The following is a 144179-nucleotide window of genomic DNA, read 5'->3' as shown; positions in this document are numbered from 1 at the left end:
AACTCGATAAAAAGTTCCCCATATTACAATAAACTAGTTAAGTCAAAAGCTCAAGCTTCCTAATACGAAATTATTTGCAAAGAAAATCTTGCCAGAAACAAGCATCGTCAAACCACTGCATTATATACTGGAATAAAAAGCCCTCTCACCAAATATTCCCCTTTGTGATGTTCTCTGAATTAGCTAGGCAAGATTAGGATGTTATTAATTACTACACTGAGCCAAATACACTGTTCTAAGATTGGCAAATAATTGCAAGATTGTTTGACCTGAGTGACCATTTTGATTGGTTGATTTTAATATTTACTTTAAATAACTGATGTTACTGCAGATCACCCAACTCCAGCAAAAAACTGTCACTACTTGATGCCAAGTTATTTTCCAGCACAATTTCCTATTCCACACTGAATTTTGAAATCGCAACAGAAACACAAGATGAAAGACGTTAATAAGAATCAACTACACTCTTGACTAGACTTTGCATTCTACAACAATTCAGTGGGCAGCTTCTCTCTTGCAAACCGGACTAATTGCAGGGTTTATTGGTAGTCTTTAATTTTGTTCCTTTGTTCCATTTGTATTACACAAACTGATGAAAAGAAGTTTCATCTCAATTTTTAATAGTAAAGTACAGTGATAGAGACTCAAATGCTGCTCTGGGTGCTTACACTTTAAGCCCTTGATTCAGCAAACATATACATAAGCATGTAACTTTACTCATGAATAGTCATATTAAAGTCAATGGAACTACTTATTTGAACAAAGTTGTAGCTGCATAGGTGTTTGCAAAGTCTGGGGCCCATGGGTTCAAGCCTGTTAGATGTTGAACCAAGGGTGCTCTAAGTAAGGAGCTTGCAATCTAAAGCCAGTTTTTAAAATGATCATCATTGGCGGTCCTTTGATTCGAGGATAATCTCTATCACAGATTTACATATGGGTCCTGAGATGAATCAGGAGTCCAATCCTGGAACCACAGATCCGCCCACAGTAGGTACAGACATTTCCTGATGGGCCAGCGGCCCGCTGGGAAAAAGTTCTCTCTCTTTTCAGCTTTGAGGGCAAGGCGCTTCTCCTCGAAGCAGGCCACTGCCTGATAGAGGATGTGGTGCCATCAGCAGTGCAAGCAGGCCAGTACACTCCAGTACACCGCACCAGTAAGCTATTTATAGCCGGTATGGCGTACCAGAAAGACACAGCAGCAGCCCCGCTGGAGGAAGGCTAGGGGGAGGGGCTGGGGGTTCTGCCCCCTGTCCTTCCACAGAGACCGTCCTGCCCCCTGTCCTTCCACGGAGACGGTCCATGTACTGCAGCAGCAGCCCCAGCAGAGGAGAGGGCTGGGGCTGGGAGTTCTGCTCCTTTCCCTGCTAGGAGGGGCAGCAACGGGGAAAGGAGCAGAACACTGGCAGTTCCTCCGGCGGCTGTACCGCCCCAGCCTTGCCCCTCCAGTTCTGTCCTCTGGCGGGGCTGCTGCTCTGGTACACAGAGGGAGGATGGAGACACAGCTCTATGGAAGGGCAGGGGGCAGAGCTGGGGGTTCTGCTCCTTTCCCCGCTGCAGTTCCCAGGAGAGCCCTGACCCGAAGTCTCCTGCACAGCAGGAGGAAGACAGAGCTTCCTCCCCCCACCCCCACCCACCCCCCAACATGGGATAGATGCGGGGAGGGGATGGGGAGAGCGTGGAGGCCCCAGGCTGGGGCGGTGAGGACTCACATGGAGGGTCACATGGGTGGGAGGGTCATGTGCCCTCCTTAGCTGGTGGCCTCCGCCCTGCCCCCAGTATCAGTAAGAAATGGATTTTACTTGCACCACTGGGGTGGGTTGGTGGCTTGCTACTCCAAGCTTGTGATGTCCACATCAGTTTTCTTGAGATACATTTTCAGTGGGTCTTTGCAGCATTTCCTCTGACCACCATGGGCTCTCTGACCATGAGTGAGCTGAGAGTAGAAGGCTGTTTTGAGAGGCAATTGTAATAAATAACTCATTTTGTAATGTGCCTCCAGTTACCACAAATCATTGGCTTCCTAGAAGATCTTGCAATTTTATAGCTATGGAGAGGTCTCATTGTTTTTCTTTCAGTGATGGATACAACTTCACAGACTCATTTTTCTGGTCCTCATGAAATAAATGGTGAGTCTGTAAAAGGAGAGCAAAGGCAGTACAATAGCTGGCATACCAGTGCTGTGACCCCATGAAACTTGACAATGGTGAATTCAAACTGCAGCCCCTCAGAGGCAAGGAGGGGGGAAAGCGAATACATCAAGCCAGCTGGATTTCAGTTAGAGACTGGCTGTACTACCAACTATTTCTGCCCTCTCTACTTAAGGAAGTCAAACTGCTGATTGGCACACTTTAATCACTTGTGACCTGGAAAAACTCGTGACATGACCCACCACAGGGAAGACATAATTGCATCAAATCTAAGGTTTCCGTGAGTCTCTTAGCTATGTGGTGCAAGAAAGAATATATCTCAGAGTCTTCCTGTAAATTCTTGAGGAATTCTCTAGATGTAAAAACTGTTTTCAAATTAGTCATCAGAAGGAGAGCAGTGTAACATGTGGTGAATACAGAAGGAAATTATTTGTATGACAGATCTACACACAAACCCCTCCCATGCGCACACAGACACCCATTATTAGATATCTTGGAAATTAACAACAGAAAAACAATTTTAAATATTACAGGTGAAGCACAAGCTGGAAAACACTAGAAAGCCGAAAATTAAGGAGGAGGCAACTGCTTAGATGTTAATTTGTGCCAGTTTCTGTTCTAGCCCCTCCTCTTCCACATGCTCATGTTTTAGAACATTTACTACCTTTTAGGCTGAAATTTGTGGGTACTTGGCCTAAGCCTAGAGAAATCGGAGCAAAAATCCATTAAGCCACTCGGTAGTGATGAGAGTAAAAATACATTAACTCCCCATAGACAGACAACTGTTGATCCTACATTTAAGAAGTTTTACACTTAACTGTCTGGGCTTGCAAATGCTAATGTTATGTATCTATATGGATATTTTAGGAGGCATCTGTTGCATAAATTATACCATCAAGAAAAATGCAAAGATTTTGTAAATCTTTGTAAACATACTGTACGCCAATTCCTCACTTGCCATACATTAAGCTTTACCATGTAGAACACATTGAATTTTTGCATGATTTTCTTATAAAACTTTTCTACCTGATTATACTTAAGATTCTAAGGCCTCAGTAGAAGGTTGTTTTGTTTTTATTCTACCACTTCTTTTAAAACACAGCTGACACAAAGAGCAGGAGTCAAGGCTAGCAGTAGCCCAAAAGGCGAGACAGGGCAGTCATGCAGCAAAAAAACTGATGATGTACATGGAGAAGAACAGAGTCTGGAAAAGGTGGACTTGGGAATATGCTCTGCTTTGCCAGCATGCTGCAGTTCTACAAAGGAACAGGAGAAACTCCACAAGATGGAAGAGCCACACTGTGACAGAGTGCAGGGTGCAAACAGGTGAGCCTGCACTGTGACCACTCAGATATTAATTAGTTCTCCTGGAGAAAGCTGATGGGGGTAATCGGTCAATCAGACTGCCTGGCTGAGCCAATTACCCCATCAGCCCAGGGCTGATAGAGGCACAGGAAGGACAAGAAAGGGAAAGAGGGAGGAACAGGGCTTGCTGAGCCTAGCCACACAAAGGCTCAGAGTAGGGAGACCTCTGCTCCCCTCAGGCCTTTGTGAGAGGGCCAAAAGCTAGGTTAACATTGTAAATGGACTGTTGCACAGGGCTTTTTGTGAAAAGGGTGGAGGAGACAAAATAAAAGGACACAGTGAAGGGACAACCATGGAAGTTGCAGTTTCTGCAGGGAGAAAGCAGGAGTAGAGCAATGCCCTGTGAGACACCTCAAGTCTGATGGTGGTCAAGGTTCTGTGGGGGAGGGGGAACAAATGTTATCCTAAAGACTCCATGCACCTGACATGCCAAAATGTTATGTCATTCCTAGAAAATGTGCAATTTTCATAATTATGACCCTTCCTCTTTCAGACAGTTTTTCAGTAGCAACATAAGTAGCAATGTTGACATTTAAGTTGTCATCACTGGGCTTCAGAGTTAACACTCCCTGAAATAGGGTGTGCTAAGTAGGTCACACTTATTTACTTCCACTATTATTGTCTACAAACTCAAGCCCACATCTTTGTACCAGTTTTCACACAGACCAGATTTTAAAAATTTTCACAACCATAATGCCCAGGTATTTAATTTTTCTGGATGTCAAGAGGAATGTCACCTAGGAAAAATATCTAATGGTTTGGCTGTCACAAGCTGGCCCTCTCCACACACACTGGTGGGATGGGGGTGTAATCTCACACTTTTTTGTAAGCCTGTCCTGCACTCTAATGCTCTTATGTTCAAATAAATTGGTTAGTCTCTACAGTGCCACAAGTACTCCTTTTCTTTTTGCGAATACAGACTAACACAGCTGCTACTCTGAAACCTGTCAGAAGAAAGATGTCACAGAAGACAACACCAGAGTAAAAGGAAATCAAAGACCCTAACAGGGCCTGTCTACATTACAAGTACAACAAAACAAGGCTGAGCCAGGACCACATGCTTGCTTTGTAGAAAAACTACGTGTCAACAAGCTTGAGAGTCCACACCTAGTGCAATGCCTAGCCATTTTTGTATTTGTGCATTTTGGAAAACCATCCCACGTTGCCTCAGAATGGGACAGTGTCCAGAAAACATGCACTTAGAACACTGTGTCAGGTGGTGCACACTGTTGTCCTACTGCACAGAGAAATACAAGGAAAGAGGACCAGTCAGTCTGTACATGGGCAGTCAGGCACAGTTAAGAAGTCCTGTTTACACAGCAAAACAAGAATTGAATGAGGAAGACAATTGCAAGTATGAAGCTGTTGACTGCCCCAGCTACTAAACAAGTATTATCATAGTCAGAGCTTGCTGTACAATTAACAGATTACAAATTGGGTAAAAGCTGTAATGCAGGAAGGGCATGGGAGAAAAGAACAAAGATCAATTCTGAAAGAGATAGAAAAGAGAAGAAACTGAATAAAATACAAAAGAGGGCATGAAAAAATAACCTTCTTTCCTGCCACCTGCTTATCTGGCAAAGAGAAGCAACAGACTGCTTTCCACTAATATCTTACTAGGATATAAAAATACCATTTGAAAATGGACAGTCTCCTCTCTTGCACTCAAAGAAGTGACACAAAGAAGTGGGGGAGAGAAAATGGAAGTCAGGGACAACTAGCAAAAACTGTGGGCAGACATTTTAGTAATATTCCTTGAGAACAATGAAAGGTGGGAACCATATAGGTAGGAAGACTAATGACAACAACAGACAGGCAGCAGGGCTGCACGTTGAAAAAAGATACCCGCAGTCTATGTAGGACGAGCACCTTCTCTCACATTTCATCAGACTGCAGTTTGGCCCTGCCACAGAGCCACCACTGGAGTGAAGATGAGCTGTTATATGTATGCACAGGCTTTTAAAGATAAAATTGAAGAAAGGTTAATTATGGATCAAGGCAAAACCTATACTTATTAAATTCACAGCAAAAAGGTATTTAAGAGGCAGGAGGTTAAAAGCCCCATGAAGAGTCCCTGCAGTATCAGGGCTTGGAAAGACAACTTATTTTCTGAAAGTACCACATCTCAGGTGATCCAAGAAAAAGTTAACAGCCTATTGATGACAGAAATCTGAATCACCTGGAAGATAGCACCTTAGGTTTCAGAAAAAACAAACTCTCCCTTTTGCTCTCAGTTTTCCAGGACAGGAGTAGATATAATTCCTGCATGCGTTAGTAAGGCTTAGCGGTGCATATAGAACAGAAATAGATCATTAGGAATGCATAGGAATGCATAGGATACCATAAGTGAAAGGTCAATTTGAGGTCCAGTTCTCATTCTCTTCCTTCAGCTGCCCAATTAGGAAAAGACTGAAATGCATGAGAAATTACGTACACAGTACTAGACTCAGGCCTTGTCTACACTGGCACGTTTCTGCACAGTAAAGCAGCTTTCTGTGTTGTAACTCCCAAGGTATACACACTCCCAAGCCACTTAGCGCACAGAAACTGCACAGTTGCAGCACCTTCAAAAAACCACCCAACGAGAGGCGTAAAGTTTCTGCCTCTGGGGGTACAGCGCCACAGTGCCAATGTAGACACCCAGGTCGATTACAGTGCTGCCATTGGCCTCTGCGAGGCATCCCACAATGTCTGTTCTCGCATCTCTGGTTATCAGTTTGAACTCTACTGCCCTGCCCTGAGATGACCAACCATCATCCCCACCCCTTAAATTCCTTGGGAATTGTGAAAGTCCTCTTCCTGTTTGCTCAGTGACACGTGCAGTAGTCTCAGTGCATCTTTTCAGGTAACAATGCCAGCTCTACGCACCAGGCGATCCCCCACTTGGAGTAATGCCAGGCTGCTGGACCTCATCAGCATTTGGGGAGAGCAGGCTGTCCAGTCCCAGCTGTGCTCCAGCCACAGGAATTATGATACCTACGGACAGATTTCACGATGTATAACAGAAAGGGGCCACGATCAGGACACACTGCAGTGCAGGGTCAAAGTGAAGGAGCCGCAGAACATCTACCACAGGCGTGGGAGGCAAACTGCTGCTCTGGTGCTGCGCCCATGAGGTGCCGGTTCTACAAAGAGCTGGACGTGATACTCGGTGGCGACCCCACCTCCACACTGTGAAGGCCACTGTGGATACTTTGGTGGCTCATGTGCCCATCGAGAGTGGACCAAGCCAGGAGGAGAAAAATCTTGGACGAGGATGTGGAGGGGAAGGGGGACCCAAAGGCAAAGGACAACTGAGATCAGAGATGCGTGCAGCCAGGAGCTCTTCTCTACCCCAGAGGCTAGCCAGTGACAGCTGTCAGATCTTGGCAAAGCGCACAGGAGACAATGCCCCTGATAAGTGGCTCTGATTTTGGGAATCACTGAAGCGAGTTGTTGTGGGTAGGAGGGTTGCAGAAAGCAGGCTTGTGTCTATATGATGCATGTAACACCACATGCCTAGTCTGATCGGTGGAACAGGGTGCTGACTGACTCCCTCACTTCCTGCCTCAGATCTCCAGGAAACTCTCAGGGAGATACTGGGCAATCCGCTGCTGCAGGTTCTCTGGCAGAGCTGCTTCGTTTCTTGCCACGTTAATGGTAACTTTCCCATGACACACTGCTGTTAATTGGGGGGGGGGGGGGGAGAACAGGACCATAGCTGCACATTGGCAAGCTGCATAAGGGCCAGGGCGGAAGCCACAGTCTTGGAGAAGACCCTCCCTTGATTCCGTGCTCACCTTCAGCAGCAAGATATCTTCCATAATGAACACAGCCTGTGGAAAATGTGGGGACAGGAATGATTATAAGCCCACTCCCCAGTGCTGGCTCTCCCCAAGAGCCACGAGCCCAGTGTACAGTACAGTCCTGGAAAACTGATCTCCCTTGCGGTTACTCACCATTTTGGGGGGGGGGGGTCTTGTGGCTCATGTGTGCTTGCCTGGGGTCAGCCAGTTAGTGACAGGTACAGTAACTCCTCACTTAAAGTCATCCTGGTTAACATTGTTGTTACCTTGCTGATCAATTAGGCAACATGCTGGTTTAAAGTTGTGCAATGCTCCCTTATAACTGGTTTGGCAGCCGCCAGCTTTGTCCACCACTTGCAGGAAGAGCAGCCCGTTGGAGCTAGCTGGTGGGGGCTTAGAACCAGGGTGGACCGGCAGCTCCCCTATCAGCTCCCCACTCCCCTAAATTCCCTGTGCAGCAGCTGCCCAGCAGGCTACCAACTGCCAGCGGTTCAGCTGTCCCTCCCCCCACTGCCATGTGGTGCTCCTGCCCTCTGCCTTGGAGCTGCTCCTGGGAGCCTCCTGCTTGCTGTGCAGGGGGAGGGTGGGGGAAGAAGGAGGGCTAATGTCAGGGTGTCCCCCGCCCCCCTGCTCCTGCACCCCACTTACCCACCTTCCATAGAGCAGGGGGGACACTCGACAGGGCTCAGGACGGAGCTTCCTGACAGCAGCAGCTTGCTGATTAAATTAAGAAGGCAGTGTACTTAAGAGTGGGTCAGCGTACTTGAAGAAATGCGCATCTCTCTCTCACACACAGGATGTGTGTCTCTGTCTGCCATGCTGTCTCCCCTCCCTCCATTTGAGCTTCCTTGTAGAGTGTGAGGCGACATTAACAACGAGTTAACCCTTCAGGGCTCAGCCGAGTGCTAGTTCATCATTTAGCAGTAAGGCATTCCCTGGGAAATATCCCACCCTCTGACTCCACCACCTCAACCAAGCTTCACAATCATCATCACTGGTGCCAGTATTAAATTCTTTGTTTAAAACTTATACACTCTCTCTCTCTCTCTCTCTCTGTGTAACTATAATCTTTTGTCTGATGAAAAAAGTTTCCCTAGAATCTAACCCCCCCCCCCATTTCCATTAATTCTTATGGGGAAATTGGATTCGTTTAACATTATTTCGCTTACAGTTATATTTTTCAGGAGCATAACTACAACGTTAAGTGAGGAGTTACTGTATGTGAATAGTGCAGGGGTGGGCAAATTTTTGGCCAGAGGGCCACATCTGGGTGGGGAAATTGCATGCAGGGCCATAAATGTAGGGCTGGGGCAGGCGTGTGGGAGGGAGAGTGGGGTCTGGGAGGAGGTGCGGTGTGCAGGAAGGGGCTCAGGGCAGGGGGCTGGGGTGCAGGTAGGGTTTGGGGTGTGGGCTCTGGCCCAGTGCCACTTACCTTGAGCGGCTCCAGGGCATGCAACGGGGCTAAGGCAGGCTCCCTGCCTGTCCTGGCCCCATGCTACTCCCAGAAGCGGCCAGCACCACATCCCTGCGACCCCTGGGGGAGAGGGGGCAGAGAGCACTCTGCACACTGCCCTCGCCTGCAGGTACGTCCCCCGAACCTCCCATTGGCCGCGGTTCACCGTTCCCGGCCAATAGGAGCTGCAGGGGGTGGTGCCTGCAGGCGAGGGCAGCACGCGAAGCCCTCTGTCCTCCGCACCCCGCCAGGGGCCTCAGGGACGTGGTGCTGGCTGCTTACAGGAGTAGCACGGGGTCCACAGCACCACGGGGTGGCAATCCCACGGGCTGGATCCAAAGCCCTGATGGGCCAGATCCAGCCCACGATCCGTAGTTTGCCCACCCCTGGAATAGTGGTGGCGTTTTGAGTCAGTGGTCTCTGTGTTTCAAACAATAGTGCTTCTGTAAAATGTTGCATTTTGGCTTCACAGATAGGACCTTGGGAGCCCAGCCTCCGCCTTTGTTATCGCCGGCTGAACGGCTGCGCAGAATGAGAAAGCATCCACGAAGAACTAAAGAGGATTTTCTGCGTGAGGTCAGGATATACTCTGCAGCCAAAAAACAAGAATTGAAGGAGTGGCGAGACAGCAAGAAGAGGGACCGAAAGAAGAACGCGGCGCGCCAGAACGAAGCCAGGGAGAAGCTTTTAAACATTATGGAGCGCCAAGCAGATATGATCCAGGTGCTACTAGCACTGCAAACCGAGCAGCTCTGCACCCGCCCTCCCCTGCAGCCACTGTCGCAAAACTCTTTCCCATGCGTCCCTCAGACACCTCCAACACACTCTTATCAACCTCCTGGCTCCAGTCTGTACCCGCTGCATGCCAAGCCTGCCCCGTCTAGCCCTGCGGACTCCCAGTACCCTCAACACCCATTCCTCTGCAGTTTAGCCCTGCTGAAGTACAGTACCCGCTGCACTATACTCCAAAGGAGAAGGTTGGATATGATAACTGGACCTACACAAATCTTTAACCATCCTGGGACCCCACCTCCTCCTAGCAGCCTCCCTTCCCTCAACCCCCTCAGTGCCGATGGGGTTTTTTTTTCATTTCTCCCCTCCTCTGGTGGTTGTTTTTTAATAAAAGAATTGTGTTGGTTTGAAAGCAATCTTTATTCCGTTAATTGAAAGCAAACGGAGCCCTGCAAAGCAACAGGCAATTTTCTTACACCGTCACAGTGCATCATCTGCACCAACCACAGTCACCTCCTAACATTACAAGCACTGCACTCCCGAGAATAGCAACAAATATTCGTGGCTTTCAACTTCAAATTGCAGCCTCAAGGCATCCCTGATTCGTACGGCCCCACACTATGCTCCTCTAATGGTCTTTGACTGTTCAAATTCAACCTCCAGGCACTGAGCCTGAACAGTCCAGCCCCAAGTGAGGCTTTCACCCTTCCCTTCACAAATATTAAGGAGCATATAGCACATGGCGATAAGCATATGAATATTGTCATTGGCCAGTTCCAGCCTCCCATATAGGCAGTGCCAGCGGGCCTTTAAATGGCCAAAAGCACACTCAACAGTCATTCTGCACTTGCTCAGCCTGTTGTTGAACTGCTCCTTGCTGATGTCAAGGTGTCCCGTGTACGGCTTCATAAGCCACATCATTAAGGAGTAGGCAGGGTCTCCCAGGATCACAATGGGCATTTCGACTTCCCCTATGGTGATCTTCTGGTCCAAGAAGAAAGTCCCTGCTTGCAGCTTCCTGAACAGGCCAGTGTTCCGAAAGATGTGTGCGTCATGCACCTTTCTGGACCAGCCTGCGTAAATGTCCACAGAACGCCCACAGTGATCCACAAGAGCCTGGAGAAACATTGAGAAATACCCCTTCCGATTAATGTACTCGGTGGCTAGGTGGTCTGGTGCCTGAATTGGAATATGCATGCCATCTATTGCCCCCCTGCAGTTAGGGAAGCCCATTTGTGCAAAGCCATCCACACTGTCACGCACATTGCCCAGAGCCACTGTCTTTTGGAGCAGGATGCGATTAATGGCCCTGCACACTTCTGTCAACATGAGTCCAACGATCGACTTTCCCACTCTGAACTGGTTAGCAACCAATCGGTAGCAGTCTGAAGTAGCCAGTTTCCACAGTTCCATCGCCACGCGCTTCTCCAACAAGGCAGCTCTCATTCTCGTGTCCTTGCGCCGCAGGGCTGGGGCGAGCTCATCACACAGTCCCATGAATGGTTTCAGAGTAGCAGCCGTGTTAGTCTGTATTCGCAAAAAGAAAAGGAGGACTTGTGGCACCTTAGCAACTAACCCATTTATTTGAGCATAAGTGTTCGGGAGCTACAGCTCACTTTCTTCATCCAAAAGTTCTGCAGCCACTGCTCGTCATCCCAGATGTGCATGGTGACGTGATCCCACCACTCACTGCTTGTTTCCCGAGCCCAAAAGAGGCGTTCTACTGTGGTCAACACCTCCGTGAATGCCACTAGCAATCTCATGTCGTAGCTACTAGACATGGCAAGATCCATGTCGCACTCCTCTTGCCTTTGTAGTTTAAAGGAATAACTCCACTGCCACTCGTGACGTGTTAGTCCAAGCGAGCAGCATATTGGTCAACAGTGCAGGATGCATTCCTGCGGACCGAAAAGGCAGAGCACGCAGTACACAAACCATTGAAAGATAGCACCAAATGCGGATGAAACACAAAGATTGCTGGGATGTGAAGCAATGCATCACAGGGCATTGGGACAGGACCCAGGATGACCCGCAACCCCTTCTGCCTGCCCACAACTCTTAGCGACAGAAGTGGAAGAGATGCTTTGTGGGATAGCTGCCCATAGTGCACCACTCCGAATGCTGCCAAGTGCCGCAACTGTGAACACGCTATTGTGCAGGCAGCTGACAGTGTGAACACACAACAGCGGTTTTCCTTCAGCGCTCTCTGAGCGGTGCTGTAAACTGCCAGTGCTGTAACTCTGCCAGTGAGACATACAATTAGTACATGATATGACTGAGGGTATCGTGCAGTTTAGCAAGAGGAACACATGATACATTACCAGTCTGCAAAGCACTACTGCAATTATTGCCAGTGTTTATGTGACATAGGGCCAGCTAAATAATTCAAATTGAAGCAGTACAACCCAACTCTCAAGCCTCCTGACACAAATCGATCCTGTGGCACTTTTTAAAGATATACTACCCATTTTACTAATGTATAACCACAGCAAAGAGAAAAATAAAGACAGCAACTTGCAAGGTATTGGGTGAATAGTCAAACTGATGCATACTGGAAAATGCACATTTGCAAGCTAAAAGTATTTCTAGAGTCAAATAGAATTATGCATTTAATGCATATTCAACAGGAAAGCTAATCCCTGAGTGCAACACTAAATGACTATCTTAGCCTGAGTTGTGAGAAAACAGAAAACTCAAACCTACTGGGGATCTGGGCAAAGGTTTAATAAAATAGTCTTGTGGGGGGCATGTTTTTTGTTTGTTTTCATTTTTTGAACAGCTGTCCTTCTGAAGTAATTTTTTAAAAACTTTTATATAAACTTCATTAAAATTATTTGTATTGGGGTAGCACAATATGACCTCAACTGTGGATCAAGACCTCATTGTGCTAGGAGCTGTACAAACACATAACAAGAGATGGTAATCTCAAAGAGCTTTCAATACAAATAATAGACCAGAGACAACAGGTGTATATTAGAGAGACAAGGTGGGTGAGGTAATATGTTTATTGGACCAATAGAAAAATCTCTGTAAGCTTAAAACCTTGTCTCTTTCACCAACAGAAGTTGGTCCAATAAAACATATTACCTCACCAAACTTGTCTCTCTAATATCTGGAATCAACACTGTTGTAACAACACTGCAAAGAACAAGTGAATATGACAGAGTGGGTGAGCATGACTAACAAAGAGGCAGGCAATACAGGTCAGCCTGATAGACAGTGGTCAGAGCAAGCCAGCTGCTTAACATATAATCCTAGAAACATTAGTGTAACTTCATTTAGTGAAAACTAACTATTCTAAAAAGCTTTACAAATTCTTATTATGGCTATTAGAAAACAATAAGGTTAAAGAATTGCCTGGAAACCAAGAGAGGAAGGGAGATGTTATCACTGGTAATTAGAGAGGAATGTGGCTAGTGGGTGAAATCAACTATCATAAAAAGTTGACTAGACTGGTGTGAATTGTTAGGAGACTTGTTTTGCTACAATCTAGAAACTTCTGGAAGGTAAGCACAGCCTGCAATACCAGTTCTACACAGAATTGGCTAGCTCACCTTATACTTCAGTCTTTGAGGTACTGAATTCATTGTGTGGTTGTTTCTCATGCTAACGGGAGCAAATGTGAAATATGCTGATCAATACTGGAAACAGGTGTATAGGCTGGTTGTCAGAACCACCAGATAAAGACGGTGAACACCACTCAGCATCAGGATTTCAATTCCTTTAATTGGATCTCTCTCTTATTGATTCATAAACGAAGGCAAGCCCCTCAGAACAGTGGGTCTCAATCGCCAGAGATCTGTCCATGGGAAAGGACACTTCCCCCTCAGTAGCCACTGCCAGAGCCATTTCCCCTTCACTTTATCTGTCCACCTAATTACTCAGGGGTCTGAGTTAACCCCACAGGCACTGGAGCTTGCAAAGCTCCCTTCTACCTTGTCACAAGGTGATTAATACCTAGTGATTAGCCAGCATTAGTGTATGAGCTTCTCCCTCTGACCTGATGTGCCTCACGTTAAAGGAAGAGGTAGGAAACAAGGTACTGAATGGACTAAAATAATTAAAAACAGTGAATAAGTATTCTAACGTAAAGATAAACATTACCAAAAGCAGCAAGATGGAAAGGGTTCATGCTCCTCTCAGAGAGTGCAAGTAGAAACTGATTTGCAGTTCTTTCAGGTCAAATATTCCCTTGAGTGAAACTATCTATTAGGTGTGACGTTCCCCTCTGGTGTTATCTGGACCTGTGATCTGCTAGGCCACTCCAATTCTTGGCTCTCCCCTTTGATCAGTGTTTCAGTCGCGTGGTGATGGTGGTGGTGGTAGGGTCTGTAGATGTAAGTGGGAGAGAGAGAGCATGGCAAAATGTCTCTCCCTTTTATCATGTCCTTTCTTTCCTCTTGGCTTTGCCCCTCCCCCGAGTCAGGTGAGCATTACCTCATCGCAGTTCCAAACTGACCAAAGGAAGGGGGGGGTGACTCCCTCAAGAGTCTAGCAGATTCTTTTGTTGCTGCGTAAGCCAGTGTCCATTGCTCCTGTGAGGTTGGGCTGGGTTTGTCCCTTCCATGCCCTGACGAGAGGTGAACTGCCTGCCTCTCTGTTCTTGGAGAGTTTTTGCATGGGCTTGCTTTAAGCCATGAGGATACATTTTCAGCCTCAGAACTATAAACATGAAATTATAAACCTATAACATTACAGTAACAATTATTATAACATCACTATAACAACAACTGTGCTCAGTGCGTCATGAGCCTTCCGAAGACACCCAACATGACAAACTTTGCATTGGATACCACACAATCATTTTATAAAGATGAACATGGGAGTATAGGGTGTACCCCCAAGGTCCAGAGCATCACAGCAGGACACTGATGAAACCGCTGATTCTGAAAGCAAAGTATTTTCTTCTTCCATGCTATCCTTGAAATGTAATCACAGAGCACATCTTTGCAGGCTTTCTAGCAGTTTTTCAACCTTAGCTTCATTCAGGAGCAGTATCTGTTCATCGTTCACACCCAAAAAATTACAAAGATCAATTGGTAATTATACCATAGAAACGGAAAGTCCAAGACTGGACTTGACAAAGTTCCACCTCTTTTGGCTAAAAACCTTCACCCTTTCAATATAGCACAAAATGAGTGATCAAAAGAAATAACGGAGGCACCTTGCTATGGATATGTACCTCCCTATAGTTTTCAAATTTGCAGATCCACTCCAAGTGAAGGAACATATGAAAAGTTAAAAGAGCAGCTAAAAAACCTACAATGTTACTACTGTAAGATGGCTGGCTGAAGATGAAAAATGACCCAGTCAAGGCATCAAATATCCACACAGGGAAAGGGTCTGGGATAACTGCAACTGAAGTGGTTAACTTTTTTTCCATTGTACTTCCACATATTCTTAATGTCCTCTTCAGCACCCTGGACACAATATTCTGCTGTTTATTTTTCAGAAGTGAAATGAACAGCAATGACCACATCAGGAAAGAAAATATTAGAACACTGGCCCTGATCTAGCAGTGGTCCTACCAGGACACAGTTACAGGGCTAACTGCACCTCTTAACCTTCTCCAGTCTCTCCGAGTGTACACTCTCAGGTGCCAGGCCTTCACCTCTTGGAGCAGAACCCTATGATTCTCCCACACTCCAGGCCATGGGCTACAGTAACCTATGAACCTATGCTGCTTGCCTAGCAGGCCCAATTGAGTGTGGTATCTGCAGTTCTTCCTTTCGGGAGCTTGTGCCCAATGGTGAATACAGTGGTCAGACAGCCTTCTGAAATCAAAATACTGTTTAATTTTAACAGTAGGAACAAATAATAGCGTAAGAGATAAAGGTTTTTTTAAACCAGTCTATATACAGAGTATCTTACCTGGAGACTTGCCATCCCTTGGCAGATGCCTTAGGTAGGCCTCCCTTTACTGTCTCTCCCAAACAGCTGCTCTCTCCCTAGAAAGGGAATCACTTATCCTCCCCACCCCTCCCAGGATCCTTTGTCTCAGGTTCCCAGGCTCGTTTGGTTCTTCTGTGTTTACAAACCGGGACACCAATACCACTTGAAAAGCATGTCCAATGAGTTTGGTGGAGGGATGGAGGTAAGACATCAAGTGAATGGCTCCTGCATTGTCTCTTAAGTGTTGACAGGTGGATGGCTATATGAAGCCATTGTACCCTTTCCTGTCTAAGTGCAGGCATCCTCTTCTTGAATTAATCCCCTCCTTTCATACAGTAAACAGACAAACAGAACATATGGTATTCATAAATTTAAGCAGGGGAATACTCCCACAGTCAAGGCACGTTGAAGTTATACATGGGCTTAACTCTGTGACGATTCAGGGATATTGTGCCCAAGATGCTGAAAATGCCACCCAAGTTCAGGGAATGTATTAGGAGGTCTCCACGATTTGCTCAAATAATGAAAATTAAGCGAAAGAGACAAGAACTCCAATTGCAAGTCACCTTAATCTTCTGACTTACAGATATTTAGCACACTAAACTCCATCAAGAAAACTAACACCCCATAGTCCTACACCATGTTTTCTTTCTTTCTAACCACCTTCGACCATATACCTGGTTGACTGAAAGAGGAAAATTGATGTCCCAGCTTCCCAGTGACATTCTGAGGAATTCTCAGAAAGATGAATGCAAATGTAGCAACACAACTACCATCAATACTGTAATCAACCAGAAACAAGATGGGCAATTTTGTGTTTTAAAATAGGTTTGGCAGCTTTCAGACTTGCTGCTGCATTACATCAAAACACATGCGAAGCACTTGTTCACCTCACAACTAACCTGTCCAGTCTCCTATTCTTTCTCCCTCCCCAACATTCTCCTCAAAATATTCAAACTCATAGTGAAGAAATTTTAGACATTAAAGATGAGATTCCATGATTTTAAAATTGTCACTGTCACTTTTTAAAAGTAATTTCTGTCTGAACGTGTTTTGCCCAATATTGTTACAAGAACTGAAATATTTTTTTCCCTATTTTTTCCAATTTGTTTACTTTGTTTTTTTGACAGCACTTTTTGCCGGGTCATTTCCACTGCGTCTCCTGCAGTAGAGAGTCAGTTTCCCTTGCCATTTGTGAGAGTCTTTTCACATGACACTGGGAAGATTATATAATAAAAAGGAAATTTGTCAAACCATGAAGTTGGCAGGGTGCTCAGGAGCAGCGAAGCTAATTTTAAACTCAGTTTTGGAAACTAAATCATTTAAGACTCTTTTCTGAGATTTTATCAGCATACTAGCAGCCTTAGAAAAGCAATTAACAACTAAAGTGTCAGTGATACTCAATATATTTTGGACGCTGCCTTCCATTTGCTACATTTATTTAATATAGACCTTAAAATCCTCATCTGCAGCTGGCTAACTCAGCCTTGTAACCATGTAGCTAATTATGCATTCCCACAGAGTTCAGACAAGTAGGACACCTAATCACAACCTTAACACAGCCATAAGATCAATGTGCCAAACAAACGAGGAGTCACAAATAGGCCATTTTATAGTAAGGACATGCCTCCCCTCCTATGCCATCTTTCTGCTTTTCATTTTGGCTTAATGTCTTCCAAGCATTGTAAAAACCTAACAGGCGATATCATAAGAGGTTGACCAAACACAAATTGGTCTTTTTAAAGGAAACACAGATTTTGAAGACTATTTATACGGAAATTTTGTGTATACTAGGATAAAATGAGTATAAAAAAAATGTATCATTCTAACTGTAGACGTTAAAGAGTGGACAGGAAGGCAGACAATAAGAGCCAAAATAATTTTTTTATATTTAAAGTGTTCCAAGGAGTTGTACTTTGAATAGGAATTCAGAAAAAACTCTTTTAAAGATGAAATGCCCATTTTATAGTCCCAATAAGGTACTTCAAACTGTGCTGTTTAAACACACACCTTGAATGTATTGGAAGCACTAAGCATCTAATGCTTCACTACATATTTAAAGTTTGCAATAGTGTTAAATCACAGTCATAAGAATCTTATTGCTTACTCATTTCATTCCCTAATTTATGTTTTATTATATTGTTTGGTTTAACATTACAGTACATATAACTTTAAGTAAACAGTATACTACACTCGCACCTTGCAATCTACCCTAAGTGAAGGGATACTGCACAGTTGCACTGCCCCAGAAGCAGAATAGGGACCAAATTGTTACTCAGCCACAATTTGCTCCCCGGTTCCCTCTTGCTCCAGGAAGGAGAAGTAATCTGCACCAGCACTTATCTTGGAGCAGTTTACTCCCCGCTCTTCACCAGCCTAGTTGGGCTGGCATGCACAATTGGGGGGTGAGGGGGTGGAAAAGGAAAGGGAATGACAAGGAGTTGAGCTAAAATCTTCTGGCTACCTGCTCTCCTCTCTTTTGTTGTGACAATGATATGGTAGCCTGCATAGGGTCCTTACTCCCCTGAACAAGTGCATAGGCCAGTTTGTGATTGAGCCCTAAGGTGTTAAGTGCAGTAAGAAATGCATTTAAAAAGTCTGCATTAATGAAATCACAGAAACTAAGGTTATACACAGAAATAAGAATAGAGTATGGATATTTCAGTGTCTTGAAGTATATCTCAATTATATAAACTTTTTTAAGGAAAAGCAGAAGTGATTTGGATACAGTAAGTGTTCTCTTTGTTAATCAGTTGCTAGCAGAACACAAGGTTAAGCTAAATGGATACAGTGTTTGACTTGTGTGTTTGGAATTTTGCTGTGTTTTGTGATAAGAAGCAAATGAAAGTAATTTCTCTGTAGGTTGCGCTTTGGTAACAAATAATTGCATTGTACTGCTTAAAGGGGGTACAGTATCTTTGTAACAGCTTTTATACTAAAACCTTGACATACCACTTATCCTTCTTGAAATACATCCAAAGACAACTCTAAAGTTCAATTAACAAAGATTTAGTGTACTGTGTACACTCGTGCATAGTATGTTCATAATCCAAATTCATACATGGGCTCATGAGAAGCCTGGAGGCAGAACTAGAATCCTGATTCTTAAAAAAGGGGGAGAAGGAGAGAAGCAGATTGTCCAGAATCTTTCCATTTTTTTTATCCTTTTAAGAATGCAGCATTTGGGTCAGAATCATTTATTGTTGTAGTACACATAAATATAATGAACGATCTGGCCAAGCATCATCAGGACATTATTTATTTTCTTTTCCTTTCTATATGTATAAGATGTGCCAACCAACCACTTGCAGGTGCATTAACAAAACAAATATATATGCCACCAGCCTAATCTCACATTAAACTCCATGTCATAGGCTAATGGATAGAGTGCACCGCATAGAGGACAATGTGTTTACATAAGGGGTGAAGAAAAAAAAGTGTAACATATTCAAATACATTCATAAAACTGGCCCATCCAGGGAGCAGGTTCCACATGAAAACTGGATAATGTGGCAACACTGTAGCAACCAATATCCATGCTGGGGAAAAGGGGAAATGGTTTTAAAAAAATAAATAAAGATAAGATAAAATAAAATGCAAAGCTCTATCTAATCTACTTGCAAAGCAGCATTTAGGCATAATTGTTATTTAAGTTGTCACTCAGTCCACATGTGTTTAGAGCCATAGTTCCCCATACATTCACCACCACCTATTGCTAGCATTTTCCTTTCAGTAAGCAGTGGTTTTTAGCTGACTCCAAATAAGAGCCCCATCCTTCATCACTCAAAGCTCTAATTGAAGTCAGTGGAAAATGTGGGTGTGTAAGGAATGCAGGGCTGAGCTCAAAGTGTCTTCACTGGGAAGAAAGCTGCAATTTCTGAGTTGCATCTTCTGTGTTTCTGTTTCTAAATTGCTACCTTCAGTGCACAAAAGAATGTGGTTCAAGCTTCGGAGTTCCCTTCATCTAAAGCAGACTAATTCTTCTGGCCAGTATAAAAGATAGGAGAGGTTTATAGTCTGTGTGAATAACTTGAGATGATAACATTGTAGCTCCTCGGAAAGGATCACTATTAAAATAAACAAAGGTGCTTATACTTCTTCTATATGATTTGCGTTACCAAGAAAAAGACTTACTCAAGAGCCCCCAGCTCAATTCCCAGTGGAACAGTGCTTTCATGAACTCCTGTTCCTACAGAGAGCCCCTCTAGTAGAATACAAATCAACAAAAGAAAATGAATGGAAGTTCAATAGATCTATAAAGAAACAGTATAAGCTTTACTTCTTTCTATAACTTAATTGCGTTGAATGGATTGGGTACTGACAGTAAATAATTACAAGCTTTAGCTATAGACCAAAAGCAGGAAATATAGCATACCTTAGAGGAATATATATACACACAAGATAATAAACACCCCAGTATTTCTGTTCTGCACAGAGAGACACCATACTTACACATGATTACACTGAGTGAAAACTCACTCTGCTGCCTAGAAATATGTTTATGTTTAGGCTTGGCAGAATTTGATTTTTATTTTTAATTTCAACAATATCAATTTTTTATTTTTAATAATTGTCTTCATTTTTTTTAACTATTTTTTAGTTTTACAGTTGCTGGAAATTAAAGTGGGGGCGGGAGTGGGGTTATAGTTAGGGTAGCTGACAGTAGGGCTACAGGGGCTCCTAGGACTGACTGCAGGGCTGTGTGGTGCTCCTAGCATGGCCAAGGGATCTGAGTCACCAGGGGCAAGGTTCAGGGGAGGCTGCAGTCCTGGCCTGGGGAACCAGAGATTCCCAGCCAGTACTGCAAGGAGGAGGAGGATGAGCCCCCAGCCACAGGGTGCTGCTGAACAGCTCCTGCCCTGCGACGGTTCCCATGCTCCCGACTGGTGAGTGAGCGAGCAGGACTGTGACAGAGGAGCTGCTTGGGGCTCCCTGCAAGGTCCTGCAGCCAGTGACACTCGCTCCAGGCCCAAAGCATGGGTAAGGTTGTGGTCCTGGTGGGACAGATCAGAGATCCCTGGCCAAAGCCACGAATACAACTGCAGGGGAGGCCATCCCACTGCTGAATGGCTCCTTCCCCCACAGCCAATGGCTCATCATTCTCCTCCCATTCCTGGCTGGAGATCTATGCTCTGTCCCACGAGGACCACAGCCTCTCCTCACACCTTGTGCAGGGATCGGGTGCCACCAGCCCTGCAGCAGCCCATAGAATCATAGAATATCAGGGATGGAAGGGACCTCAGGAGGTCATCTAGTCCAACCTCCTGCTTGAAGCAGGACCAAGCCACAATTTTTGCCCCAGATCCCTAAATGGCCCCCTCAAGGATTGAACTCACAACCCTGGGTTTAGCAGGCCAATGCTCAAACCACTGAGCTATCCCTCCCCCCAGTGAGCCCTCCGCAGCCCTGCATTCACAGGAGTGGGGGAGCAGGTCTATGACAACAGGGCTGCAGAGGGCTTCTCTCCCGCTGACTGTTACTGATCTATTTTTCCCCATCAATTTCAGTATGTCAGTTGAAGTCAACATTTACACATCTCTCAAGTTAAACAACCCTTCCAAGCCTGTTTGTAACTCTGCATAGAACATAAACAACTGTAGTTTCATAAAAGCAACATACTTAATTATAGGGGGAAGTACTATCTTGAAAACAAGTTTTAAGAAAACCAACTGTTCAGTGCAATCACTCTGCAATGCCTACAGTAGTCCAAGCCCTGGTCTACACTAGGACTTTAGGTCGAATTTAGCAGCATTAAATCGATGTAAACTTGCACCCATCCACACGATGAAGCCCTTTATTTCGACTTAAAGGGCTCTTAAAATCGATTTCCTTACTCCACCCCTGACAAGTGGATTAGCGCTTAAATCGGCCTTGCCGGCTCGAATTTGGGGTACTGTGGACACAGTTCAACGGTATTGGCCTCCGGGAAGCTATCCCAGAGTGCTCCATTGTGACCGCTCTGGACAGCACTCTCAACTCAGATGCACTGGCCAGGTAGACAGGAAAAGAACCGCGAACTTTTGAATCTCATTTCCTGTTTGGCCAGCGTGGCAAGCTGCAGGTGACCATGACGGAGTCCTAGAATCGCAAAAGAGCTCCAGCATGGACCAAACGGGAGGTACGGGATCTGATCGCTGTATGGGGAGAGGAATCCGTGCTATCAGAACTCCGTTCCAGTTTTCGAAATGCCAAAACCTTTGTCAAAATCTCCCAGGGTATGAAGGACAAAGGCCATAACAGGGACCCGAAGCAGTGCCGCGTGAAACTGAAGGAGCTGAGGCAAGCCTACCAGAAAACCAGAGAGGCAAACGGCCGCTCCGGGTCAGAGCCCCAAACATGCCGCTTCTATGATGAGCTGCATGCCATTTTAGGGGGTTCAGCCACCACTACCCCAGCCATGTTGTTTGACTCCTTCAATGGAGATGGAGGCAATATGGAAGCAGGTTTTGGGAACGAAGAAGATGAGGAGGAGGAGGAGGTTGTAGATAGCTCACAGCAAGCAAGCGGAGAAACCGGTTTTCCCGACAGCCAAGAACTGTTTCTCACCCTGGACCTGGAGCCAGTACCCCCTGAACCCACCCAAGGCTGCCGCCTGGACCCAGCAAGCGGAGAAGGGACCTCCGGTGAGTGTACCTTTTAAAATACTATACATGGTTTAAAAGCAAGCATGTGAAAGGATTACTTTGCCCTGGCATTCGCGGCTCTCCTGGATGTACTCCCAAAGCCTTTGCAAAAGGTTTCTGGGGAGGGCAGCCTTATTGCGTCCTTCATGGTAGGACACTTTACCACTGCAGGCCAGTAACACGTACTCGGGAATCATTGTACAACAAAGCATTGCAGCGTATGTTTGCTGGCGTTCAAACAACATCCGTTCTTTATCTCTCTGTGTTATCCTCAGGAGAGTGAGATATAATTCATGGTCACCTGGTTGAAATAGAGTGCTTTTCTTCAGGGGACACTCAGAGGAGCCCATTCCTGCTGGGCTGTTTGCCTGTGGCTAAACAGAAATGTTCCCCGCTGTTAGCCACAGGGAGGGGGGAGGGTGAGGGGGTAGCCACGCGGTGGGGGGAGGCAAAATGTGACCTTGTAATGAAAGCACATGTGCTATGTATGTAATGTTAACAGCAAGGTTTACCCTTAAAGAGCGTAGCCACTGTTTTATAAAATGTGTCTTTTTAAATACCGCTGTCCCTTTTTTTTTCCTCCACCAAGTGCATGTGTTTCAATGATCACAGGATCTTCTCCTTCCCAGAGGCTAGTGAAGCTTAGAAAGAAAAAAAAAAACGCACTCGAGATGAAATGTTCTCCGAGCTCATGCTGTCCTCCCACACTGACAGAGCACAGACGAATGCGTGGAGGCAAATAATGTCAGAGTGCAGGAACGCACAAAATGACCGGGAGGAGAGGTGGCGGGCTAAAGAGAGTAAGTGGCAGGCTGAAGACAGGGCTGAAGCTCAAATGTGGCGGCAGCGTGATGAGAGGAGGCAGGATTCAATGCTGAGGCTGCTGGAGGACCAAACCAGTATGCTCCAGTGTATGGTTGAGCTGCAGCAAAGGCAGCTGGAGCACAGACTGCCACTACAGCCCCTTTGTAACCAATCGCCCTCCTCACCAAGTTCTATAGCCCCCACACCCAGATGCCCAAGAACGTAGTGGGGGGCCACTGGCCAACCAGCCACTCCGCCACAGAGGATTGCCCAGAAAAAAGAAGGCTGGCATTCAATAAATTTTAAAGTTGTAAACTTTTAAAGTGCTGTGTGGCATTTTCCTTCCCTCCTCCACCACCCCTCCTGGGCTACCTTGGTAGTCATCCCCCTATTTGTGTGATGAATGAATAAAGAATGCATGAATGTGAAGCAACAATGACTTTATTGCCTCTGCAAGCGGTGATCGGAGGGGAGGGTGGTTAGCTTACAGGGAAGTAGAGTGAACCAAGGGGCGGGGGGTTTCATCAAGGAGAAACAAACAGAACTTTCACACCGTAGCCTGGCCAGTCATGAAACTGGTTTTCAAAGCTTCTCTGATGCGCACTGCACCCTCCTGTGCTCTTCTAACCGCCCTGGTGTCTGGCTGCACGTAACCAGCAGCCAGGCGATTTACCTCAACCTCCCACCCCGCCATAAACGTCTCCCCCTTACTCTCACAGATATTGTGGAGCACACAGCAAGCAGTAATAACAGTGGGAATATTGGTTTCGCTGAGGTCTAAGCGAGTCAGTAAACTGCGCCAGCGCGCCTTTAAACATCCAAATGCACATTCTACCACCATTCTGCACTTGCTCAGCCTGTAGTTGAACAGCTCCTGACTACTGTCCAGGCTGCCTGTGTACGGCTTCATGAGCCATGGCATTAAGGGGTAGGCTGGGTCCCCAAGGATACATATAGGCATTTCAACATCCCCAACAGTTATTTTCTGGTCTGGGAATAAAGTCCCTTCCTGCAGCTTTTGAAGCAGACCAGAGTTCCTGAAGATGTGAGCGTCATGTACCTTTCCTGGCCATCCCACGTTGATGTTGGTGAAACGTCCCTTGTGATCCACCAGAGCTTGCAGCACTATTGAAAAGTACCCCTTGCAGTTTATGTACTTGGCGGCTTGGTGCTCCAGTGCCAAGATAGGGATATGGGTTCCGTCTATGGCCCCACCACAGTTAGGGAATCCCATTGCAGCAAAGCCATCCACTATGACCCGCACATTTCCCAGGGTCACTACCCTTGATATCAGCAGATCTTTGATTGCGTGGGCTACTTGCATCACAGCAGCCCCAACAGTAGATTTGCCCACTCCAAATTGATTCCCAACTGACCGGTAGCTGTCTGGCGTTGCAAGCTTCCACAGGGCTATCGCCACTCGCTTCTCAACTGTGAGGGCTGCTCTCATCTTGGTATTCATGCACCTCAGGGCAGGGGAAAGCAAGTCACAAAGTTCCATGAAAGTGCCCTTACGCATGCGAAAGTTTCGCAGCCACTGGGAATCGTCCCAGACCTGCAACACTATGCGGTCCCACCAGTCGGTGCTTGTTTCCCGAGCCCAGAATCGGTGTTCCACAGCATGAACCTGCCCCATTAGCACAATGATGCATGCATTGGCAGGGCCCATGCTTTCAGAGAAATCTGTGTCCATGTCCTGATCACTCACGTGACCGCGCTGACGTCGCCTCCTCGCCCGGTATCGCTTTGCCAGGTTCTGGTGCTGCATATACTGCTGGATAATGGGTGCGGTGTTTAATGTGCTCCTAATTGCCAAAGTGAGCTGAGCGGCCTCCATGCTTGCCTTGGTATGGCGTCCGCACTGAAAAAAGGCGCGGAACGATTGTCTGCCGTTGCTCTGACGGAGGGAGGGGCGACTGATGACACGGCTTACAGGGTTGGCTTCAGGGAGCTAAAATCAACAAAGGGGGTGGCTTTACATCAAGGAGTATTTCAGGCAGGACTTCACGGAGGGTTCCAATAAGAAATGGTGCACCTAAGTTATTGTGCTTATTGGAACAAGGAGGTTAGCCTGGCCTCTTATTGATACATGGCTAGATTTACCTCGCTGCACCTTCTCTGTGAGTGACTGCAGTGTGACCTAGAGGAATGAGTCCCCTAGACGGGGGAGGAGGCAAATGAGTACAAAACAAATCTGGTCTATTTCTTGTTTTGATCCACTCCATCTATCTTTTTCATCTTTGGCTGGCAGCAGACGGTGCAGAAGGACTGCATGCCATCCACATCTCATGGCTGCTCGGCAGAAGATGGTACAGTACGACTGCTAGCAATCCGTATCGCCTGCCTGCTCACCATAAGACGGTTCAATAGGAATGGCTGCAGGACTAAAGAGAATGACCTGGTCAAGTCACTCCAAATTTAGTCCCTGTGCCCATGTCTGCCCAGGCGCTCCTGGCCAACGTGGCCAGGAGCACCTCAGACATGACGATGACGTCTACCAGTCATATTGCACCGTCTGCTGCCAGAAGGCAATGGGTTGCTGCTACTGTGTAGCAATGCAGTACCGCGTCTGCCAGCACTCAGAAGACATAGGGTGACGGTTACCTGAGCGGGCTCCATGCTTGCCGTGGTATGCCGTCTGCACAGGTAACTCAGGAAAAAAGGCGCGAAATGATTGTCTGCCCTTGCTTTCACGGAGGGAGGGAGGGAAAGGGGGCCTGACGATATGTACCCAGAACCACCCGCGACCATGTTTTAGCCCCATCAGGCATTGGGATCTCAACCAAGAATTCCAATGGGCAGCGGAGACTGCGGGAACTGTGGGATAGCTATCCACAGTGCAACGCTCCGGAAGTCGACTCTAGCCTCTGTGGAAGCACTCTGCCGAGTTAATGCACTTAGAGCATTTTCTGTGGGGACACACACACTCGAATATATAAAACCGATTTCTAAAAAACCGACTTCTATAAATTCGACCTTATTCCATAGTGTAGACATACCCCAAGAGAACAAGAGTCAATTTATATGTTAATTATTTTGAAGTAACAATGAGTTAGAGTTCTTAGTACTTCCCTCACTCCAAAAGTGCCCATCTACTGTGTGCACAGATACACAGAAAAGACCACAGGTCCCATCCCCATCTTCGTCCCCCCAGTTCTTTTGACCTCTTATGTCAACAGGAAGTGTCAGGAGCTGGTAGGCATCCAGAAAACAGCAGCGATCACAGGAGACAGACACACACATACCCTTCCACAATGGTCATATAAGAATCCCTTAGAGAGAGAGAGATACAGTGCTAGCTGCCCATTAACCTTATAAATCCTTTATTCATGTTGCACAACGAATACAATGCACCAGTGTATTTGGCTTTGCTTCTGGATCAGGAGGTGCTTTGAGTGAGAGAAGAAAAATGATGTATTTTTTATCTTCCCAGTGAAGTACTGAAAACTATTTTTAACTAAACACACCGTATACAGTTGCTTAATGTAAGGAAAATGCACAAACCCAATTTGTGTTACTCAGCTCAAAGAGGATTCCGCTGCCAGGTGATCAAAATATTAGCTTATGAAACTATTTCTGACAAGCAATACATGGCAAATGTCTATCAATCTCCCTCCCCCACTCTCACCTATGAATCTTTCTTCCTCCCCCACTCTCAGAAACTACAAGATACATTAAATACATGATCCTGCACTTCTTAGTAGAAGTACTGCCTGAGTGAGGAGAATCTTACTTCCCACAAACTCGTAAGCATCTCCATCATACTGTCAATTTAAAAGTTCACCCTATCTTAATAAATGCTTCATGGAAATAAAAATTTGGGGATCACTACTCAGCTCAGGGGGAGGGGGGAAATGTTGCCAAACTCTCCTTAGTTCCCACAGCAATACCAACATGAGGCATACAAAAGGTGCATAGGAGTGTGTGGTAACCTCCTCCTCAGAGGTTTTATTACTATGAAACCCAACACACCCGCACTGAAAAGAAGTTTTCACGGTTTAAAGGAGATAATTAAGAAAAAGAAAAATACATGTTTTATGACTGGCTATAAATCAATAACATTTAATGTCCAGTAGCCTACACATCCTACAGTCAACCACTAATGACTAGAAAATCACTGTGAAAGAATTTCTAAAGCTAAATTAGTGGGGTGTTAATTTTTCGTTGGGAAGGAGGAAAGCAGAGAATGGAAGCACTTAGCTTCAACTCAAAAAGCTGTAATAATAACCTCTTCATTGTTATGCATGGTAGCATACAAACAATGGACAATGCTCCACAGAGCCGACTGTGCTAACTGGTGCTATTTAGTTTAATTATTGCACAGCCATTCTTGAAAATTCAGTTTCAAATATCAGCTTTTAAGTGGGGAGACTACTTTTGGGAAGGACCAAAAGAGTGAGTGTAAAGGTTGGTAACGTCTTTTTAACCCACTGTTAATATAAGTGCTTATAAAAAGGCGTGGCCTTTCCATAAAATGTATGAAAGCCTTTCAAACATGTCGAACATCTAGGACCCAAAGATCAAGCATGAGCAATAAAGGAGGAAGTTACAAATGGGCAACGCAAGAGGAGATGAAGACATGAAAAGATGTCTGCTGAGGTGGAAACACCCACAAACCGCGTTGGTGAGGTAGTAACAGGCTGATTTGTGTTGGCACAGGGGACACAAAAGGAGGAGAGGTCACCGTTAAGGATGACAAAGATTAAATAGTGGAGGCAAAGGAAAGGGTGTCAAATAGGGAGTGTTTTTCTATCATTAATTGTATAACGCTCATTAAAGACGTAAAGTTACAGAACATTGCAAAGTTACAAGAAAGCTTACCATCAGTAAGCTTACAACCACACATGATTAATTCCATGCCTGGCAGCTATTAGTTCACATAAGGTAACCATTTTCCCCATCAGTACCCTTAGTATGCCAGACTCAGCTTGCTCCAAGTCTTCAAATGTTTTCCAAAGCTCTCTCTCCATCCAAGGCAGAAATTTAGACACACCCTATAATTTCCTAACTCCTGAGTATCAGCTTCAAAATGAAAGTATTACAAGCTGTTACAATACAACCAGTTAGTATATGAAAGCTACAACAGAAGCACTGAACACTCCTAAGAGACACAACATTGCAAGTACAGTATTAAGTATATTGTCACCCTATTTGTACTACATTAGAATAGGGCAAGAGCCTACATTACTGCACAGACTAGAATACTTGGACATTACAATCTCACATGTACCTTAAACCCATTTACTTTCTGGTTCACATGTACCAGCACAGCACTGACAATATCACTGTCACCCCCAGCTCTTGAACTGGAAACTGTTCTCAAAAATACATGAAAACTACTTGTTTTTAAATCTGGGTGAGTTAAAGGAATTATTTGGACATTATGCAGATATCTCCTCTTGTTCTGTGCAATTTCTGTTAATTTGTCACACACAACTGAAGTTTCTCACTCCCTTTTCATAGAATCATAGACTTTAAGGTCAGAAGGGACCATTATGATCATCTAGTAGTCCGATCTCCTGCACAATGCAGGCCACAGAATCTCACCCACCCACTCCTTTAACAAACCCCTAACCTATGTCTGAGCTATTGAAGTCCTTAAATCGTAGTTTAATGTCTAAACAACACTTTGATGAACCACTGTCTCCAATCTCACCCCCAATATCTTATTCCACAATCCAGTCCTGGACCTCAGACCACCACCACAGATCTAAGCAACTTCACCTAAACCCTAAAAACAAGGGTGCATCTATAATCACTGCGCAACGTTAGCACTTACATTATACAAGAGAAGGGAAGACGGATGACCTGTCTGGACCTCTCCAGCCTCACACACACCTGTGCAGGCCATTCACGTGAGCTTAGAGGAGAAAGAAAGGAGACACCTCCTGCACATGGCAGTGGAGGAAATGAAGGAGGGAACAGGGAGACACTGATTGTTCCAGGACAGAAAGCATATACCTCCAAAACTTCCCCACCCACAGCCCTCTCTCACACATGCACACCAATCTTGGTGCAGGGCAGAAAGTTATAATCCTCCTCCTCCTCAAGGTGTCCAGACAAGCAAAAATAAGTAAAAAAATACCACGACCATTAGCAGGAATTGAATCCACTGTGTTTCACAGGATTACATGGCTATCCTGCCATGGCAGAGACAGAAGTAACTAACAGCACCAAGGTCAACCACAGCAACAGTGTTCAATGCTATTACTGCATTGTCGTAGCCACACCAGTACCTGAGCAGCCTACTGTTCTTTGGTCTCTGTACAATCATCACTTCCAAAATAATAAAATAGCTCCAGCATCAGACCCAAAAGCCACTGAAGTTCTAGCTAGAGTTTTCCATTCAGCTCCCAAATATCCACTCACCAATTATAGACTTTATGATAAAATAAATTTTAAAATTATAAAATACAGCTCTCATCCGATGAAGTGAGCTGTAGCTCACGAAAGCTTATGCTCTAATAAATGTGTTCGTGTCTAAGGTGCCACAAGTCCTCCTTTTCTTTTTGAGGATACAGACGAACATGGCTGCTACTCTGACACCTATGATTGGTTATGCTTATTCTGTCATTGTTTTAGAGTATGTAAAAATACACACATACAAAAAATTAAATATTTTCAGTTTCAAATCTACCCCTCAGCACTTTGACTTGTAGAAAGGGAGAACAAAGCATCAGAGTTCTTTTAAATAAATTGCAATCATTCACACTTTAGGCACCTAATTATGCTAAAAATGCAATTACACATTTAAAAGATGATCATGCCCCAGAACTAGTCCAGTTGATTTGCTTCTTCTTTAGCAGTATAACGTCTTTGCTCTCAAACTTCTACCTGCATTTCAGTACATGCAAGTGTGGCTATGTACAAATGGCCTGAAATTGGCACACACGTGCACTTGGTGGCAGTTTAGTCTTTTCCATCTTATTAACTGCAACTAAAGACATATTTTATATACAGGCACTCTCATACATTCCAATTGTAGCTTCATAGTTTATATCAAATGCTGAGTTATGTTCTGTCGGAGGGAGGGGGGTTAAATCACATGCAAACTCTAGGTTCTGGTATTTTGTAAATGCAAAAGAACATCAGCTAAAACCACAAAATGAATGTTATTTACACTTCAGCAAGGCTACTTATTAACAAACTTTTGAACTAGAGTTATAACTCCGTATTATGGGAAGGATACAATTACCTGTTTACATTCCATTTCTCATCCTATGTAACCATAGCATCAGATTAGTAATGTGAGTGTCATAGGACACCATCCAACAACCCTTGGCACTATAGAAGCTGAAGTTCCACAGTCGCCCCAAAATAAAACAGAAGCTGCCACCATTACCCCTCCCCTACACAAGCCCCATTAATCCCTAGACTTGATCTGCCCAAACCTCCCGCCAAAGTGCCCCACTTCTCTGACCCTACTGGAACCACAAAACTACCTTAGCAGCTGGTCTAACCCCAGCAGACAACTCCAAAGGGTGGGTGAAGACAAGGAACAGGCTTCAGGCCCATTTTATTTTTAAATTAAAAACAGCCATTTTGAGTTGGGGGTGGGAGATTTCATAATCACACCCATTTGCCGGCTACTGGCATTTAGGGCAACTCTTGTCCCAATTCCCCGCCCATCATTTCCCTTCTCCCCTACCCCCCTTTGAAGAGGGTGAAGGAGGGCTCCATTTCCACCAGCAAGAGAGGACTTCCTATACTACCCCTCACATCCCTATTGGTTATGTCTAAACAGCAGCTGGGAGGAGGCTTCCCAGCATGGGTGGATAGAAATGCTAGCTCTGCCCAAACTGGCACCTAAAAATAGCAGCATGGCTGCAATGGCACAGGAAGCAACTCAGGCTAGCCACCTAAGGACAGTCCCACTGGGGTACTATTTCCCAGTGCTAGCTTGAGCAGAACTCACAGGTATGTACCCACGCTGTTAAGCGCCCTCCCAGCTATTGGGTAGACATACCCTTTGTTGGTTTGGGTCAGAGGGAATTTCTGCCAAATATGGAGAAAAAGGCCTGTCAAATGACTTAAGATATAAGGCTTGCCATGGGTTTAGTCCTTCTAGGTCCTCCCTTCCAGGCTACGGCTGTATCTTGACCAATGCTGCTTGCATAACATCTTTAAGAGATTACCTTTCCTATCTATCCCCACAGCTAAAATTCTCATCCAGGCTCTCATCTTGATCAGTGAATTTTCAGGCCTTAACAAATGCAGTCTTGCCCTACTCATATCCACTCAGAAGGCTGCTGCCAAGATCATTTCCTAGTCCATTGCTTTGACCATGTCACCTCTCTCATTCATACCTCTACTGGCTCCCTCTTCTCTATCACACCAAATATAAGATGTTTGTCTTCACTTTAAAGACCCTTCACAGTCAAACCCCATCTTGCCTATCATCTCTCATTTGCTACTGAGTTGTCAACAGTTGCCTACAATCAGTCCATGATGCCAGCCTCCACTGCCCACTTGTTAAGTTTTCAAACAAGCATCTTCATGCTATCTCCCATGCTGTCCTTCATGACTGGGAGGAGCACCCCATAAAATCTGCAAAACTAACACCCTCCTTAAAACTCTCCTGCGCGATGATGCCTACAAAAAGCTTGACAACGAACAGCTAGTTGGTGCACTGAGACAACTGCCTATCATGTGACCAGTATTGTTTCCTTACCAGTATTCCTCCCCATCTGACCAAATTAATCTGTTGCCTCTAGTCTTATACTTAGGCCTGGTCTACACTACGGGGTTAGGTCGAATTTAGCCGCGTTAGGTCGATTTAAAAATGACTGCATCCACACAGCCAATCCCGTTCCATTGACCTAAAGGGCTCTTAAAATCGACTTCTGTACTCCTCCCCAACGAGGAGCATAGCACTAAAAATCGACCTTGCTGGGTCGAATTTGGGTTAGTGCGGACGCAAATCGATGGTACTGGTCTCCAGGAGCTATCCCAGAGTGCTCCATTGTGACCGCTCTGGACAGCGCTTTGAACTCCAATGCACTAGCCAGGTACACAGGAAAAGCCCCGGGAACTTTTGAATTTCATTTCCTGTTTGGTCAGCGTGGCAAACTCAGCAGCACAGGTGATCATGCAGTCCTCCCAGAATCGTAGAGCATAGAATGTTTCTACGCTCCCCCATCATCTCCGTCCCTGAGGTTATTGCAGATTAGAAGGCCAAAAAAAAAAAAACCCCGCACTCGCGATGACATGTTTTCTGAGCTCATGCAGTCCTCCCGCACTGATAGGGCACAGCTGAACGCACGGAGGCGTTCAGTGGCAGAGTCCAGAAAAGCATTAAGTGAGCACGAAGAGCTGAGGCAGGATGCAATGCTGAGGCTAATGGGGGAGCAAACGGACATGATGAAGCATTTTTTGGGGGAGCAAACGGACATGATGAAGAGTCTGCTGGAGCTGCAGGAAAGCCAACAAGAGCACAGACCCCTGCTGCATCCACTGTATAACCGCCTACTCTCCTCCCCATGTTCCATAGCCTCCTCACCCAGACGCCCAAGAACTTGGAGGGGCAGGCTCCAGGCACCCAGCCACTCCACTCCAGAGGATGGCCCAAGCAACAGAAGGCTGTCATTCAAACAGTTTGATTCTCAGTGTGGCTACAATAAAGCAAATGACCTTGTCCTTCCCTCCTCCCCCACCACACCCAGGCTACCTTGTCCGTTATCTCTCTTTTTTTTATTTTAAATTAATAAAGAAAGAATGCATGGTTTCAAAACAATAGTTACTTTATTTCGAAGTGGGGAGGGTGGGTGGCTTACAGGGAACTAAAATCAACGAAGGGGGCGGGTTTGCATCAAGGAGAAACACACACATCTGTCACACCGAAGCCTGACCAGTCATGAAACTGGTTTTCAAAACTTCTCTGATGTGCAGTGCACCTTGCTGTGCTCTTCTAATTGCCCTGGTGTCTGCCTGCTCAAAATCAGACGCCAGACAATTTGCCTCAACCTCCCACCCCGCCATAAACATCTCCCCCTTTCTCTCACAGATATTATGGAGCACACAGCAAGCAGCAATAACAACGGGAATGTTGGTTGCGCGGAGGCCTAACCTAGTCAGCAAACAGTGCCAGTGAGCTTTTAAACGTCCAACGGCATATTCTACCACCATTCTGCACTTGCTCAGACTATAGATGAACTGCTCCTTACTACTGTCCAGGCTTCGTAAGCCATGGGAGCAAGGGGTAGGCTGGGGTAGGTGCGACCGTGCGGTGCTGCCGGCTGGGAGAGCAGCCTGAGGCAGAAGCCTCCAGCTGACATGATATTCCAGACAGGACTGAATCTCCATGAGACGAAACTTAAAGAAGAGAATGACCTGGAGTCTCTGGCTCCCATTTGGTGCTCTAAGAGGAGGAGAATAGCCATGTCTGTCCAGGCGCCCCGATCAACCTCACCGAGGTCTGCCAGGAGCACCCAGGAGATGTACGACAGCTATCAGTCCTACTGCACCATCTGCCATGAAGGCAAGGAGCTGTTGCTGTGTAGCAATGCAGTACCCCATCTGCCAGCAGCGCCCAGGAGATGTACGGTGATGGTGAGCTGAGCTGGCTCCATGCTTGCCGTGGTATGGCGTCTGCATGGGTAACCCAGGAAAAAAGGCGCAAAACAATTGTCTGCCGTTCCTTTCACAGAGGGAGGGATGAGGGGAGGGAGGGAGGGGGGCCTGACGACATGTACCCAAAACCACCCGCATTGGGAGTTTAACCCAGAATTCCAATGGGCAGCGGAGACTGCGTGAACTGTGGGATAGCTACCCACAATGCACCGCTCTGTAAATCGATGCTAGCCACGGTAGGGAGGACGCACTCTGCCGACTTAATGCGCTTAGTGTGGACATAAGCAATCGACTATATAAAATCGACTTCTATAAAATTGACCTAATTTCATAGTGTAGACATACCCTTAGATTGTAGGCTCTTTGGGACAGGACCCATCTTTCATTCTGTGTTGTAGAGTGACTAGCACAAAGGGGCCCAAGTCTATGACTAGGGCTACTGAGTGTTACAGTAATACAAAATAATACACAATTATTACACATCAATTATACACTAAAAATGGGGGGCTGGGGACAAGACACATTAAATACCAAAACATTATATTAAATCAGAATTGAGGTTGAGATTTTAAGCAACAAAAAATAAGACATTTAAACTTTGTTCCCCCTAGTAACTTTACTGAAGCAATTCGCGCCAGAAAGGAAATGTCTTATTTAAAAAGATACACAATTTTTAACCTGAGAGCATCCTCATAACCCTGTAAGCTGTTTGGGGAGACCATTTGTATAAAGTACAAGATGTAAAGAATTGATAAAGAAAAAGTAGCTTGTTTCACAGTCAACCATATTAACCATGGAAAGTGATAACATTTGCACCTGTAAATAGAACCCTGAAACTAGGTCTTCCCTTTGTAAGTGAAATTGTGAGAGCCACAGTTTGTAAATTACCCTAGGTGGTAGTTACCCATCAGAATTTCAGATCCTGAGTCGTCCTTCACTGCCCCAACACACAGTGAAGAGCTACAGCTTAACTCCTTGTACTTTAGCAAGCTAGAACAAATACTGAAAATAAAATGCTCTCTTTTTAAACTCAGAAGGATACACTAATTCCTAGACTACAGGCAGAAATACTGCATGAATACGTCTCTCTCTCTTGGGGAAAGGCACCATTATTTAGAACTTCACTCATCAAAATATGATACACATCAATTATAGTTTCAAAGGCCATTTATTGAATTGTAAAAGAAATTCACTCCTAGTCCAATCCTTTGTTTCTTTACCATAAAAATGCCTATCGTGGCACATACAAACTCAAGCCACCCAGAACACCCAAATTACAATGTGTTGGGGTGGTTTTTTTGCGCTACAGATAATTGAACAACAGAAATATTCCATAGTTTTATAAACTGACTACTACTCTAACAGGTTAGTTAAAGGTCAAACCTTAATTCAAGTGCCACTACTCACATTTAAAAACGTTTTATAGGAGCATCTGGAAATTTATCAGTTTTCAGAAGTTCCCCATCAACATGTTCATCTTTTTGTTGTGAAGCTACAATATAAGTCAGAGCCTGGAAGTCAATTATTTTGTGTCAAGGTCCAAATTTCTTGGTCAAAATATAGTCAAGGTCCAAACTCCAGAGAAAATAAAAATGATTTCAGGTTCCATTCAAAAGCATCTGGCAGTCCAGATTTGGCCTGTGGTTTATCTATTGACTACCCGTGATATAAGTGAATCGGAAGGATGAGTGGAAAAAACAGAATCAGACTAAGTATAACTGATGTTTCAAATAGCAATAGGCATTTTTTAAAATATGTCTAATTTACAGTTTTAATTTCACTCTCTAAAGAGAAAGATATTCAAGAAATGTGATCCTACTACAGTTACTGGATTAACTAGTAGCCCGTCTGGCCTACTTTTGAATGCAAATTATTTAAAATAAGTGGTATGCATCTTTATAAAGTAACAATTTTTTTTAAAAAATCATTCATAAGTCCAGAATTGCACAGCTTACATGTTTGTTTATTTTTCTGTAGAGGCAAATGTTTTGAGAATTTGAACAGACTACTGAACACACGGTTTCCAAATAGTTAGTCCTTTAAAAATTTAACAAGCACTGAGATTATATAGATAAAATAGAATATCACAATGACATGTCCATAGTTTCTACTGCTTACCAAACTCAAACTTACTAAAATCCAAATCAAACACAAATCTGGCACTTAACCACAATGTTTTTGTTCATAGTAAATATTGTTGGATATATATGTTGAAAGCAAAAGTATAAAAATTGTCTTTTTCGGTGCACAGCACCACTGAATAAAGAATAGGCACAGAAATTTTAAGTTGTTCACTAATGTGACTTTGTACTGATGCACTTATCTGGTAGAAAGGTAATACCTTGAAATAGATCTCAGCATGCAAGATAAATTCAGTCGGGTACTGCAAATTTTACAATCTATTTATCATTGCTCAGGACAGGTTTGGCATTGTACAGAGATTTGTGCAATTTAAGGAATGGCAAAAGCGTTAAAGTTTATTATATCAGAAGGAAGAGCCTAGCACAGGGAATCCTTCATTGAACCTGGATGGAGATAAGAGAACAATGATGTTGAGAGGGGCGGCTGAGGCTAAATTATATCAAGGAACTTGTGTACTACTTGAACTTTTGACCCCAAGTGCTAAAATAAAGATCATGAACTGCTAATTAAAACAACGGAATATAACTGATTTGCATAGTTATTAAAAACACAGTTGAAAAATGTATAAACTTGAGGGGAAACTAAGTAGAAAAAGAACGGGTCAACAACAAAGAGAACCGTGGGCTAGCTTAATATCAACCTCACTCACAATTCAGGATCAGCCCCATTCCAGCTGCCTTTCAGCCTTTCCTCGCACGTACTGAGTCTCACATTTCCCACACACAAATTTTGGCCTTACCTACACTGGGATTGTTGACCCAGAATTTCCTACCATTGCTACCTGTAGTGAGCGTCGCTGGCAGGAGAAACAACGCGTGTACCTGGAGGAAAGAGTCACCAAAGACTGCCAGCTTTTCAAGAACCACGTCATGCAGACCTGCTCCGTGTAGGGCTTGACGACGCCGTGTTCAAAACACCAGTGGTGCCTGCTTGGAGACTCGGCTATTTTAGTATGGAGAGGGGAGCTTGTAGAGTCTGGCAAGCCGGAGCCAAGGCACCAGGCACCTGCCCCGAGCGCGGGTGGGGGGCCGGTTAGGGGGCTGCCCCGACGCCGGCGAGCCCAGCAGCACTTACCCAGGCACTTGATGCGGAAGCCGGCGGGCGGCTTGAGGGAGCGGCGCGTCCAGCCCTCCCGCAGCACCTCCAGGTGCTCCTCCTTGCCCTGGATCAGCAGCACCTGCTCGTCCAGCCAGCCCAGGAAGAAGGTCTCGGCCACGGCCGCCGTCACGCGCGGGTTCCAGAAGTGTTGCATGTTCTCCTGCTTGAAGTCCGCGAAGATCTCGTAGCCGATGCGGTGGCGCCCGAGCTGGGGCGGCTCCTCGCCCGGCGGCGGCGGCCGCTCTCCGTCCTGCCGCCCCTCCTCCGCCTCCAGCGCGGCCCCGGGGCTCAGGACGATGGCCAGGGAGTGCGGGGCGATCTGCAGAAACTTCTCCGCCTTCCGAGGCATCGCTGCGGCGGCTACGGGGCGCCGCAGCCTCTGCACGAAAGAGACACCCCCGAGCCCCCATCAAGGCAGGGCGGAGCTGGGCGCAGCTTCCCCCCACCCGCACCCGCACCCCCACCCCCACCCCCACCGGGCGGGCTGCCCCTCTCCCCAGCACAGGCCTAGGCTGCCTCCTGTTCCGCCCCCCAGCTGCACGCGTGCGCCCAGCCCGCCTGCCGCCCCGGGAGGTGCAAAGCGGTGCTGGGCGCCGGCTCCTCCTGCACAACCTGCCGCCCCCTCCCCACCTAGCCTCGTGCTCTGCAGCCAGCCAGCTCCCGGGGGGCGGGTTGGGCTGCGGAGCTCTGCAGACGCACGTTACCTCCTGTTCCCGGCTCCTCTCCCGGCTCGGGGCATGCTCTACCCTGTCTCCAGACAGGGCATCTCGGGGCGCCGAGCTCCCTGCTCCGGTATCCCGGTGAGGGGCAGGTAGCGGGGTCCAGGCTGGGGGAGGAGCTGCAAAGCGGCTGGAGCTAACCCGGGGAAATTAACCCTCCCTAGGAGGAGACACCAAGGGGAGGGGGATCGTGCCTGAACTAAACGGCGACCGCTTGGGCAGGGCTGCCTTGAGGTTTGCTAAGGGAGGAGGGATAAAAGTGCAGCCACCAGAGCCTGCCTCCCTGGGCGTCTCTGTTCCTGATCTCTGCTCCTCCTCCCTCCCCTTAGCTCTGCTTCTCCTCCTGTGCCCAAGGGCCCATGAAACTCTGCTCTCTCTTTCTTGGTATGACAAGCTGTACAAGTGTTCCCAAAGCTACAACGGCGGTGTTAAAAACAAACCTCCTTACCTCAGGGGTGGGCAAACTTGGGGGGAGGGGCGCACATCCCGCCCTTGAGCTCCCGCCCGGGAGCAGGGTCCTAGGCTTGCCACACTCCACGCGACTCCCGGAAGCAGCGGCATGTCCCTCTCTGGCTCCTACACTTAGGGGCAGCCAGGGAGCTCCACACACTGCCCGCGCCGCCCCCGCAGCTCCCATTAGCTGGGAACTTCATTTCTGGCCTCACCCCCTCCCGCACCCCAACCACCAATTTCATGAGCATTAATGGCCAGCCAAACAATTTCCATACCCAGATATGGTCCTTGGGCCAAAAAGTTTGCCCACCCCTGCCTTTACCTCCCTTGGAAGTGGCACCTCAGATTATTACAACGGAAAAACTTGTATTTGTTTTCATACCCAGCCAGCCGCAACCCCATGGCACTTTATGGACAGGTGAAAGACATTGCTCCTGGTCCAAAAAGTTTGCATAAAACTCTCATTGACTTTTTACTATTTATTCTATTTTTGTACTTTTGCATTTTTTTCAGCTTGGACAATAAAAACCCAATGAGTTAGTTTCACTTAGGTTCTCATGCACTATTATATTTCGCATTTCTCTATCACCTTCCATTTGGGGATCTCAAATCACTTTACAAACATTAATGAATCAATCCTCACCATCCTCACAAGTGTTGTATTCCCCTTTTCAAAGATGGAGAAACTGAGGCACAGAAAAATTAAAGGCCTGATATTCAGAGTGCTCAGCACCCTCAATCCCTACTAAATTCAATGCACAGCACCTCTGAAGATCAGGCCCTAACTGATTTGCCACAGGTTGCCCATTGGAGAGCTCAAATTTCCTAACTTTGGGTATGTCTGCAGTGGCATAGGTATGGCACTGCAGCTGTGCCATTGTAGTGTCATAGTGTAGACATTTGCTACAGTGACAGAAAAGGGTTTCTTGTCAATGTAGTTCATCCACCTCTCCGGGAGGTGGTAGTGTTGGTTGGTGGAAAAATTCTTCTATTGACAGAGCCACCTCTACACCAGGGGTTTGGTCAACCTAGCTGTGGCGCTCAGTGCATGAAGTTTTTCACAGCCCTGAGTGATGTAGCTAGGTGGATTTAATTTTTGAGTGTAGACCAGGCCTTCTAATTGAGAGCTTTTATCACAAAGCCATCTTTCCTACAAGTTCTTCATTACCCTAACACTGTAGTTGAAAACGCTACAAGGGGAGGTTTGTTTTGTTAAAAAATTTCCATTTAAAAAAAGAATTATGAAAACATTAGTTTCCTATCGCTCTTCAGATCTGTAACAGCATATTGTCACCTTCCCAGATGAAAGAGGGAGAAGGTTGTGCCCAAATCCAAGGCCCACCAAATTCATCCTAATGCATCTAAAATTAATTGTAAGCATCCTTTTTCAAATAGTTATATCAGGTCTACACTGGCCAAGTGTATTTAAACTACATTAGTATGAACTGGGTTGAAGCCTGTCCAGCTATCATGTCTTCTATTTCACTTTCAGCAATCCTGAATTAATTTGTGTCCATGGGTTTTGGAGATGGCTCCATAAGAATTTGTTGTCATCTATTTAATTTCCATCAATTAAAGTGCAAACTTCTTTTCTATTTGCAGTAGCTCTTTCCCAATGGCTTAATATTTTATCTGATATCAGCGTTTCCAAGTTGAAGGGGCTCCCTCAGGGGTGCCAAACTATTTCAGGGGGGATAGGCAACAGAAGAGACCATCAATATGCTTACATAAACGGAAGGACCCAGATCTATCCCTGCATATGCTGCTAGGCAGATGCGCTAGATAGCTCCTTAAAAGTCACCCACTTCCCTCGTTCACCTAATAAGACTGCAAGCAAAATTTTCAAATGTGCAAAGTGACTTAGTAGCCTTTGTGAAAATACCTTTGAGGTTCCGGGCCTTAGGAGCTTAAATCCTATTGACTTTCAATGAGACTTAGTCTCCAAAGTGCCTAACTCACTTTTGAAAACAGCACTTTAACTCCTAGGTCAGTTAGGTGCTTTTGAAATTTTTATCCTACATCTTGCCCCCATTGTGGCCCCAGTGTTGATGTCTGAGAGAGCAACTAACATAATACAAGGTGGGGGCCAGGTATCAATTTACCAGCCTACCCAAGATTCACATCTCTGCTCCCATGGCACTCAGGTTATCCTTGGGTGCAACAAATGGATGGCCCCTACCCCAGCAGCCCATAGCCTTTTGGAGAACAGGGGAATGAAGTGTGTGGGTGGGGGGGACACTGGAGCTATTATCAAGTGATCTATCCCTTGTCACCTATTCTGAGCTTCTGGCAAACAGAGGCTAGGGACCCTTCAAAGCATGGTTTTGCATTCCTGCCCATCCTTGCTAATAACCATTGAGGGACCTATCCTCCATGAACTTATCTAGATCTTTTTTGAACCCGCTTATAGTCTTGGTATTCACAACATCCTGTGGCAAAGAGATCCACAGGTTGACTGTGCAGTGTGTGAAGAAATACTTCCTTTTGTTTGTTTTAAACCTGTTGCCTATTAATTTCATTTGGGGACCTCTAGTTCTTGTTTTATAAGGAGTAAATAACACTACCTCATTTACTTTCTCCACACCAGTCATGATTTTATACCTCTGTCATATAGTCACTTAGTCATCTCTTTTCCAAGCTGAAAAGTCCCAGTCTTATTAATCTTTCCTCATATGGAAGCTGTTCCCTACCCCTAATCATTTAACTTTTTCCAATTCCAGTACATCTTTTTTGAGATGGGGCAACCAAATCTGCATGCAGCATTCAAGGTGTGGGCCTACCATGGATTTATATAGAGGCAATATGATATTTTCTGTCTTATCTATCTCTTTTCTAATGATTCCCAACATTTTGTTAGCTTTGACTGCTGCTGCACATTGGGTGAATGTTTTCAGAGAAACATCCACAATGACTCCAAGGTCTTTCTTGAGTGGTAACAGCTAATTTACACCTCATCATTTTATATGTATACTTGGGATTATGTTTTCCAATGTGCATTAATCAACATTGAATTTCATCTGCCATTTTGTTGCCCTGTCACCCAGTTTTGTGAGATCCCTTTGTAACAGTTTGCTGTCTGCTTTGGACTGAACTATCTTGAGTAGTTTTGTATCATCTGCAAATTTTGCCACCTCACTGTTTACCCCTTCTTCCAGATCATTTATGAATATGTTTAACAGTACTGATCCCAGTACAGAATGCTGGGGGATACCATTATTTACCCCTCTCCATTCTGAAAACTGACCATTTATTCCTAACCTTTGTTTCCTATCTTTTAACCAGTTACTAATCCACGAGAGGCCCTTTCCTGTTATCCCATGAAAGCTTACTGTCCTTCTAACTCTTCTCAGGAAGGGTTGGTGTCCTGCTTGAACAGAAGGTCCTGTTCATTTGCTAGATCAAAAAGGCAGCCCTGAATCAGTTTAAACTCAGGCTATTTAGCCAAAAGTCCTTTCGTTGTCAATTGGTCTCTGGAGAATCCAATCTGAACTAGTTTATGCAAGTCCCTCCAGGTGGTGGCACTTCTCTGGAGGTGTTACAACCTGAGGAAGTTGGCTTTTATCACCACTCACTTTTCTCAATTAGCTGTGGTCACCCTCCCTGCGACATTACAAACAGTCCCTGGACCACAATGATACAAATTTAATACAGTAAGATTTCCCACTGATATTGCAGAAAATTGCCAGACCTGTCACAGCAGGCAATAACACTGGGATGTTACACTCCATATTCTTTATGAAAATATGCTTATGATATGGATATGACATAACTGAGATATGTTTTATGCAAGATGGGTCATATGAAATATCATTGAAAAGGTTATGATTTACTGAATGTGGTTATCCAATTTGTATGCATGTATCATTTCTGTATCTAAAGTTAAGAATATGGACTATGTAACAATTACAACTGGGTGTATATTTGGAAGACACCCACCAGACAACAGGCCATCAGATTTGCTGGGCCATTAGGAAGAAACAACAAGACTGTGAAGATACTAATTTGTCTACTTCCTAGGAGGCATCCTGAGAGGGAACTGTGACACTGCTAGATCAGGTGGTCTTGTCACCTGATACTAAACATTATCTTGGACTTCTTGTAACTTTCCACTAAAAGGAGGGGGCGGGGTCAAGTTTGGGAAACAAAAGATTCCCACCTTATGTAAATGTTATTTAAGGGTGGGGAGGAAGGCAAACAGGACACTCCTTCATTGCCTACCCAAGAAAAGGACTGCTGAAAGAACCTGAAGGGACAAAGGAACTCACCTGAAGGGAAAGGCAGGGGTGAGTCAAGACTGAGACAAGGGTCCAGTCTGTAAGAAGAAATAACTGGAACTCTGAGCTACGTAAACTCTGCATCCTGCCTAATTCAGTATTTAGGGTGAGATATTACATTTTGTAACCTGTTTCTTTAGTGAATCAAGCTTAGTTTGCGTGTTTTGTTTTATTTGCTTAGTAATCTGCTTTGTTCTGTTTGCTATCTTTTTAACCCACTTAAAATCTGCCTTTTATAGTTAATACAATTTTTTTGTTTTCTATTAAACCCAGTTTATGTAATTTCTAACGGGGGGGGGGAGAGTAAGAAGTCGTGCATCTCTCTCTTCACATTGAGGAAGAGGGCAAAATTTTATGAGTTTGCACTGTGCATATTTTTCTATACAGTGCAAAACAATATACCTTTGGGTCTGCACTCCCAGGCAGGTGGGCACCTGAGTACTGGGGCAAGTCCCTTAAGCTGAGTCTTCCCAGAGCTGATCTCAATATCTGTGTCTTTCTGCAGCTGGGTATGGCCCTGCCTCTGTGTGTGCTAGAGGAGGCTTAAGAACCTGGCTCAGCAAGACAGGGTAAAAGGAAGCCCAGGCTGGCAGAACAGGCAGGCTCAGCAGTATCCCCGTATATCAGGTGGCATCATAAAGGGGCAACCTGTCAAAAAAACACCTGTTATTCCATGTTGTACAGCACGATGAGTACTATGTTTATGGTAATAAATAGTATTCAGAATGGTGACACAAAAGTTAGATACTTTGCACAATCAGACCTTGTTTTTTATCCATACAACATATTTGAAAAAAAACAAACCACACTTTCTGTATTTACAGTCCCCTCTGTATCTGTTTATTGCTCACTAATGGGATAGAAAAGATATGATAGGTACTGATGATTACTAAGACCTGTTTAAACTGGTTTAATGCATTTATACACATACGTAAGAGAAAAATGTAACAAGGCAAATGAAAAGATAATTGTTTGTAATTGGTGTAAAGGGATAATCTGGTTGAGTGTAGTAACTCTGGCATGGGTTGAAGTATATCATCCTTTCAGGATCAGATCCAATTCACATTAAAGTCATCTCAAAGACTCACATTTACCTCACTGTGAATTGAATTAGACTCTTTGGCCCTGATTCAGAGCATATTAAAGTCACTTGAAAAATTCCAGTTGACTTCAAGAACTTTTGATCAGGACCTTGGAATTTTAAATTAAATACATTGTTTATCATTTGGTCCCTTCTTTTTTTCCTCCTCTTATCACGGATTGATTCCCCCCTCCCTTGCTCATTTTGTTTTATTTTCACTTTATTGTTCTCTTCTGCTAGTAAAAACAGTATCTCCTTTCCTCACCTTCACCATTTAACTCACTTCAGTGGACTGCTGTCAAATGCACAAGATCTGTAGAAATTTAAGTGAAATTTCTAAATATCTCTGAAGTATTTAGGAGGAGTGAAGGTTTTTCTTGCTACTGGAGTGAAACCGCTCAAGATTTAGACACGTCTCTTTGAAATGAGCCTGCAGCATATTGTATTTATTTCTTGTAGCTAAGAGCAGAAACCCAAACAAACCCAATAGAGCTTTATTCATATGCCGTTCCTGTTTGATCCAGCGCTTAGGTGTGTCAGGTCTGTCTGGGGACAAACAACTTAATTAGTTTTAAGAGTGAATTTATCTGATGGGGTTGCTTGTGATGGTAAGGGGCAGGATTCAGCAGCCCTGGGGTTCACTTCCAGTTTATATTTTATGTTCTTAAAAGCTCATGCTTCAGGGCTTCAGCCAGCCACCTGCAGGGGAGGGAGGAGGTAGGGGACTGGTCTCCTTATTCTGAAGCTTCAGAGATGCCCAGATGGGACACGGGACAGGGCAGGACAGGGCTCTGAGGTCACACTGAGCATCCTCTCACTGAGATGCATGGCTGGCTGGTTCTTGCTCATATATTCAGGGTCTAACTGATCACCATATATGGTGTCAGGAAGGAATTTTCCAACAGGCCAGATTTGGTAGTTACCTTGTAGGTTTTTGCCTTCCTCTGCAGCATGGAGTGCAGTCACTTGCCAGGGTTATCTCATTTAATCAACTCCTGCCAACTGCATGGGCTCTGGGCACTGGTGTACCTTGGTTCCTCCCATCTTTCACTGTTGCACACAATAGTCTAGTCTCCTGTGGGCTGTAATACTTTGGTCTCATTTTTATTGTTGGGTTAAGTGTGCAAGTACTGGGTGGTGTTGCTGGGCTCTGATATCCAGGAGGTCAGACTAGATGATCCGGTGGGCTTTTTTTCCTGGGCTTAAATTCTGTGATATAAATGTATTTTTCCTTTTAATGGACTGGCTGGAATGGATTATCCCACTAAAATCAAGCACTGCCTCATGATGGCAAATAAGGACTGAAGAGAATTTTTTTTAAAAAAACACATGCATCCTTTATTGGGCAAATATTCAAGTATATTTGTACATGGTGAGGCAGGTCAGCTGCATTAGCGACCAAAAAAGCCAGTCAATAAGTAACTTAAGAGTTTTTTCCTGAAGCTTTTTAAAAGTCTATTTCTTAGAAGATTTTTTAAAAAACTTAAAACAGTTGTATGCAAGCAGAAACAAAGCTAGAGTCCCCCATCCAGACAGGGTTACCATTACACTCGTGTACCAATTAACAAAGGAGTTTGGCTTCCTCTTGTCTAGCAGGTAGCTGGTTTTATAGAGTTAAATGGAGTCTCTGGGTTTCTGAGGGCAGTGACAGCGATAAGGTAGCCAGAGATGGAACTGGTCAAGAGAAGGATTCTGGAGACATCTTTTTCTAGCTATTTTCAACATTAATCCAGTTTCAACTGGGAGACAGCTTTAAACAGGAGACATTCTGATGGGGTTCACTCACCGCAGCAGTGCCTCCTGCTCGCTGTCATAGGGATTAGCTCCATCCATCAGCGCACCCTCTCCAGGTGATGCCTCTCCCGGTGATGCCTCTCCCATCACTGTTTCCATCTACAGACCAGCCTCAGTCCAAAACTGCAGTATTCTCTTTGCGACTCAGCCCTCCAGAAACTGCTCTGTCCAAAGTGCTACCCCTCCTACAGCCCACTAGGAACACAGTGCACACTCCTGGGGCTCCCTACCCTAACTGAATGGCTCTGGCCCTACAGCTCCTTTTATGTGAACCCACCAGGTCCTGATTGGCTGCTCTGTGTAGCCTCTCTCTGATTGGCTCCCCCTGCACAGCCTCTGGAGGCTGCTTTTAACCCCTTCCTTGCTGGTGTGAGGTGAACACCCCATCACAGAACTGTATAGCTGAGGGTTCTCCATAATTTGTGCTACTCAAACAGCCATTTCAGAGTTAAACCTAGCAGCCAATACAACAACAACAACCAGAATTGCTGAAGCTTGGAGAACTTTGGGACCTTAATCAGGTCCCACCACCCTTAGACAGATACCCTTGGCAAATCATTCTCATTTCAATTTAATAGAAGAAATAAGAATAAATATTGGGCAAAGTTTTCCCGTCCAACACCCCAATGACATATAGGGGTCCATTACAGGCTGGGACAGAATTCCCCTGATGCAGGAATACTGTAGGGTCACTGTAAATGGATTTATGCTGTCTCTTACCTTGCAGACCCCAATGCAGTGGACATGTTGAGAAAAGGTCCAGGAGGGGCATACTGGTAGCACTCAGTGCTACAGAGATTCTGAGCTGTATGGTAGCACATAAGCAGCTGACACAAGGCTGCCATCAGTTAGAGGTTCCACTGGGACTGCTCTAATTTATGATGGAGGCCATTCCAGCCCCGACAGCTGACCAAAATCCAAGTGGTGCAAAGATTGTGTAAGACTACCCTTCCCCGCACCTCTAATTCAGGGGTGATGCCTTCTAAGCTGCATTTCTCAGGAGAGATGACAGAGAATCTAACCCATTGTCTTCTTCATTTGATCTCAACGGGCAGGGGCAGACTTCTGGCCTGGGCAGGGGCCTTTCACATCCAGTGAGAACATTTTAATGCACAGACATACAAATTTAATGTTGGAGACATCAAGTGGCAGCACTGGCATGAACATGCTATAAGAAGTAGATCCATATTATGTAGTATACAGCCAATTAGTTGCTGTGCATTGCCTCACTCTTGGAGGCTTCTATTTGGGTGCTGAATTTCTGTGTAGAATGTGTGTAAACACTTAAGATGTGGTTCTCTTCTCACTTACAATGGTATAAATCAGAAACAACATCACCAAAGTCCATAGAGTTCCATTGATGTAAAAATAGTGTAAATGACCGACAGAAACAGACCCATATACTCTTTATCTAAGAGGACTAAGGTCGGGAAGGAGAAATTCCAGTGCCTATTCTCTAAATCCATTTCTCAGATTTGCAGTGGGTTGCATGGCTAGATGTCACTGCATGTTTCCATAGTTTGGCTTTTCTCTTTTTTGCATATAGTGCAAACAGAGCATTGGTTTAAAGGATACATCAACATTTACCAAATGCATAAAACAGTTCTTCAGATGCAGCTTGTTTTCTTTCCTCCCTTTGTTTTGGGGACATGTTTGCCATTTGACAACCAGTAGATTATATTAGGAGTCAGGTATTGCTGGATTCAGTCCTAGACTCATAGAATATCAGGGTTGGAGGGGACCTCAGGAGGTCATCTAGTCCAACCCCCTGCTCAAAGCAGGACCGATCCCCAATTAAATCATCCCAGCCAGGGCTTTGTCAAGCCTGACCTTAAAAACTTCTAAGGAAGGAGCTTCCACCACCTCCCTAGGTAACGCATTCCAGTGTTTCACCACCCTCCTTGTGAAAGTTTTTCCTAATATCCAACCTAAATCTCCCTCACTGCAACTTGAGACCATTACTCCTTGTCCTGTCATCTGCTACCATGGAGAACAGTCTAGAGCCATCCTCTTTGGAACCCCCTTTCAGGTAGTTGAAAGCAGCTATCAAATCCCCCCTCATTCTTCTCTTCCGTAGACTAAACATCCCCAGTTCCCTCAGCCTCTCCTCATAAGTCATGTGTTCCAGCCCCCTAATCATTTCTGTTGCCCTCCGCTGGACTCTTTCCAATTTTTCCACATCCTTCTTGAAGTGTGGGGCCCCAAACTGGACACAGTACTCCAGATGAGGCCTCACCAATGTCGAATAGAGGGGAACGACCACGTCCCTTGATCTGCTGGCAATCCCCCTACTTATACAGTGCAAAATGCCATTGGCGTTCTTGGCAACAAGGGCACACTGTTGACTCATATCTAGCTTCTCGTCCACTGTAACCCCAGGTCCTTTTCTGCAGAACTGCTGCTGAGCCATTTGGTCCCTAGTCTGTAGCGGTGCATGGGATTCTTCTGTCCTAAGTGCAGGACTCTGCATTTGTCCTTGTTGAACCTCATCAGATTTCTTTTGGCCCAGTCCTCCAATTTGTCTAGGTCCCTCTGTATCCTATCCCTACCCTCCAGCGTATCTACCTCTCCTCCCAGTTTAGTGTCATCTGCAAACTTGCTGAGGGTGCAATCCACACCATCCTCCAGATCATTGATGAAGATATTGAACAAAACCGGCCCCAGGACCGACCCTTGGGGCACTCCACTTGATGCCGCTGCCAACTAGACATGGAGCCATTGATCACTACCCTTTCAGCCCAACAATCTAGCCAGCCTTCTATCCACCTAACAGTCCATTCATCCAGCCCATACTTCTTTAACTTGCTGGCAAGAATACTGTGGGAGACAATGTCAAAAGCTTTGCTAAAGTCAAGGAACAACACATCCACTGCTTTCCCTTCATCCACAGAACCAGTACCTGCCTGGGCATCTTCAATCAATGAGACCTGATCAGAACTCTTAACTCAGGTACAGCCCCCAATTAAATCAGTGGGAGTTTTCCCTGAGTAAGAAGCAATGAAGTGGTTCCAAATTAAATAGCAAAGTAATAAAGAGCCCAAGCACAGGGAATAGCTGACTCTGCACTTTCACCTGACTCATACTTCCTGGCGTCAGGAAGAATCCTGGCGGCAAGGAATAAAGCAGGACACACCAAAGAGGAGGGAGGTTACTTGTTACAGTGGGTGTGCCTGTGTTCCTTTGGAGACAAAACGTTGGCACCACAATATTGAGTTTTTGCAATGAGATTAATTCTGTTTAGATGGCTTGGAGTTTGGAGTCATACAGCTGTCTTAATGCCTGAGGCAGTTTAGAATTAGTTGGAAACTGGTACACCACTGACTAAGGAAATGTGACATCCACAATAAACTCAGCAACAGCCCACGTGCAAGATTGGCCATAAGAACCTGTTTCATTGGGCGAGGGCGTGTTGTCTCGAACATCAGAGTTATCCGTTACTGACAGTCCTGGAGAGTGATGTTTTCTGTTCGCTGAACAGGTATATGAGACGTGAGACCATTATATTCAAACTTGGGTGCCTGCATTTACACACATAAATCAACGGCACTCACATCCCTGACGTGGAGGACCCTTTATTTACGTATGAAATTCCAAGAAGGACATGGAAGAAAGGGTAGAGACATGAAAAGGTCTTGAAGCTGTAGGGTGATGTAAACTGAGCATAATATTTTTAAATTATAATGCAAACAGATGAGACTACAAATGGATTCACTGGCTGGGTAGTTACTGACTGTTTAGAGTCAGCAAAAAAGATGGTTTAGAATTTCCCTATCTTTCCACCATAGAAATAATTTGTGAGGACAAAAAAATTTCCATGTCCATTCAAACCATGTCCTATCTTCTAAGGATGCCAACTAGCATGCCACTGTGTGCCTAGTGTAATGGTTGTTTTTGAACTGTCCGCTAGGAACTGGGCTGAGACCAGCAATTCCTTTCACATAGGCTATGTCTACACCTGGAGCTGGGGTGTGATTCCCAGCTCAAGCAGACATACTTGTGCTAGCTCTCATTGAGCTAGTGCACCAAAAATAGTAGTGTAGACATGGTAACACAGGCAGTGGCATCACCGGGTAGCTGTCCTGAGTACAAACCTGCCCAGATCTCCATGGCCCCAGTTCCAAGTGTAGATGTAGCCATAGATAGATTTTGTTTTAAACTATGCAGCTCTATTCCATTAAAAAGGACTCTATACTTGAGTACTGTATTATTTTAAAATAAACATACTGAATTATGTAAGTGACACACCAATTCGCCTAAAGTATGTGCTTGTTACAATTCGCTTGCAAGAGCCTTTGAACACACCTTGAAGCAGATCATGTGCTGAGACCCGAAACCAACTGTAGTTTTTATGAAAGCACCACTAGCAATGACAAGACATTGTAAACGAAATGGGGGTATTCTGGCCATTAATTTTTACGATCACAAGCAAAGAAAGAGCAATAAAATCTTCTCTTCTTTATCTCCTTATTTCCTTTTGTGGCTTGTGGGCCAGAGGCATTAGCATGTAGGCTTGTCTCATCTATCAGCTCAGCCAAGCAAGGGCATGTGCCCTATACCTGAGGGCACTCACATGGTTGAGCTGAAGACTCAGAAGTCCACGTAGGTGAGATCAGAGGTTCTTTCAGGAACTTTGTCATTTAAGGCGGATTTTTTTTTCTTTTCCTTTAGATTCTCTTTCCGTCTGCTGCCCCACCTCAACCATTGCAGCAGCTGCTGCACCACAGCCGAGGGGCTCTGCCTCCTACTGAACTGCAGAGACATTCTGTCTCTGCTAGGGCTTTGAAGGGGAAGTCCTGAAAATAAATGCTGTGTGCAATGGTAGCATTATCGTCAACACATTGCCCCAACCAGGAAAATTAAATCACAGTAAAATCCAAGTATCTTCTTTAGATTCACTTTCCCACTGCTGCCCATTCACATGAGTATTTATGATCTGGATTACAGCAGTACCTCACGCGCTGCCATATTCCAAACCATAAATACTAATATTAGTGGGACACAGAATGGCCAGCAATGGAGTTATGCCAGTGTAAACTGGGAACAACATAGTGATGAATCAGGCCTACAATGTGGTAAGTGCTTTCTAAATATAAGAGAGTCCCAGGCCCAACCAGCTCACAATTTAAGAAATCAAGCACAACTATCAATTTCCCCCACTAGCGCTAAATCTAACCAATAATTGTTGGGAATTTCTTGTAGACATCAAAGTAGAAATGAGTCTTGAGGAGAGATTTGAAGGAGGAGAGGGTCATGGCTTTACAGATTAGTTCAGGGAGGATGTTCCATACATAAGGGAAGACATGGAAGAAAGGGCAGAGCTGTACCTGAGCAGCAATTCTATCTTTCAGCTGAAGGATCCAAGCAGTGGCTGCCATTGCACTACCTTGGACTTACGAACATATTCCTGCAAAGTAACTGCAGAAGGATTCAAGAACGGACATCCACCTTTTACAGAATGATGTAGTAGCCTCAGCAGAGATCGGATCTATATTTGAAAACAATGCTGTTAATTCATGAGTGCAGGAGCACTGCACAACTAAGAAAAGCTGTGGTGCTTCTCTGAAAAGGTTAACCAAGAGTTACAATGACTTTGTGCAGAGCTGGACAAATGCTGCAAAAGTACCTGTTTGTTTGACTCAAAACCATAAATTCACTGATGTGGTATTTGTGACCTACTCCACTCCCTTTCCACTAACATTTACATGAGCCCGTTTGTTTGCAAGAATGTTCGTAGTAAATGAATGTGTCACACAAGTGTTTGTGCAGCTGTTTTGCAAGTTACTTGTGGAATTGGGCATCATCCAATCACAGGATGTAAAAAAAATACCATGTGACTTAGCTGATTTGCATGAATAGCAAATACTCAGAAGTGGGTTTAGTGCACGGATGCTGGGTGGTGTTTGTAGCCTGTGATATATAGGAGGTCACAGTAGACGCTCTACTGGCTTCTTCTGGCCTTAATCTCTATGACTGTAGCAGCAACAGAGTATATTTTGCAAGGAATCCATAGGTTAGCGTATAAAGAAAAGGAATACTTGTGGCACCTTAGAGACTAACGAATTTATTTGAGCACAAGCTTTCATGAGCTACAGCTCACTTCATCGGATGCGTACTGTGGAAAGTATAGAAGATCTTTTTATACACACAAAGCATGAAAAAATGGGTGTTTACCACTACAAAAGGTTTTCTTTCCCCCCACCCCACTCTCCTGCTGGTAATAGCTTATCTAAAGTGACCACTCTCCTTACAATGTGTGATAATCAAGGTGGGCCATTTCCAGCACAAATCCAGGTTTTCTCCCCCCCAACCTCCGCCACCACTATTACCAGCAGGAGAGTGGGGTGGGGGGAGAGAAAACCTTTTGTAGTGGTAAACACCCATTTTTTCGTGCTTTGTGTGTATAGAAAGATCTTCTATACTTTCCACAGTATGCATCCGATGAAGTGAGCTGTAGCTCATGAAAGCTTGTGCTCAAATAAATTGGTTAGTTTCTAAGGTGCCACAAGTACTCCTTTTCTTTTTGCAAATACAGACTAACACGGCTGTTACTCTGAAACCTGCCATAGGTTAGAGTATGTTTGCATTTGCCATTCATTTGAACAACATATTTATGAGTTTCTAAGCATGTTTGTCAGTAAAGTACAGACAGGATGGGGGCTAAATTCAATGAGGGTGAAATGCACCCTTGTGCAGCAGGCCAGCACTAGGCCTATCCACCACTTAAGGCCCACTTATCCTCTATCCTGAGGACTTAAATTGTTTGCTGTGGATAATTCACTGCACTCTAGCTATTGTATATGCATCTGCCTTTGGAATCTGAAGGCCCAGTTTCCAAAGGAAGATGCACATATGGACCAACAGCCTCCTGAGGAAGGCGGGCAGGGGGACCTGCTAAGTCTTCTCCACACCAGCTGAGGCTAAACAGGACTCAGTTGGAGTTGAGGGTGCTCACCATCTCCCAGGCGGTACTGACACTTGGAAGATCAGACCCTAAAAGTGTCAAAGGTCTCACTTTCTGTCGAGAAACCAAGGTAATACATGCCTTAGAAATACCTACGAGAGAGCCAGATGTTGAAAATCCCTTAAAAGATAATTACACTGTTTTTAAAAAATCCCAGTACTGGTTGCAACATGATACTACCCATCTCCCATTGTCACACTTTTAAAATGGTGATTGACGCTGGAATATCTAAGTGAATACTCATTTGCCCAATTTCAGAAATAATTTGCTGGCTTCACAAAGCAATGTTGATTGAAGTTATTCCAGTATTGTTTTTTTACATGTTGGGTGACTTCCAAGTATTCACTAACATTAGGATTACCTTGTTTGCCAGAAATTCTTTAATTTTCACACTCCTATGTTATCTGGTCACTCAAAACAAAGCATCAAGTGTAAAAAAAAAAAAGGGGGGGGGTGTCTGATTCTTCTTTACAAGTTCCCTTTGCACCATTGTGGTAGTATAGAAGGGTGTTAAAAAGGGGATACATATAATTTAGTCCCACTTTAATACCCTTTTTGTACTGCCAGAGCCAATAAAGGGAGCTTAGTGTAAATGAGAATCGGGTCCCTCGTCTTCTCTACACTGTCTTGCTGCACTAGGATTTATAATATTAATCATTTTAGATTTAATTACACTTTTTTATTTTATGGAGTGAGGCTATAATTAGATGGCATGAATGGTTCTCATGAATAGCAGCAAAGGATTTAATTCACTTTATTTAAAAGGCTACTTTTAAAGACTGAATATGATGTGGGACTCATTGCAAGGATCCACACATTATTTAGCTGGCTTCTTTTTTAGCAGTAACTGAGCTCCATCTTGGTTATCTTCACCAGTGATCCTGCTTCTTTCTTATCTTCTTCCTTTGCCTCAGCTTGCCAGGATTATATAGTTATGCTGATGACCCTGGTTGTCATCACTCCCAATATTGAATCAGCTGAGATAATACAGACAATTCCACACTATGTGTGACAGCCCATTTAAGAAGTTTACGAAACCTGGAGACTGACAAGCCTATTCTCCACCTAATATTGCCTGGCAGGTATGGACACACCCAATGATAACTTTCTTGTCATCATGACAAGAAGGTCAGGCGTCTACATTTGACAGAGAACTGTCTTTAGCACTTTGACATTAAAATGAAAATGGAGTATCGAAAATTAAAATCTCTGCAAACCAGCTCTGCCAGATCTATGTTTTCTCAGACTCAATTTTCAGTGCACTTGAAGAAGAATCAGGAAGGCAAATGTTGCTTTTGGAAGACTCAAACATCTGGCAACTCAAAAATATCTCTCTCAAGACAAAACTGAACATGTACAAAGCAATTGTTTTCTCCATCACAACATATAGCAGTGAGACATGGCAACTTACTAAGAAAGATATGCAAAAGCTGGATGCATTTCATCACAAATGTCTGAGAAGAATATTGGGAATAACATATAAAGATAGGAAGATGAATGAAGAAGTCAGAAAAATAACTAGACAAGGCACCCTCTCACAAATAATCAACAAAAGAAGACATCAGTGGCTGGGTCATGCACTTTGAATGGAAAAAGAACACTTACCAAATACCACCCTTGAATGGAAGCCAGAAAACGCAAAAAGAAAGAGGAAGACGCGAATAACATGGAAACGAACAGTTCTGAACTACATCAAGCACCTCAACATGAAATGGGAAGATTTGGAGAGAAGAGCAGTTGATAGGCAAGGATGGCAAATGTGGGTAGCCCAATGTGCAGCAAAGCACGGGATGGACTAAGGTCTAAGGTTTGTAGCTTCTCTAAAGATTAGCCATAGACCAAACACTGTGCTACACCAGAAAGTTCAGCTTTTGTTCTTTGAACAAACATTAACCTATTGTTGTTTTACAAATTTCAGATATGGGAAGTCGTTGCTATTAATGATGTGTCAAATGCCATAACGAAGATAGTGCTTTACAGAGTTTCCCCTTCAGAAAGCTTACTGCTTGAGGGGTAATGAGGACAGTCATCATTTGGTGGTATTTCCCTAGAGGATGAGCCCTTGCTCAAAGCAGTTTATGTATCTTCTTGAAACACTGTATGTTTAGTACAACCTCTCAAACATGCTTCCAGTGTTTCCTATTGGTCACCATGACGAATCTATAGGATCACATGAATATAGTATATACATCACAAAGAAATGATAACATTAAATACATGCCCTGCTTTTACATGAACACCGTTAATATTATTGACTGGGGTATTTTCCAAATGTTTTTCATGGTTGGTCTTCTAGCATTTATCTCTTACGTGCACTCAGTTGTATACCTAAGCTAAAGAAGAATAACATTTTGACTCGAGTGTTCTAATAGAGACATTGTGCTACTTATACATATAAACATTTATTCATCTAAAACAAAAAGTGTAACCAATTTGTTGAATAAGATCTGGCAAATAAAAATCTTTACAGGACTAGTTCTGTAACAAGGCAAAATATTGTATTACATTAGTGTAACAGAATGTAGCATTTCTCAGTTTATTCCTTTAAGGGTTATTTGCTTTGGCATAGTTTATTCCATTTTGGCATAGTTTCATCATAATGAAACATAGTCTTCCGGTTTCCTACAGAGGTAATTTAATCTTTCAACAGATTTAGTTCTTTATCAAGTATCAAAGAATATTCTGTTTTTGCTTTACAGTAATCAAATTCTTTCCTCCAGATGAAAAGAGGTATGACTATTTTATCTGATCTCCAGTTCAAAGCTACTCTATAAATTACTCAAATTTAAGACTAAGATCCTCTATGATATCCTTATCACAGAGCACAACAATTTCCTCACATAATTCCCATGAAAATATGCCTATTTGGCATAAATCAGTTCTATTTCTTTATCACAGGAACTTTTCACCTCTTTTAAAGCCCTAGACTTTCTTGCTGTCATAACTGGGCTCAACAAACAATTACCAAGCATAGAGCTTTATAACTGGTGTAGTTAATATTTCTTACCCAACCATGACCCTGCATTATAAAATACTATTTCCTAAAGAATCATTCCTTGGAGAAGGATCATGGAATTGAACAGAAAAACAAGACACTAATTAATTTGTCTGGAATACTTGTTTAAATGGCAGAAGCAACTAGCCAAGTATGACTGGAATGGACAGTTTAACAAAAGCTGTTTTAGGAGATAAAACAAATGGATGTAAAATGAGATGTCAATGATTGTGAAACTGAGCTGTAAAATGCCCTTCAAGAATCCCATCTGATTGGTTAGAGTCTTCATTTTGCAGCCCACACAGAAATAATCCCCTTGGCAGTCTACTGACTTCAATGGGACACCTCACACGAGTAAGAGAGCTGCAGGCCTGGGCCTAGCATTTCACCTTTCAGCCCTTGATGAAATCCTGGCATAACCCTATAGCTAGAAAACTATTGTATAGTAGTTGTTATGGCAGTGAGCAAATGCCTAGTAGTTTATCAAATTACTGGCCTGGGCACAGTCTCATTTAGTTCACATGCTAAATTTCCTAATTTTTTTTTTACTCAGACTGAGGCTTGAAAGCCACAAGTGGCTCTTTAATGTCTCCCCTGTGGCTCTTTGCAGCACATAGTATTAAAACTAGGACTGTCGATTCATCGCAGTTAGCTCACGCAATTAACTAAAAAAAAATTAATCACAATTAATTGCACTGTTAAACAATAACAATTGAAATTTATTAAATTGTGGATGTTTTTCTACATTTTCAAATATATCGGTTTTAATTATAACACAGAATACAAAATGTACAGTGCTCACTTTATATTATTTTTGGTTACAAATAAACAAGATATTTGCACAAATAAACAAAAGAAATAGTATTTTTCAATTCACCTCATACAAGTAAGTGCAATCTCTTTATCATGAAAGTGCAATTTACATATGTTGTTTTTTTGTTACAAAACTGCACTCCAAAACAAAACAACGTAAAACTTTAGAGCTTACAAGTCCACTCAGTCCTACTTCTTGTTCAGCCAATCACGTTTCAGAGTAACAGCCGTGTTAGTCTGTATTCGCAAAAAGAAAAAGAGTACTTGTGGCACCTTAGAGACTAACCAATTTATTTGAGCATGAGCTTTCGTGAGCTACAGCTCACTTCATTGGATGCATACCGTGGAAACTGCAGCAGACTTTATATACACACAGAGATCATGAAACAATACCTCCTCCCACCCCACTGTCCTGCTGGTAATAGCTTATCTAAAGTGATAATCAAGGTGGGCCATTTCCTGCACAAATCCAGGTTCTCTCACCCCCTCACCCCCCTCCAAAAAACACACACACAAACTCACTATCCTGCTGGTAATAGCTCATCCAAAGTGACCACTTTCCCTACAATGTGCATGATAATCAAGGTGGGCCATTTCCAGCACAAATCCAGGCTTTCTCACCCCCCCGCCCTTTTCCGGGACACACACACACACAAACTCACTCTCCTGCTGGCAATAGCTCATCCAAACCGACCACTCTCCAAGTTTAAATCCAAGTTTAACCAGAACGTCGGGGGAGGGGAGGGTAGGAAAAAACAAGGGGAAATAGGCTACCTTGCATAATGACTTAGCTATTACCAGCAGGAGAGTGAGTTTGTGTGTGGGGGGGTGGAGGGTGAGAAAACCTGGATTTGTGCTGGAAATGGCCCAACTTGATGATCACTTTAGATAAGCTATTACCAGCAGGACAGTGGGGTGGGAGGAGGTATTGTTTCATATTCTCTGTGTATATATAAAGTCTGCTGCAGTTTCCACGGTATGCATCCGATGAAGTGAGCTGTAGCTCACGAAAGCTCATGCTCAAATAAATTGGTTAGTCTCTAAGGTGCCACAAGTACTCCTTTTCTTTTTGCCAATCACGTTTGTTTATATTTATAGGAGATAATGCTGCCCACTTCTTAATTACAATGTCACCTGAAAGTAAGTGTGTTCGCATGGCACTGTTGTACCTGGCGGCACAAGATATTTATGTGCCAGATGCGCTAAAGATTCATATGCATCTTCATGCTTTGGCCATTGTTCCAGAGGACGTGCTTCCATGCTGATGACACTTGTTAAAAAAAATAATGTGTTAATTAAATTTGAGACTGAACTCCTTGGGGGAGAATTGTATATCTCCTGTTCTGTTTTACTCACATTTTGCCATATATTTCATGTTATAGCAGTCTCGGATGATGACCCAGCACATGCTGTTCATTTTAAGAACACTTTCACTGCAAATCTGACAACATGCAAAGAAAATACCAATGTGAAATTTCTAAAGACAGCTACAGCGCTCGACACAAGATTTAAGAATCTGAAGTGCCTTCCAAAATCTGACAGGGATGAGGTGTGGAACATGCTTTCAGAAATCTTAAAAGAGCAACACTGATGTGGAAACTACAGAACACGAACCACCAAAAAAAACAAACAAAAACACAACCTTCTGCTGGTGGTATCTGACTCAGATGATGAAAATGAACATGTGTCGGTACACACTGCTTTGGATCGATATCGAGCAAAACCTGTTATCAGCATGGATGCATGTCCTTTGGAATGGTGGTTCAAGCATCAAGGGATATATGGAGTCTTTAGCGCATCTGGCATGTAAATATCTTGCAACGCCGGCTACAATAGTGTCATGAAAATGCCTGTTCTCACTTTCAGGTGACATTGTAAACAAGAAGCAGGCAGCGTTATCTTCTGCAAATGTAAGCAAACTTGTTTGTCTGAGCAATTGGCTGAACAAGAAGTAGGACTGAGTGGACTTGTAGGCACTAAAGTTTTACATTGTTTTGTTTTTGAATGCAGGTTTTTTTGTACACAATTCTGCATTTGTAAGTTCAACTTTCATGATAAAGAGATTGCACTACAGTATTTGTATTAGATGAATTGAAAAATACTATTTCTTGTTTTTTACAGTGCAAATATTCGTAATAAAAAATATAGCGAGCACTGTACACTTTGTATTCTGTGTTGTAATTGAAATCAATATATTTGAAAATATAGAACACATCCCCAAATATTTAAATAAATGGTATTCTATGGTTGTTTAAAAGCGTGATTAATTGTGCTAATTTTTTTAGATCACTTGACAGCCCTAATTAAAACACTGATTTAATTATTAACCAGTCAGGATGCTTTTGCTATGTTATTAACCAATTGTAGCTGATAAAATGATACTTGATCAGTCATTTTGCTGTGAGAATATATATATATTAAAAGAAACAATGAAGTCACACTACTGTGGCTCTTTTGGGTAATGTTGATCACTAATTTGTCTCCTGAACCACTGATGTCCTGAATATCACTGCTCTAGAACATAAGAATAGCCATGCTTGGTCAGATCAATGGTCCATCTAGCCCAGGATCCTGTTGACAGTGGCCTGTGCCAGATGTTTCAAAGGAAATGAACTGAACAAGGCAATAATTGAGTGATCCAGCCTGTCGTCCAATCCCAGCTGCTGGCAGTCAGAGGTTTAGGGACACTTGGAGCATGGACCTATCTGCTGATATATTATTCAATTCTTTTTTTGAACCCAGTAATACTTTTGACCTTCACAACATGCCCTGACAATAAGTTCCACAACTTGACTGTGCATTGTGACACACTTCTTATGTTAGTTTATAATGTGCTGCTATTATTTTCATTGGGTGACACCTGGTTCTTGTCCGGGGTGGGGGAGGGTAAATAACACTTACCAATTTACTTTCTCCATAATATGCATGATTTTAAAGTCCTCTATCATATCTCTGTTTAGTCATCTCTTTTCTAAACCGAACAGTCCTAGTAATTTACATCTGTCCTCAAAGAACAGGCTGTTCATCATTTTTGTTGCTCTTCTCTGTACCTTTTCCAATTCTAATATCTTATTTGAGATGGGATGACCAGAAATACTTTATTCAAGGTGTACCATGGATTTATATTTATATAGTGGCATTATTATATTTTCTGTCTTATCTATCCCTTTACTAATGTAACATTCTGTTCGCTTTTTTGACTGTCACTGCACATTGAACAGATATTTTCAGAGTACTATCCACAATGACTCCAAGATCTCTTTTGAGTGGTAACAGCTAATTCAGACCCCATCATTTTGTATGTATAGTTGGGATTATGTTTTCCAATGTGCATTTTTTTGGATATACCAATATTGAATTTTATCTGCCATTTTGTTGCCAAGTTACCCAGTTTTGTGAGATCCCTATGTTACTCTTCACAGTCAGCTTTGGACTTCACTATTTTGAGTAATTTTGTATTGTCTGCAAACTTTGCTCCTTATCATTCACCCTTTTTTCTAGATCAATTGTGAATACATTGAACAGCACTAGTCCCAGTACTGATCCTTGCAGGATCCTACTACTTCTATTATGAAAACCAACCATTTATTCCTACCCTTTGTTTCCTACCTTTTAACCAGTTACTGATCCGTAAGAGGACCTTCCCTCTTATCCCATAACTGCTTAGTTTGCTTAAGAACCTTTGGTGAGGGAGCTTGTCAAAGGCTTTCCGAAAGTCCAAGTAAAGTATATCAACTGGATCACCCTTGTCCACATGCTTGTTGGCCCCCTCAAAACACTCTAATAGACTAGTGAGGCATGATTTCCCTTTACAAAAGCTGTGGTGACTTTTCCAAAACAAATTGCGTTAATCTATGTGTCTGATAAATTCTGGTCTTTACTGTAATTTCAATCAATTTGCCTGGTATTGAAGTTAGGCTTACCAACCTATAATTGCCAGGATTGCCTCTGGAATTTTTTTTTTAAATCAGTGTTACAATAGGTATCCAACAGTCAGCTGGTACAGAGGCTGATTTAAGCAACAGGTAACATACCACAGTTAGTAGTTCTGCAATTTCATATGAGTTCCTTCAGAATTCTTGGGTGAACACTGTCTGGTGCTGATGGCTTATTACTATTTATCAATTTGTTCCAAAACCTCCTCTATTGACACCTCAGTCTAGGACAGTTGCTCACCTTTGTCACCTAAAAAGAATGGCTTGGGTATTGGTATCTCCCTCACATTCTCTGTAGAGAAGACCAATTAGCTTCTCTACAATGGCCCTGTCTTCCTTGAACATCAGATATCACTGTGATGGTTCTCTGGATACCTAGGACTGTTTGTACCCTACTACCCTCCTGCCTCCAGAGTGAGGGAGACTTGCTTGTGCTTAATGGAGAGTCAGCTTAATGGAGACTCTCTGTTAGTCGCTCAAGCACTCTCTTCTGGGGTATGGCAGCCTTTACCTTGCCTCACAGATGAATAGGTCAACCCCAGTCCCCAAGACTCTTTGAAACACTCCCCCTGTAGTGTCCAGCCCCTTCACCACTAAAAACTCACAGAAATACCAGGTCTGCTGTCCCTAAGGGAATGATATACGCACCAGCTTGCATCATTCACCTCAGGATCACCTCCTATCTTAATAACACATCATTGAGATATTTATATATTTAACAGGCTCAAGAGAAGACAGTTGAAACAGTAGGGATTTTGTAGGATTAGACTGGTAATTGTTGGTGGTTCTGTCTGAGAAAGCTTGCACAGATCCTATCTACACTACACTGTTATTCCCTCACTTTCATGAGCACTACATTTTACTCACTATTTATTTTTAAAGTTTAAAAACATGCTGCATAGATGGTTATGCAGACTTTGCAAGTAAAGTGTTAGGACTGGCACTATCTGAGTTGGTGAGATATAAAGATGTATTCAGAACAAGATCTCTAGATAAAATTATTTTTTTTAAATCTAAAATTTGGGATCTGTGAAGAGAACCCAGAGCCAGAATGGTTATTGCCTCAGATACCCTTAGAAGATAGAAAGAAGGAAACAAGTCCCAAGATGAAAAACAAACTAAATGCCTCCCACTTCACTCTAAAGTATACTAGAACAGTGTTTCTCAAACTGGGAATTGTTTAAAATCAATTTTTATCTATTTAAATTTTAAGTTGCAGGGAATTATGGTGGGGAGGTCAGATAATTATTTAATGGCAGTAGATACTGAGATTCAAAAATCTAAAGCTCTATAACTGTTAAAATATCAACTGTCAACATATGTCAAAATATATAAATTAAGTATCCGTAAATTTAACTCAAGTTCTCAAGCAGCATTTTCTTACTTTGCTTAAATGAAATTTTGATTGATAGAAATATTTTTGGTTGGTTTGTGTGAGTACAGTGAAATGGATATTCACTGATAAAAATCTAATCCTTCCAAGCTTCCAGTCTGAATCCACCTAAGCATGTGAGTAGCCTCATTGAAGCCCTATGGATTAGTGATTGCCAGAACATGAGGAGCTTCTGCAACTACTTTTTCTACTGCTGCCAATTGCCAACATTTTTTTTTTTTTTATGTTGCCAGGGTCAGGTGCAGGTAGGATAGAACCAGATACATTGACTATACACCACAAGAAAATCCTAGAACTGGAAGGGACCTCGAGAGGTCTTCTAGTCCAGTCCCCTGCACTCAAGGCAGGACAAAGTATTATCGAGATCATCCCTGACAGGTGTTTGCCTAATCTGCTATTAAATGTCTCCAATGGTGGAGATTCCACAACCTCCCCAGTCAGTTTTTCAGTGCTTTACCACCCTCACAGTTAGGAAGTTGTGACGGATTCCCAAGGGTGGAGCCTGGGACTGAACTCTCTCCAGCCTGGGCTGTCTCTCACAATGCCTTGCTAGAGACCAGCAGCAAACCCTTCCAGGTGCTGTTATCACACAGCAAAATGGCATGTGGAGCCCCACACCCAGCTATATTGCATGAATGCTCCTAGAGGCACTTTTGAAACACACAGGGAAAGGCACCAGCCCAATCCCTCCAGCTTCCAGCCTTGCATCTCAAGAATATACTATCTTGCACTGCTCAAGGTGAGCAATGCTGATTTATTAATTGGTTCACCACTTCATCAATGGAAAGTGGATATACACCAGCATTTGCAGAACCTAAGCAGATTTGCCACACACTTCATACAAACTCATTGATAAAGATAAACAGTAACACAAATTTATTGACTACAAAAGATAGATTTTAAGTGACTATAAGTGTTATGCAAAAAGTCAGAGTGGTTACCAAAAGAAATAAAATGTAAGCACGCAGTCTAGACTCTCAACCCTATTAGATTGGGCAACAACTAGACCAAGCAGTTTTTCTCGCCCCATTGGATATTGCAATTCATAGTACACAGATTTCACCCTTGAAATTGGGGCCAGTCCCCTCAGTTGGAGTCTTCAGAGTGTCCTTGTTGGTTGCAGTGTAGATGGGTGAAGGAGAAAGGCCAAGCATGGGCCCCCTGTGTTTGGTTTTATACCCTCAGTCCATGTGCTTGGAAAACACAAGTCCAAGTGTGTCTGGTTGGGCATTGCCAAGTCTCCTGGCAAGGTCGAGCAATTCCCCTGATCTGGCCCCATGTAGGTGAGTCATTGCATTGTAGCTCCCTTGCTTGACAATGGTTGTTAATGGGTTGTTTGACACCCTGTTTGGATGTTGATTACTTTCCTTGCTGTTGCTTCTGGGGAATCGGCCAGATATTATTTCCCCAACTTACAGCATACAACTCAATTCTGATAACTTCTTATACATTAAATGATATACATATATTGATAGAGAAATGACTTTCAGCAGATCATAACCTTTCTGCGATACACATAAAGCATGCCTTGTAAGGTAAGATCACAATTGTATAAAAATGAGAAATATGGGGTTTCCAGGATGCTCCCTCAAAGTATAGAATGTCACAGAAGTTTTTCCTAATGTCCAACCTAAACCACCCTTGCTGCATTTAAGCCCATAGGTTCTTGTCCTGTCTCCAGAGATCAAAGAACAATTTTGCTCCCTCCTCCTTGTAACAACCTGTTATGTACTTGAAAAAAAACTTATGTCCCCTCTCAGTCTTCTCTTCTCTGGGCTAAACAAACCCAATTTTTTCAATCTTCCCTCACAGGTCATGTTTTCTAGACCTTTCATCATTTTTGTTGCTCCAAGTTGTCCACATTTATCCTGAAATGTGGAGCCCAGAACTGGACACAATACTCTAGTTGAGGCCTAATCAGCACGGAGTAGAGTGGAAGAATTACTTCTTGTATCTTGCTTGCAACATTCCTGCTAATAGATCCTAGAATTCTTACAACTACAATACCCACCTGCTGAAGTGAAGAAACAGATTGACAGAGCCAGAAGAGTACTCAGAAGTTACCTACTACAGGACAGGCCCAAAAAAGAAAATAATAGAACGCCACTAGTCATCACCTTCAGCCCCCAACTAAAACCTCTCCAACACATCATCAAGGATCTACAACCTATCCTGAAGGATGACCCATCACTCTCACAGATCTTGGGAGACAGGCCAGTCCTTGGTTAGAGTCAGCCCCCAACCTGAAGCAAATACTCACCAGCAACCACACACCACACAACAAAAACACTTACCCAGGAACCTATTCTTGCAACAAAGCCCGTTGCCAACTGTGTCCACATATCTATTCAGGGGACATCATCATAGGGCCTAATCACATCAGCCACACCATTAGGGGCTCCTTCACCTGCACATCTACTAATGTGATATATGCCATCATGTGCTAGCAATGCCTCTCTGCCATGTACATTGGCCAAACTGGACAATCTCTATGTAAAAGAATAAATGGACACAAATCAGACATCAAGAATTACAACATTCAAAAACCAGTCGGCAAACACTTCAAATCTCTTTGGTCACTCGCTTACAGACCTAAAAGTGGCAATTCTTCAACAAAAAAACTTCAAAACCAGACTCCAACGAGAGACTGCTGAATTGGAATTAATTTGCAAACTGGATACAATTAACTTAGGCTTGAATAAAGACTGGGAGTGGATGGGTCATTACACAAAGTAAAACTATTTCCCCTCCTACTGTTCTTGTAAAGTGCTGGAAATGGCCCACCTTGATCATCACTACAGAAGGTTCCCCCCCACCCCCCCGCTCTCCTGCTGGTAATAGCTCACCTTTCCTGATCACTCTTGTTAAAGTCTGTATGGTAACACCCATTGTTTGGTGTTCTCTATGTATATAAAAACTCCTCACTATATTTTCCACTGTATGCATCTGATGAAGTGAGCTGTAGTTCACGAAAGCTTATGCTCTAATAAATTTATTAGTCTCTAAGGTGCCACAAGTACTCCTTTTCTTTTTACGGATACAGACTAACACGGCTGCTACTCTGAAACCTAGAATTATATCTGACTCCCACTGAGAATCTGGCCATTATGTAATGAAAAAGAGAAGTGTGTCAACTGAAATTAAAGCATGACTTTCTGTGGAATCTGCGTATCTGGAATATAACAAATACAATTCCTTTCTTACTACCTAAAAAACTCATTCACTGAATTCAATCAATCATTCTTATCAGCATTCCTTTAGCTCCTGTGCAATAAACATTTGAACTAAAAAAAACTTCCCAAGTCGAATTCCACCATCAAGATAATACATTAAGGTAGGTAACTGTGATCCTGTCCTCATGACTTTCATGTTTAACATTGTGTCAGCTTTAACAGTGGGAGACTTTTTGTTTGTTTTTTTAAAAAGGCAACATTCTGTTGACTTGGTTCAATGGATCCTCTGAACCAAATGTTATTGAATCAGGTACCAAAAATGCAGAGTTCAAAGCAGGTTTTTGTGGCTGATATGGATAATGAAGATAAATTATACAGTCTTGTTATAAAGACAGAGGTAGGTCAAAAATTGTATTGAAATACATGTCTTTACCCATTTTACTCTTAGAAACTTAGGCCCGCAGTCTGCAAATGTGCATAGGTTTTTCCTGACTTACATTAGTAACATATTTGAAATCAGAGTCTTTCTTTTGTAGCATAATATACGAGGGTTCAATAAATCAACTTTACAAGAGATTTTCATTGATTTATTTGAGGGAAAGACATTTGCATACATAGCATTTTCATTCATTCCAGGGAAGAATAGTTAATTCACTTTTATTAAAAAAAAGAAAACACCTGAAACAGAGCAGACAGTATGTTGTAAGATCTTGAGTCATTAAATGGCATTTCAGAATATAATATCATACCAAAACAAAATGAGCATATGCAATTAGCACTTTTTATGTGTTCTTTACTAAGTGGGTTATTAAGGTTAGATACTGCAAGCATCCTGCACTTTCTGTACAGTAGGGCTGTAAAGCACATTTCTGCAAATTTTATGCAACGTTTGGTTAGGCTATAAAGCATGAATGAGCAATAACTTTTAAAACCCATTTAAAAGCATATAGTTGCCATGTTTAATTTCAGAATGGAAGGCTGTTAAAAAACGCTGATTCATTCAGGGCACTAATTCCCCTCCCCCCTCAAGAAAAAGAAAAAGGGGGCGGGGGAAAAAAAAGTAAAAATTGACCAACAGACCTGAGCTTTCAGTTTCTGGCCTTTAGCTCCTGCTCTACCTGGAATCCACTCTACCGTTCCTGCTCTACCTGAATCCACCTCTTTTGGCCAATGCAATATCATCTTGTAACAAAGCAAGGACAGCTAAGTGACTGGGAAGCAACTCCTCTTGAAAGCTGTAACAACCACTAAAACATGTAATTCATCTCCTAAATGGGTATCAACTTTGATCTGCATAAAGTAGGAGTTTTAACACATAGCCAGACTAGACCTTGTGCAAACGTACACAATGTTATGCTTACGACTGCATGTGGAAAGTTACATTGATAAAAGTGCCTTTTAAAAAGTAGCTTATTTCCCTTTGTTACACGCAACTTATAGCAGGTTCCAATTTAAAAAATATATTCAGGTGAGTCTAAAGTTTGAGGCCTCATTCCAGAAGAAATCATAAAAGCTGATTTTGGTAAACTGGGCAAACAAACAATATGGGGTTTAATATGGGTAATGCTCTTATTTTTGTAGCACAACAGGCATGCCTAGTGCCATACGGGCAAATAAAACAAGATCCTTGCTCTGCGGTGTTTAGTCTGAGTAGAATCAAACAAACAAAAGTGATAACTTTGGAGCGGGAGGGGGAGAAGGGGAAGAGGAAAAAGGGGGAAGGGAGAAAAGAGAAAAATATGAACAATGGGTAGGGAAATACAATCCTTGGGTAGTTTTTCCTACACAGTGTATATTACAAGTTCACATTTCTGGTTAGTTTATTACTGTTAACTATATAATGTTCATTATAAATTGAACTTCTGATCTTCAATATACCCTTCCTATAATTTTGCCTAATTTATTTGATTTTATAAGCGATGGTAATCTGCACTGTTCCTAGACATATTTCAAGTTGTTGGAATTGAGAGAAGGTGTTTAAATACCCATGCACATACCCTGTATCCTTTCGAAAGGATACAGGGTGTCATCATAATTTACTATTAGAATGTTACATAAGAAAGGTATCTCAGTTCTCTATTTTATAGCTGTCTAAACACTTTCAGAAAAGGTAGCATAGCACAGAAGCCTCAGCGAAGTTTCTTTCAGCCTGAACAGCAGTTTGAACAAAAAATTTTGTTGGAAACCAAGGACAATTCAAGAGGGCAAAATATGTTTTTCTATTTAAAACAAAAAAAGGGTTGAAAGGTGCACTTCTGGATGCAAATGCTGGACACCAGCCACCTGAAAATGCGTTTTAACTCTTTATTTGACTACAGGATAAAACGCAACTGAAAGCATCAGGAAGAGAAGAGTGAAAGAGACCAATAGGATTTGCAGCCCTCTTCTCCTTCATGCCAATAACCAACAACCTCCCTCCAGCCTCATATGTACGCCACAGAAATGCTATATTCAGCTCTGAGAAGTGGATGGTATACAACTGCCTTCAATCTCCTACTGCCATTCTAAAATCAGCCATCTAGGGCTTGACCCTGAAGTTCTTACAAGCAAAAACTTTTACTGGCTTCACTATAGTTTTTGTCTGAATAATGTTAAGGGTCGGTCCCCAAAAGCAGGGGTTCCCAAACTGTGCTACTCATACCCCTGGGGGTAAACGAGACATCTTGGGGGGGGAAGGGTGGTATGCAGGAGAAATTGTGTAATGGTGGCTTTTATTTATGCATTACTTTCTGTATCGCATTTTCATAATAGTCTACTCAGACGAGCTTTACCACTGTGTGGGAACTCGTTATCTAAAATATGGTAGTTAATTTACTTCAAGACATAGCAATGAGAACACTGAAACACAGAGCACTGACGTACAGAGCCCTCACCTCCAATCATTGTACAGTGCGGGTTCATTTGCTCAGCAACAGTCAAGCCTAATCGAACTCAGAACTCTTTTAGGGGTTGTTTTTTTTCCGGTTGTATAGGTCACACAATAACTATATCTGTACATAACGGTGAAATATGGACAGATGGCTAGAGACAGGTAGTGTTAAGAAGAACACACAATATCAGTGATGAAAAGGGTAGGGATATGTGGGCAGCTGGTAGATCTGGAAGGAGGTATGCAATAAGAGAAGTTTGGGAATCTCTGTCCTAAAGGATACTGAAGGCAGACATAACAGAGAATCAAGTCCAGAATCTTATCCACTAAGCCACTGGACCACACTAGACAGTTATCCATTACATACAAATCAATATAACTGGGAAATGAACACATTCAGCTCAGTTTCACAAATATTCAGTTACAATAAGTCGTTTAATATAACTTCACTTGGACAATAAATACGATAATTTCCAGGAGATCAAAATTCACTTCTTTAATTTAACTATTTAGAAAGTTAAACAACGGAAGATTTCACAACATAATTTTTATTTACATGATTTACTGTGAATATTTTAAATACCAGCTTGTGAAGCTGCACAAGGATGTACCTCTAAACTGACACAGCAGAATACTGTCAAAACGTTTCTTTAACCTGGAAGCAATGCATTTTTAACAATTCAAGCCATTTCAGGTTAATGTTGGATAGTACAACTGTAATTAATGAAGCTGCTCACAAAGACTCCATATTTTACTGACTAGTCACTGCTGAGTGAAACATTTTGAAGTACAGTTCTCCTGGTAAAAAGAGAGCCTTTTAAATTAATGACTCTGCTTAAGCATTAGGAAGCCACTCAATGCCAACAGTTCCATCTGTAGTAAGTAAGTCATTTATAGATCTGAGAGTCCAGGCTGCTGCACACTGTTCTAGCCTCTGAATATAAATGGCAAAAAAATAAGTTTATCAGATACGATGACTTTCAATGCTGTAAATCCTGATAACAAAAAGCACAGCCATTGCACCTTAATGAAGAAAGTGGCACTTCTCTTTTTTGGGCAAGTGAACTTGGTTTTCTTCATTTTCATTCTCAAGACATTCCATATAATACTACTTCTTAAAAGCATTTAACATTCATGAAATTAACTTCAAGAGAAAGAATGTTGACGTTAAACAGAGCACCAACTTATTCCGTATATTTATTCATTAGTGAAATTTTATGAAAAACTAAGTGTTTAAACATTAGTTCTGCTAATAGCGGTCATAATTGTAATTTAAAAATAAAAGTTTAATTTGTAAAGTTTGATCAAAGGTATGGTTCAAAGAGCAAAATTTTATACATTCTGTGCAACATCCCATTTCCTTCTAGTGCATAAGTCCATGTCTGCAGTTATGCAGCTGCGATAGAAGTATCATCAGCTTGGCGACCTTGTGGCTTTAAAGAAAAAGAAGAGTCAGTATAAAGATTATATATGGTTATGAAATTCATCTAGCAACATCATCATAAATGAACAGGATGATACAATGTATAATCAGTGCTGTATCTTTCCTAACTTCAAAGTATTTCTAGTGGCAGCAAAAAATATTGTGACGTTATCTACATTCAAGTCTTCTAACTCTCCCAGCTGCCTCTATAAGCTTTCAGGGCATCCGATGAAGTGAGCTGTAGCTCACGAAAGCTTATGCTCAAATAAATTGGTTAGTCTCTAAGGTGCCACTAGTACTCCGTATCTTTATATATGTCTTATAGCACCTAGCATAGGGCCTGACCCTGACTGGACTCTCTGGATACTGCTGCAATACAAAAGTTATGTTGATAATGATGCTGATGGTAAATACATGCATGAAACAGGAACAGCCCCAGAAGGTTCTAGGATAAGTTTGAAGCAGGGTCCCTGGGGAAAAGGAGTATTTTAAGAGGAAAAGCATAGCTGTGCACAAGAGCACACAAGAACGAACACCGGGATTCGGATGACCCAGAAGAAGAGAAGAAAGGAATTAAAAGCCTAGGGAGGTTCTCTTGTAAATGCTCAGAACTCCTTTCCCTGGAGGGAGCAGACCTTTGTGTTGACCTAACAGCAAGTCTTGATGACTGATCTAGGAGACACATTGACTGACAGTGTGTATAAATAATAAATTCCACCCAGCCCTCTTAGCTGCAGTAAAATTGGAGGAATGCAAAGCTTGTTTTCAGGGAACAGAGAGAGGATTATAGATGTTCGAACAAGCCTTTCTCAAAGACACAAAGGAACACTTCAGGCCTCTCACCCCCTGCTTATGCTCCAATAGGAAAGGTTAACACAAGATCCTGTAAAGGAAAGACACAAGGCTAGCTAGCTAGCATTGTTTTGGGTAAAAAGTTTTAAAATAAGTGGGAAAGGGCCAGAAAGATTGCATAAAACCTGTTTGGCATGATATGATTGAAAATTGCGTTTCATCCCAAGGTATTCATAATATCTGAGTAGCTGCAACATTGTAGAAAAAAATCTATCACCATAAATTTCATGTGCGCTTAGATCTTCTATCTCTAATAGTAACTTAGGTTCAGAAATATTCTGGAACCCCACAAAACCCATCACATGATGGGCACCCACTCTTTGCAATCAATTCTCACTTGAGTAATATAAATATAAGATGGGTGGCAGATAATAAATGAAAACTTGGAAATATTCTAACCAAATGCAGCTCCACCAATACTCAAATGCAGACAGAATTTTAATTGAAGCTTTAAACTGCATGACTATTACCCTTCTAGTCACAAGATATTATCCAAATGTTCTGCAAAATGGATAACCTCCTGTGACCAGGAAGATAACAGTAATTCTGGATGGTTTTAAGAGCAAAGGGCCTGTTGCTCATATAGAGCCCAGTCCAGCACTGTGTCGTGCCTGAGCAGATTGCTGCACCCACACAGAGCTCCAGGGAAGTCCACGGTCTCCATGTACACACAGCATTGTGTCTGTGCATCTTAAAGCAAGACAAGCCTGCTCTCTAGTTAACTGTCCATTCAGTTAATCGGCTAAGCGTAGAGCTGGGGTTGCAGTTCTCAAAAGCAAAATAAATCCCAAGTAAGTTCTGAAAGAATTCATTCATTATAAAGGGGCCAAAAGCCTCCATTAGAACCGTACCTTTACAAAAATGTGCGTTGGTATGAATCGTCTGAGCAACTGATTAGTGAAGTTTGGGATCCGCAGCAAGATATTAAGAGATGGTAACTGCTGATATCCAGCCATGAGAGGGTAGAAGTTATATAACATTTCCTGCTGTGTGCCAGGAAGGATTCGCAATCGTATCTAAAATCATAAATAATTCCAGGAAAGAAAGCTGTTTACATATATTAAACATTTGCACACTCCAAAGTTAAAAATAATTCTTTCAAATATTCACTTTAATCGGTTTGACTAAAAAACACATTATTCAAAATATTACAACTTTCTTTTCTACCCAACTGCACACACGGTATCATATGATCAATATGAATGTTCTTAACCTATCCAGAAAGGCAGAACTAGACACTCCTAAGATGACTTATTTTCAGTCCTCCTAAGATTAAAAAAAAGCTTTGGACGTGCATGTTCCTCCAGATGTATTGCTCATTCTTCAGTTCACCAGGTCTTAAGGATGAGTATTTACTAAATAACTCTAGGGCAATTTGATCTATAGCAGAATTGATAGTAAGCTAATAGGCTATCAACAGGTAACAGTTGAAAGTCTACCATTCACTTAGGGTTGCCCATATTTGTTACATAGTGTACTGTGTTTCTTTCTAAGTCACTTGATGTAAATTTCACAAGCCTTGTTTTGGTAGACAGAAATTTAACGGAGCTGGGAGACAGATTTGTTCTGAATACAGTTACAATTAATTTGTTTTTAATATTTATTTTCTGGTTTTACAGTAAAGTTACCTTAAAAACATTTAATTTTTAAATACAATTCATATAATCTAAAGCAGTGGTTTTCAACCTGTGGTTGGCGGACTGTGGGAGCTCTGCAGACTATATCTAAGGGGTCTGCAAAAGGTTGTTGTTACCATAGAAGAGTGGTTTCCAAAACTTGGGCTCCAAAGACTATGTCTAAGATTTCCGGAGGGATACACACTTCCATTAGAAATTTTTTTAGGGGTTCACAAATGAAAAAAAGGTTGAAAATCACTAATCTAAAGAGTATGTTGAAGTCTATTAGAATAGTTTAACAGTGGTGTGAAAAGTATCATCATGCAGTAGTGACAAAGAGAACAATTTGTACCTGTTTAAGACCTGAAAACATGAAGGCATCGCTTGGCTCCACTGATATTTCCACATCCTGGACTAAACTGGTCTTGTTTTGCAAGTGATATCTGACAGGCAAGGATTCTCTGACTCGACCAAATGATGGCAGATCTTTGGAGACAAAGGGAATGAATATAAAGGTTACATAATCTGATATGTAAATAAACGTCTTGGTTTCACATACAAAAACCAAATCTGACTCAATAAAAGTAGAAAGGTCTGCAAAAAGTGGCAATTATCTATAGTACATCTGATCAAATGTTTCAGGAACAAATCATTAAAAATTTTATAAGTTTTCAAATACAACAGAATCAGCTCTAACATTAGAAAGCAATGAAAGATATCAGAAATTACTGTTACAAGACTAGTTCTATGCATCACAATATCACTAATTTGCACTAATTGAGGGGGCGAAGAAGGAGTACAAGTATGGATTAGAATAACTAGAGAAAGGGCAGGTACTGCATGGGCAGGGCTTTCCCTTCCAGCCCTGTTCTTACAGGAGAAATATGGTCATCCCAAGTCTGTGGCAATAAAGGACAAACGTGTGCCTATGTACCAAATTCTGCTCTGAGACGTACTTATGGGGTTTCACGGCCTTGAGTGAACACTCCATGCATGCAGCCCAGGGTTAAATATTTCATGCATGTTAATATTACCTGCATTAACATGGAGTGGGATGCTCTCTACAATCACATGTGGTAGAGTGATCACAGTACAAACCACAGGTACACTTTCCACAGCTGAACTCCTATCAAAGGAAACAACACATGTAGACTCCACTTATATTCTTGACATTAAGTCACTAAGCCAACAGAATACTGGGATCAAGCAGCAAACTAACAAGCAATAGTTACAGCAATCCCAACAGTTCAAAAAGGTGAAAAGTGTTAGCTGAATGTTTTTATTACAATAATCTTGTAAAAAGATGTTAAAATCTAGAGAAGACAGATGTACCTTACAATATCTGCTCTAAAAACAAAACCCACATATTGACTGAGGTGGGAAAAATATTAGGGTCATTTATTTTTTCCATTTGACCATTTAAAACATTACTTTTTATAAAGCTGAAGTGTTCTTTAACTTGTCTTTCTTCCTCCCCTCCCCACATGTGAAGTACTCATTGGCTTTAGAAAACTGAAGAACTAGTGTAGGAGATCACACAATTGAAAACTTAATACAAATTTAAATATCACCATTTAGATGCAATTTCAGCAGTACGCATTTTTAAAAATGGCTCTTACCGCTTTCACCCAAGATGATGCCACTGTGAGGATCAGTAAGGAAAGAAGAAAAAGCAAAATATATCCTCCCTACCACTCCCACCCTACGAAAAGTCATGAACTGCTTTAAAAATAACCAGACAAGGAATCCCTACCTTTTCCAGGAGATTACATAACGTCCGGTAGCCACTCCACTTTGACCATTAGTAACTGGTGGACACCGAAGGCAAAAGCATTCACTAGCACTCTCGCCTGTCTGCAAAACAACTATCAGCAATATTCTGTTTAATTTTAAAGTAAAAGACACTGAAAATTAGCACAGAAACCATCCAGATCTGAAAAACTAAAATTAGTAATACATACAGATTTTATATATAAATTTTAGGAATCAAGGTGTTGTATATATGCAATATATACAATCTGAGGGACCCCCAACTAATTCACAAACTGTACATGAAAACATTAGAGATAATAAGGTGCTCAGACAGCACAGAATTGGGGCCTGCAACATGGTATGCGGTCCCTGTGAGTAGAGCTAGGCCCAGTGCCCGTGTAGAGCAAGTGAGCCCAATCCAGCCAATTAAAAGAGGCTGGGCTACACCTAGACCTATAAAGGCAGGAAATGAGATGGGGAGGAAGAGTGACCGAGACAGGTTGTGCCTGGAGAAGGGAAGCCACAGTGGAGTGGAGGTAACTCCGGAGGTGGGTCCCTGGTGCAAGAGGCCAGGTGCTCTGGGAAGCTCCAGAAAGGGAGCAGAGCTAACTAAAGCCTGGTCTACGCTACAAAGTTAGGGTGAGGCAAGGTGCCTTGTGCATGTGTCTACACTTAAATGGGTCTCCCACTGACGTAAGTGGCCTCTTATGCTGACATAGTAACACCACTTCCCCGAGCAGCATTGTGCCAAGTTTAATATACAGAGGTCAACACGGCACACAGACACTGCAGTACAGTAACTCCTCACTTAAAGTCGTCCTGGTTAACGTTGTTTTGTTGCTGATCAATCAGGGAACATGCTCGTTTAAAGTTGTGCAATGCTCCCTTATAACGTTGTTTGGCAGCCACCTGCTTTGTCCACGGCTTGCAGGAAGAGCAGCCCGTTGCAGCTAGCTGGTGGGGGCTTGGAACCAGGGTGGACCAGCAGTCCCGTTATCAGTTCCCCGCTCCCCTAAGTTCCCTGTGCAGCAGCTGTCCAGCAGGCTACCAACTGCCAGAAGTTCAGCTGTCCCTCCCCCCACTGCCATGTGGTGCTCCTGCCCTCTGCCTTGGAGTTGCTCCCGTGAACCTCCTGCTTGCTGTGCAGGGGAAGGGGGGGGAAGAGGGGGACTAATGTCAGGGTGTCCCCCTCCCTCCTGCTCCTGCCCCCCCGCTTACCCCTTCGCCATATAGAAGCAGGAGAGACAAGAGGGCTCAGGGCGGAGAGAGCTGGCCGCAGCTGCTATTTCAACTTCCTGATCTTTTTAAAGGCAATGTACTTAGAGTGTAGTGTCGGCGTACTTAAAGGAGCAATGCGCATCTCTTGCTCTCTCTCTCACACATGCACACACACACACACAGGGTGTGTCTCCATCTGCCATGCTGTCTCCCCTCCCTCCATTCGCGCTGCCTTGTAGAGTGTGAGGCTACATTAACAATGTGTTAACCCTGGAGGGCTCAGCCAATTGCTAGTTCATCATTTAGCAGTAAGGCATTCCCTGGGAAATATCCCACCCTCTTCCACCTTCTGACTCCACCAACTCAACCAAGCTTCACAATCATTGTTGCTGTGTACAGTATTAAATTGTTTAAAACTTAGAGAGAGAGAAAATATATATTATATAGTTTTTGGTCTGGTGAAAAAAATTTCCCTGGAACCTAACCCCGCCCATTTACATTAATTCTTATGGGGAAATTGGATTTGCTTAACACTGATCCTGAAAAATGTGATTTTAAGCGAAACAAACTACAACGTTAAGCGGAGGAGTTCCTGTACCTATGTCGACCCTAACAGTCCTCCAGCAGCTTTCCCACCATGCCCCAGACTGACTGTTTTGTTGCCATTGTGAACTCTACTGCCCAAGAATCACAGAGGCCTCCAACCCAGTGGAAAGGTTTCCCCCTTGGCTTCACAAATATTACGCAGGACAGAGCAGGCAGCTATTACCATTGGGATATTTTTCTCACTGAAGTCCAATCTTGTGCATAAACAATGCCAGCATCCCGTCAATCGACCAAAAGAACATTCAGCAGTCATACTGCACCTGCTGAGCTGGTAGCTGAACTGTTCCCTTGGTGCTGTCAAGGTGGCTGGTGTATGGCTTTATAAGCCCGGCAAGCAACAGGTAGACTGCAGATTACTGTTGGGAATGTTGAAATGCCAATAGTGATCCTGGCATTTCAACATTCCCAACAGTAATTGGCCAGTTGAGAAACAGTTCCTCCTTGCAGCTTTCTGAACAGTCCTGTGTTCTTAAAGATGTAAGCCTTATGCACCTTCCCTGGCCAGCCCACACGGACATTGGTCAAGCGTCCCTGGTGATCTACCAATGCTTGCATAACCATAGAAAAGTATCCCTTTATATTGATGTACTCTGTTGCAAGGTAATTTTGTGCCAAAATAGGGATACGAATGCCATCTATTGCTCCACCGCAGTTCGTGAACCCCACTGCTGCAAATCTCTCCACTATGTCCTTTACATTGCTGAGAATCACAGTCCTGTGCAGCAGGAGGCAATTACTGGCCCTGCACACTTGCATGACAGTGGCTCCCACGGTGGATTTCCCAACTCCAGACTGTTAGTGGTCAGTTTGGAATCAATCTGGTGTTTCAAGTTTCCACACTGCAATCACCACTCGCTTATCCACTGTCAGCACAGCTCTTATTTTCGGTCCCTGCACTGGAGGGCTGGGGCAAGCTCAGCCCACAGATCCAGGAATGTTGCCTTGTGCATCTGAAAAGTTCTGCAGCCATTGCTCGTCATCCCAAGCCTGAATGACAACACAATCCCACTAGTCAGTGCTGGTTTCCGAGGCCCAGAAGTGGCGTTTCATCATCCGCAGCTTCTCTGTGAATGCCACCAACAACCTTGAGTTGGTTCTTGCTATGTCCTACAGCAATCTGTCCTACAAGAAATTATTATGTTCCCCACTTATTCAGTTCTTCTTGCAGCTCTGAAAATACTGCAGGATCACATGCCCCGTGTTTCAATGCTCAGGACAATAGTGCAGAGCTGTGCAAGCTCCATGCTTCTGTTGGAGATAGAGAGCGAGGAGGGCCCCACGGATTTGTGGGATTTTGAAAAAAGGCATGAAAATTATGGGATACAGATGACATTAGGGGGATGGATACAATAGCAAACTGGAAATTTGACCTCACGCTCCCAGTCACCCCAGTGCAACTCCTTTCAGCCCCACCATGCATTGAGAATACTTCCCAAAAGACCATATGCTAGACGGTCGCAGGTTGCATACTGGGATACCTATCCATGATGCACTACACTGTGCATTAATACAAGAACACCTGGTGAGTACACGCACTGCTGACACAATGAGCCAACCATACATACACACAAGCAACGCACTAACTGCAGCAGCTTTATGCCGACGTAACTTGTGTCAATGTAAGTTTGTAGTAATAGACATGGCCTAAGATTGAGAAGCTGCCAAGAGCACCAGAGGTCTCTGGCATGAGTGACCCTGAAGTCCGAGGCAAAGGAGTGAGTTAAAAGACTCTTTTGTCTGTTTTAAGAAAAGAAACCTTCTTAAAAGGAGACTGGGCAGTATGTGCTTGGAAGCTGGGGAGAAGCCCTGCTCTGTGACAGGGCCACAGAAATATGATGATTTGATGGATGATAGAGAACCTTCTGAACCGAACCATGGAATCTCTAATATCTACACAGAGCATACAGAATCTCAAAGTCACATTCAAAAGAGTAAACTGCACAGTACAGCTGATTAAGACTCAGGAATCCCTTTCTGCTGTAAATGCAAAAAATTTGAAATATTTTTGTTCAGTTTCAGAACCTAAAGTAGAAATTTTGACATTTGCTGCAGAAGGTAAATTGTTTTTTGTTTGTTTTTTTTGAGGGGGGGCGGGGTGGGACGGGACACAAACTGGTTTGTTTTGGAAGTTTCTAACCAAAATTTTAAAAAGGGCTTTTTCATATTTTATCTTATTTTTAAACTTTTTTTTTTTTAAATTAGTTCAGTTTTATTTTTAAAATTATTAACTGCTGCTATTTAGAGCGCTTATTGTATTTTCTTGTTCAAAGTAAGACATGCATTCAGGGTACTAAAAAACAGCAACTACTTAAAAGTATATAATTTAAAAATAAAATAAAAAGCCACAGGAGCCAGGGCTGCCAGGCTTCCAGGGAAGGTAGCTTCCTTAATTACCTTGGGAGCCAGACAGGGAGTCCTGGCTGAGCTGTGAACCATGGAAGCCACTGCTCTCCAGCAGCCAGCCAAGTGGGCTGTGAGGGGAGCTGGGGAAACCAGTTGGCAGGTGGGCTGGCCTGTGCCAGCCGGGTTTCCGTTGAAAGTTTCAACATCGATTCCATTAAATCAACGTTTTTCAACCAAAAACTGCAGTCAACATTTTTGAATGCTCTACTGCACAGTCCTCAATTTATCTTTCTGCCTCAGAAGGATGGCAAACATTATTGTTTAACTACAAGATATTCTAATAAGGCAGTATTCAATACAGGATGGAGAAACTTCTTGCATATTCTTCCTAGGCGAGTCTGAATAGATTCACACACTATTTCATTCATGTGTGTAATCTTACGTATGGACTTGTTTACATTTCATTCTATAGAGACATATGTAGTACATGAAAGCCAAAAACTGTCTAATGCCTCTAATTCAGATCTGCCACTATCTAAATCAGATTTTTCCATGCTTCTCCATACCAAAAATAACCAGGAACAGCTGAATAGGATACAGAGTTTCACCTTTAAACTTTAATTTTTTTCCCCTTTGTGAGTTCAGCTCAAAGTGCTAACATTACTTCAAATAACTTAGAGAAACTCCAAATGAATTTGTCAGTAAGGTATTAAAATGTATTTCTTCCCAATTCCCACTCCATCCTCCTCAAAAAATCTTATTTAAGAAGAAAGAATAATCTAAATTCTCACCATTCTCCACAAAAGATTCCAGTTGGTCTACTGGTACCATGGAAGCCGAAAGTTGTAGCTGGCTATTTATAATAGTGAGAGCCCAAGGTGAAGCACTCAGAATGTCTGTCATCAGTAAAAAGGGAATGTCTGCAAAGACTCTGTCTAAATGTTCAAACTACCAAGAGAAGAGAAAGAATGTGTCACTATTTTAGTGGTCAAATTTGGTTTACTCAGATTTTTATGATTCTAAGATACGTTGATCAATTTTCTAAAACACATACCTTTGAAGAAACAAATTTAACAGCAACATCAAAGGGAAATACAGTTTCTATAGTTACAGTTTCATCCTGCATGGAGGGGGAAAAGATTGTATTAAATTTCAAATCTAGATATTGACGTCAGATTACAGGTAAGAAGTTAATATTACAGGGAACTGCATTCATCACCACCTGCCCCAGCCCTCTCCAGGACAACATCTGCTTTGGCTCTCCCCTAAACGATGGGCAGACAAATCAACTATGGCTATTGGGGACTGCAGAAGTCAATGCTTTTCCTTTCTTGGATATACTTGTGAAGATGCTCATTCAATGCCTGGGCATTTTATTCCCTTATAAGCTATACAGTTATAAGAAAAAATTATGCTGATTATTAATTCATTAAATAGGTCATGTTTGAAACGGAATTAAATAAAGTGTAAAATAAAATGTTGATACCACACCTATTCTCAATAAAATTCCCTACAATAAATTTAAACACTAAGGGTTACTGTCAACTTAAACAAAAGCAAAACACCGCACTTTGGTCCAAACATTCCTCCCTCTCCCACAGTAATTATCGCAATCTGTTACAAGGAACATCTAAGAGATGAGAGAAACTAATTTATTTTATTTGTACAGTTTTACTCTGAGTACTTAAGACATCAACATGGGAGGAAAAAAACTTTTCAGAAGTAGGAAAATGGTATTTGAAAACAAATTGGCAGGTGACTATGGAATAAGAAGCTACTTTTCGCTTTTCCCTGGGTTAAAAAAATTTCAGTTCGACAGTGTCCCTCTAAGGTTCAGTGATAGTTCCATGTACTGGTGCTATTCCAGATATACAACTCTGCTGGTACAACATTAAGTTTAAGGAATAACACATGATTTTATATTCCTCTACACTTGCCAGAAGTTGGATCACCTCAAAAATATTGCTTCTTGTGCCCATTTATCCTTCTTTATCCCTCCAATCCTGCCCCTTAAGCCTCTCCTTTTTCAATGTCAAAAAAGCAACATTTCCACAAGATGGCCCACGTAGACTCCTGGCTTTCTATTGGGAATTATCTGTCAAGGCAACATGGTGTATCCTTCTCTTTACTCAGAAAGCAACCATATCACCCCTGGGCTAAGCATTTCTCCTAGGGCAGAAGCTAAATTATGGGTTTCTCTTTTACACAATCTCATATGACAGCCCTGTGTGCTGCATTTCCACCTTATTTTGGATACATTTTAGGAGTATGAAAGTGAATACATTTTAAATATGTTTGGCAACATTATCTAATTAATCCATTTAGTACTATTCTACAAAGGGTACCATTGAAATTAGGCTTGCTCTTAAAATCACACACAAGTAATCCGAATCCCTTAATCATTTCATATATTAACTAACATGAAATGAAGAGTCATTCCAAAGTGCTGAACTCAATAGATCATACCCTGTGGCACTTGCAGATTATCTCTTTTTCCTCAACCGTAGCACTGATTAAATAGGAAACATAGACCAGAAACATCCTGGTACCAACTGTTCCACAACGAATGTATACTGCTTTTTCCAGCTGTGAAACATAAAGATGAAATTAGTTAAATAGTACTCAAAATGCAACCAGCAGGTCCAGAGCTGCCCTTTCATTCATTTCGCGTACCTCAGCTAACACAGACTAGGGGAACCACAATGGACAACAATTGCTTGTCTTCAGCACTGGCTACTGGCAGCATAAAGTGTGACACCAATACAGGAGTAGCACTGCTCTGGCCATTCCACTACTCATGTTCTCCTGCTATTTACAGTAGTAGGCTGGAGCCATTACTCAGCATCATTTGCCATAACAAGCCTATGATTTACTAGCTATTAGTTCAAACTGGGGCTGTCGATTAATCACAGATAACTCATGCGATTAACAAAAAAATTAATCGCCATTAAAAAAAGTGAATTGTTACTAATCGCAGTTTTAATCTTACTCTTAAGCAATAGAATACCAAATGAAATTTATTAAATATTTGGGATGTTTTTCTACATTTTCATATATACTATATTCTGTGTTATAATTGAAATCAAAGCATACATTATTTTTGATTACAAATATTTGCACTGTAAAAATGATAAACAAAAGAAATAGTATTTTTCAATTCACCTCATACAAGTACTGTAGTGCAACCTCTTTGTCCTGAAAGTGCAACTTACAAATGTAGTGTTTTTTTTGGTTACATAATTGCCCTCAAAAACAAAGCAAAGTTCACTCAGTCCTACTTCTTGTTCAGCCAGTCACTAAGACAAAAAAGTTTGTTTACATGGAAATAATGCTTCCCTCTTCTTATTTACAATGTCACCAGAAAGTGAGAACAGGCATTTGTATGGCACTTTTGTAGCGGCATTGCAAGGTATTTACGTGTCAGATATGCTAAACATTCGTATGCTTCTTCATGCTTTGGCCACCATTCCAGAGGACATGCTTCCATGCTGATAACACTTGTTAAAAAAATAATTCTCCTCAGGGGACAATTGTATGTCCCCTGCTCTGTTTTACTCGCATTCTGCCATATATTTTATGTTCTAGCAGTCTCAGCTGATGACCCAGCACATGTTCGTTTTAAAAACATTTTCACTGCAGATTTGACAAAACACAAAGAAGGTACCAATGTAAGATTTCTAAAAATAGCCACAGCACTCGACCCAAGGTTTAAGAATCTGAAGTGCCTTCCAAAATCTGAGAGGGATGAGGTGTGGAGCATGCTTTAAGAAGTCTTAAAAGAGCAACACTCCAATGCAGAAACCACAGAACCCGAACCACCAAAAAAGAAAATCAACCTTCCTCTGGTGGCAGATGATGAAAATGAACATGCATCGGTCCGCACTACTTCGGATTGTTATCGAGCAGAATCCGTCATTAGTATGGAAGCGTGTCCCCGAAATGGTGGTGAAGCATGAAGGGACATATGAATCTTTAGCGCATCAGGCACGTAAATATGTTGCAACGCCAACTACAACAGTGCCAAGAGAATGCCTGTTCTCACTTTCAGATGACACAGTAAACAAGAAGTGGGCAGCCTTATCTCCTGCAAATGTAAACAAACTTGTTTGTCTGAGCGATTGGATGAACAAAAAGTAGGACTGAGTGGACTTGCAGGCTTAAAATTTTACATTGTTTTATTTCTAAATGCAGTTGGTTTTTTGCCCATAATTCTACATTTGTAAGTTCAACTTTCATGATAAAGAGACTGCACTACAGTACTTGTATTAGGTGAATTGAAAAATACAATTTCTTTTTTCTTTTTAAAGTGCAAATACTTGCAATCAAAAATAAATAAAAAGTGAGCACTGTACACTTTGTATTCTGTAGTGTAACTTAAATCAATATATTTGAAAATGTAGAAAACATCCAAAAATACTTAAATAAATGGTATTCTATTATTAACAGTGCGATTAATCGCAATTAATTTTTTTAATCGCTTGACAGCCCTAGTTCAAACCACATGAGTTTTAATGTATTGCTGTGTGAAGAAGATGTAGGAAGACAATTACTCTCAGTAGCAGACATCAGCTGCTCTCCGTTTCATGAGCCCAATCCTTCTCTCTTCCTACTACCACCAAAAAATCAGTACGTGTCACTCAACTCTGCATCCTTATGAGATTTAGCACTCAGGCTACTAACAAATTATCAGTACAGTCTACAGCGCTTGCAGTGTGCATTTACAGAATATAGAGTGACTCTATATTTGCAATCAAAGTCAACCCAAAACCAGAAGAACTAGCGCATCCTGAATTCATTCTCCTCTTTCAAAGTGCAGAATGAAAATTGAACATTTCCTTTATCCCGTTCCTTCTCTTTAGCTTTATATTACAATATGAAATCCCTCTAATGTCCACTCTCTGCCAACAACCTTAACAATTCTGTGAGACTCTTCAGCATGCTCAGGTACTTAAATACGCAGTTGAGATAACATTAATAAAAAAAATTTCTGTCTGTCAAAATTAAGTTTGTGTTAAAGGATTCACAGTTCAGATCAGCCTCATTGGATTATATTAATTAGATCTCTTCACCCTCAAACCCACTCCATTGAACTAGCCCATAGAACTAAAATGTAAGGAGGAAGTCAAAGGCTCATCCCTTGAATAAAACGACTGCTGCATTAGATAGAAGCCCAGATACTAGGCATCATCACATCTGAAACTAAAAATTCTGGTCCTTCTGACATCTGTATGAAAAAGTCTTCTTACTAGCTAATGCTCATTTTCAGTTAGCTATTAAACATTTTCTTAATTTGAGTGGGGGTAGCAATTAGATTCACCTTTTCTCCTGGCTGTAAATCTCCTACAGGGATATCAGGAAGCAATGCAGGATAAGAATCATCACAGATTTCTGTTCCATTAAGGGTCACATGAGTTTTCTGAGTCAGATTGGCATCTTGCCCTAGGATACAAACATTCTGTTTTTATACCCACAAAGTTATTCTGTTAATTTATATGTTGTTTATCACTGTGGCAAGCAGGCACTATTTATGAATATTAAAGTATGCATCAAAGAAAACAATCACCAATGCTACCAGACATATATCTCAACCAAATGAGCAACAATCAGACACAAAACTACAACATGAATGCATCATAGAAGAAATTTTTTTTTTTTTGTAGTACACAGACTGATGGCCTTTCAGCAACCTATGCCAATGGGTAAACAGGGTTGGTGGGAAATGTACAATTCATAGTCATCGTCATAGTCATAGTCAAATTGTGAACAAGATATCCTTTATTTTGCAACACAATAATTTTAAAAGAACAAGTCTTCCATATTTTAAAACACTGAACATATGTAAGACCAAATTTGTAAAAAATGCGTGGGAATTTTGTTCAGTTATGGGTTGACTGGGTTTACAAAGACTTATGAAAAAATCTTAGAAGTCACATCCTGTCACATATCATGGATGCCTTGTCACATGGAAAAGTCTTTCCTATAACAGAAGTATTAAATTTTGATAGTTATTTTTAAGTAATCAGCAAACCCATAATGACCTTGTGTCTCAAATTTTGAGACTCGAGTGGGGAGGGGGTGAAACATTGATATGTTATCAGACACCCCATTATGAATCTGATCGAAAAACCACAGTGAAGCTGATCAGTGGGAAGGCTCGCACTCCTATGGTCTTTGGATTAGATTCTGCATGAGCTTGTATTATAATATATAGACAAATGCATTTTAGCAGTTATCCGTACAAAGCAAAGTGTATTTCTCAACCACTACTGTCATCAATAGGTATAACATCAAGAATTCAAAATCCAAACTAACAGCATGTAACTATGTGAAGCTACCTGGAATATAACTGTTACCCCATGAGGAACACCGGCCACAATCCTGCGGCCACAATCCTGCTCCCATAATTTCAAATAGGATAAGACTGGTCCCATGTTGTCCAGCAGAAAAATACATTAGATTTAAATGTAATTCTGTCATTAGAACTTGCTGCAGCTCAGCTGGAAAAAATCTACCATCTGTTTGCTGTCAAAAGTAACTTGACAGTATTGTTAGATCACTAGAAAATTCTTTTAAATCCCTCCTTAAAACCTGGACTTTTTTGTTGATGCCTACAAAACATTACTGTCTAATATTGGTTAAGCTGGCAACCACCTGCAAATGAGACCTTTGTTACCACACATTTCTTCATACACATCCACTATAGTCCTGTCCACCTCTTAACCCCCATCCTATTTAGCTGTTAATTGACCTATCATGATTTGTGTAAATCCTAGATTTAGATTGTGTGCTCTCTGTAGCTGTGTTAACTCTTTGTACAATAACTAGGACAATAGGACCCTTAAGATGCTACCATGACAGAAATAAATACCTGGTTTTAAACCTGCTGTGAGCTTCACATCTTTGGCAACTGTCTTCTCATGTGACTGGACTGTCACAATCAAACAATACATTTCATTAGTCAGGGCAGGAGGTTCATGCTGGAGTTGAACAGAAATATTTGGCACTCTAGAAATGATCCTTTAATCAAAAAAAAGAAAAAAAAAAGAAAAAAAAAGAAAAAAAAAAGAAAAAAAAAAGAAAAGGTTAGTTACTCCACATTTCTTGGATGGCTCAATTTTTAGTCCATTTTAATTAGGGTTAAAGTTGCCTGTTGCTCAAGTGAGAACTCCAGAGAAGGTAGACTAGTGAAACAGGATATCTGAAATGCCTGAAAATCAGTGGCACAGAACCCTGGCACAGATCCTATTAAAAATGACTGGGGGCCCACTAAGAGTTGGGAGCTCACATTTGTGTAACCAGAGATGCAGAATCCCGCATTAAACAGCAAATGTTGTGAAAGTGAAAATTTAATTCTTCCGAAAATGTCCCGTTAGTATTAAACTTAGTAAATAAACTAAAAATTATTTCCTTGTATAGCATTTTCAGGACTCTGTGTATTTATATACTGCTGTAAATAACTCTTACTTGTTTGTTTTACCTGGAAAAAAAAATGGGACAGGATGAGTAGAAGGGTACTAAAGCCTGTTTGGTCTATCTTTGAGCCATGACAAATGAGATACTGAGATCAACCTCTTCTGTAAGCTCTAGCTCTGTTCTTTAAAAATAAAATAAATAAATAATAACAATGAAGATTACTGACTGGGGGGGGGGCGGGCAGTAGGTATGTCAGAAAATAAATCCTTAAGAGCTACTTATTTTTGTTCAAAAATTTACATTTTAGTTTTTATTTATTTTACAAAGATCCAGTACATATGGGAGATATTTTTGATATGCACCATTATGCATTTTAAACTATTACTTACATAGTGTTTGCCTGAATAGTCAGGCCGTCCCAATGAACCTCATTATCTGGAAGTTTAGGTTGCCGTTTGAAGGAGCGAGCTGCCTGCAATGCTTCTTGAGATGAAGCAGCATCTCCTCCTCCTCCACGCCAATTCAGAATCACACATCTGCCAGTATCGGTGCCCAGGATTAAATCCACAGAGGTGATCTGAAACATGTTTATTCAGATAAAGTTTTTTCCCCCACCATCCTCCAGTCATTTTGCAGAACACACACACGCAAGTGCACACACACACATAACATATCCCTAAAACTGCTTGCAGCACAGGAAATTAAAATCTCAACACACTGGCTCTGCAGTCCAGGCAGTTTCACCTAAGCAACTGTGGCAGTATGGGGATGCATATGTGCAGATATATATTTCTGTACGCACACACACTATCCTTCAGTATGAAGCTCTTGGCATTTTTCACTCCCTCCTGTCTCTTTTTCTAATCAGTTTTTTGAAGTGGGTGCCAAGAAATCTAAGTTTTTGTGATTTGCTTTGTAGAAACAGTTTTATAAAAAAATACTTCAATTGTTAAATACCAAAAGCAAGCAATGCAATCTTACTCTCAAACTTGTAATGCTATTTACAAAACAAATTACATTTAAATATACACAATACTGTGACATTACGACTAGTAAAGAATTGCAGTCACCCGTGCAATTTTGAGCTTTAAGAGCCAAACCTGTGACTCTAGATAACTAACCTCAATCTTCTTTCCCACATCTTCACTTTTTGCAACAAATCTGAAAGTGAATTTTCTTGTTTTACCAGGGACTAGGCACACTGGTCCCTGGGATGAATATTCCAGAATATCACTTTTCTGATATGCTTCTTCTACTACACAGTACTGATTGTATTCCTATAGCAAGTGAGAAAAATTAAGTTATCTATATAATAAATGTTGACAATCTGTGTTACTGGACTAAAGTTTCAGAGTAGCAGCCGTGTTAGTCTGTATCCGCAAAAAGAAAGGAGTACTTGTGGCACCTTAGAGACTAAAAAATTTATTTGAGCATAAGCATCCGATGAAATGAGCTGTAACTAAATGTGATAGTCTCTAAGGTGCCATAAGTACACCTTTTCTTTTTGCGGATACAGACTAACACGGCTGCTACTCTGAAACCTGTCATTATGCAAGGCACTGAATTTAGCTGTACGGAGTGGAAATCTATCAAACTTCATGAAGGAATGCATCCGATGAAGTGAACTGTAGATCACGAAAGCTTATGCTCAAATAAATTTGTTAGTCTCTAAGGTGCCACAAGTACTCCTTTTCTTTTTGTGGACTAAAGTTGAAATCCTGTTAGAGCTCTCTGCTTGTCATACTAGTGAACAATTAGTGTTATGGATCATAAACCTAATGTGTTTAGGCAACTGATAGATAAAAGTTTATTTAGGATAAAAAGTTTCCTCTAACAAGTAATCTCAATAGTAGTGAATAATTTTACTTTGCAGTAATTAAAGTGCAATTATCCTAGTTAATGTAACATAGAGAAAGTCTTATTTGTAATTCTAGATTATTTTAAATGTGTTTAATTTCAAAAGTGTTGTTTTACAAGTACCAAGGAGAGAAAAAGATGTATTGTTGTCTCTACTAAATCACGGATGTTTTTATTAAATCAGTATAGTCCTCAGTAGAAGAGTGACAGAGAAGAGGACACTAACAGAAAAATAAAAGGTAAAAGTGGTCCTTTTTCAGTAAATTGGAAAAAGTATAATGAAGCTGCAAGGTTATACTAAGACCCATTACGAGACATTAACTTTCCCCTAACAGATGATCACCACATATGAAACATAGTTACCTGGTTATTGAAGCCGACACATAGTTTAGAAAACCTGATTGGATGAGGACAATCAGCTTTCAAGTAAATATCGAACTCAACAGGAACATCAACATGAAAACTTGGAGCAAGAAACTTTGCTTTGCATTGCACTAGAATTTAAAACAAAAAGATCTTTGTTAAGTTGATAAGACTGTGAAGCTGGAAAACTGAACTCCACCATAAACTCCTACTTCCTGGGTACACCCTGTACATGACACATCTACACAGAACAATCTTTTAGTCCCATCTATTCATAAATATACCAAGGTTAAAATACTGCCCTCCTACATGAAGCTATGTAATACTGGGGACCTACACAGGGCTTTGTGAGACACAAGGGGACAGAAGTTCAGCAGAACACAGCACACTTTCACTGCAATTATGCAGCTGCTAATGCCTCCCCCACATTCCCCTGTATTTGTGGGGTTTGAGCTAGTACATATCCTTGTTCCCGTCCCTGGGGAGTTCTGTTTCAGAGGTACAGCATCCCCTCTCAGCAGAACTCTCTCTCTTCCACTGTATGTTAGGCTTTCAATGGGCCAGTTGCAGCTCAGAGGATTCTTCCTCAGACAGGGCTCCCAAACTGTTTTTGTCCCAATTACATTTATCCACATCACTTCTGGGAGAAGGAGAAAGGGAAAAAATATCATTTGGATTTTCTCACCATCCTCCCACCCCAGTGATGTAGATAAAGAATCAATGGATTTGTTGCCACAAGCTCTAAATGCTGGCAGTTAGAACATGTTTTGCATATTTATTCCTCCTCAGTGGTGTCTACAGCAAATGAGTGCAATTTACAACACCAAAGTATAATTTATTGGGACATAACCATGTTTTAGAAGCTTTGTTACTTACCAAATGGTACAAAATCTTGAACTTCTATTGTAAAAATATTGCTGCCTGCTAGGGAAACGCGGTCAGTCCACAGCTTCTGTGACGTTTTCACAGCAGAAGCATCACAATCAGGTTCAGGATCTGGGCTCTCATTCTATACCCAGACAGAAGATTATAAAATAAAGAATTAATCAGATAATGAAAAATCTTTTGAGCACATTTCAAGCAAGCTAAATTCTACTTGCTTACCATAAGAACTTTAATCAGGTTCTTTTCTATCCGAGACTTCTGGTCCTCTTTTAAAGTGGATGCTAATGAACAAAATTAAGGAAAGCAAACTAAACTACAAAACCAGTAGAATCCCAATCTTTCATCAGTATTAAAAGAAAGTTAGTCCCTGAACTAAGACACCTAAAGCATTAATCCTCAGAAATCTACAACTTTCATGCAACACTTTCCATGAGAACTTTGGTATTTCCAAATACAAATTCCATTACTTAATACTTTCTATCCATTTTAACTCTTCACTCTTATTCTCACCTCAGCCAATAGGAAGACACTCAATTGTGACAAAATAAATGGTCTCCAAATTCTGGCTACGTGAAGTATTTTAGAGCTTACAAGAAGGAAAAATTCCAAAGAGAATAACGTAATATTCTATGAAGGGAGCAATTTGTTCTCCAAGCATTGCCAATGGTCTCATGTAGTTTCTGCTTATAAGTACAAACAGAATGGTTTGGAGTAGTGGAAGCAACAGGCTCTGATAAGACTGAAAATGGCAGCTGAAAGAGATAGAAAACAAGTGTATTCACAGCAGAAGGACATTGTCCCTTGAAGTAGAGGAAAAGATAGGGAACAGTTAATGAGATCAAGTTAATATGAAGCAGAAAAACTGGAGACAAAACAAAAACAAAAATGATCCAAGAGACTAAAACTACACAACAGAGTTCGGATTATTCCAGTGTAGCCACCATGTAGTAGTTGGCTAGGAGTTAAAAAGTGACATGTATATACTTTGTTACCGATACTCTTTATTTAAATATTAAAGTTCTCACTTACCCCTCCTGGAGGAGGTTGTGCTGTCTTGTTTTTGTGCGGTCAGAGTAAGCCAGGTAAGTGGTCTTAGCTAGGCTATCACAAAGAGAATAAGCCTCTCTCTATGGTTATGTTTTATTATGTTTTTTTCCAACTGTTTAACATCTTTCTGATATTGTATTCTATACACTATTCTACTTATGGAGTTTTTGGCCTCATCTTAAAAATGTTATATGCAATTACATCTTCTCCAACCCCCAGTCACTCCCAAACTTTACAGCGCATTAAACTGAAGAGCAAGATGTTAAAGTTTCTATGTTAGAGATAAGGAACCAAATTCAGCTCTGGCATAAGATGTTTCAACTCCAAAGTCGATGGAATTGCACCCCTTACACTGGCATGCATTTGACCTAATGTAAGGTATATGACTGGCACAATGATTTGTGATAAGGTTGAAGACTCAAATACTATAATAACTAGTAGGCATGAGATACATTTCTTTAAAGGATACCTCTACCCAACAGCTCTAGAGAATAAGTAATGTAATCTTTTAATTGTGCCATAAGGTAAGAACATTTGAGAGCTGTGGTCAATATGGAAGTAAGGAGAGTCCACCATCCTTCACTACGGTATTCACACATGACATAATCTAACAGCCTGGAAGAGGAAAAAAGTGGGACAAGTGTACAATTCAGTAAAGTTATGGGTTATGTACTTGATATCCTCTTATATTGTGAGCAATACTGAAGCCAACTCAAACCTATCTTCCCCTCCCCCCTGAAACTCCCCCCAAAAAGCGTAATCAATTACAGATTTACCAATAGAGAGACTCAGACAAAGCTTTATTCCCCCCCCTTTTCTTTTTATTATAGCTGATCAAGAACCTTCTGTAAAATAGATGCAACATATCCATTGGACAGCGAGCACCATTTTAAAAAAAGGATGTTTATTTCACTGTATTTACCTTTGCATAGACACAAAATAGTAAACGTTATGGTAAATGTAATACTTGCAGGTAACATTGTTTCGGTTTTTTAATTGGCACTTACTGCACAAACATAAATCAATAGAGAAATATGTACGTCTTGCTAAAATGAACAAAACACTTTGAACAAGAGATTCTCCAATCTCAGTTATCAGGAAGGAAATCAAATCAACAGTAAAAGTTCTCAAATTGCCTCCCTTAACATTAAGTACAGAATTAAAAACAACAGCTGGAAAGAAATTAATTATATCAGTATAACTTGTAAAAACTTTCTTGTGTAGACAAGATCTTCCAGAAAATTGTTTCCAGCCAAGCAGCAGCAGTAAAGACAGGACAAGCTCACTCCTACCCAACCCATACTCCCTTGGAAGATCACATTCTGTTGTATTGACAACTTTAACTGGGAGTATTAAAATACTTAACGTTAAGTAGCACAGGCATTAACCCCTCCCACTTAGAAACACAAAATTAAGAAGCTGAATGCACAACACTGATTTCACGCAAGATTAAAGTTATATATTTAACTTTAGCACACCTGGAACTCCTAAACTTCCAACAGCTTTCGTTTTTCCTGGATTTTAAATGGTTACCTGCGTAACCTTAAACTTTGCCTTAAGAGGGTTTGTTATTTTTAATACATAAAAAACAGCATTTTTTATCTTTTAATATTAAATAGTAGGGCTGTCAATTAAATCGCAGTTAACTCACATGATTAACTCAAAAAAATTAATCGCGAATTAATCGCACTGTTAAACAACAGAATACCAATTGAAATGTATTAAATATTTTGGATGTTTTTCTACATTTTCAAATATATTGATTTCTATTACAATACAGAATACAAAGTGTACAGTACTCACTTTATATTATTTTTTTACAAATATTTGCACTGTAAAACATAAGAAACAGTATTTTTCAATTCACCTCATACAAGGTCTGTAGTGCAATCTCTTTATTGTGAAAGTTTAACTTACATAACTGCACTCAAAAAACAAAACAATGTAAAACTTTAGAGCCTACAAATCCACTCAGTCCTACTTCTTGTTCAGCCTATCGCTAAGCCAAACAAGTTTGTTTACATTTACGGGAGATATTGCTGCCTGCTTCTTATTTACAACGTCACCTGAAAGTGAGAACATGGGTTCACATAGCACTTTCATGTTATAGGAGTCTCAGATGATGACCCAGCACATGTTCTTTTTAAGAATGCTTTCACAGCAGATCTGATAAAATGTACAGAAGGTACCAATGTGAGATTTCTGAGGATAAATACAGCACTCGACCCGAGATTTAAGAATCTGAAGTGCCTTCCAAATTCTGAGAAGGACGAGGTGCGGAGCATACTTTCAGAAGCCTTAAAAGGGCAACACTGACGCAGAAACTATGGAACCCAAACCACCAAAAAAGAAAACCAACCTTCTGCTGGTGGGATTTGACTCAGATGATGAAAATGATCATGCATCGGTCGGCTCTGCTTTAGATCGTTATCAAGGAGAACCTGCCATCAGCATGGATGCATGTTCTCTGGAATGGTGGTTGTAGTATGAAGGGACATATGAATCTTTAGCGCATCCGGCCCTTAAATATCTTGCGACGCCGGCTACAACAGTGCCATGCGAACACCTGTTCTCACTTTCAGGTGACATTGTAAACAAAAAGAGGGCAGCATTATCTCCTGCAAATAGTAATCAAACTAGTTTGTTTGTCTGAGCGATTGGCTGAAATAGGACTGAGTGGACTCTAAAGTTTTAGATTATTTTTATTTTTGAATGTAGTTTTTTTCGTACATAATTCTACATTTGTAAGTTGATAAAGAGATTGCACTACAAATACTTGTATTAAGTGAATTGAAGAATACTATTTATTTTGTTTTTTTACAGTGCAAATATTTGTAATAAAAAATATAAAGTGAGCACTGCACACTTTTTATTCTGTGTTGTAATTGAAATCAATTTGAAAAACATAGAAAACATCCAAAAATATTTAAATAAAATAGAATTCTATTATTGTTTAAATAGTGTGATTAATCACGATTAATTTTTTTAATAGCTTGACAGCCCTATTAAATAGAAATAACTACCTTCCCTAATTATTTAAGTAAGTATAGACAAAACATTCTCAAAATTTTCTTTTAAGCTTTAGATTTAAACTATTTTTTTTTCTTATGTCTTGAATGCTAAACATCTGAGAGGAGTACGAGTAATTAAATTCTCTGTGCAACTATCAGACAGTATATTCCAAATTGTAGGTGTCTCTTAGTTGTCCCACTGAGTAATCGTTTATTTGTGGACGATTGGCTGAGATTGTCTCTTTCTCTGTAATTTCTGAAGTGGACCATGCAGTGGGTCAGTAAGCGGGAATCAGCAATCTCAAATTCACTCACATCAAGGTAACAGAAGTCTGAAATTAATTTCCAACACCATCTCACAATTGATAAGATCTATGTTCCAGATGAGAAAAATAATGCACTAAGGAATCATTCAAATAATACTTACTTCAGAGCTTTGGTGTAATCTTTAGCATAATAATATTCTTCACCCATCTGAACCACTGAAAAGAACAAAGTCATATGTCTACAATCCAATACTTAAAATATTGTTGCAAAGATTTTCAAAAAGATTTGTTAGGTAATTGATACTTACTTAAGTGACTCTTCATCCTTGGACATTTGTATTTCTTGAACTGTGCTACAGCATTACTCAGCAAAGTGATTATTAGCTCCTAACAGATAAATTAGCAGTAGTGATATAGCAATATTTATACTTCAAAATAGTGTTAGAAAAATATAGAAATTATTTCTAAGATAAACTTACAGAGTGAGGAACAATTTTCTCTTTTAGTTGCAGGGCTAGAATTCCCACCTTTTCTTTTTCTGGATCAGAAAGATCAAAGCCTGCAAATGATAATGAAAAGTCCATTGAATTGGAATTTTGTCCAGTTCCAAAGGGAATTACTGTTTTTTCACAACAACAAGATAAGTGTAAGTAAAGCAAGTTCAAACTCAGGCATATTTAGATTCTTCACATTGTCATCTCTTAGGAGAAAGAATGTTTATGTTTGGAGAACTCTGCTGTATTCTCTGTTCTATAAAAATAATTTTGGAACAAACATTCTTTCAAACCAGCACATTATTAATAATTTAAAAGGGAACTTAGATGTTTTCAAAGATGCCCAGATCATTTGATAGAATAGAATATATTTGTAAGAGTTTAGTATGAGACAAACTATTTGCTAGCTTCTAAGTAATGACTTCACAGTTGTGTTTCTCTACCAATAGTTGGCAACATCAACACTTAAAGGAATGCTGCTCCGTTTTTTTTAAAATGCATTTATAAGACAGAACCCTGAATGCACATCTTAGTAGGAAACAAAGTTTTATTCACTTTTAAACTCCACTGATATTTATAATTTTGATTCAAGACTCAACATTTTAAATCACACAGTTAACCAACCAATTATATTCTCAAAATGGCACCACTGTATTATGACTGGTAACACCAGAAGGAGAATGTTTTAAGGACATCAAAAGTTGCTATGCCTAAAGGTGCATCCAGGTGATCAATGAGAGAAAAACGTTGGATTAGACAGTATGAGCATTTCCAAGGCAAAGTGCATAAACTCAATGCGCAGCTGCTGGTGAAAATAGAACATATAGCCTTTCCAACTTCATATCTAGTGATTCAGCTTTTCCCTCTAAATCTATTTTGATAACTCAGAAGGTGTTGCTGGCAGTTCTTGTCTGCCACAGTCAGGTACTATTTACAATGGGATGAGTTTGCAAGCCTGATTCTCATTTACATTAAGGCCTCTTTATGATACTGTGGCCCCTCTGTCTCTTGTGTCTCTCTCTCTGCCCCTAGTTTTTGGTTCTTACTCTCTTGTCTAACTTCTTCTTGATTCTTACTTTTAGTCCAAGAGAATTTTTGGGGACATTATGGGGACTTCACAGTCTCACTTCTAGCTAGGCCCATCATACTTGCCACAGTTTTAGAAAAGACAATATTAACAAAACAAAAAAACATCAACACATATGCATAATCACAACCAGAGGAATAAAATGTAGAACTGGTATCACTATTTTGTGTACTATTTATTTTGTATTACATCAGTAACTAGTTTAAACACCTCTCTAGTTAGGTACAAGGTATATAGTCATCTACAAAGGAGAAAACTTACAGAAATAAGATTCTAGATGTACACCTTTCTGAATTACACTTCAGATTTACACTGCCAAGTTAAAAGGACAAATGAAGGACCTCGTCCTGTAATTGGTTCTGCAGGGCAGATCACTGCACTACTCAGTCTCACTGAAATCAGTTGACTGTACACAGGTGCAGAGAGTCTGCCAATCCAGAGCTAATTACAGGATCAGGACCTCAATCCCTTTGCCTGACCTCTGCAGGAATTAAAAACAGAAAATGTATTTACTTAGTATTCCCTGACGCCATGATCTCTGTCCATAGAAGTCAAGCACTCCAGTTTGAGTTTCCAGTGGATCCGGATTGGGATAGCTGATAGAAGACTGTAAATTCAGCAAATATAGCCTTTAGAAAGGGTTCATATTTCAAAAGTATGAAAGATAACAGTGTTGAAGTACATAAGCAAAAACGTACACATTTAAAGAGCAAAAAGAGGAGTATAAAGTTCTTAATGTATTTAACTTTTTCAACCATTTGTGTAAAATATTTACTTACCAGGAAACCACATAAGCAACTGAGAAGTGTAATACTGGAATATGGAATTGAAATGGTCATAGAGGAGTTTTTAAAGTAAAGGATACGGGAAAGCTGACAGGTATGGAGTAGCACATGGTTTGAACAGAGACATCCTTTGGGGAGGATTTAATAAAGGGGTTTCTCTATATCCTAGCAAACAGAAGAGGATAGACGTTGATAAAGTACAGGTAGAAACTAAGGAGAAACAGTCAAATGAAAAGGAGTCCCATTCAATTACATCACATGAAGGCATACAACTAAATATTGACACATTTTATAAGTGGTTGTATTCAAATGCTAGAAGGCTAAATACTATGATGCGTGAACTTGAGTGTCTGGTATTAAATGAGGATACTGATATAATAGGCACCATAGAAACTTGTTAGAACAATGATAATCAATAGGCCATGGTAATACCAGGGTGCAAAATTTATAGGAATGACAGAGTAGATCATGCTGGTGGGGGAGTGGCACTATATATGAAAGTAAGTATAGAGTCAAATATAGTAAAAATCTTAAATGACTCAAACTGTATCACAGAATCTCTATGGATAGAAATTCCATGCTTGAATAATGAGTGTAGCAGTAGGAATAGACTACCAACCACATGACCAGGATGGCAACTGTGACAGTGAAATGCTCAGAAAGATAGAAAGGCTACAAAAAAGAGAAAACCCAATAATAATGGGGGATTTCAACTACCCCCCCCCCCCAATATACTGACTGGATACATGTCACCTCAGAATGGGATGCAGAGATAAAATTTCTGGACACGAATAATGACTGCTTCTTGGAGCAGCTAGTCCTGGAACCCACAAGGGCAGAGGCAATTCTTGATTTAGTCCTAAGTGGCGCACAGGATCTGGACGAAGAGGTGAATATAGCTGAACCACTAAGTGATAGCAACCATAATGTAATTAAATTTAATATCCTTGTAGAGAGGAAAATACCAAAGAAACCCCTTTTTAAATGCTACTGTGGTGGGAATGACACAAAAATGAGGAAGGTAGTTAAACAGAAATTAAAAGGAACAGTCACAAGAGTGAAATGAAATGCCTGCAAGCAGCATGTAAACTATTCAAAACATCATAATAGAGGCTCAAACTAAATGTATATTCCAAATTAAAAAAAAAACAAAAAAAAAACAGTAATGACCAACAACAAGAAAATGCCACTATGGCTAAACAGAGTAAAAGAGATGGTTAGAGGCAAAAAGGCATCTTTATAAATTTGAAGTCAAATCCCACTGAGGAAAACAGAAGCATAAACTCTGGCAAGTCAACCGTAAAAGTATAATTAGGTAGGCCACAACAAGAATTTGAAGAGCAACAAGACAAAAACTAACAACAATTTTTTTTTCAGTACATCAAAAGCAGGAAGGCTGCCAAACAATCAGTGGGGCCACTGGACAACCCAAATGCTAAAGGAGCACTCAAGGAAGACAAGGCCGTAGCAGAGAAGCTAAATGAATTATCTGCGTCAATCTTCACTGCAGACAACGTGAAAGAGATTCCTGCACCTGTGCCATTATTTTTAGGTGATAAATCTAAGGAACTGTCTCACATTGAGGTATAAATAGAGAAGGTTTTGGAAAAAATTAATAATTTGAACAGTAATAAGTCACCAGGAGCAGATGGTAGTCACCTATGAGTTCTGAAGGAACTATTGCAGAACTATTAACTGTGGTATGAAACCTATTGCTTAAATCAGCCTCTGCACCAGAAGATTGGAGAATAACTAATGTAATACAAATTTAAAAAAAAAAAAGGTTCCAGAGGCAAATCTTGCCAATTACAGGTCAGTAAGCCTAACTTCAGTAACGTGCAAACTGGTTGAAACTGTAGTAAAGAACAGAATTACCAAACACACAGATGAACACAATATGTTGGGGAAGAGTCAACACTGCTTTTGTAAAGGGAATTATGTCTCACCAATCTATTAGAATTCTCTGAGGTTTGTCATAAAGCAGGTGGACAAAGGTGATCCAGTTGATATAGCGTACTGGACTCTCAGAAAGTCTTTGACAAGGTTACTCAAAGGATCTTAAGCAAACTAAGCAGTCATGGGATAAGAGAGAAGGTCCTATCATGGATCAGTACCTGGTTAAAAGGTATGAAAGGGTAGGAATAAATGGTCAGTTTTCACAATGGAAAGACTTAAATAATAAGGTCCTGCAAGGATCTGCACTGGAACCAGAGCTGTTCAACATATTCATAAATGATCTGGAAAAAGGGGTGAATGGTGAGGGACAAAGATGGCAGACGATACGATACAAAATTACTCAAGATAGTTAAGTTCAAAACAGACTGAAGAGTTACAAAGGATTTCACAAACCTGGGTGACTGGGCAACAAAATGTCAGATAAAATTCAATACTGGTATATGTAAAAAAAATGCACATTGAAAAACATAATCCCAGCTATACATATAAATTGATGGGATCTAAATTAGCCATTACCACTCAAGAAAGAGATCTTGGAGTCATTGTGGATAGAACTCTGAAAACATCTGCTCAATGTGCAGTGGCAGTAAAAATAGCTAACAGAATGTTAGGAACCATTAGAAAAGGGATAGATAATAATAATGCCGCTATATAAATCCATGGCACACCCACAACTTCAATGCTGCATGCAGTTCTCATCACCCCATCTCAAAAAAGATATATTAGAATTGGAAAAGGTACAGAGAACAACAACAAAAATGACTGGTATGGAACAGCTTTTATATGAGGAGAGATTAAAATGACTGGAACTGTTTAGTTTAGAAAAGAGATGATTAAGGGAGAGAGATGACACCATAAAATCATGAATGGTATGGAGAAAGTGAATAAGGAAGTGTTATTTACCCCTTCCCATAATACAAGAAGGAGGGGTCACTCAATGACATTAATAGGCGGCAGGTTTAAAACAAATATAAAGAAGTACTTCTTCACACAATACACAGTCAACCTGTGGAACTCATTGCCAGGGGTTGTTGTGAAGGTGAAAAGTATAAATGGGTTCAAAAAAGAATTAGATAGGAGAATAGGAGAATAGGTCCATCAATGGAGAATAGGTCCATCAATGGCTATTAGGCAATATGGTCAGGGATGCAACCACGTGCTCTGGGTGTACCTAAGCCTCTGACTGCCAGATGCTGGGACTGGATGATGGGATGGCATTGCCCTGTTGTGTTCATTCCCCCTGAAGCATCTGGCACTAGTCACGGTCAGAAGACAGGATACTGGGCTAGATGCACCATTGGCTGTAGTGGGTCAGACCATTCTTACGTTCTCAATTCAGTCTAACACCACAGCCTATTTGCTTTCATTTGTTTTTAGCATAACTTGTAATTGGTGTAAACTAATTACTTTTCCTTTTAAAGTCTGCACAGTCATAGGCAGTTTTGTATATCCTTTTTAACTGGTGCTTAACAAGATTACCCAGCAGTGACAGGTAAGTAGCATCAGTAGGAATTCAGCATCATATTTTAAATGATTGACACAGGTCAGTGAGAAAGTATACTTAGGTATAATTACACATAAGTGTTCATAGCGAAGTACAAATTGGGCTCCTCTTTCAGACTTTTTCTGCCAGATAAGTGCTGAAAAATTTATAAAACATTTAGAAAATATTTTACTTAAAATCTGCTACATAACTAAAAATTGGTTTTTTTTGTTTTTTTTGTTTTTTACAGTTGAGGTCATTTGGGATAAAGTGATGATTATTTATTCACTCATGGTCAATCCTTCCAAATACCGTACTGGGTATTTCTGTTCCTAGATTTGCTAATAAAGGCATATTGGTGGATTTGGCTTCATCTACACTACAGTGAAACTTTAATAAATAAAGCTTTAGAACAAAAAGTTAGCTGATTGGCAAACAGTTTGCAACTTACCTCATGGTTACAGAGTATGTTTGCTAGTTGCTTCCGCTCCTGTGCGTAGTATGCCGCTTGCTGGTAATAGAAACCTGGATTCTGAGTCTGAATTGCTGTCAAGCCTAGTTTAATAGCCTCATCAAACAAGTCTCCAAAGGCCTGAAATCTTTAAAAACAACATTTTTTACCTTAATATTTACTATAAAATGTAAGATTAAGCTTTAACTGTATGATATATGTGGCTATGGTTAAGTACAATACACAACAGATTTGAACTAAAGTGTCACTGTAAATTAAATTAAAGCTCCAGTTCATCCAAGGCTTTCATAGGTTTTTGAATCTCAGTGACCCATTCCTACAACTGCATTCAGGTGGGTGCAGAACTGCTAGGGTCAGGGCACAGCTATTTTGAAATATTTGTTTTATGTTTTGTAAAATGTGTTGGGTTTTAATTTCCACATGCATTCAGTGCTCATGAGCGATGCTGCCCTGGATACTGAAGTCCTCCCTTTACATGCAGAACAAATAAAGACTGGGCAATGACAATGAATGCCTCCTAACTCCTCCTCACTAACCTGGGGCAATCCCAACATGCAGAACCCTCCCCCACGCCACTCCCGTCCCCCCCCCAGAGGAGAGCAATATTTATAGCTATGGCCTGCTGTCTACTATATGTTTAAAACCCAGTATAATGTTATGATAATATGATGTCTTTGTGAGCTTGGCATACATTATGAAGTTTTAGATTAAATTCCCGCTGAAATCAGTTAGACAAAGCTTCTAATAACAACTGTAGGATCAAACTCTAAATCTCACAGTAGGTACCACATGTTGATTCCCACCAGTTATGAATTACTATCCGTTATTAATGCAGAGCACACTGACACAGGACAATTAAACTAATAAATGCATAACTATGATATTATATCTTTTAATATCTATTACATCTCTTTCATGAAGGAAAATTCAGAATTTCATGCTTCTCTAGACATAAAAAATTAACTTTGTGAAATACTTATACATGAGCTACAATGGAAGTATTACTTAGTAAAAACATACTGTTTAGACATCCAGGCAGCATGCTCAAAAGCCAACTCTGCACTGCCTATTTTTTTCTTGCACAAGTCAATGTGCTTCCTGAACTGAGCAATTGCATCCAATGGGGTGTTATGCTGAAAACAGAGGCGACAAATCTACAAGAATCAAAATAAAAGAAAAACTTGAAAATCTTTATCAACAGTCTAATCAAAGTTCAAATTTCTAAAAGTAAATCTAACATTAGAAACGTAGTAGGTAAATGATAAGATCCCAAACAATTTAGAAGTAAAAAAATATAAAAATGAAGGTTAGATATAACACCTTATAGCATTTTATATGAAGCAAGCAGGGTTCTGTGCCACATATTATCCCCATGGCCCTCCATATAAATTATGGCAAGAACTGAATGATGAGTTCTCTCCAGAAAAAAAAAAAAAAAAAAAAAAAGATCAAAGGCACAGACCAAACCTCACCTCAGAAGAGGGTGACCACCACACACACTCCCAAATCCAGCATAGAATTGCTGAGCTACTTGGGAGAGGAGGGATGGACAGCGCCAGAAACACTTTGGAGATCTTCCCCACAGAGGCTATGAAGTCTGCAGTAATCCAAACCTGCTGGATGTCCTTTTCAAGGGCCTGGTTGAGGACCAGCTCCAGTAACATTTTTTTTTTTTTTTTTTTTTTAAATTGGTAGGTAGGAAGACACTTTGCTGACCCAAGGACCTCTACAATCTGCTCTTCCAAAGGAAGAGCCATTCTTTCCTCAGGATTACTTTTCCTTCTCCACCTTTAAAAACGGGGGGATCAATAATCTATAGGCTACATGAACTTGTTTCTGTAAAGTGCTGTTTATTCCCACTGACTTCAATTGGGAACTGAGGGGGTGCTAAGCTCTTCATGGGATTGAGCCCCATGTAAGGTCTAGCCCCTTAAAAAAATAAAATCACAGTTTTAAACACCTGAACTCAACTTCTACTGAGAAGGTATTTTCTCCTTGGAATTTGAAGTAACCTCCACAAGCTGGAATTTAGGGGGCCTGCAGTCGGGTAGTAATTCAGAGCTAGATAATGCTCTAAAAGCAGTAATATAGGAGATGTATTTTTAAAATTAAATCTTTACAGATTGAGTCCTTCAGCTACCTTCATATTTTAAAATTTACAGGGTTTGCTAAAGGTTACAACACATTTGTTACCTTGTAGTTTATAAATCCTGCCATGGTCTTGATTTCCAACATGTTCGTTTCATGCGCCCTCAATTCATGTACAAGATTATATGCAGTTCTGTAATTTCTAAATATGAATGTTTAGAAGTTAGGTGCGTTGGCAGTACCAAAGCAATTATTCATGAATGACTATTGAAAAAGAAAATCTGCATTCAATGAAAATATTTTTTTTGGTGAAAAGCTCATTGATAACAGTAACACATACAACTGACTCTGCATTCACAACATCCTCAAGCAAACTTTCTATTTATTGGTCATGACAAAACTTTCCTGCCTTTTTCCAATCAGCAGTTTAAGGGTGATTTAAAAAGAAAAAAACCCCTCAAACTCTGTGCTTTTTTGCTTCATTGATCTCTACAAACAGGCAGACTGAACACAAACTGCAATAGTCAAAAGAACACGGGGGTTACATGTTCCCAAAAGAATGTTAAAGACATTTCTGAAATACTAGTACATCTTCAGATTTCATAAATAGTAGCACATATTCAAGGATGTAGCACAGAAGTCAGAAGCTGACTTTTTTTGTTAAGCAACAAAAAAGTAAATGAGGATATTGTGAAGTTTGGATTGAGTTACAGCTTTTGGTTTCAGAGATACATATACAAATATCCAAAAGTGAAATTCAGAAATCTTGGCAGAAAGTATCCATGAAATGCTTTTCCTTGGCAAGATACGCTAAGTAATACCACCTCAGGGTCAGCTCTAAGCATGCAACTGACTATGAAGTCTATCCAACAAAAGCAATTAAGCACACGCTCAACTTTAAACATGAGTAAGAAACCGGTCAACTGGTGGACTCTTTTTTTTATTAAGAAGATACTGACAAATAATAATAGTGAAGATTAGGAGCTTACCTTTCCTAAATTCCATTCATCTTAATAGAAATGTGACCTTTAGAGCCCAATTGAGACCATTTAAATGCTGACATTAAGAATAGGCAAATACATGCCTCTCCAAATTTTCATTAAAGAAAGTAAATAAACATGGAATTAGATGCAAAAGTCATTTTAAAGCAACATTAAGATTGCACAGCTGCACATCATTAAGGAAATGCAACAGTTAAGGCTCCAAGAGCAATTGTGGGGGGGAAGAAAGGGGCGTGTGAGTGCGTATGCGTCTAGAGTATTTTCTATGCCCTTTCTCTTAAAGGTAGAGTTTAATTCATTGCTATTTAGGTCTTAATGTACAACACATCCATTAGAGTTGAAGTTGGAACCTTAACCTTTGTACTTCTAAAAGTTATTTTATATCAATGTAAATTCAGAAACATATTTGAAGTATGAAGAAGTTGAACACAAACTCAAGAAGATTCTTTGTATCAACATTTACTCTGAACAAAACAGACTAACAAAAACACAAGTTGTTACACTGTAGAATAAGCTCAAAAATATTGACTGCTTGATTTGTTACAATTGCCCAAATATAAATTTAAGTTTTACATTTCACTAACCTTGAAGCTATCATAATAGTAAGAGAAGTCACTGTGAAAAAAGAAAGTTTACTTACTTTAGAGCATTCTGTGTATCCTGTTTCAGCTCACTGAAGAATGCTATTTTGAACTGATGTCTCACAAATAAAAGCTGAGAAACACAATCAATATTTTAATGGTCCCAATAATCTAAATGGAGTACATTTACAAAATTGGAATATAATTAATACTCAGAGAAATCACAGATAACTTAGTTGGAAGTATGCAGAATTATAAGAAAGCGTATTGATATCACAGAAAACAATTATGAGTAGTTGTTCAATAGCATGACACACAGAGCTCTTTTGCTGAATCTAATTTATTGCTCCCACCCCAAAAGAAAGAGGGACAGCCTTGTACCATCCATCAATGATCTTGAATAGACACCTTAAGGACACATCTTGTGGCTCTACAGGCAATCTTGTCCTGTTGGAGGATAGTTGGGTGGTTGCAACACAAGTTCGTGTGCCAAAACCAGTATTTGGTGAATTGAAAAGAAACAAATGAGAACCAAGTTAAGCCCGGAAGTCTGTAGTAACTGCCCTCTACAGCCTGAGTTAGAGCACTGCACAGAAAAACACTAAAGCTTCCTTATAATTTCTCCCCACTTGCAAAGTTTTAAAAATCTGCTTAACACTTCCCGTTTCAGAGAGGATATCCCAAAATACATCAATCCATGACATCGCAAATAGCAGAGATTGCAGCAAGACACCTGGAATTTGGTGTGTTATTTTCTGGAATACCTTAAGTCAGCCTGAAGTATCAAAAGGATTTCAGCACAGAAATTCTATTTTCAAAAAGTGAGTTGAAAACTTGTTTCTATTCTGAAAAACACTACTACCACAAGTCTGAGAAGTGGGAGTTCTCAGTATGTAACTCTGGATTTAATTCCACTGTCATTTTTTATTTAAAGTTTCACCTTTTAAAGGTGATTTCATTTTAGTTGATGTAAGGTAAGAAAAGGACCATATCTAGGAATAAAAGTGAAAAAGAAAAAAGTGTGAAAATAATTGTGTTTTAACATTCTGATATTTAAAAAAAAATATATATATATATCCTGTGTATCATATATAGGATACGTCAACTATATTTTTAGAATTATCTTATTTAAAAAGGAGTAGCATTACCTGATGTGTTGTTTTATTCAAGAATTCTTTATGAGATTTTACCCTTCTTATTTCTGTATAGTAGTAGGTCTGTGCATGCTCATAAAAAGCATTCTCTAATCTGTAAGAGAGAATTGCTCATCACTTTGTAAGCAAATAAAGAAGTTCTTTTAGTATATAGAGAATCTAAAGTACTTTAAATTAGTCTATTTAACACTATTCCGTCTACAATCACTGTAAGCCGACAAAAAAAAAAAAAAAAAAAAAAAAAAAAGAGACACACAACCCCAAAACATACAAACTTAAGTTTTTGGTACCAACAGGAAATCACTAAATTAGACGTTCTTGTGATATTTGTTTTAACCTACCTTATCTGCCTAGAATATTTTTGAGACAAGGTGGGTGAGGTCATATCTTTTATTGGATCAACTTCTGTTGATGAGAGATATACTTTTGAGCTACAAAGAGCGCTTCAGGTTGGAAAAGCTACTCAGGCTTGGTTTACACCAGGGGTTGGCAACCTTTCAGAAGGTGTGCGCCAAGTCTTCATTTATTTACTCTAATTTAAGGTTTGGCTTGCCCGTAATACATTTTAACGTTTTTAGAAGGTTTCTTTCTATAAATCTATAATATATAACTAACCTACTGTTGTATGTTGTAAAATAAATAAGGTTTTTAAAATGTTTAAGAAGCTTCCTTTAAAATTGAATTAAAATGCAGAGCCCCCCAGACCGGGGGCCAGGACCTAGGCAGTGTTAGTGCCACTGAAAATCAGCTCTTGTGCCGCCTTTGGCACACGTGCCATAGGTTGCCTACCCCTGGTTTACACCAACAAGTTAGATCGACATAAGGCAGTTTGTGTCAGCCTAATTATGTCAGTGTCTACACTAGAATGCTGCTGCTGACAAAGTAAGTGGCCTGTTACACCGACATAACAACTCCACCTCCACGAGAGATTTATATTGGTGTAGTTAGGGCGACAGTGTCTGTTTAGACACGGTTACTGACATCAACAGTTGGCTATCATTCTTGTCAGTTTCATGCTGCCTCTGGCTCAGAGCAGCAGCATGGGGCTCACAGCTGAAGCCATGAAACAGACAAGAACATCAATTTCACTGCTGGTACTCTGTCTGGTATGAAACTGAGCCCAGGCTGGCCTCACAACTCAAGCTGTCATCCTGGGTGGGTGGGGGGCTCCCACCGTGAGCCCCGCACAGCTCTCAGTGCCCCACTTCAGACAGTGCAAGTGCTCCTGGGGAGGACACACCACAGGCAGAAGGAGTGTAGCCTGGCCACCAAGAACCAATTGATTTACTTCAGTGGCTGTAGGTCGACCTACATTAGTTAACCAACATTTTTCACTTACCAGCACCCCCGATTCCTCCAACATGCCGGATAAAACAGCTTGTATTGTACTTGGTGTATAAGAAAAAGTAAGACCCCTAATGAAGGCAGACAAGGAAAAAGCAAACACATGCCAAGGTCTAGACAAGATCTCTATCTTAACATTATGGTAAAATAGGTCAGAAAAAACCTAGCAGTAGCTTCAATCTCCCTTAACCAATAGGCCTAGACATACTATACAACTGTCTAAAAAGACCCAGAGTGAACCAAAGGCAGTCTTTGGGTCTCCTGCCAATATCTCCCAGAAGTCCATATAGTAGCAAGTTTTATGGCCTACTCAGAGGGAAGGTGCCAATCATAACATGACCTTATGGAAAAAGGACAAAGGTTAAAAAAAACCCATTGGATTCATCAGGACTCAGCATGATGTGGAGTGTTTCAACGACGAACTAAAATATGAGTAATGTAAGTTTGCAATTGCTCTACAGCTGATGTACGGGAGAATTGATATCTGCATATCATATGTTCCTTAATAGACTGGAAAAAATGCATTATAGGAAAAGTCTTTTACCAATTCACTTACCTTATAATATAACCAACCAGATGATCAGTGTGTGGCAGCACAAACAAGGATTTTCCAGAGAGGTCACAAGCATTACATAAAGCTGCTGCTCTTTCTGAAGCAATAACATCTTCCCCTAATTAAATCAAAAGAGCATGCAAACAAACAGAGCAGTGTCAAATACACTCTTTTCAAAGCTGGACTATCACAAGCTATGGAAAAGGTGATACACCGAAAAATATAGGACTTTCTCTCAGGTCATCTGAAACACCAAGGCTCTGATTAGCAGAATACCATTGTGGCTGAATAATCCCCAGAAGACCTGAGGAACAGGCTGGGTACTCACAAAACACTTTACAGATGAATTTATGGTACTAGTCATGTGATTTAAAAAAATCCAAAAAACAGCCACTGACAGAAAAAAAACCTCACACTTCTGTAGCTCTGCACCAGTGACTTTTAAAGGTGTAAAAAGTAAAAACAAACAAGCTCCATATTCCATGATTTCATGTAATTACAGCTTGGGATAGATTGATTTAGGATGCAACCCCTTCAAATTTCTTTCCTCGATGACTGACATTCAGTCAGACAGTGACGAATTTACCCCTTGCCAAAGTTTGGCAAGAGAGTAAAAATGTACAGTGTACACTTCATAACAAACACCTCTCACCCCCATTCAAAATGTGGCTCCCATAACAGTTTGAGTGAGCAGAAATAAGTATGGAGAATGGTGAAATGCAAGGGCTTAATGAAGAACCTGAAGCATCGTACCTGCTACAATCTGACATTTTAATAAGGGAAATATTCATCATGGCAACTGAATATTCTTACACTTAAAAGCTGCACTGAAGCTGCAGCATTTTAATCAGCTGCAATTAAAGTTTATTTTTAACTGATCCCAGGTAAGCATTAAGTGACAACTGCTTTGTAGGATAGGATACAGTCATATTTGCACTAGGCTTGATACACAGTATCAGAAGCTGGACATAAAAAAAAAAAGAGTCATAGTTCTGAGGAACTTAAATTGGTTAAAAAAGGTAATGAAAAAGCACCTGGACTTTTAGGGCCAATTTTTCAGAGCAAAGCATCCATTGTGTACGTGCATGTAATGGGGAGTGAATTTTTGTACACACAAATCATTGTGCATGAGAACTGCATGCAAAGTGCACAAATGATGACCAGGATAAAAAGTCCCTTTGAAAATGTGGTCCTCATATTTGCATACACTGCAGTTTGATAGCCTTTTAATACCTGGAGGTAAGGGTGTTTTCTTTTGAATCAAAACCACAGCAACTTTTGTGTTTCTTCCCTGCAAACTTTGCCTGAAATAGAAGAGTTGCAATGATAAGCTCATATTTCATGTTTATACAATGACTTTCAGTCTACTTTTAAAGTCATTAAAAATTGTGTATAAAAGGCACACCACCACCCACGAGATACATACTCTCTCTCCTTTTCTCGGATAGATCGTAACAACTGCATTTAATCTCACCGATTTTAGAAAACAGGAAGTAAGGGCGGATCCAAAGCAACTTTGCCAATTTACATTCTAAAATAAGACATCTTTAGATCCTCTTAAAAATAAATTTCAAAAATAAAATCAATCTATCAAGAGCCCCATCAGCCCAGCACAAAATTCTGTTTTTAAAACAAAAAAGATGAAATTGCTTTACGGTACGTACAAGTATTTTGAAACCTACACTTAATACAAATACAAGTTAATACTTATAACCTAACAAACAACTGTACCTGACAATTTCAACTCTAGTAGCACATTCTGACTGTTTTTCTTTCCACTGTGGCTCATCCCAGTCCAGTTCATAGAACACCACAACAAGAGCTGGCACCAGATTCAGATGTTTGTTCATCCAGCCAGTTTTTAATATCCCTTTTGGAATGTACCACTCATAGGATGTTCTCTGAAAATATCAATTTAAACTTATTAAAACAAGCTACCAACCACGTTTATTTTTGCTGTCTCACATGCATGGGGAATTCCATGTGTCCATGATCAGTCCTGAGGACTTGATCTTTCCTCTATCAATCTTGCTCTCAAGTGTCTGCTTCCTCATGGAGAAGGTGTGGTGGGATTTTTTTTTTTTAAACCATCATGCCCCATCATTGGCTCAAGAACCAGATGTATGCCACTGAAACATTATCAAAAATAGATTTCCATAGGTGAGAGGGAAGGGGGTGTCGGAAGGAGGAGAGATTCTGACAGTAAAGAAAAGTCAACTTCAGGAAAAATAAAATACTTTGAACTTCCATAGTACCTGTCATCCAATGATCACAACATGCTTTATAAAGTTAAGTAAGTATTACCCGCATTTTACAGAGCGGGAAACTCAAAAGATGCAAGTTACTTGTCCTAAATCACAGACAATTAAAAGCAAAATTAGGGAATAGAATCCAGGTTTCTGTATTTCCAACTCTCCACTGTAATAAGTAACCACTGGACTATGCTGCTTATCAAGTGTCACACTAGTTTACATCGGCTCAGTTTCACTGCAGAGATTCAAGTAGACTGCATATATTGTATTTTGCTCTGTCTCACCCAAGCAGCTGTTTTAAAAAATTTCCGGAACATCTAAAAAATGGATATTTGAAATGAAAATGAAACTGTTCAAATTTTTGATTTAAGACTGATAGTGCTCCCTTATCATGCAATGTTTCCAGATTTCAATTAACTTTCTAATAGTTAATTTATTCTGACTGAATATTTACACAGAATAATCACAAACAGCAAACACTTTACAGTAAGTCATTTTATAGTTTGCATAATATGTTAAATGTATTTTAAGTCTTCATAAGAAAACCCCACAGACTATATACCTTTGTTCTGCATTTTGGATATTCATGGTCACCAGGAAGAACTTTGAAAGAAATTGGTACTCGGTCAGCTCTCCTGTTTGCACAAAAGGCATCCCAAACTGCACGATGAACAGCATTATATACTACATCCAAGCCAGTGAGGGTTACAAAGGCCATAGGTCGACAACATAGTTCCACAGGGAAGTCCCACTGTGTTGGGCTCATCTTGAAGTTTTACAGAATGCCTGAAAAACAAGAATACTCCCTATTTCAAATCCCCTTTCAAACATGCAATTTCTGATTAGACACAAAAGATATCTTTTTGAGAAAAATGCACTAAACTAGTCTTTTCACTTAAGATTCAAGATAAATCCAGCCTGCTCACTCACCTTAAAACTTATTTGGGCAAAGGAATACAGGCAATTTTAAGATACAGGGATTTAAAAAAAAAAAACAAAACAAAAAAACACACTCCAATAAGAATCAGCCAATTTTTTTGGAGGGTGGGGAAGAACCAGAAAGGGGAAAAAAACCCACCAAGTGCATCTCAAGCAAGATCAAACTTTTCTGTTTTTATTCATACTGCTCAGACACTGGCACTATTAGCGAAGTTGTGAGCCAAAGGGCCACTAACTATAGGCATACAGATAAGCTCATCAAGTACCCTCCTACCCCAGATGTAGATGGGGCTGCAACTGGAAGTTGAGGAGGTAAGTTGGGGCTGGTTTGAGAACTCTGATGGTCCCAGTCCTGCAGTTGTATCTGCATAAACAAACCTATTAGCTTGCAGAGCCCAGGTTCTACTCAGGCAGAGTCAATTACAGGCTAGGGCTTATATCTGTTATTACTAGAAAAAGCAGCCTGCTTAAATAAGGTTTGCATCAGCCACGTACTGTATACAGCAAGAAGCATGTTCTTCCTCACTGTGACATTGTCATTTTTAGCACCCTCATGTTTGATGCAAAAACAACAAGGAGTCCTTGTGGGACCTTAGAGACTAACAAATTTTTTTGGGCATAAGCTTTCGTGGGCTAAAACTCACTTCACCAGATGAATGGAGTGGAAAATATAATAGGATTACATACACACACACAAAGATGGTCCCTGCTCTGAAAAGCATGATGTCTATAGACATGGTGCATTGGGAGAAATAGGAATAGAACAACAGTACGGACTGTTGTTTAATTTATATAAATTATATTAAGGAATCATGTTTTCACTGAAGGAAAAGTGTGTTTTTTGGGCAGTGGAGCTTGACCCCAGGCATAGCCCAACCTGCCAGTAACGGACATACGCGGGGGCGGAGAGGGACAAAGCGTTTCTTGAGACCTAGCATTATGTGCCAAAAGCTCAGAGAGCGAGTGATGAGCAGGATAACCAGCAGCAGCTCCCGGCGGGAGAGGCACCACGTCCTATCTCCCCCTCCCCCCCACGCCTAAAGACCAGGCTCAGCCCCTACCGCTAGTCCCCCGCCCCCACCCAGCCCCAGCCCCTACCCAGTTCCCATGGGCAGCCCCTCCACCGCCTCTGACCCACCGCCAGCGCCAGACCCACGACGACCCGCCTCAACCCTCTTCCCCTGCCCGCCTCGGACCCTGCCCCGCCGGCCGGGCGGCCAGCAGCGGCTCCGTCCTACCACCTCCAGGGAGCGAGCTCTCCGCGGGCCCCGACCCAACGGCGCCGCCCGCAGCAGAGGCCGGCAATCAACTACTGAGCGGCAACAGAGATTGAGATTCGCCTCCGGAAGCAAGAGCATGAGGATAGGAGAGACAGTCCATTCCACCAATCAGCGTTGCCTGCTCAACGACAACGTCAAATATTGGGTCTCGAGAACCGTCGTAGGAGCCAATGAGAGAAAGAGAAAAGAGGCTCGGTCACAAGATTTAGCCAATTGATGAGCGGGAGTGATGACGCTATGGAAGAGAGCCCAATCATAGCGCAAGATAGGTAGTCAACACAGCAGCCCTGGCGTGGCTAGGGGAGTCAGTGAGGGTCGTGGTGACGGTCCACTGCGCGTGCGCGCTGTGTTCGCGTGTGGTTTCTGGATCGGGTACCGGTTGCTGCACTCTGTGAGAATCCCTGGGCTGAGGCCGAGGCGGGGGCTGCCGGCCCGGGGCCATGGCGGCGAACGAGGACCAGGAGGTGAGACACCGACCCGGCTTCTCCGCGGCGGCAGCAGCCGCTCAGCCTCACCGCGCTCTGGCTGGGGGTTGCGGGGGTGTCTCTGGGGCTGTTGCCCGCCCTGCCTGGCCCGGGAACGCGGGGGCTGTTGCGGGACGGAGGCTGCCCCCTCGCTCCGCGATCCAGGGCTCCGAGGTCTCCGGCCCGCCCTGCTCGGCCCATCGCGGCGCTGACCGCTCCTCCCGGGATCCCGGGCTAGTTTTTAAAACCTAACTTGGAAAGATGGTGCAAAAATAAATCAGTAACGTTAGCAGAAACCACACCTGTCTCCTCCCAGAGTTTTAGCTAACACGCTCCAAGAAGAGTCAGCCGACGGCGTCCTCTACTAGTAACCTAAAGCGTTCTGGCGTGCACTTTTTCCTTACTCTTTTTTATACGGGTTTCAGAGTAACAGCCGTGTTAGTCTGTATTCGCAAAAAGAAAAGGAGTACTTGTGGCACCTTAGAGACTAACCAATTTATTTTAGCATGAGCTTTCGTGAGCTACAGCTCACTTCATCAGATACATACCGTGGAAACTGCAGCAGACTTTATATATACACAGAGAATATGAAACAATACCTCCTCCCACCCCACTGTCCTGCTGGTAATAGCTTATCTAAAGTAATCGTCAGGTTAGGCCATTTCCAGCACAAATCCAGGTTTTCTCACCCTCCACCCCCCCACACAAATTCACTCTCCTGCTGGTGATAGCCCATCCAAAGTGACAACTCTTTACACAATGTGCATGATAATGAAGTTAGGCCATTTCCTGCACAAATCCAGGTTCTCTCACTCCCTCACCCCCCTCCAAAAACCCACCCCCATACACACACAGACTCACTCTCCTGCTGGTAATAGCTCGTCCAAACTGACCACTCTCCAAGTTTAAATCCAAGTTAAACCAGAACATCTGGGGGGGGGGAGGAAGAAACAAGAGGAAATAGGCTACCTTGCATAATGACTTAGCCACTCCCAGTCTCTATTTAAGCCTAAATTAATAGTATCCAATTTGCAAATGAATTCCAATTCAGCAGTTTCTCGCTGGAGTCTGGATTTGAAGTTTTTTTGTTTTAAGATAGCGACCTTCATGTCTGTGATTGCGTGACCAGAGAGATTGAAGTGTTCTCTGACTGGTTTATGAATGTTATAATTCTTGACATCTGATTTGTGTCCATTTATTCTTTTACGTAGAGACTGTCCAGTTTGACCAATGTACATGGCAGAGGGGCATTGCTGGCACATGATGGCATAAATCACATTGGTGGATGTGCAGGTGAACGAGCCTCTGATAGTGTGGCTGATGTTATTAGGCCCTGTGATGGTGTCCCCTGAATAGATATGTGGGCACAATTGGCAACGGGGTTTGTTGCAAGGATAAGTTCCTGGGTTAGTGGTTCTGTTGTGTGGTATGTGGTTGTTGGTGAGTATTTGCTTCAGGTTGCGGGGCTGTCTGTAGGCAAGGACTGGCCTGTCTCCCAAGATTTGTGAGAGTGTTGGGTCATCCTTTAGGATAGGTTGTAGATCCTTAATAATGCGTTGGAGGGGTTTTAGTTGGGGGCTGAAGGTGACGGCTAGTGGCGTTCTGTTATTTTCTTTGTTAGGCCTGTCCTGCAGTAGGTAACTTCTGGGAACTCTTCTGGCTCTATCAATCTGTTTCTTTACTTCCGCAGGTGGGTATTGTAGTTGTAAGAAAGCTTGACAGAGATCTTGTAGGTGTTTGTCTCTGTCTGAGGGGTTGGAGCAAATGCGGTTGTATCGCAGAGCTTGGCTGTAGACGATGGATCGTGTGGTGTGGTCAGGGTGAAAGCTGGAGGCATGCAGGTAGGAATAGCGGTCAGTAGGTTTCCGGTATAGGGTGGTGTTTATGTGACCATTGTTTATTAGCACTGTAGTGTCCAGGAAGTGGATCTCTTGTGTGGACTGGACCAGGCTGAGGTTGATGGTGGGATGGAAATTGTTGAAATCATGGTGGAATTCCTCAAGGGCTTCTTTTCCATGGGTCCAGATGATGAAGATGTCATCAATATAGCGCAAGTAGAGTAGGGGCTTTAGGGGACGAGAGCTGAGGAAGCGTTGTTCTAAATCAGCCATAAAAATGTTGGCATACTGTGGGGCCATGCGGGTACCCATAGCAGTGCCGCTGATCTGAAGGTATACATTGTCCCCAAATGTGAAATAGTTATGGGTAAGGACAGAGTCTGTCTGGGAGACTTCAGGTCAGCTTCAGAGCATTTGCACTTTTAACTGAATGCTACATCAATCCAATTGTTTCTTGGGTGGCATAGTCCTAGATAGTTATCTTTGTACTTGGTAAATTCTTAAAAATATTTTAATACATTGATCATATGCAATGTACATATCATATGTGATTGTATTAATTCAGCCAACAGCATGTTATATTTTGTTAATGGCAAATACCCCGTAGAAAGTCATTCTGTGATAAGAAAAGGGAGTACTGTAGCTCACGAAAGCTTATGCTCAAATAAATTGGTTAGTCTCTAAGGTGCCACTAGTACTCCTTTTCTTTTTGCAAATACAGACTAACACTCTGAAACCTGTCATTCTGTGATAGTTACTTGGGGGTTAATAGATATTCTAGGCCCTTCTCACTTATAAAATCCCTTTCTTGTAGTTTTGTAGAAAGTAATATGGGGAGGATGGAAACATTCTTGAAACAGATGTTTGGTATTTTCTTGGGGAAGTTAATAAAGTTTTTTTTTTTTAAAAAAAGCAGGCTTCTAGAGTTCAGTAAAATGTGCCAAGATGGGGAATGGGTTTGTAGAAAGTAAATTGAATTCAGACTAGCATGGCAGGTTTGCTGAACTCACATTCCACTAACCTAAAATAGGATTATTGAACTATCAGACAAGATATCTAGACCAATTATTGCCTAAATTTTAATTTATTTTTTTAATGAAAAACAAAATGTGGATTTCTGTATATTTTGCTGACACTCATCTGTTTATACAAAGTTCAGTATCGGATTGAAATTGCTAACCTTTTTCTCCGTCTGTTCTTTTCAGATGGAGCTAGAAGCATTACGTTCAATTTATGAAGGAGATGAGTGTTTCAAAGAACTTAGTCCTGTTTCCTTTCAGTATAGGGTAAGACCACATGAAGCTTTAATTAGATGTAATACATCATTCATTTAAAGTTATTCTGCACATTGTCCATTACAAAGCATTTTCTTGAGACAGATGGTATTTCTTGAAACTACTTAGCAATAAAGGCACTAAGTACCTTTTTACATAATTTCAAAATAACTTGCCCTGAGAAACTTAAATGTAATGATTGTTCAAAAAGGTAACTGAAGCAAACATCACAATAGCAATCATCAGTAGTAACAGAGGAATAAGAAAAGTATAATTTGTCATGAAAAAACCTGAACAACTGTAATTGAACTTGTAGGGAACTAATACAGATGGAGTAAGTAAATAACTTGTGCTCCAGTCCTGCAAACACAGATTTCTTTCATTTTACTCACATGAATAGTCCTGCTGACTTTTCTCACAAGAGTATAGTTAAGTATGTCTGTAAGTATTTGCAGGTTTGGGTCCTTCACTAATTATTATGACACACAAGGTATATTGAAAATAGATCATGACATTTAAAAAAAAAATCTTGTGTAACTTTCAAAACTGAAAGTGTCAAGTGAATGCAATAATGTTGCTGAATCTTTACTGAAAGGCAAAGAAAACCAATCCATTATAATAGAAAGAATAATCTGACAGCATCAGATCTGGCTATACTTTTCATTAGGTAGAAAGTCAGTGGAATAGAGTTGAAAGGATTAGTCTGCTGTTCTCTTGAACATAGTTAAGTGTACTGCCCAGCACAGTGATTAGTTAAATTATAAAATAAGACCAAAAGATGACATGACAAAGATTTCTCAAATAGTGGCAACATGCAACACATCACTCCCGAAAAGCTTACTATGAAGAAATTTGAAACTGAGTCAATGTAAATATAAACTATATTTAATATTGAGTATATTAGGTTCCTACTGCTCACAATCCTCTTTACATAATCTTTTCTGTCCCTTCTCTTGCTCCTTCCACGTAGATCCAACAAAGCCAGAGTTAGCCTTGCAGCATGCCCTGAAAAGAATAGGCCTTGTCCACAAGAAAAAAAAAAATTCACACTTTTACTTGGTGCTTTTAAAATCACTATAGTTAGGCCAGCGAAAACCCCGGTGGGAGCATGTATAGGAATACACCACAGAAACTGAAATAAGTGGCCACAGAAGGAGTTATGCAGGTTTAATTAAATCTGTTTTAAATCACACCTTTAGTTAAAGTAATGCAAGCTTTAAATGTGGACAAGGCTTTCCCTTAGGAGTTGCCTGAGTATGATGGGCTTAGATGAACAATTTTTATTAGCTGTCTTGTTAGTTTGTCTTTATTGCCTCCCATCCCTAGAGACAATTATTGCAATTTAATAAGTCTTAAAAATCTTACCCATTACTTATGACATCAAAGGTCACTAAAACATATGTTTTTTCCCCATCATTATGCTGCTTGGTTTTTATTTAGATTAGACAGTGAAGAGAAAGCAGGTTTCATTTTCTGGTTCTCATGTAGAATGCTAAAATATTTGGATTGCAAACACTGACAGAAAATGTTTAAATTTGCACAAGCCTTTTTATAGAAATTTTAAACATCTATTGAGTTCTGTCAAAAGTTTGAGGAGTACAGGTTATACTATTGTATATCTAAATTTAAAATGACTATCAGTAATGTTTTTTCAAGCATAGTTTGATGGTTGGTTACTGTGAATAGCCATAGCCTTAAAAATAACCTGGGTAAACAAAGTCAAATGAAAGATTCACATACTAAACGACACTAAGGTTTGATGCAGTGTTTTTGTGTCTGTGTTGGTCCCAGGATATTAGAGAGACAAGGTAGGTGAGGTAATATCTTTTATTGCACCAACTTCTGTTGATGAGAGAGACAACCTTTTGACCTACACAGAAGCTCTTTTTCAGTTCTGAGAGGAAGAGCTTCTGTGTCAGTTGGAAAGCTTGTCTCTCTCATCAACAGAAGTTGGTGCAATAAAAAGACATTACCTCACCCACCTTGTCTCTAAGGTTTGATAACAGACTGAGGCTTCCCATTTTAAAGTGTTTTACCTCCTTTCAGATAGGTGAAAATGGCGATCCCAAAGCCTTCCTAATAGAAATTTCATGGCCAGAAACATACCCACAGACAGCTCCAAACATATCCATGAATGCTTTCTTCAACAACACCATGTAAGTATTTTAGTTACTTCCTCTTTCGTTTTACATGTGGTCTCTCTCTTACAAAATTCTTGAATTCTTTGGGCCTGTAATTTGATTTTATGGTCTCTTTTAGATCTTTAGCTATAAAACAAAGTATATTGGATAAATTAATGGAAGAAGTTGAAGTTAATCTTGGAACTGCCATGACATACACACTTTTTGAATATGCCAAAGATAATAAAGAATTGTTCATGGAAAATCAACCTGTTCATATTGTGGTAAGTCTGTAACTTGTGTTTTGATCTATTTTAGTTTTATAAATAGTTTCTATAAATATGAACTTTTTTTAATACAACAGAGAATAGAATGTTTAATTACTATATATTTAAACACCTCACATCGCTACTGGAAAACTTCCGGAGCATGTCTGTGAGGTGCAAGCCAGTATGCTATGTCACCAAGATAGTGGCTAGAAAAAAGTAGATGAAAGGAAGTGTAGCACAGCTCTGTGGTTGTAACCTCGAAGTTTATTTGGTGTTCAGCCACCTTACCAAAAAGTTTCTGGAAGAGAAATGAGAGAGAAGCAGTGATTAGAAACAACTCCCTAATCTAACACAGCCAGTTTGTATCCAATGGTGACTACAGAACTAGTTCAAGATACAGTTAATGAGAGCCAATGTGGGTTTTGACTTGCAGCATGAAGAAAGTCTCTAGAATGGATAAGCTATGCTCGTACTCTGAACAATTAAATATTTGAGTGAGGGAAGGAATAGCAGACACAACCAATCAATGAAATTATTTAGTGATGGAAATAAAAATATTAAATTTTGTTAAATGACACTTCTTGATTCTACTTTAAATGGCTCAGTAGTTTAGAACATGAAGCACATGGCAAGCACATTAACTCTGCTCAAAGTGATTCCATCAAGCTGGCTTGAGTGGGGACCTTCACTTTTAACCCGATCTGTTAAAGCAGCATTTCACCTGGAGTGAGAAACTTGATGAAAGTGTTTCTAGAAAGCACTTATGCACCATTTTTTATCTGCTTCATCTATAATTTTTGTTCAGAACTACATTAGAATTATCCTGTCGTAGATGTTCTGACTCCTGAGAGCTTCCACTTGAGCCAGAAAAATTTGAAGCTTTATCCTTCATATTATTCAGCCTCCTATTCAAATTTTCCATGCTCGCTGTTATTCTCTTTTGTATTAGAGAAGCCTCTAGTTTTGGGCCCCCATTGATGTAGTTTTTCTCTGTAGAGGGCCTGGGAAAGCAAGAAGCTAAATGTAGGTAGGAAAGGTTTGAGACTGGGACAAGTGGCTAATGGTATTTGTTATAAGATATTGAACCTTAGCTGCTAGATGACTAGATTTAAATCCACATACTTTAGTAGTGGCCAGAATATAGTGAATTGGTGGTCTCGTGATGGTTCCTTTTGGACAAGTGTCAATATTGGAAATACAACTATCACCTTCTGGAAGTAATTCAGATCTTTTATCCACCTTACTGAAGAGGCCAAGGATCAAATGGGCATGAGAACTAAATGGTGCTTTTGTCCTGTACTGTACCTGAGGGTTTTTTTTGTGTGTGTTAAATAAGAGTTTTCACACTCCATGACTGTCAATCTGTTTTCTTTTTGATGAGCAGTAAATGTACTCTTTTTTTGAAAACAAACAAAGGGCCTTTGTTTTTAGGCATCCCAAGAGCCTTGAATTTAACAGAGTTCAAACTCTAAGGTCTACACTACAGACTAAGGGGTGGTCTATACTACGGGGATGGGGATCGATCTAAGTTAAGCAACTTCAGCTATGTGAATAATGTAGTGGAAGGAGACATACTTAGATCTACTTACCACGGTGTCTTCACTGTGGTGTGTCTCCTGTCAATTCCCCTTGCCCTTCTCGTTGAGGTGTAGTACTGGAGTTGATGCTAGAGCGAATGGCAATTGATTTATCACGTCTATACTAGACATGATAAATCAACCCTCTGCTGGATCAATTGCTGTCCATCGATCTGGCTGGTAGAGTAGACAAGCCCTTATGCTATGTTTACACTGCTCAACTTACAACGGCGCGGCTCTGCCACTGTAACACTGTAAGGTGCGTTGTGTAGTCACCGACAAAATAAAACCACCTCCAACAAGGGGTGGTAGCTTCATTTCCTGGAGTGCGGCTCCCACCAATGAAGTGCTGTCCACACCGGAGCTTTCAGTCATTAAAACTTTTGCCATTCAGTGGGGTGCCAGTGTAGAAAGAGCCTTACATTGGTATAACTAAGTCACTCGAGGGTATGAAAAATCCACACTTCAAGTGACACAGTTATACCGACTTAACTTCCGGGATAGACAGTGCTGTGTCAGAGAAAGAGCTTCTCCCATCAACATTGCTATCACCTCTCGGGAAGGTGGATTACTATGCAGATGGAAGAGCTCTCTCCCATCAGGATAGAGCATCTTCATTAAAGTGTTGCATCAGTGTAGCTGTGCCGATGCAGTGTTTTAAGTGTAGACCTGCCCTCGGTTTGAAAATAAACTGACCAAGTTAGTTGAAAAAGTTAGTTTTTGCAGAGTTAGTTCATGTTTGACTTTGAAACTGGAATTTTAGCTCTACTTAAAGTGACAGTGTTTTGCTCAAACACATTACTGAAACCTTCCTTGGAAATGATTGTACAATCATACTGTCTTTCAATGCTAGAATCACACAGGTTCCTTCTGTAGACTCTCTCTCTGCCTTTCCATATTGGCTCTGCTATACAAGTAGCATTATAAATAGCCCTTGTGGCATTGTATATTTGTGCTGTGAATAAAGAATTGTATGAGCATGCAGGGAGTCCGATCCACACTTCTAACTCATTTCACTGATCTTTTAAACTGGTGAGTGGTACTGGCAACACCAACAGGGAACCACTTCTATCCCCACTAAGCAGTAGTCAGGACATATGCAGTTGCAGGGGTTATGGAAGTAATCAGTCTAGCTACCACAGTAAGCACATAAGAAATATTAGTACTACTTTTAAATAATTGCTGAGAACTATGATCATGGTTGTTGTGTGATAAAGCACAGGTACCTTTCAGTACTAATGTAATTTAAAACATTTGGGAGGTCTCAATAAGAAATCAAACATTTGGAATTTACCCATCAGGGTGATACCTAGATATCAACTGCCAGCTCAGTCACTGTTGGAGAGGCATTTAAATTATATTTTTTATATTTCTCAGACATCTGTAGGCAATAACATCTCAATTGGAACTCATGAAGTAGCTCCATCAAGTAAGAAAAGTCACAAAAAGGAGCAGTTGTCCAAAACCCAGAAACGAAAGCTAGCAGACAAAACAGGTTTGTGCAATATAGTCTTGAAAATGGTATAGTGTGTTCGGGATAGTTTTGTACCTTCAAAGACAGGTTCAGATACAACTTGGGTCATGAGTGAGAATGAATTGGGTCTCACCCCAGTTTTCACTTGCTCAACTCATAAAGCTACTAAACAGTTTTTCACCAGTGACAGCAGCCTGAAGCAGAAACTGTCTGGCATAGCAGTGATATGGCAGTTAGCTCTGCTTATTCACCTCAATTCCTGACTGGGGAAGTTTGCACAGAGTTGCACGCTACACCTGCCTCAAGTTAGGACTGCGAGTTCCTTGCTTTCCATGCATTCTCTTGTTGGATATTGTGTTGGCCAGACCAGTAATATGAGAGTTCAGCTTTTAAAGATATGACATCTTGCTAGAGTCTAGCTGTTGTAGTCTGAGAGCTGAAAATAAACACTGCTTCTTCTATAGATCACAAAGGGGAGCTTCCTCGAGGATGGAACTGGGTGGATGTAATTAAGGTAACATGACTGTTACAACTGTGAAATTATTGCATCAGAACATTGGTTTTTCTGCAGATGTAATGATAAATTATATTTAATCTGTCTTTTTGCTTTTCTTCCTAACAACATTTGGATTTGACTGTGGTCTCTGATGATTTTCTGTATACATCCAGCATGTAAGTATTTTCAAGTTTTAGAAATCGTTTTTAAAAAAAAATCTGCAAGAATTAGTGATTATGGTTACCCATTTCTCTATAGAGCCTAAGGATAATCTCTTATAAGACTTTAAAAATACATATTTCTTCTGAAACTTAAGATGTATCCCATGTGAAAGCATTAACTGTCTTACATTCCTCCTTTAAACTCAGGGTTTATCTTTTGAGCATTTCAAATGAAGTTTTTGAGGTGAGAACTTTCAGTATGTAATTTAGCTGTGAATTCCAGAATGCGCTGAATGTGCTGACTTCACATGGGCAACTAATAGGGATGCAGCCAGGATTTTCAGGGACCTGGATAAATAGAAGCAAGGAGCCACTTCAGCAACTGCGTTTCTCCTAAGCAGTAGCCCCACATTGTCTCCTGCATGCCTGCAACTTCTGCCTTCCTCTCCCCACAAAGAACTTTTCCCCGGCCTAATCAATATCAATTATTGATTTGTACTACTGGAGCACCTAGGATCAGGATCCCACTGTGCTAGGGGATGTACTAACAGAACAAAAAAAAGATAGATTATAAGCTCTTTGGGGCAGGGACTAACTGGAAGACAAGAGACAGATGGATATAGGCAGAATGGGGAGTACAAGGAAACAGACAGTATTGGTCTGTAGTTCCTCCATTGGCCATTTCCACCATTCTTCTGCTGGAATATAAATTAACATTGCTATTTTTAACGAGTTCTACTTTATAACAAAACATATTTGATTGAACACTGGTATGACCTATTGTCAGCATACCTCAGAGCATAGTGTTGAAACTACAACAAATGGGCCCTATCAAGGTTTTTAAACTCTAAATAATCCACTCATGACAATTTGTTGCAGAAATGTGTGGAACTGAATCTGTTTGACTTTCGAAAATGTGTTTATGGACTGGTATCAGCCTTGTCTTATTAAATGGAAACGTTCATAACTTCAGCTAATGTCTTTAATGAAGCTTAAACTCGTTCTAAGATTAACTACACTGGTTCTAAGATTAACTGTAGAATATACTGTTTTGGATGTAAAATAGTTCATAAAAATGGGAAAGCAGAGTCTTAAATTCAGATGACAATGAGTCAAATGTATAAAAGCTATAAACGATTAGTTTTATGAGTCATTTGAACTTTTTGATGCATTAGGTTGATGAGTTTGTGCTAACTGAATAGGCCTGTATGTAGTGTAAAATAGAAATATAGTTCCTAATTCCTAATAAATGCAATGTGTCTGAACATTTTTTCTTTGTCTTTTATAGTTAAGCAAAACGGGTTCTAAAGATGATGAATAATGGACTTTGATACAAGGAAACTTCACCTTTTAATACAGTGCAATTTGGGTCAACATCTTTCTCTTAATAGCTTTTTCCTCTTGTCAGAGTGGAACATTTTATGAAAGGACAATTTCCTAACTATTAAACGTGAGCACAGATGTTTATCCAGAGATTATTCTGGTATTACATTTTTCTTCACAAACAAAAACTTGCCTTAAAGGGAAGATAAGTGCGCCTTTTCTATATTGAACTTTTAGAAAGCCTATTTGGTTTCTAACTGTCGAATGCTGAAAAGAATAGTGAAATATGCAGTGTTAATTTATATTGTTTTACTCTGCAGTAAGAATATAGTAAAATTCTGTTAGTGAATCCTCTGATATTGTGACCATTTCCTGAAGTTCTCATTCCAATGGAATAAAAATATTAAAAGTGGTTAATCACTTGACAGCATAGTTCATTTAAAATAAACTCCCTTTAAATAAAGCCTTCTTGATGTGTTCCTCTACAAATGCAGAAAGGGAACATAACACAATTATATCAAAGGATTTGTCTAGACCTAGGCCATGTCTACATTGCACACCTCACAACGGTAGGGCTGTGCTGCTGCAGCCGCGCTGTTGTAAGGTAAGTAGTGTAGCTGCTCTTTGTCGCCAGGAGAGAGCTATGTCTACACTACTGACCTTATAGCTACACAGCTGTACCACTGCTGCTGCACTGCTGTAAGAGCATAGCCACTCTATGAAGATGGGAGAGAGCTCTCCCGCTGGCATAATTAACTCACCCCCAACGAGCGGCGGTAGCTATGTTGGCAGGAGAGCGTCCCACAGACATAGCTCTGCCACACCGGTGCTTTTGTTGGTAAAACTTATGTTGGTCAGGGGTTTGGGTTTTATTCCACGTCCCTGACCAACAAAAGTTTTACCAGCAGAAGTGCTAGTGGAGACAAAGCCTGAAGCTTTTGGTCCTACTTTAACTCGAGTTAAACAGCCTGCACGTGGTGGTGATGCAGCTGAGTTTCTATAGGCTTGCTAGTAACACTATTGCCTGAAATCAGAGTAAGTTTCTGGCTCTGATTTTGACTAACTAGCTCCAAGTTAAGGGTAGAGAAGGTAGCAACACGTGACGCTTGTAAATGCTAGTGCAAAAAGGACCACACACCTAGTCTAGACAAATTCAAATTGAAAGAACAAGTGGTTACAATACCAGTATGTGTTCTCAGTTCAGCCCAGTGTGCGTCTGTTGTAGTCCTCCTCGTGTATATCTTTACAGGAGATCAGGGTGGAGCTGTCCTACTGATAGTGACTTTCTGAATGTTATGACTTGTTGGCTTTTTTCCATTGGATAATCAGTAGTTTACCATGTGGATTTTATTGTATGAATTACGGGACATTGGGGGAAAAAAACAAGCCACTCTCCCATGTTGGAAAACATTTTTTGTACAGGTTTGTTGTCTTGTATCAAAGAAAAAAATCCTCTTTACTGTACTATAAATGGTAACTGAATACTAAATGCCTTAATGTCATTTAATATTTGAGATTTTGATCTTAATAAATGCTATTTATCTGCCATGGTGTGAGGCTTTTCTTGCATAATGCCTGTTATGCATATAGTTGTATATTTAGGTTTGCATCAAATTCCTCTCATTATGAAGAAAGATTCTTAAAGTTGTCAAGAGAATTCCTTTTTCTTCAGTAGGTGCACTGTATACTTTTCAGGATAATTGTTGCAGCTCCCTTCTTTAGGACTCGGTCTGTCACGCTTTTGGATGTGCAGCAATTAGATACACATTTGCTGAGGTGCATGTCATGCTCAAAGTATGCATGCAGCAACCAAAGTTCATTTAAAAAGCATACCCTGTTGCATGTAATAATCACAGCATTTAGTGTTAAGGATGCAGACTGGGTGCCTGTAGAAGACTTGGACTGAGTCATGCGTCTGAGCAGCCAAGTACTAGAGAGGTCCCCTGTAAAGACAGTAGCATAAATTAACTTTACATTTTCAGCCAATGGGCTTGTTTGATTAGTGGAAGGTATAGGTTATTGATATGCCACTAGAGGGCTTATAAACTGCAAACATGATTGCAGTTGCAAATTCCAACAAACTACTTACACTCATGCATGCTCTCCAGGAGGGTGGAATAAATTCACTTAAAATTACAGCTGTATTTTCTTCTGAAAAAGCAGTGGTATGAAACACCATTAAGTCTGCAGAAGAAAAGTCTGCTGGAAGTCATTGCTCTCTGCTTACAAGTTCTTCTGAAGAGAGGGAGGTCCAGGAGACCTATAAAAGAGTGGGATCTGACAAGTCCCTGTTCAAATAATGATTTAAGGTGTTGTACTTTGTATTGGAATGATATATAGGTCAGTGCAAACCAAAAGTGAACAGGATTTGAATGTGCAAGGTCTTTTAATAAAGGAACCACCAACCATTAGTTCTGATGGAATTTTAATCATCAGAAAATGTGGTTTTTCAGTTTTGAACCACAGTTATCAAAAATTTAAATAGACTAGATAAGATTACATCATCTGAAGAAAGCTAAGTGTTTGCAGCCATAAGTATTTAGTTTGTCAAATATATTGGTTGGCTTCTTAAACTAATAATACTTTTGTATAAGAAATCAAGCTAAGAACACCAGGAAGGCAATAACACCTTAGGAGAAGGTCCCTTAGGTGGGCTGGTATATTTCAGAGGAGGAAAAAAAACACTGCAACTTAAATCTCTCCCAGGCTCAGATGGGATTTGGCTTTTTTATTCAACAGCTCCCTGAGCATGCTGTTCATTTCCTTGGTGTATGAATTTAGTAACCATGACAATTTATCTGAATAGATCAGTTGTGGGGAGGCGGGGGGACAAACAGGAACCACCTCCTGCCTCTTCCTTTCCTGTTGCTGCACAGAAAGGCAAGCAAGTGTAGTAGAGCATGTGGCTCTGAACTGCTTGATCATCAGCTGCCTGGGCTGGCTTCTAGGGTGTGGGCTGTTCTGAAGTTATCCCAGCACTTCATACCCCAAGGAGATCTGCGACTGCAAAACAACCTATCTTCCAGCTCTATTCTTTCTACTAATTTAGTAGATGTAGCAAGCCTGTCTCTAAGACAATAGTCTGGATAAGCAACAATTCAGCCCTGTACACTTGCTGGTTTCTTGGGGGAGCTGGAAAGGTAATGTTGTTTGTGCTAATAGAAAATGGCTTATCATAGGGCTTGGAGGGAGGGGGAAGGAAAATGTATTATACAAGAGCTAAACTTGTATAACAGAAAAAGAAGCTCTGGTACCTCCTGCTGGAAAGATAGTCACTGAAAATAAGGGATCTGTGCTACTGGCAGCTGAACTAAAACCTTGTTGAAGGAAGAGTACCTTTTAAGACACTTGGTAAATCAGTAGCATTACTGGCAGCAGGAATAGGGCAGTCATGCAACCCAAGAATTTGCTGGGGTAATGGTTTCTTGAGTGTAGGGCCATAATATCTGGTAAAGTTGGAGTGGTTTTTTTGCAGTGGAGTGAAAGAGGAGGATAAGTGAGGAATGCCAGAGAAAAGAAGTTGCAATATCCAATGTGCAGAATGATCAAAAGCTCTAGTTAGGGTTTTATCAGATAGAATGAAGAGGAAAGAGTGGATTTATGTAGTTTTGTGACATACAGAGCACAGTTGAAAGCAATATTAAAAAGTCTTTACAACTTAGTAAAATATTAACTATAAACAGCAGTTACTTGGATTCTCATACATATTTTTATTAGTACTCTTTCCTTAATAGAAACTATGCATGATAGTTGTTTTTACTCTTTTAGGCAAGATACGTATTGCCACAACCACACCTTAAACCAAATTCTGATTCCTCCTCTTAATTTTATAATGCTTTGAAGAGCAGAAATTTGATAGATTCATTCTCTTGGGTGGAAGGGTTGGGGTTGGTTTTTGTTTTTGTCTTTTATTTTTTAGTACCATATTTGTGTGTTAGAGAAAAAATACTTCACATGAAAATTGTTTTCTGAACACTAAAATGCATCCCTATTCTAGTAGCTTGCTTTGTCCATGATAAACTTTCAGAATAATTCCATTTATCCCCTAGTACTAGGTGAAGTTATTTTAGCTGATGCACACTAAAATTGGAACAGAGTTTTATACATTAAAACTTACTGCATTTTCTATCTAGAAAAATAAGCAAAACATCTCAGCATCAGGTCACATTTTTTTCCCTTCTCTGCTATGTCCCTTTCCCTTCATCCCTTGCCATGTTGCTAGGTGCACTTCCCAGCCCCTCCATGGCAGCAGGCAGCTGCACAGCTCATGTATATCCTTTGCTTTGGGATGACTGTGACTCGACAAACCCAGAACATCCACGTTGTCAGGATCTGTCTGGATGTTCCTGTCAGTTATACATGTTTTGTCCTGGATTTTTGTGAACTGTACAGCCAGATTACCTGCACTAGCTGCCAAGAAGCAGAATTACTGTAGGTTAGTCCAATTCAGAGCCTTACTCTGATTTCAGGAAGTAGTAGTGTTGCTGGCAAGCCTGTAGGAACTCAACTGCATCAGCACCACATTCAGGCAGTGATTGTGCCCTGCTGCTCACATTAGCATTTGGAGAGACACAGGAGGATGGGAAACAATAGAAAGCCTGGTCACTAGGTCAACAGAACCATTCTTTTCTCAACCTAGCTGTGTCTACAGCGGGAGTTAGTTTGGCATAGCTACAACACTAAGGCATGGGAGATTTGTACACCTCTGAGCCATGTAACTACGTCCATCTAAATTTCAAGCGTAAACCAGCCCTAAAACCGAACGAGAGGGTGAATAGGGGCAGCGGAGAGAGTGAGGAGGAAATGTTTGTACAGCATGTAAAGCGTATAAAGTATAAAGGTTAAGTAACTAAATATTAGAAATGTGAGAATTAGGGATGGAAGAAGGGAGCATTAGAGGAGATTAGAGTAGAAAATGAGCAAAAGACAAATGCACAGAATATAGCACAAGAAACTCAGAAGGAATGAGGACAATAAATCTGCATTGCTCCAGAATCTTAAAATAAAAGCTGGGCCTCCCGCTACGGAGCTGAAACTTCAGTGATGATGTTGGGATGGGACAAAAGATTGAAGCGTAGATATTGTTTCCTACTGTTCTAACATACTCCTTTTCTATAGTTCTTGGCTCCAGATTTATTTTGAAAGGGGGGGCGGGATTTGTGGTGAAGGGAGATCTGGGTGTTACATGGCTGCAGGGGGACGAGTGGGCACCCTTTACACTGTTCTTCCCACTGTTATAAATGCTCCTGCGCTGGCCTCCCTGACTGCACCAAAATAGATATCCTAGCTGTCAGTTTTTCAGTTTGAAAATCTAGAGTCTCACATTCATCAACATGCTCCTTAAGCCTCATAAGAACAGCTAGAGGGAGTATTTATTTTGGCTGAGGCACTGGTAAGCATGTTAAGAGATTTAATGAAGATGACAGAAACAACAAACTGCATCCACTGTGTACCAGTGCCCAAAACAGGTCACATGACAGTCTAAATCTAATCACTGATTGGCTCAGAAGGTCTTTGTAAAACTCAAAGGGCTTCCTACAACTCCCATATACCTTAGAGCAGGGGTCTCAAACATGCAGCCTGCAGAGTTATTTCCTGTGGCCCGCCACAGGCGCGGACTCCACTGGCAGCCAAACTCCCTTCATCCCCAGCGCTCCGTGTCCCCACTCCTCTGCCTACCTCCCAGCGCTTCCCACTGCCAAACAGCTGTTTGGCGGTGCTTAGGACTTTCCAGGAAGGAGGGGGGATGAGCGGGGACAAGGTGCGCTCGGGAGGAGGCGGAGAAGGGGCGGGAATTTGGCGAAGGGGTTGGAATAGGGGCAGGGAGGGGGCAGAGTTGGGGTGGGGACTTTGGGGGAAGGGGTTGGAATTTGGGCAGAGAAGGGGTGGGAAGAGGCGGGGCAGGGGCGGGGTCTCATGGAAGGGGTCAGGCAGGGTCAGAGGTGTGGGGAGCTTTTATATTGTATGAAAAGGTTTCAGTGATGTGGCCTTCAGGCCAATGTACTAGTCCTCAAGTGGTCCTCATGATGATTTGAGTTTGAGATCCCTGCCTTAGAGGTTATACGCTGGTGCTGCACATCACCATAGTATAAGAGCACCCATGTTGGCAGCATGTGTGATGTCAAGTGCTTGATACACAAATTTGTCCAAGTCCCCAAATTTCTGACAGATTTGGATTTCTCTCTCATCTGAGTGTGGATCCTATGCTGCCTGGGTTGTGAGAGCTGATAAGGTCACAGCATTAGAAGGTATGGCAGAGACAGCAGGCCAAATTATAACTGCATCACCTTACTGGAGACTAAGAGGGTTGTGCAGGTGTCTGAGGGCATAATTTTGTCTGCAGCCTCTATTACTGGGAATAATCAGTGACAGAGTTCAACATGACTTTCACGGTGAGTTTGCAGAGTATCATTCAGAATAGATCATCTTTTTCTCATAAGCCAAGTATCTGTTAGGGCGTCATTGAGAGACAAACCCTATGATACATCTTGTGTAGACTCACTTTTAAGAGTAGACTTTTAGTTTAAATGAAATAAGTATCTGTGTCAATAATACATTTTATGATTTCCTGCAAGGAAAATAAGAATGTGAAAAATATTTTCATCTAGTGAGATACAATCTCCAGCATAGGTTTCAGAGTAACAGCCGTGTTAGTCTGTATTCGCAAAAAGAAAAGGAGTACTTGTGGCACCTTAGAGACTAACCAATTTATTTGAGCATAAGCTTCTCAAATAAATTGGTTAGTCTCTAAGGTGCCACCAGTACTCCTTTTCTTTTTGCAAATCTCCAGTATAGGGAGCTGTTTAGTCTCTACTAATTGGAAGATTGTTGGTCCCTTGACCTCGAAGAGGTGTTATAACAGCAAAGGGGAACATATCAGATTTTCATCAGTGGGCTAAGTACATGGACTCCGTAGCTGCCTCACAAGATGTTGTAGTATTAGTTTTATTTTTTTCTCCAATGAATATTGGCACAAGAGTACTACAAGTTTTCAGCTAAACTACTGATCTACACCATGGTTTTGTTTGCATCTTTCCCCCACATCCTATATCTTTTCCTTATAACATCCCATATAATCTCACATACAAAAAAAATCTAGTGCTAAGGTTGCAAAGTCAATCACTCAAAAGTGAGGAAATGCCAGAATGAAGGTTGCCCTCTTTTGCACGAACACTGTGATAGTATGTGATCATGTAATTAGAGACTATTTCCCCCACCCCACGAGGATTCCTGCCTCATGCAGTGCTTGGGATGGATGGTGCTAGGCAAATGAACTAAGGTCATGTAGTGAATGAGGTTGTTTTCCGGATTGGGTTAAATATAGTTCCTCAGGGCAAATACTACATTGAGTAAACAAGTTAACACATTTTACAAATACAAAATTCACTTTTTTAAAAATATTTTTCCAAAAGAGTTCAGATTTTTTAAGAACAAACACACACTGCAAGTTGTCACATATATCTCAGTACACATGACTAACTGTTTGTAATTAATGTGCATGTTTTGTAAATATTGGCACAGATTCTAATAGATTAATGAACTCATGTGACCTCTTTACTTCTCATTGAAAGACACTGGCTGAAGGACAATTCAGCATATGGAGCCTATTCCGAGAATTTATACAGCAGACTTCTCTGGAAGGAGAGAAATCAAAACACATGTTTTTCAAAAGTGCTGGAATGGCCTGATTAGCAGAAATTACAAATGGTCTGGAAGAGTTAAAAAGGTATTGTTTTAAAATCAGAAACATTGTGTTTGTGTTTCTTATACTTCTGTACATTTTTGATTGTTGGCAGTTCCAGGATCATATTTTCTTTATTTTAATGTTTAAAAATATTCAGTGTTAAGGTGAGCTGCTTGTGATATGAGGAGACAAATATCTAATTACCTTATTTATGTATATGCTTGTGTAAATGCTCAATTAGGCCAGTTTAAGAGCTTAATTTGGGAGACGTCTTCTCAATTGATAAGGTATACAACATCTTGGGGTGGGTTTTTGGAACAAGTAGAAAAGGTACTGTTCCCAGTTAGTCTGTGTCCTAATATAGGACTATCTTTTACCCTGAGCTCAGTTCATGCTGGAACGGAAGTCTGCCCAGTGCTATGAGGATACTCAAGCAATACAGTCACAAGTGATGCTTGTAGTTATGTACTTCAATATAGAGTCTCAGCGTGCTGGTTTAACAAGCTCCTAGTAACGAGGGACATTGCTTTTCACTTTAGATTTAGAGAAGTGGCAGGCAGGCTGGGGGCCTTGGTGGAAGGGGCGAGGGGGTCCTTAATGGACGGGGCGGAGAGGCATGAGCAGTGAGTGGGTGGGGGTACTCGGGGGAGAGGGCAGAGGGGCATGAGTGGCAGGCCTTGGGGGAGGAGGCCAAACGGGGCCTGGGGCGGAGTGGGGGTAGACCATGGGCAGAGTCTTAGGATAGAGGGTGGGGCCATGATCTCGGCGCCGATTCCTCTTCCCACCCACCCCCCTTCTAGGGAGCTTCCAGCACTCATGTCCAGCCTCCCCAAATGCAGAAGTCATGTGCTGCTCATGGTCATAAGGCTAAATTCTGGCTCACATCACTGTTCCTCTCAGAGCAGACTAATGTCCGCAGATACAGAGCTCATTTAGGGCCATGGAACCTTTGCTGACTAGTGGCCTGAGGCGACTTTGTACTGTACTCTAAAAGTTGGAGTAAGAACAAAAGCTCTGCCTCTTTTTAGATTTTAATTATGCTTCTGTGAAACAATTGCACAAAACATTTGTAGCTGTTTTGATGCTGAGATACTGAGGTGATCGGCCCCTTATATGTACCTAGTAGAGACAGATTGTCCTAAAAAAAAGTAGACGTTTTATCAGAAAAACAAAAACCAAAAAAATCTGTCTCACAGAGGGAAAGGGGACTTGTGGAATTGAGTAGTACAATAAAATATTAGTCTTCTAATGCCTCTCCCCTTCTGGAGAAGTAAATCAGAAGTTTTTTTCTTGTTGAGCTGTTGAATGGTTTGTTATGAATCCTGGCAGCAGTAATGTTTGCATATGAGCTGAGAGTGTATTGAAAGGGTGGATATAATTAGAAGAGAAACTCCTTGTGTGTGGAAGGCACAAACCACCCAAACAGGTAGAACAAGAGGACGTTGCTATGGACTAGAGCTACTTAGGAGCTAGTAAACTCAACCTCCTAAAGGGTCAGAAGGACTTGAGGGGAAATGGATGAATATTTTCTCTTTGCTGCATGAGGAGAATCTATGAGAGGGCAACACCATCTCCCCATTTCATGGCACTTTGGAAATAAGTGCTGCTGCTCTTGTTTTCTGGGCAAAATTCAGGAAGGTGGAACATTGAAAGGCTGCAATACTCTGACATTCATTCATTTAAATGAGAGGACCTTGAATGTGTTTTGTCAGCTTCCTTTACTATTACCCTGTTACTAATTTTATTTTCTTGAAGGGTGTTTAAGAAGCTGCTCAGAAGAGAGTTTTGCCTAAAACTGCATGGTTTCCTAGTTGAAAATAGCTAGTGAAACTGGCAATACACAAAGAAGTGGAACATCATCCCCTTTTTCATAATTTAGTCAGGTTAATGTATTTAAAAATCTGCAAAAACAGCATGTCGTCAGCTTATGCAAAGGAGATATTTCCTCAGAAACCTCAGCACAGAGTAAGTAATATTTGAGCAGCTTTCATATGAATACTTGATCACTTATATTTTAATTATGTTTTCAGCTTATGCTTCTTAATTCTAACATGCGGAAACCTTCATATTTATATCAGTCATTGAGTGGAGGGGCCTTAGCTAAGGACTTTCTTTTCACTGCCACAATGTAATGGTTTTATTTTATATATGTGTTGATATTTATGCTAAAAGTCTAAAGTAGGTGAGCCCATTATTGCACAAGAGTTAAGAAAAGAACAAAGTCTATCAGTGTGGTTAAATCAGGCTTGTTAAAAGGACATGAATGTTTTCCAAACCAGGCACAAAATCTGCTTGCCCAGCTGTACCACAGTGATGAGAAAAAAATAGTTTACTTGCCTCAGGTGAATATGACGTTGCAAGGTTGGGATATAACATTTTAGATTGTACTGTTTTCCTTCAGGGATATAAAGAAACAACTGCTTTCCCTTCAATTTCCAAGAAGTCCCTGGAAAACACAAAAAGTGTAAGTATTTGAATAATGTATTTGTCAGGCTCCCTTCAAAAGCAGTTTGTGATGCTCCTACAAGGGCTATAAACCAGAACATAATCTTATGCATAGGTACTAAAGCCTACTAAAATTAACACAAAGAAAAGGTTGTCTGACTCTTTGGACCAAGCTTTGCTTTGGTACATTCTCGGATGGCTTCAGCTGATTTGAAAGGGAGCTGTGTGTTAGGATATAGATATTCAGGCCTGTCTGCAAAGGCCTGTACTTTAAGAATTTAGGTGTATTCTTATCACTTGGCTAGTTAGAGGTATAAAAGAAAGAATCAAAATCACTGTCTGCCAGTGTAAGGTCCTTCTCTTACTGTGACAGTCTGAGGCCCTGTTCTTAGGCTAAGGCCTTTGGCTAAGCAGCAGAGGCAGCCATAAGCTGGGAAGTGACTGGTCACATTCCAAACTAGTCACATTGAAAGAAGGTGCTATTGGGCTGTTAGGAATACAGTCCTGTCCTGATAGTGCCTATCACCTCCAGAGAAAGGGAAGTGCCTAGAAGATGTAAAAGGAAATTTAGGTTGATAGTTTTCTGTCTGGTAAGAACTCACTTATCAATAGACACAGCTGGGAAACCCTTATGTCTTTATAGATGTAGTTGTGAAATCCTCACGTCTGTATTGTTTTGTCATTATAGTTCCCGCTTTGCTATTGTTTATTGGCATGGTCTCTGTCTGGCTCTGTGATTGTTTCTGTCTGCTGTATAATTAATTTTTCTGGGTGTAAACTAATTAAGGTGGTGGGATATAATTGGTTAGCTAATCATGTTACAATATGTTAGGATTGGTTAGTTAAATTTCAGTAGAATGATTGGTTAAGGTATAGCTAAGAATATTACTATATAAATTAGGGGCAAACAGGAAGTAAGTTGGGATTTGAAAATAAGGAAAAAGGAACTTGGATTTAAGCTTGCTGGAAGTTCACCCCAATAAACATCGAATTGTTTGCACCTTCGGACTTCAGGTATTGTCGCTCTCTGTTCATGCGAGAAGGACCAGGGAAGTGGGAGAGTGAAGGAATAAGCTCTCTAACATCTTGGTGCCGTGACTTGGATACATCGCATTGGATAGGTGAGTGGCAGCCTGTAAGTCCCCCTCCCCAACAGTCCACGCAGCAGCTTGGAGGGGGTATGGCGAACTCTCGTGATGGTAGTTGCGGGTTCTGGCAAGATGGGGTAACGGATTTTTTGAACAAATGGATAAGGAAGAATCAGGGCCCATACCAGGTGCAGGGGTTCACCTGGGATGAGATTGAGAAGGAGATGGGAGAGGTTTTGGGAGATCCCAAGGGAAAGGAGTGTAGGAAAAAGGGAATGGTATTACAAGGTTTGTGTGCTGGCATGGCATACTGGGTAAAAAGGGAAGCTGATCTCCTCCAACACATTAAGGATTTGGAGGGGATTGTGAATCAGCAACAGATTTTAACAGAAAAATCTGTGTTAGCAGTAGAGGTAGCGGATTTGAAGGCACGGGATGCTGCATGGACAGAGGAGTTTTGTGAGGCAATCCGGAGAGAGAGGGACGAACTGCTGGGGAGAGTAGGAGACTTAGAGGAGGAATTGTATCATTGTAAACATGGGGGCAATGGACTTGGGGACCCCAAACCATCCGCCCCACTAATGGAACTGAAGGAGACACCTCCACCACCCTACCCTGAAAAAACACTGTACCCACCACTGCCGGTGGATGTTGTAAGCTGGCGATCCACAGTTACAGCCCCTGCGAGAGAGGCTACCCGGGAAGAATTGCAGGAGGCAGGAATAGTGGCCCGGTTGCGGGGTGGGGGGACCATGCCCCACCAATGGTAGAATAGGCAGAAATCCGCCCCTTGTCCCTGAAGGACCAGGAGGCAGTACTGGGCCGTTTGGGAAAGGTACCCCGGAATGATTGGGATCAGTTTGTGCTGTGGCTAGTGGAGGTGGGCAGGGAGATGGAGGGTCTAACTCGTGAGGACCAGGTGATCTTATGACGTAGTCTTTTGGGACGAGGTACCTTGGGAATCGATGTGGCAGGAGTGGCACACCCATTTCTAATTCCCAGACAGGTGGCAAAACAGTTGTTTGGGGTGTACTCTCGTACTGCGGGGATGAATAAGGTGAAGCGAATCCCTGGGGAAACAGGGCGGGATACACTTAATCGCATACAGGTATTGGCACGGTGCTGGGTGGATCCCCTGGACGGTCCATGGATGATGCCCCAGGCAGGGGCACTGGGACCTGGTGGGGGTGTGGAGCTGGGTAGGGGTGTAGAATTGCTGGAGAAATGGTGGAGCTGAGCGATCCGCAGTTCGTGGGGCATTTAAGGTTGCAGCACCCTGAACTTGCTCCCAATCAGCTACCCCAGGTTCTGGAACAGGCAGATGTGTGGAGGCAGATGCATCAGGGGGAAGAGCCAGTCCATGCTATTCCAGCGGGGGATCAATACAAGGTGGAAAGGGGTGGGTCAGCCTGGAGAGGAGGAGGTAGAGGCAGAGTTCGTGGCTTTGGTGGGGGTAGCCAAGGACGAGCGGGCAGCTATAGAGCAACAGATCCAGAGACTGCAGGCTAAACTGACTACCCAGGATCTTACCAGATCAGGGGAAAGTGGCCCTGGAGGCCAAGGGACTGGGACTGCCTGAAATGCCAGACGCACAATTTTGCGTGGAGACAGGAATGTGTTCGGTGGACCCCCGGTCCCCCTGTGAACCAGTGGGGGAGACAGAGGTGGGTGCTGCAACTTAGGGGTGCCCTGGGAGGCGTCCTGTCCATGTTCACAGTTTAGGACGGGATGCATCTGTTCGCCCCACACTCCAGGGGGCAATCGAAGGGAGTCCCATGAGGGATTTTTTGATAGACACTGGAGCAGCCATCAGTTTAACCACATGGGGGCAGGGGAGACCCTCAGAAGGGACTGTGACAATTGTAGGGGCAATGGGAGGGGAGACACAATTAACCCTGAGGCGGAGACAAACCAAAGGAATCTGGGGGGAAGGTGAGATTATGTGGGGTTGTAATGATATGCTTAATCTGTTGGGGGCAGGAGATTTACACAAACTGGGACTTGTACTGGATTTAGCCAATTGGGTGTGTTTACTGGGGCAAACACAGGACGGTCAGGGCTATACCATTCCCATGAGAATAGCCACTATGACCATTAAAGCGGCACATGACCTCCCACCACCCCCACCCCCGGCTGGGTGGGAATACATCCATGTGTGGGCGAAGGATAACCTGGATTGTGGTAGGGGCAGCATGGAGGTACTGATGGAGGGAGGGGACCCTCCCCCACAGAAACAGTATCCTATCCAGATGTTAGAGAGCTTATTCCTTCACTCTCCCACTTCCCTGGTCCTTCTCGCATGAACAGAGAGCAACAATACCTGAAGTCCGAAGGTGCAAACAATTTGATGTTTATTGGGGTGAACTTCCAGCAAGCTCATGTTCATGAGGGGCAGAAGGAGAGGCCCCGAGATAGAACAGCTGCTTCTGCTGGGCTGAGAGTATAGTTGGATAGGTTAACAATATTGCTAGGTGGGTTGAGGGAACCATTGCTTACTTTTAGTAAGTAATCTAGCTAGGTATGTGTTAGATTATGATTTCTTTGAATGGCTGAGAAAAGAATTGTGCTGAATAGAATAACTATTTCTGTCTGTGTATCTTTTTTGTAACTTAAGGTTTTGCCTAGAGGGGTTCTCTATGTTTTCTAATCTAATTACCCTGTAAGATATCTACCATCCTGATTTTACAGGGGGGATTTCTTCATTTCTATTTACTTCTATTTTCTATTAAAAGTCTTCTTGTAAAAAAGGACACTAAACTTTCTAAACTACTACATGCTACAAGGGGCCACAGCAATGGTTCCCTCAACCCATCTAGCAATATTGTTAACCTATCCAACTATACTCTCAGCCCAGCAGAAGCAGCTGTTCTATCTCGGGGCCTCTCCTTCTGCCCCTCCACCCCCATGAACATGATACAGTTCTGTGGTGACCTAGAATCCTATTTTCGACGTCTCCGACTCAAGGAATATTTCCAAAATACCTCTGAACAACATACTAATCCACAGAGGTCTCCCTACCAACACTACAGAAAGAAGGATTCTAGGTGGACTCCTCCTGAAGGTCGAAACAGCAGACTGGACTTCTACATAGAGTGCTTCCGCCGACGTGCACGGGCTGAAATTGTGGAAAAGCAGCATCACTTGCCCCATAACCTCAGCCATGCGGAACGCAATGCCATCCACAGCCTCAGAAACAACTCTGACATCATAATCAAAAAGGCTGACAAAGGAGGTGCTGTTGTCATCATGAATAGGTCGGAATATGAACAAGAGGCTGCTCGGCAGCTCTCCAACACGAGTTTCTACAAGCCATTACCCTATGATCCCACTGAGAGTTACCAAAAGCAACTACAGCATTTGCTCAAGAAACTTCCTGAAAAAGCACAAGATCAAATCCGCACAGACACACCCCTGGAACCCCGACCTGGGATATTCTATCTACTACCCAAGATCCATAAACCTGGAACTCCTGGGCGCCCCATCATTTCAGGCATTGGCACCCTGACAGCAGGATTGTCTGGCTATGTAGACTCCCTCCTCAGGCCCTACGCTACCAGCACTCCCAGCTACCTTCGAGACACCACTGACTTCCTGAGGAAACTTCAATCCATCGGTGATCTTCCTGATAACACCATCCTGGCCACTATGGATGTAGAAGCCCTCTACACCAACATTCCACACAAAGATGGACTACAAGCCGTCAGGAACACTATCCCCGATAATGTCACGGCTAACCTGGTGGCTGAACTTTGTGACTTTGTCCTTACCCATAACTATTTCACATTTGGGGACAATGTATACTTTCAGATCAGCGGCACTGCTATGGGTACCCGCATGGCCCCACAGTATGCCAACATTTTTATGGCTGATTTAGAACAACGCTTCCTCAGCTCTCGTCCCCTAAAGCCCCTACTCTACTTGCGCTATATTGATGACATCTTCATCATCTGGACCCATGGAAAAGAAGCCCTTGAGGAATTCCACCATGATTTCAACAATTTCCATCCCACCATCAACCTCAGCCTGGTCCAGTCCACACAAGAGATCCACTTCCTGGACACTACAGTGCTAATAAACAATGGTCACATAACCACCACCCTATACCGGAAACCTACTGACCGCTATTCCTACCTGCGTGCCTCCAGCTTTCACCCTGACCACACCACACGATCCATCGTCTACAGCCAAGCTCTGCGATACAACCGCATTTGCTCCAACCCCTCAGACAGAGACAAACACCTACAAGATCTCTGTCAAGCTTTCTTACAACTACAATACCCACCTGCGGAAGTAAAGAAACAGATTGATAGAGCCAGAAGAGTTCCCAGAAGTTACCTACTACAGGACAGGCCTAACAAAGAAAATAACAGAACGCCACTAGCCGTCACCTTCAGCCCCCAACTAAAACCCCTCCAACGCATTATTAAGGATCTACAACCTATCCTAAAGGATGACCCAACACTCTCACAAATCTTGGGAGACAGGCCAGTCCTTGCCTACAGACAGCCCCACAACCTGAAGCAAATACTCACCAACAACCACATACCACACAACAGAACCACTAACCCAGGAACTTATCCTTGCAACAAAGCCCGTTGCCAATTGTGCCCACATATCTATTCAGGGGACACCATCACAGGGCCTAATAACATCAGCCACACTATCAGAGGCTCGTTCACCTGCACATCCACCAATGTGATTTATGCCATCATGTGCCAGCAATGCCCCTCTGCCATGTACATTGGTCAAACTGGACAGTCTCTACGTAAAAGAATAAATGGACACAAATCAGATGTCAAGAATTATAACATTCATAAACCAGTCGGAGCACACTTCAATCTCTCTGGTCACGCAATCACAGACATGAAGGTCGCTATCTTAAAACAAAAAAACTTCAAATCCAGACTCCAGCGAGAAACTGCTGAATTGGAATTCATTTGCAAATTGGATACTATTAATTTAGGCTTAAATAGAGACTGGGAGTGGCTAAGTCATTATGCAAGGTAGCCTATTTCCTCTTGTTTTTTCCTACCCCCCCCCCCAGATGTTCTGGTTTAACTTGGATTTAAACTTGGAGAGTGGTCAGTTTGGACGAGCTATTACCAGCAGGAGAGTGAGTCTGTGTGTGTATGGGGGTGGGTTTTTGGAGGGGGGTGAGGGAGTGAGAGAACCTGGATTTGTGCAGGAAATGGCCTAACTTCATTATCATGCACATTGTGTAAAGAGTTGTCACTTTGGATGGGCTATCACCAGCAGGAGAGTGAATTTGTGTGGGGGGGTGGAGGGTGAGAAAACCTGGATTTGTGCTGGAAATGGCCTAACCTGACGATTACTTTAGATAAGCTATTACCAGCAGGACAGTGGGGTGGGAGGAGGTATTGTTTCATATTCTCTGTGTATATATAAAGTCTGCTGCAGTTTCCACGGTATGCATCTGATGAAGTGAGCTGTAGCTCACGAAAGCTCATGCTCAAATAAATTGGTTAGTCTCTAAGGTGCCACAAGTACTCCTTTTCTTTTTGTGGGGGAGCAGGAATTGAACCCAAGGTCACACAAATTCCAGAGTAGCAGCCTAAACACTGGCCCAGATCACTGAAAGATCAGCTCTTTTGAGTGTAAAATGTGACTCACCAGCTGATATGCCCTCTTGTGGCTGGGCAGGCATAATAAGCTCACCTCCATTGGTGCCCGCTGTGGTGGTCTGGTTTTTCTTGTGCCTCACTGGCCAGGTCACTTTGGGTATGTATACACTGCCACTGGGAGTGAGCGTCCCAGCGCAGGTAGACAAACTCGTACTAGTGTAGATGTGGCTCAAGCTTATGTGCTAAAAATAGCACTGTGGCCATTGCAGCTTGGGCAGTCAACCCCACCAACCCCCTAGGCTAGAGGGGCCAATCCAGAATGTCCACGCTGCTATTTTTGGTGCATTAATTTGCCCCACACATGTTACCATGGGCCTGCTGACCTGGGCTGGGAAGCTCGGGCCCAGCTGTAATGTAGACATACCCATATGATCCCACCCCTTCCTCACCTTTGGGTTCTGGTCCAGGGACCCTTGATTAGGCAGTCAAGGTTTGTCTGTACAGACCCATTGCTGCCTCCCTGGACCACTATATTTCCTAGGCTCACGGCAGAGCTCCTTGGCACATTGAGCCATTCATTTCCCTCACAGGGCAGTCGCTGAACCTGCAGAATTCTTCCTGCTCCCTGAAGGCCTCTCTGCCAGCATAGAGAACCCTGGGCAGACGCTCCACAGCTTTGCTTCACAACTGTATGGTGCTCCCCATTGCAGGTTTACCTTTCCTTCAGGGAGATTCTGTCTGCTAGCCATCCAGCTCAGCTCCCTGACTCCAGCCAGGTGTCTCTCACAGAGAGAGAGAGAGCACCAGCCATCTGCTCTCCTTCCTGACTAGCCCCCAGCTGAGCCCTATTCAGCCCTTTTAATTCCTCCCTCCAAGCTTGACACCCCCCTTCTGCTCCCCGCAGGTATAGCTGATTGATCACACAGGCTGTCATTAATCCCCTTCTGGGCCTTGTGGGAGTTTGTACACCACATCATATATGTCAGGGGTGGCCAAACTGCAGTTTGCGAACCGCTAGTGGCTCTTCTACAGTTAAAGTGCAGCTCTTCGGAGCCCCCTCTCATTTTCTACCCACCAGTCTGGGGGTGGGGACCTCAGGGCTTCTGCCCTGTGGCAGGGTGATGGGGTTAGGGGCTTCTGCCTTGTGGGGAGGGGGGTCTTGGGCCTTCAGCCCTGCGGGAGGCACCTGCTGGAGCTCGGGGCTTCAGCAGGAGCAGGGCTGAAACCCCAATCCCCAGCAAGTGTGCCCTGCAGGGCTGAAGCCCCGAGCCCCAGCAGGTGGACCCAGCTCTTGAACTTCTGAAGATTATCGTATGCAGCTCGGAGGGTCAGTAAGTTTGGCCATCCCTGATATATGTAATCAGACATTACAAAGCTGCTTTCCTCTACAAATAAATGAGAAAGATGATATACCAATCACTCAATTTAAACAATCACTTTTCAACTTGTTTCATTGTGGTGTCACACTGTAGTATCTCTGGTAGGTAGAGTTTGGTTGTAGACAGAGCTTTGAAGAGAACCTCTACTTTTTCTCCATCAGTTTAACCCCTGCCTGCTGTTCGTAAATGCATGTTGCTTTGGTATATACCTCGCATTTGGTACTCTACAAACTGTAAAGACAAATTGTGTTATACTCTGAAATTATTACTTTAGTAGAAGGTCCATAATAACAGTTTATTCAAACTCAGTGAACCAAATAGTGTCCCTAAAATTTAAGTCTGGAGAAAAATTTTAAATTTTTAATAAAAAAAGTTTCTCTGTATTTTCAGCAGCACAGTAATTTAAACAGCCAGACATCATCCAAAACCCTTCAGGAATTGTTCTTCTCCCCACAGATTTCATGTTCCCAGCAATCTCTGTACAAAGCTGTCAGCTCTAAGTGCGCTGGGGTGAGTTAACTTCTTGAGTTATGGAAACAAATCTAAAGTATTTCCAAAAAATATTGAATAAAGACAATGAAAACATTTTAACTGCAGGAATGTGTTTTCTTCCTTGCTCAATTTAAAATCGTAGAATTTCAAGAAATGTACCAACTAATAACACAATTAAGCAATAGAAAGTAGAGTAAAGCAAGCAAGACTGGGCCCTAACTAATGTAAATATTTCCATTACTGTAGATCGAGAGCTCTCAGTCTGGGGATTGTGAGCCCCAGAGGAAGTGTGAACCATACTGTAGTTCACTTATTCATGCTAGTCTTTATATTGATGGCAGTGGAACTATTCATGTAAGTAAGGCAATCAGGATTTGGCCCTTAATATGTGTTAGGTATCTAGCAGTCCTGTATATTCTTATCTGAGAAATGGGTTTCTCAGGAATGGCTCAATTATCATCATTTTAAGATCATTTGTCAAAGCTGATACCTTATTACAAATCTTCAGAAATTACCTTTACATTGTGACTCTTCAGAAGGAGGCTTGAACTAGCGTTTGAATTTAACTCATTGACTTTTTTTGGTTTTAGCTATGGATATACCCTCTCCAGTTTTTTCTTAAAAAACAACAACAGAACTTTCTGGATTAAGTGTAAATGTACAGTTAAGGAACCTCTTAATTTTTGTTTGTGATATCTAGAGACAATATTGGCATTGGCATGTACCCAGTACAAAAATAAGTGGAGAAACGGACTGAGTGAAGTCCCATTTAAAGGTATGTATTAACTTCCCTTGTTTTCAGATTGCTTGGAATAGCTGAAAATTAAAGTTTGCTATTTCATCTCTTATGCATGTTTCTAGCATCATTTGGAGCATCGCCTTGCTTGAAGGCTAAAGCAGTCTGTTGGACGTCAGGCAGCACTTGAGGATGAAAGTCGAGCTGCCTTGGGAAATACAGAGGCTTTTACTCTGAGGGTAAGAATCAGTGAAAAACATCAAACCAATTGTCCAGCCATAGACTTACAAGTAGAGCTGTACTTTAAATGTGTGTCAGTAAGGTTTCAAATGAAGACATGCTGCATCTGATTCTGTTGGGGAATGATGGAAGCCCAAAAAGTGTATGTAGGGAATGAGGTCATCAGCTGCGGCTCTTTTGATCTCCCCCATCCCATGTAGTGAAGGGAGTTTTCCAACAGGTCCTTGGGCAGGGCATTTTCTCAGTATCTTTTTCTTCCCTCCCATGCTTTGTGGGCGAATTATTGATATCATTGCATTCTTCCATACAAGGAGGGATTAACAGGATTAATACCAGTGAGTATGGAAAAGAGATGTGGAAGAGGAGAAAGCACAAAATAATCAAAAATAATATGTAAAGTGAGCACTCTACACTTTGTATTCTGTGTTGTAATTGAAATCAATATATTTGAAAATGTAGAAAAGCATCCAAAAATATTTATAATAAATTTAAATTGGTATTCTATTCTTGTTTAATAGTGCGATTAAAACTGTGATTAATCATGATTAATTATTTTAATTGTTTGACAGCCCTAATCCTGACATTTGAGAGTTCTATCACAAGATCATGAGTCAGACTTAATTTTACTTAGAAATCGTGTCTTTCATGATCAATTTGCGAGAGTTGGCATGTCTGCCAGGCTCTAGCTGTGGCACGTAATGGTTCAGTCTCCTGTGGACTGTAACACTTTGGTCTAATGTCAGTTGCTGGGTTTAACATGCAGGTGCTGGGAGATATTGGTGGTCTCTGATATAAAGGAGGTTACAAAGGAGACCTTCTAGTCTTAAACTCTATGACTCTAAGAGGAGAGAAAGGCAAGCTGATTGGGGAAAAGTGTAGGAAATGACATGGGAAGCAGAAGGAAATAAAAACAACTATTCTGGTGCGGGGAAGATTATGTAGAACCCTGCAGATGAGGAACAGGAGCTTACATTTGATGTAGTAAGAGACAATAAGTAAAATGGGAGAGTCTAGAGGGTTTTCCATTTAGCAACACAAGGCCCTCCCTTTGGCACATAGGTTTGATGTGCTGTCTGCGCCACTCCCACAAGAAACAAACACTCAAATTTAGGTCTTTCACATGACAATGCTGAACTCTACCACTGGGTCGCTAGTTCACCCCCTGCAGTCCATACAGATATGTATCTCCCACTGAAGTTGGTGACAATTGTGTGTGAATTTGTGTTGCAGTATTTGGCCCTAGTACATATTTTGTACATATTTTGACATGGTGCTGCAGTAAGGTTTCTTATGTGAAAATTTTATTTCTCTTCAGTCCAAAGAAAAAACTGCAGATGCATGCAAATTCCAGTGCACTTTCAGATGGATTTCCACAGAAGGATAAAACCTGTTTATCAGAAGAGGAGTTATTCTTCAAAAGGCACATGACAGCAATAAAGAGAAGGGTAAATGTAAATATTTGGGTCCTACCAACACTGAGAACAGATGAAATACCTCGCTTGAAGAGCCCTAAGATTAGTGATGACAAGGGAGACAACAGAGCGATGACAGACTCATTGAAGAGTGCTTTGTTCGAAACTGTTGCTTTAGCTAAAAATGAGCATTCCAGTCAGGATAATGGAGGAGACAGACTTGTCTACAGTGAATCCTCCTCACAAAGTACAGTTCAGTTGGAGCCCCCGTCTGCGAGCAGGGCTGAAAAAACAAAGTCTTCTACTCCTTTAAAAAAAGAAAAGGAGTACTAGTGGCACCTTAGAGACTAACCAATTTATTTGAGCATAAGCTTTTGTGATGCCATCCGACGAAGTGAGCTGTAGCTCACGAAAGCTTATGCTCAAATAAATTGGTTAGTCTCTAAGGTGCCACTAGTACTCCTTTTCTTTTTGAGAATACAGAGTAACATGGCTGCTACTCTGAAACCTTCTACTCCTTTGTTACTGAGGAGCTGGGAGGTGCCTGCTAATCTGGGAGAAAATAAACAACGGGACCCTCCTGATAGTGACACAGACAGGACTATGTTTAGGGGACACATCAATATACCATATTCAGCTGGAAAGAAAGTCTTTATGGTCTACATTTCTAGAGGTTATCAAGGTAGAGCAATTAGAAACCAGCCCCATTCCCACCACAGACACTCCCACACCCTGAGATTCCTGGACCATCATGTATCACATCTGGGCTAATTATTATTATTCACTATTTATATAGTGCCCACAATTTTGCTAGGAAATCTAGTTTGGGGGAAAGAGCATAAGACTGGGAGTCAGGAGGTTGTTCTAAATCTGACTGCCTTTGACTCACTGTTTGGCCTACAGCAAGTTGCTGCATTTATTGTCTCCGTTTCCCTATCTGTAAAGTAAGAATAATAATATGTACCTACCTGTCTACCTCCTGGGGTTAATGTGTTATTGTTTGTACAGTGCTCTGAATGTATGAAGTGCTATGCACATGTAAAATGGGATGGCACGTGGGAAGACAGACAGGTACCTGCCCTGAAAGACTTGCCATCCAAATAGACATCATTTAGGCAAAAAAACCAAACCAAAACAAAAAAAAAACAAAAAACAAACAAACAAAAACGGTGTTTGTTAGTGGAAATGTCAGTCATCACTAGACTTCTTTTACATTTAAATACGAGTTCCAGGACCCTAGCATGTGAAACGTCAAATGAGTATGAACAAGTCAGTCTATTAAAAAAGAAACACACATTAAAATTTTCACATGATGTCAGCACGAAAATACTCCCAATCTGCCGTGCCCAACCCAACCCTTCAGAAGAAGTCTGGTTACATTTCTTTTTTCCTAACAGTGGTGTGGAGGTTCCAGTAACTGTGCATTTGGGCTGTCTATATAAAGGGTGTGAATTCTCCCATGTCCCTTTAAAAATACAGCTGTCAAGCATTCTGCATTTTGGTATTTATACCTAATATGTTTAAAAGATGACAAAAGAGTTTTTAAAAGATGCTAATAATAAAATGCATGTAAAGATGGGAGGGGAAACCACCCTACAAAGGTTGCACACAGGAACAAATCTGCGGTGAGGTTTGTGTACTTCAGGCAAGTGCAGTTCCCAGCATGTAAAGAGATGGTGATCAAAATTTGCCTTCAACTTTTCATCCTAACATTCAGGGGTGCTAAAGTCTTGGGGTTTGGCAGTCCGATTTTAGAGAAAGGAGCTACTTACAAAATTTGCATCTAGATTGTGAACATCCAGAGGGTTTGGAGTGTTTAAATCTTTGGTTACAGTGTACAACACCCTATGAGCAAAACAGCTAGAATGTGATTGGGAAGATGTGTGCAGATGGTGATCATAAACAGTGCACCTTAGGTGACTGTATTATATGTAGTACCATCTGGTCATGAATGAAAAAGCATATCAAACCATGAAATAATCTCTAAACATCTCTTTTATTTGGGAAATATTTATCCCATTAACGCATTTAAATCTTTGTGGTAGCATGAAATGCTGCAAAGCTGTATTTTATACCAATATAACCATTTAGCCTCAGTATGCTTGTTTTTTGAGCCAGATTCAAAGGCAGAAAGAAATGCATTAATGGAAAAGTCATACCCTCGTCTGTACAATTACTGTAAAGAAAGAGGTTACAACTTTCGGATTCTGGACCTAAGATGGGGGCTAAAAGATGGTGTCAGCAATGATCACCACATGGTTTTACCTCACTTGAAAATGCTGAAGTGCCAGGAGTTGGGACACCAAACGTTTTTTATAAGTTTGGGTTTAATTGGGTATGATTAATTTCTAGTATATTTTCTAGGGATTGTTTGTTTATTTTACTTTCTGAACAATGCACATCTTACAGATCTAGTGTATTGAGGTAACTGGTAAATACTACACTGGGTTACACCCTGTGGAATTAATGCCTTGATTTTTGCACAAAGTGTATACCAGGGCTGTATTGTGTCCCCTTTATATGGCTGTTTGTTCTGTTTTCAGGTTTTCATTGGATAAAAGCATGACAATCCTGTCATCCCAGAAATCATATCAAAGGAAAACTTAGACGCAATTAAAGACACAATTGAAAGTATAAAACTGGTTGCAATAAATCCAAAGCAGAATATGCTGAGTGGTGTACTACATGGTGGATCAAAAGAGGCAGCTCTGACTGAGAGAATGGAACAGGTAGAGGATCATCAGGCTGGTGTTACACAAAATTTTCTGGAAACTGACAAGTCATCAAAAGAAAAGACAGTTGAGACCCACCTCAATAAAGAACCGGAATCAAATATTTCAGATGAGCAGGATTTGGCTCATGCATCTCTACTCATACAACATAAACCTGCAGTTGAAATATGAGAAAGAACTGCAGCTTCTTAACCAATGGTAC

At 41.6% G+C, this 144179-nt stretch overlaps 2 protein-coding genes across 7 annotated transcripts; one reads left to right on the top strand and one right to left on the bottom strand.

The window, feature by feature from the left end:
* Nucleotides 1-67551: 67551 nt before the first annotated feature.
* Nucleotides 67552-109245, bottom strand: TRAPPC11 (trafficking protein particle complex subunit 11). Of its 4 annotated transcripts, XM_077815516.1 has the most exons (30): nt 109153-109245; nt 107535-107758; nt 106452-106621; nt 105954-106024; nt 104724-104838; nt 102818-102917; nt 101729-101802; nt 100193-100289; nt 99020-99153; nt 97979-98126; nt 93817-93910; nt 92202-92281; nt 92031-92109; nt 91884-91938; nt 88915-89060; nt 87618-87679; nt 87390-87522; nt 86514-86644; nt 85415-85570; nt 84683-84870; nt 83749-83897; nt 82198-82319; nt 79347-79466; nt 77935-78000; nt 77672-77828; nt 72715-72826; nt 71996-72087; nt 71314-71447; nt 70197-70361; nt 67552-68503 (listed from the first exon to the last, which is right to left on the bottom strand). In XM_077815516.1, exons 2-30 carry the CDS (start codon nt 107736-107738, stop codon nt 68459-68461), a joined length of 3399 nt encoding a protein of 1132 aa, XP_077671642.1. In that variant the 5' UTR covers nt 107739-107758; nt 109153-109245; the 3' UTR covers nt 67552-68458. The 4 variants fall into 4 exon arrangements, 3 of the variants coding, with proteins under 3 accessions (XP_077671642.1, XP_077671643.1, XP_077671644.1); XM_077815517.1 differs by lacking the exon at nt 109153-109245 and having other exon boundaries at nt 107535-108736; XR_013345957.1 differs by lacking the exons at nt 67552-68503; nt 70197-70361; nt 71314-71447 and having other exon boundaries at nt 72715-72815.
* A 224-nt stretch (nt 109246-109469) lies between these two features.
* Nucleotides 109470-121733, top strand: RWDD4 (RWD domain containing 4). Of its 3 annotated transcripts, none has more exons than XM_077815514.1 (8): nt 109470-109655; nt 112699-112779; nt 114818-114923; nt 115027-115171; nt 118111-118228; nt 118672-118721; nt 118877-118879; nt 120153-121733. In XM_077815514.1, the coding sequence occupies exons 3-8, from the start codon at nt 114898-114900 to the stop codon at nt 120183-120185; spliced, it is 375 nt and encodes a 124-aa protein (XP_077671640.1). In that variant the 5' UTR covers nt 109470-109655; nt 112699-112779; nt 114818-114897; the 3' UTR covers nt 120186-121733. The 3 variants fall into 3 exon arrangements, with proteins under 3 accessions (XP_077671640.1, XP_077671638.1, XP_077671639.1); XM_077815512.1 differs by having other exon boundaries at nt 114814-114923; XM_077815513.1 differs by lacking the exon at nt 112699-112779 and having other exon boundaries at nt 114814-114923.
* Nucleotides 121734-144179: the final 22446 nt, after the last annotated feature.

The sequence above is a fragment of the Eretmochelys imbricata genome, chromosome 4, assembly GCF_965152235.1.
Source record: "Eretmochelys imbricata isolate rEreImb1 chromosome 4, rEreImb1.hap1, whole genome shotgun sequence".
Lineage (NCBI taxonomy): Eukaryota > Metazoa > Chordata > Testudines > Cheloniidae > Eretmochelys > Eretmochelys imbricata.
The sequence above is the reverse complement of the archived record's forward strand: the minus strand, read 5'-3'. Positions and strand labels throughout refer to the sequence as shown.

Coding starts and splice junctions, on each gene's coding strand:
- TRAPPC11 (XM_077815516.1), bottom strand. CDS start 107,738: ATGAGCCCAACACAGTGGGACTTCCCTGTGGAACTATGTTGTCGACCT. Junction 79,467..82,197: donor ATTTACAGCCAGGAGAAAAG/GTGAATCTAATT, acceptor TATGTTTCACAG/CTGGAAAAAGCAGTATACAT. Junction 68,504..70,196: donor CAACGCACATTTTTGTAAAG/GTACGGTTCTAA, acceptor TTTTCTTTAAAG/CCACAAGGTCGCCAAGCTGA.
- RWDD4 (XM_077815512.1), top strand. CDS start 109,632: ATGGCGGCGAACGAGGACCAGGAG. Junction 112,780..114,813: donor CTGTTTCCTTTCAGTATAGG/GTAAGACCACAT, acceptor ACCTCCTTTCAG/ATAGGTGAAAATGGCGATCC. Junction 114,924..115,026: donor GCTTTCTTCAACAACACCAT/GTAAGTATTTTA, acceptor GGTCTCTTTTAG/ATCTTTAGCTATAAAACAAA.